Source organism: Hemitrygon akajei, chromosome 2 (genome assembly GCF_048418815.1).
Source record: "Hemitrygon akajei chromosome 2, sHemAka1.3, whole genome shotgun sequence".
NCBI classification, from domain to species: Eukaryota; Metazoa; Chordata; class Chondrichthyes; order Myliobatiformes; family Dasyatidae; genus Hemitrygon; species Hemitrygon akajei.
Window position 1 is genome coordinate 164132102 of NC_133125.1, and position 144179 is coordinate 164276280.

Below are 144179 nucleotides of genomic sequence, written 5' to 3' on the forward strand. Positions count from 1 at the left end.
AATCTCCTCCAGGTCCGATTCGAAGCATGCAAGCCAGAGTTCGAAGGTGTCGCCGGCTTCCTGGGATTGAGGGTCGAGATCCAACCTGTCGGGTCGTAAAATGCTCTCCATGTTTTAAAATTGCTGCTAATAAAATTGATGCACCATCAATAACTCTCGGAGACGGGAGGTGAACGATAGGCTTTTATTAACAGCAAAAAGGGAGCACGACATCTCGGAGACTGAGGGAGGAGCAGTGTCCCAATCGCCTTTATACAGGGGTCTGTGGGAGGAGCCACAGGAACAGTCAGCAGAGGGGCATGTCCAGACAGGTATACATAGTTTACCACAGTAAGAAAATGGAGAAACGGATGAAAACTGTGAAGAAGGCTGGGCAGAAGGTAGGAGATCCTTTGGTACCTCCGGGGTCTCCAGCAGACACGGTAATTCGGGAAACAGGTGACGACCGATACGTTGTAACTTTTGGTAACGACCTGTACGTTTGGTCGCAGGGAGACTGGCGGTACGGAGGAACTTTTAAAATCAATTTAATACAGACCTGATGGGATGAGGTAGCAAATGGAAATGGGGACCCTAAGTGGGATTTTGAATATATGATGGAATATTTTGAGAAACCAAGGCTGTCTATACTACATGACAGCCGGTACTGGGACAAGAAGCCCGTTAACGAAAAGGAGCGGAGAAATATGTTAAAGTCCGAGAGCTGGGAAACATCCTTTGAAAAGCAACACCCACCAGCAGAAGACCCTCTACTTGCCCTTAGAGCCTTAGCGCGGGTACAGGGAACCAATGGGCCCAACATAAAAATCATGTGGGAAAGGCCCAAACAGCTCCGGAGCATAAAGATAGTCCAAAAAGAATGTGCCACTGCCCTGTATTAAACCGTACCGTATGGCTACTGAAGCTGAAGAAGGTATCATTGCAGCAAAGGGTGCTGGTGAAGATCAAAGCCTGTGTAAAACCCCTATATCACCTATCCCAGAAATAGGCTGGAGAAATGAGTGGCACTTTCTGCAGGACCTAAGAACCATTAATAAGAGTCATCCCTATCGCTCCGCCGGTGCCGGACCCCAACATTATGTTTACTTCTATACCTGCGGGAGCTAGTTCCTTTACTGTGGTCGATCGGTGCTCAACATTTTTCTCCATGCCTTCGCACGAGGATAGTCAGTATTTATCTGCCTTTACTAATAAGAATGAGCAATATCCATGGACACGTCTGCCCCAGGGGTATACTGAAAGCCCCGCAGTTCATGCTGCAGCGGTTAAAAGTGATTTGGCCGAATGCCAGCTGTCCGAATATTCCACGCTGATTCAGTATGCAGATAACATCCTGATGGTTGCTGCTACAGGGCCACGATGTCTGACAGATTCTTTAACACTCCTTGAACTTTTGGGGAGAAGAGGGCACAGGGTGTCCGTGGAGAAAATGCAGTTTTGCCAAGAGACTGTCCAGTACCTTGGATTCCAGCTCAGTAAAGGCTGGCGAAGTTTGGGAAGGGATCGAATAAAAAACAAAAAAGAGGATCCCAGTCCCAAAAACAAACAAAAAAAAAAGACTTTCTTTCTTTCCTGGGCATGGTAGGGCACCGCCGACGGTGGATTCCCGAATACCGGGAGAGAGATGTAGTAATGCCTTCAGCTACATTGAAAACGGAGCCCCTCTTCGTGGAATAACACCCGACAGGGAGAAAGCCTTCCATGACCTAAATGTAATGGGAGAAAAATCTGTTCCTATTGGATCACCCGTGTACTGTGATAGTACCCCATGTTGTAATGCTATTGTTGAATTCAGCTGCTACTCGGCATTTTACCACGGCTAGAAGGACAGGTAATGAGGTGATTCTTCTCTCTCGATTCAACTGTACGTACAAAAGATCTCCGGCTACTTCTGTTCCATTACCATCTGCACAGCAGGATGGTGATGACCATGACTCTACTACTCCCCGACCAGATCGGAGAAGCGACCCTATTGATAACCCTGATTTAATTCTTTTCACAGACGGCTCTTTGCACCGCACAAGAGATGATCTGATACCGGCAGAGTTTGCTACAGTAACTCCCCACGAGGTAGCAGAAGGATTTATCACCTCGTCAGGGAAAGCGAATAAACACGGCTCCTTCGTACTGAACCTTTTAGAAGCTATACAGATGCCACAGAGTTTAGTTATAATTAAGTGTGAGGCACACAGCTCAGCCGAGAATGAGGTCTCCAAGGGGAATCGGTTTTCAGACATGGTAGCAAAACAGGTGGCCGGCCCTTCAGTGAAAATCTGTGCTAGAAACCCCTCGAATTGAATCGGGAGGGAAGTTCCCGTGTGTACTGATGTTCAGCAGTTGCAGGAATCTTGTCTCACAGCAGGGGAAATGTGCCCGCATAGTTTATTTTTGCTCGCCGGATACCCGATATTTCAGAAAACATGACCCATGTGTTAGAATACATGACCCAGTTGCGAGATGGAATGGATAGACTGAACTCTCAGGCCCCTCCAGAAGGCTGGGATTTCTTTAGCTGATGTTAAGTCAGTGTTAGGAGAGGGAATATTTTCTGGGTTGCAGCCCCACTTTTACGGCCTCATTGCCCTGGTCTGCTCAGCGGTGGTAGTTCATTGTGTCATACAACTATACATTCCCTGGGTCTGCGCCCGCACAAAGTCAAAGTCAGGGGAGACGGTAGCATTACTCTATGCACAATCTCACATCATGGAAGAGTTCCGATGAAGATGAATGTTGTACTTATATTCCCGATGCCACAGGAAACATAACTGACTTAGGCTAGCACATTATGGAGAAGGTTAGGGAGATTAGGAAGGTGGGAGAACAACTGGAAAATGTTAACAGTGGAGGATCTTGGCTACACTGCATCTGTTCTCAAGGTGAAGCCTAGTGCTCCGAGGCTTCAGAGACCTCCTTCGTCCAGAAAGGTGACTTCCTCTTGCAAAAGTGGTCGGAGCTCTCATACACATTTCCTTCATTTCCCACATATCTGCTTTCATTGTCCCACTCTCCAGACAGAACAGTACAGCAATAACATTTCTTCGGTCCTCACCTTCCACCTCAGCACGTCCAATACGTTAGTGTTTGCCATTTCCACCAACACCAATGTGAACCCATCACCAATCATACCTTCTACAAACCTGCCACTCCGGCCTCAGTTCTAAGTTCCACTGGGGCCACTCCTTGTGTCTTGCTGGTCTCTTCTCATCCACATGTTCCTCCCTGCTCTGGTGCTCTGGTCTGTAACCAGAGCAGGTGCAACACCTACACCTTCACCTACCCCCTCAACACCATCCAGTTATGTAAACAGCCCTTCCAGGTGTCGCACTGGTTCCCCTGCACTTCTTCCAACCAGGTCTACCGCAATCAGGCCAAATACAAATCTGAGGAACTGTTTCACAAAGGAGCCTCACTCTGTCCACAGCAATCACCTTGCACTTCCAGTTACGTTTCCTCCTGCAGCCACACTGATCTGTCTGAGCTTGCTCTTCTCCATGCTGTGGAGAGACATAAATTGGGAGAACAACAGCTCACATTTTGCTTCGTTAGATTACAACACAATGGTATGAACACCAAATTTCCCAGTTTCAGGCTCCCCGCACCGCAGTGTTCTTCTCCCTCACACACGCCACCTTTTACAGGCTCCCCTCCCCTCCTCATCTCATCATGGTTCCATCTGCACATCTCCCCTTCCCTGCTGGGCCCACCTATCACCGACCTGCCTCAGTCACACCCTCCCTGGTGCTGCCACATCTTTCTGCTTCCCCTCAGTCCCGATGTAAGATCTCAACAAGAAATAGAAGCAGGGTGTTTGCCGTTCAGACCCAGCATGGCTGCTTCACCATTTACTAAACTGATCACTAATATTTAAACTCATTGAGACTGTTCCATACAAATGAGTCCCTTATATTATATTTAAAAAACATCCAAACAGCTGCAGTTCTCTGGGTGAAAACCCTTTGATAATGAGAGGAGGCACAGGAGAATGGCCAAGCCATTTCAAACTGACAGAAAAATGACAGTAACTCAAATAATTATGTGTTATCACAGTAATGTGTTCCTCACCACATACCCGCCCTCCACACACACTTTTATTCTGGCTTCAGCCCTAATTCTTTGAGTGGTGATGAAGGGCCTCAAGCAGAAATGTCTGCCCAGTTATCGCCAGAGATGCTGCCTGACCTGCAGCAGTTTGTGCGTGTTACTTGTACTCCAAGATCTTTGTTCTGCAACATTCCCCAATGCCTCGTCATTCACTGTGAAAATCCTACCTGGATGTTACTTTCCAAAAAGCGACACCTCACACTTAACCATATTAAACTCCGTTTGCCATTCTGCAGCCCATTTCCTCAACTGTTCAAGATTCCCCCCTTTTAATTTCAGATAACCATTTTCATTGTCCACTATACCGCCTGTCTTACTAACAAGCTTACTAACAATGCCTTATACATTCTTGTACAAATCATTGATATAGATGACAAAAAGCAATGGACCCAGCACTGACACCCAAGGCACGGCATTGGCCATGAGCCTTCGGTTTAAGAAACAGACTTCACCATCACTCTCTGCTTCCTACCATCAAGACTACTGTGTGTCCAACTAGCCAGCTCTTCCTGGATTCCAGAGCAGCCTACCGTGCAGAACCTTATCAAAGGCCTTACTAAAATTCATATGCGCTCAGTGACCACTATAATAGGAACCTCCAGTACCTAATAAAGTGGCTACTGAATGTCTTTTGTTGCCGTAACCCATCCATTTCAAGGCTCAACTTGTACATTCAGAGGGGAACATCACGTGATGACGTAGGATCGAGACGCAGGGACCCAGCTCTCCCGTAAAAAGTTAATAAATTAATGTTTAAATGAAGAAAAGTTAGTCAATACTTTTTAAAAGTTACTTATAAACGACTCCGGACTGTGTCAAGCTATGCCTCAAGGAAGGAAGATGAAGAAAACTAATACCGGGAAGACTACGCAAGTTGGAACAAGAACAAGGCCCACGTCTACCGAGGAACCGCGGTCTCAGGTACATTATATCACCGGCCATACGGAAGGAGACTGTGGCAACATTGGCCACTTCCAAAGGAAAAGACCATCGTGAACTGCGCAAACGCGAAGGATGGAGCATGCGCAAACGGGAGCCACAAGAACTATAAAGCCCAGCTACTACTGCAACTGAAAGTGATAGCGAATCGGAGGGAGAGTCAAATCTCTCGGAAGGATCAGATGAAGAAGGAGTTAAAAGTCCTTCTAGAAATATAGAAAAGACTTTGAGGCAAATAATGCGTAAATTAGACACATTAAAAGTAATTAAAAATAATCAAAAAATACTCGGAAAAAAAATGACCAATATGGAGATTATGCTTGATAAAATGACAAAGAGACAGGAAGAAATGGAAAAAAGAATTACGGACTTGGAACTACAACGGAAGACATGGTTGAAAGAATGGACAAAATGGAAAAGGAAAATACTGCTTGGGCATCAGAAAGAAAACAATTTATGGAAAAAATTGATAAGCTTGAAAATCTCAGTAGACGAAATAATATTAAAATTGTTGGACTTAAAGAAGATATAGAAGGAGAAGATCCAATAAATTTTTTTCAAAAATGGATCCCTAAAAAATTGAAAATGGAAAGAGAAACTCCAATTGAGATTGAAAGGGCGCATAGATCTTTAAGGCCAAGACCTCGAGCTGATCAAAACCCACGATCAATTTTGATAAAATGCTTACGATACCAAGACAAAGAAAAGATCCTGAAGGCCGCTGCCCAAAGTTCCAAAAATAGGAACGGGCCACTGATGATAGCAGGGAAACCAGTTCTTTTTTATCCTGATATGTTACAACCTGTTGAAGAGAAAGAAGGAATTTAACCCAGTGAAAAAAGCCTTATGGGTAAAGGGTTATAAATTTACAATGCGTCATCCAGCAACACCGATAATTTTTTTGGAGGAGGGAAAATTTTTTTTTCCCGATTATCGAAAAGCAGAGGAGTTTGTACAAGAACTTCCATCTAGCTTCCAAGACCAAGGAGATGGTGGTGGACTTTAGGAGATCTAGGCCTCATATGGAGCCAGTGATCATTAATGGAGAATGTGTGGAGCAGGTTAAGACCTACAAGTATCTGGGAGTACAGTTAGACAAGAAGCTAGACTGGACTGCCAACACAGATGCCTTGTGCAGGAAGGCACAGAGTCGACTGTACTTCCTTAGAAGGTTGGCGTCATTCAATGTCTGTAGTGAGATGCTGAAGATGTTCTATAGGTCAGTTGTGGAGAGCGCCCTCTTCTTTGTGGTGGCGTGTTGGGGAGGAAGCATTAAGAAGAGGGACGCCTCACGTCTTAATAAGCTGGTAAGGAAGGCGGGCTCTGTCGTGGGCAAAGTACTGGAGAGTTTAACATCGGTAGCTGAGCGAAGGGCGCTGAGTAGGCTACGGTCAATTATGGAAAACCCTGAACATCCTCTACATAGCACCATCCAGAGACAGAGAAGCAGTTTCAGCGACAGGTTACTATCAATGCAATGCTCCTCAGACAGGATGAAGAGGTCAATACTCCCCAATGCCATTAGGCTTTACAATTCAACCGCCAGGTCTTAAGAACTTTTTAAAAGCTATTATTAATGCTTTTTGAGATAGTGATTTAGATGCATATCATATTTTTTACTGAGTTAAGTATTGTATGTAATTAGTTTTGCTACAACAAGTGTATGGGACATTGGAAAAAAAGTTGAATTTCCCCATGGGGATGAATAAAGTATCTATCTATCTATCTATCTATCTATTCGCTAATTACACATAGAGGCTTCCAAACGTAATGGATTAAAGATGAAGATAGATCCAAGGAACAGAAGTGATGGACATTTATGAATATTATAGAAGAGAAAAGCAAAATACTAAATGAGAATAGTATTTTTTTTCTCTTCTTATACATATACTTTTTTATGTTGCAGGGGGGCTGGGAGGCTGTGGATCGGTTACTGCGGGATTCACGTGTGTAATCATGGCGGTTGCCATGACCCGTACAGCAGAGGGGGGTAATGTTGTGTTTTTTTTCCACAACATTAGTAGGGGGGTATTTTGTTTTTTTTCTTCTCTATATTTTAATTTTTTTCTATCTTTTTGCCTGGATAATTGGTGGGGACACACATAGCAACATGGAGATTTTTATAAAGATTTCCCAGGATACCACGAAAGTGGAACGATTAGGTATTATTATAGATTGGGGTAATATAATAAAAAAAATAATGACTAATCTACTAAATTTTTTAAGTTTTAATGTTAATGGGCTTAATGGGCCAGTAAAAAGAAAAAGAATTTTAACATATATTTAAAAAAATGAGAACTCCGTGGAGCATGTGGGGATCTTCCAACATCCAGGCATTCCCTTTTTTTTTCTTTCTTATTTTTTTAATAGGGATGTTAGGGGGGAGGGGGGCTGGGTAACACTTTTTTTTTCATACACATTTATTCTGTAACTATTTGAAAACAATAAAAAAAGTTTTTTTAAAAAAAAACTTGTCCATTCAGAGATGTTCTTCTGCACACCACTTTGTAACATTTGAGTTACCGTCACTTTCCTGTCAGCTTGAACCAATCTGGCCATTCTCCTCTGACCTCTCTTGTTAACAAGCCCACAGAACTGCCACTCACTGGATGCTTTTTTTTTCCATTTTTCACACCATTATCTGTAAACTCTAGAGTCTATTGTGCAGGAAAATCCCAGGAGATCAGCAGTTTCTGAAATACTCAAGCCACCCTATCTAACACCAGCAATCATTCCATAGTCAAGGTAATGTAGATCACATTTCTAGCTCATTCTGATGTTTGTTCTGAAAAACAGCTGAACCCCCTGACCATGCCTGCATGCTTTTATGTCTGGAGATGATTAGATATTTGCATTAATGCACAATAGTACCTAAAGTGGCCACTGACAGGCCAACATCGGATTCCCTTTTTTGAACAAGTTATATTGCTAATGTGGCAGAACATGTAATGATTGGAATATGAAAGTATTTCAAAGCTGGCATGATTATAAGGCATTATTGCCTGAGCAGAATCTTCTTCTTTCATCCTGTAGGCACACATTGGCTGAACAAAGAAGCAGTATAGCACAGAACAGGCCCTTCGGCCCACAATGTTGTGCCGACCTTATTCCCTGCCTGGCTGTAAGAGCAACTCTTCACGTTTGTGCAGCATAAATGGAAATAGACACCGACCATTGAAACAGTATATCAATGTCAAAGTCGAGTTTGCTGTCATGTACACAACTGCACGGGTGCCCAGGAGCAATGAGAAAAAACACTGGCAGCAGCATCATAGGCACTACAGCAAGTAAGCAACACCCACAAGAAAAAATATATTAAATATAAATTACACATATTTTTTACGATAAAGAACAGAATTGGAATAAATGCAAAGTGGTTATGTGGCTAAAATGTAGTGACTAGCGTTCAGTGGAGGGCTATGTGGGGGGGGGGGAAGGTTTGAATGATCTTAGCGTAAGTTAAAAGGTCAGCACATCATGAGCCAATGGGCCTGGACTGTCCATAATGTTCTCTGTTTTATGTTTTAAGAGTCAATCTCAAGAGCCCAGGAATATAAACTGGACTAAGCCACAATTAGTCTGAGAGGACACTCGCAATATTAATATGAGATGATCTTCACAACAACTTACATTTGATAGGGTGCCTCTTTGAAACTGAAACATTCTTGGACTTGTAAAATTTCACCTAACATGGTGAAGCAGCAATATATTGAAAATGTGAATCAATCTTGGTTAGCTGCCGTGGTTCTTTGTAGAAGGTAAATGAAGTTAGGCCTTTATTGTGAGGTGGATGCAGTACGCATAACTACTTATCGTAGCTGGACAGGGCTTTGGCAGAACCGTACATAGAGCTCGGGTCAGCTCATTGGAACTTCAATGTGCCTTGTTGGACAGACTGAACTTAAGAATCATGAGGTAAACTGCAAATAGGTCCTTAGGATCATATCATCCATACCCAAGTTGGTCTCCTATTCCGGCTAAATCTTTCCTGTCTACATGCCTGACCTGATGTCTTATGTCTTCCCCACCGACAGGCCACAGTCAATATGGATAAGCAGCATCATCTCAGCCATGATAGAGGCTTAGGTCCCATACTACCAGGTTTAGGGACTGTTATTACTCTTCCACCAATAGGCTCCAGAAAAAGCATGGATAGCTTCACTCACCTCAAATCTGAACTGATTCCACAACCGATGAACTCATTTTCAAGGACTCTATAACTAATGTTCTCAATATTATTTATTCATGTACTTTATTTATTTATTATTTTGTACAGGTATTTGCAGTTTTTCTTTTGCATATTGTTTGGTTGTCAATCTTTGTGTGTAGTTTTTCATTGGCTGTGTTGTTTCTCATTGTTCTACGGTGAATGCCAAACAGAAAATGAATCACAGGGTAGTATATACTTACTTTGATAATAAATTAACTTTGAACTTTGAGCAATTATTCTAAACACTACTGTTCCATCAGCTGACCCTCAGCCCTCTACTCTACTCCCTGTACACTCTTGACTGTGTGCTCAGATTCTGCTCTAACTCCCAATACAAGTTCCCAGATGATACCACCATATTGGGCCATGTCTCAAACAGGACCATAAGACATAGGAGCAGAATTAGGCCATTCAGCCCATCGAGTCTGCTCATGACTGATCCTGAATTCCACTCAACCCCATACACTTGCCTTCTCGCCATATCTTTGATGCCGACCCATCAGGAAAGAATCAACTTCCGCCTTAAATAAATCCACGGACTTGGCCCCCACCACAGTCCGTGGCAGAGCATTCCACAGATTCACCACTCTGGCTAAAAAAATTACTCCCTGCCTCTGTTCTAAAAGGTAAACCCCCAAATTTGAGGCTATGCCATCTAGTTCTGGATACACCCGCCATAGGAAAATTCCTCCCCACATCCACCTTATCCAGTCCTTTCAACATTCAGTAGTTTTCAATGAGATCCCACAGCATTCTTCCAAATTCCAGTGAGTGCAGGCCCAAGAGTACAGGACTGAAGTACAAAGCTTACTAAGACACATAAAATGCTAGAGAAACTAAACAGGTTAGGTAGCATTCATGGAAAAAAGTAAACAGTCGACTTTTCTGGCCAAGACCCTTCATCCAGACTGGTAGCTTAGTAGCTTAAAACATGCTGTCATGACACAACATTTCCCTTACTGTCAGCAAATGGTCATGGACTTCAGGCAGGGTGCATATCTCCTGTGTACATCAACAGTGTTGAAGTTGGGAGAGTCGAGAGCTTTCAGCTGCTCAGAGTGAGTATCAGCAGTGGCCTCTCCTAGTCCAAACGCGTTGACGCCACGATCAAGAAAGCTCATCAACGCCTCTACTTCCTCAGGCTGCTGAGGAAATATGGCATGTCCCCGATGCCCTTAACCATTTTTTATCGATGATAAGAAGATAGGAAGTATTCTATCTGGATGAGAATGGGTTGGAGTTGTGGATACAGCTCAGTATATCACGGAAACCAGCCTCCCCTTCATTGACTTCGTCTATAGCTCTCCCTGGCTCGGTAAAGCAATGAGGACAATCAAAGACCTCGCCCACCCCGACATTTCGCTCTTCTCCCTTCTTCTATCGGGCAGAAGATGCAAAAGCCTGAGACACGAACCACCAGGCTCAAGGGCCACTGCTGCCCGCTGTTACATGACTATTGAATGGTTGCCCAGAACGATGAGATGGTCTCTCGGCCTCGCAATCTCAAACGAGAAAAATCTACAGGTGCTGGAAATCCAAGTAAGAGGACCCAAGCAAGCCAGGCAGCATCTGTGGGGAAAAGCACAGTCGATGTTTCGGGCCGTAACCTTTCGAAAGGGTTTTTTTTAAATATAGAATATTTAGTGAGCGGCAGTTCCGCGGGCGATAACGCCATCTTGATAAAGACGGCTTCAAGCTGACAGAAAGGCGACAGTAACTCAAGTAACCACGCGTTACAACAGTGGCCGTGCAGAACAGCGTCTTTGAACGCTCAAGTCGAACCTTAAAGTGGACAAACCACCGAACTACAGCAGCAGAAGACCAAGGACATATATCCAGAGACTGTAATTCTATCAGAGGTGGTTCTGATTTAAGCCTCGTTCCTGAACACAAAATCTGTACTGACTTTCCCAGCGCAATACTAAACTCGTAGTGCAACTTTATTTCATTCATTCAACACTCACGACATCCTACAACTAACTAACACCATCCTACATGTTTTTATGGATGTAGGAGGGCACCGGGGTCACAGAGCGCAAACTCCACACACTCACAGCTCCGGGGGTCGGGATCGAACCAACGTTCAGGAGCCGTCGGCTCGGGCGGCAGTTCTACGAATTGCCGCGGTGGTGGGCCTTCGTAACGGCGATTAACTTAGTTCGCTGGTTGGGTCTAAAGCCACCCAGTCCCGCCAGGGCGGGTACAGGTGCCAAAAAGGTCAGACTAAGTGCACTGAAATCTCCACCCCTCTTCCTCCTCCATGTCCTCCGACCTATCCTGACCCCCACCGCTGATCCTCGGTGGAATTCGCCCCACTCCCAGCCTTTCCGCAAACCAACTGTTCTTCCCGGGTGGTGGGAGTGAACGGTGCGGCAAAAGCGATCGTCGCGGCGAGCCAAGGCCGACCGTTGCTTCCTGCAGCTCGAACATGGCTTCCGCAGCCAAGGCCGACACTCTCGCCGAGGCTTTAAACTGTTCCATCTGCCTTGATCTGTTTGCCGATCCGGTTTCTCTGTCGTGTGGGCACAACTTCTGCCACACGTGCGTCACCGAGTTCTGGCGGAACAAGGAGATAAACTCCTGCCCGGAGTGCGGAGAGGTCCTCCCAGAAAGGACCCTCAGGATCAACCGGGCCTTGGCGAGCCTAGCCGAGAAAGCAAGAAAATCCACCCCGAGCTCGAAAAGGGCCGAAGGCAGACTGTGTAAGCAACATCAGGAAGATGTAATGCTCTTCTGTGACGATGACAACGAGTTAATCTGTCTGAAATGTGTAGCAGCGCCCGAACATGGAGACCACCGTTTCATGTCCATTAATGAAGCTGTTGAAACTTACAAGGTAAACAAAAAAATTCTCAGATTTTATTTTTTTCATCGGTATTTGCAGGCAAATGTTCATCTCCTGAGTTCTTATTTTATTGCAATCCCAGGACCGGATGAAATCATCCTTTGAGACCCTCACAGCCAAGCAAACAGGGATTGTTGAAATGGAGTGGCAGCAGAGACTGAAGATTTCCAGAATTAAGGTAAGCTTTCCTATGTTAACTTTACCCATGTTTTCGATGTTATGTTGCCTTTCTTGCAAAATGAAAGGTTGATTCGGGCACCAGTGGATTAGCAAAATGACAGATGTTGGAATGCAGTGGTAACACCCAGGCTTCTGAAAAGGGTAGCTGAATGGATTATGGAGGCATCAGTAATGACTTTTCAAGAATTACTAGATTCAGGAATTTTCAGAGGACTGGAAAATTGCAAATGTCACCCCACTCTGGGAGACAGAAGAAAGGAAATTGTAGGCCAGTTAGCCTGAGTTCAGTGATTGGGAAGATGTTGCAGTTTATTATTAAGGAAGAGGTTTCATTGTACTTGCAGGCCGAAGTCAGGAGAAATCTTGCCTGACAAATTTGTTGGCAATCTTTGAGGAAACAGCAGGCAAGATAGACAGAAGAGAGTCAGTGGATGTTGTTTACTTGGACTTTCAGAAGGCCTTTCACAGGTGCTGCATATGCGGCTGCTTAACAAGATGAAAATACCCCATTGGTATTACAGTAAATGTACTAGCATGGATATACTGTAATATTAACTGATTGACAGGGAATAAAGGGAATGGAAACAAATCTTCCCAGATTGGTTGCCAGTGACTAGTGGTGTTCCACAGGGTTGGTATTGGTTATGCTTCTTTTAGCGTTACATAACGATGATGTAGATTATGGAATTGATGGCTTTGTGCCTAAGTTGGTGGATGATATGATATAAAGGATGGTGGAGGGGCAAGCATTGTTGAAGAAGCAGGCAGTTTACCGAAGGACTTCTATAGATTAGGAGAATGGGCAAAGAAGTGGCAGATGGAAGACAGTATAGGGAAGTGTATGGCCATGCACTTTGGTAGGAGTAAAGACTTCTAAATGGGGAGCAAATTCAGAAATCAGAGGTGCACAGGGACTTGGGAGTCCTAATGCAGGAATCCCTGAAGGTTAACTTGTCGGTTGAGTTGGTTGTAAGGAAGGCAAATATTACGTTAGCATTCATTCTCAGAGGACTAGAACATGACAGTAAGGATGTGATGCTGAGACTTTATAAAGCATGGGTCAGGCCACACCTGGAGTATTTTGAGCAGCTTTTGTACCTTAGCTAAGAAAGGATGTGTCAGCGTTGGAGAGGATCCAGAGGAGGTTCACAGAATGGTCCAGGGGATCAAACAGTTAATGAGGAACATTTGTTAACTTTAGACCTGTACTCCACTTGAGTTCAGAAGAATGAGGGAGAATCTCATTCACACCTATCAAATATTGAAAGGCCCAGATAGATTGGATGTGGAGAGAATGTTTCCAACAGAGAGGGAGTCCAGATCCAGAGGGCATAGGCTCAGAATACTAGAACATCCCTTTAGAACAGACATAAGGATGAATTTCTTTAGCCAGAAGATGGGGAATCTGTGGAAATTATTGCCATTGATGGCTGTGGAGGCCGCGCTACATTTAAAGCAAAGATTGAGAGATTCTTGATTAGTTGAGGTGTCAAATGTTACAGGGAGATGGCATGACATTTGGATTGGGAGGAAAAAGAAATCAGCCATGATGACATGATGCCGAGCAGACTAAATGTGATAAAAGGCCAAATTCTGCTCATATATCTTATGTCTTAGGATAATTAGTTTGTTATTGTCACGGGTAAGGAGATACAGTGAAAAGGTTTTGTAAACACACCATCTAGACAGTAAGTTCATCAAGGAAGCACAGGACGGAAAAATAAACAGATGAAATATACAGAGCTACATTTCAAGAGATATTGCCATGAAGGTAGACAAATAAATACAAGGGCAAGACAAGATAGCTTGAGAGATCATGAGCTCATCTTTGTCATATACTGGGGTCCAGTTAAGAGTCTTAAAACAAAGGCAAAGAATCCGTCCTAGAGCCTAGTGGCATGTGTCCTCAAACATTTGTATCTTCTCCCTGCTGGGAGGGGCAAGAAGAGAGTACGACCAGGGTGGGAAGGATGTGAAGATTTTGGAGAGGGTGCGGAGGAGATTTACCAGGGTGCTGCCTGGATTAGAGAGCATGTCTTATGAGGAAAGGTTGAGCAAGCTAGGGTTTTCTCTCTGGAGAGGAGGAATTGACTTGAAGGTTGAGTGAGCTAGGGTTTTCTCTCTGGAGAGGAGGAATTGACTTGAAGGTTGAGTGAGCTAGGGTTTTCTCTCTGGAGAGGAGGAATTGACTTGAAGGTTGAGTGAGCTAGGGTTTTCTCTCTGGAGAGGAGGAATTGACTTGAAGGTTGAGTGAGCTGGGGTTTTCTCTCTGGAGAGGAGGAATTGACTTGATAGAGATGTACAAGATGATCAGAGGCATAGATCAGGTGGACAGCAAGAGACACTTTTCCCAGGGATAGAAATGGCTGATAACACGATTGGGGAGGATGTCAAAGGAAAACGTCTTACACAGAGTGTGGTGAGTTTGTGGAAAGGACTGCTAGGGACGGTGGTAGAGACAGGAACATTGAAGAGACTCTTAGGTAGGCACACAGATGGAAGAAAAATGGAGGGCTACGTGGGAAGGAAGAGTTGGATTGATCTTGGAGTAGATTAAAGGATTGGCACAACATCATGGGCTGAATGGCCTGTACAGTGCTGTACATTTGGGCTTTAGTTACTGAGATGCAAGTGTATTTATTGTCAATTATGCATGAAGAGTTTTTTTTATTTGAACCTAGATTCCCATTGACCCAGACCTGCTTCACAGTATCTGTCTTAGCTGTTTTTAAAATAGTTCCACGGTTTAGAAGCCTTGGTTGCTGGCATACTATAACCAATTACAGATTAACACAGGATCTAATAATTACTGATTATCCTTTATTGTTCTCCCTGCTTCCAGAATTCTGTTACTACTCCTTTTAAGAAATCCTCACATTCGTAGACACACAAGTCTCACTCTGAAATCGTACATCATTTATAATTCTCCACGTCTCATCTCACAGGAACAGTCCCTCAAACTGCAGAGCAACATCAAAAATGAGTACGCAAAAATGCACCGAATTCTCAGTGAGAAAGAGCAACGTTTAATCAGGGAGCTCAAGAAACAAGAGGAGAACATTCTGGAAATGATGGGGCTGAATCTTCAAGAAATCCAAGACTACTTAAGTACCATTGATGTGAAAGTATCAAAGTTAAACCAAAGGATGTATGTGAGAGACAGTATGGCACTTCTGAAGGTGAGGGATTAGTTTCATTTAAGATTCTGACAAACTATGCACATTGACGGGGTGAAGTCTGAGATACTTAAGCCCATCATTGCTACTGGGGCATAGGCAGCTGACAGCAGCTTCCAGAGCCCTCTGTCCTGGGTCAGTTTTAATCTGTCCACAGGTGTAGCCTATCATTGAAAATCCTTCCTGTCTCGGGCATGAGGTCTTCAGAGCTTCTGCTGGTGTTTCTGTAGCTCTTGGTTGTCACGGGGATGGTGTTGGTATCCCCAAGCCCAAAGCTCCTCCTTCATCAGCCAGGCTTGGGAGTGTCCATGGAGGAGTCGATGTCTAGATCAGTGCAACACTTTCCTGAGCCATCAAAAGTTATCTAAACCAGTCAGTTGCTTCTACAGTCTGTATGCTCTGGAACAGGTAGGGACAGGTTGTGGCCACTTCCATTCTCCTAACCTGTCTAAGTCTTTTTGCAGCTTTCCTGTTTCCTCAACGCTACCTGCCCATCCATCAATTGACTCCCAACATCTTCCTAACCACTGAGGTTAGGCTAAATGATCTATAATTCCCTTTCTGCTGCCTTCCTCCTTTATAACAAGAAGTGGAGTGACATTTGCCATTTTCCAATCCTTTGGCACCATGCCAGAGCCCAATAATTTTTGAAAGATCATTACTAATGCCTCCACAATCTTTATCGCTACCTCTTTCAGAATCCTAAGGTGCAGTTCATCTGGTCCGGGTGACTTATGTACCTTTAGGTCTTTCAGCTTTTTGAGCACCTTCTCTCTTGTAATAGTAACTGCACTCACTTCTCTTCCCTCACACCCTTAAATATAGAAACATAGAAAATAGGTGCAGGAGTAGGCCATTCAGCCCTTTAGTCTGCACCGCCATTCAGTATGATCATGGCTGATCATCCAACTCAGAACCCTGTTTTTAAAAGGCCATATCTAAATTCCTCTTAAATATAGACAATGAACCGGCCTCGACTGTTTCCTGTGGCAGAGAATTCCACAGATTCACCACTCTCTGTGTGAAGAAGTTTTTCCTCATCTCAGTTCTAAAAGGCTTCCCCTTTATCCTTAAACTGTGACCCCTCGTTCTGGACTTCCCCAACATCGGAAACAATCTTCCTGCATCTAGCCTGTCCAATCCCTTTAGAATTTTATACGTTTCAATAAGATCCCCCCTCAATCTTCTAAATTCCAGTGAGCATAAGCCTAGTCGATCCAGTCTTTCTTCATATGAAAGTCCTGCCATCCCATGAATCAATCTGGTGAACCTTCTCTGTACTGGCATACTACATCTGGCACACTGCTAGTGTCTTCCACAGTGAAGACTGATGCAAAATACTCATTAAGTTCATCTGCCCTTTTCCTTGGCCCCCATTATTATTTCTCCAACCTCATTTTCTAGCAGTCCTATATCCTCTCTCATTTCTCTTTTATTTTTTACATACTTGAAAAAGCTTTTACTATCCAGTTTGATAGTGTTTGCTAGCTTGCTTTCATATTTCATCTCTTCCCTTCTAACGACTCTTTTAGTTGCTCCCTGTAGGTTTTTAAAAGCTTCCCAGTCCTCATTATTCCTGCTAATTTTTGCTTTGTTGTCTGCCCTCCCTTTTGCTTTTACATTAGCTTTTATTTCCCTTGTCAGCCACAGTTTTATTAATTTTGCCATTTGATGATTTCTTCATTTTTGGAATACACATGTCCTGCACCTTCCTCATTTTTCCCACAAACTCACGCCATTGCTGCTCTGCTGTCATCCCTGCCAGCATCTCCTTCCAATTTAATTTGGTCTGATCCTCTCTCGTACCACCGTAATTCCCTTTACTCCACTAAAATACTGCTATGTCAGACTTTACTTTCTGCCTATCAAATGTCAATGATGGGGGAGGGGGAGCCTTGCTTGCCTCAATCTCCTTCGGAAGTGGAGGCGCTGCTGTGCCTTCTTGTTCAGGGAGGTGATGTTAAGGGACCAGGTGAGGTCATCCAGGATGTGAACTCCCAGGAACTTGTGCACTGAACTCTCTCTATGGAGGAGCCATCCTAACTGTCTTTTTACCCAGCCTAACAGTCTTTGTTCTTGTACTGCAGAACCTTCTGTCTGATGGCAAGGGGTCAAAGCGTGAGAATGATGGGAAAGCTCCTCGTCAATGCTGAGGTGCATCCCGTGCTTCCTCCATAATACCCTGCGTGGAAGTAAATCAGATTTTACTGCATCGAAGCCAGTCGTTCACCCTGAGCATGTGGGCAGCTCAACAGTCAGCAAATAGCTTTACAGCACCATCAGGGTTCAATTCACACCGCAGTCTGTAAGGAGTTTGTATGTTCTCCCCATGAATGCATGGGATCCTCTATGTGCTACAGTTTCTTTCCAAAGGCATTTACTTTGGGTGAATAAGTTATGGGTATGCATCTGCAGCTTTTCTCATGTTTATGGGCGTGCAGAACTGTGGCAGCACTTGCAGGCTGCCCTAGCATGTTCCTCACTGATTTGATTTGACACAACACATTTCACTGTATGTTTTGATGGAAAAGTCACAAATAAAGCTGATCTTTATCCAATGTCCATCTTCTTGCTCCACCCATCACCCTTCAGCCTAAGATTCCCTTTACTCTGATCTTCATCAATAGCTGACTGGTCTTTGCCCTTACAATCACTGGATGTCTTCATCACAACTGGATAATGTAGTCACAAGTTTAAAGAGATTAGCTTTATTGGTCACATCTACATTGAAGCGTACAGTCAGATGTGTCATTTTGCGTTAACGACCAACACAGTGCTGGAGCAGCCATCAAGTATCGCCCCGTTTCTGGTGCCAACGTAACATGCCGTAACTCACTAACCCTAACCCATATATCTTTGGAATATGGGAGGAAAACAGAGCACCCAAAGGAAACCCATGCAGTCACGGATAGAATTCCTTACGGAGAGCGGCGGGACTGGAACCCCAGTCGGTGGATTGCTGGCACTGTGAAGTGATTGTGTTAACTGTCTATTAGTTCCTGTCTCACGTCCCACTATCCCAGATACTCTCATATTGTCTGACCCTTGTTGCACTGCCTCAGACACTTTCACATCGTTTGACCCTTGGTCCACTCTCAGACACTGTCACATCGTTTGACCCTTGGTCCACTCTCAGACACTCTCACATCGTTTGACCCTTGGTCCACTCTCAGACACTCTCACATCGTTTGACCCTTGTTCCACTCTCTCAGACACTCTCACATCGTTTGACCCTTGGTCCACTCTCAGACACTCTCACATCGTTTGACCCTTGGTCCATTCTCTCAGACACTTTCACATTGTTTAACCCTTGGTCCACTCTCTCAGACACTCTCACATCGTTTGACCCTTGGTCCACTCTCTCAGACACTGTCACATCGTTTGACCCTTGGTCCACTCTCTCAGACACTGTCACATCGTTTGACCCTTGGTCCACTCTCTCAGACACTCTCACATCGTTTGACCCTTGGTCCACTCTCAGACACTCTCACATCGTTTGACCCTTGGTCCACTCTCTCAGACACTGTCACATCGTTTGACCCTTGGTCCACTCTCAGACACTCTCACATCGTTTAACCCTTGGTCCACTCTCTCAGACACTCTCACATCGTTTGACCCTTGGTCCACTCTCTCAGACACTCTCACATCGTTTGACCCTTGGTCCACTCTCAGACACTCTCACATCGTTTAACCCTTGGTCCACTCTCTCAGACACTCTCACATCGTTTGACCCTTGGTCCACTCTCTCAGACACTCTCACATTGTTTGACCCTTGGTCCACTCTCAGACACTCTCACATCGTTTGACCCTTGGTCCACTCTCTCAGACACTCTCACATCGTTTGACCCTTGGTCCACTCTCTCAGACACTCTCACATCGTTTGACCCTTGGTCCACTCTCTCAGACACTCTCACATCGTTTGACCCTTGGTCCACTCTCTCAGACACTCTCACATCGTTTGACCCTTGGTCCACTCTCTCAGACACTCTCACATCGTTTGACCCTTGGTCCACTCTCTCAGACACTCTCACATCGTTTGACCCTTGGTCCACTCTCAGACACTCTCACATCGTTTGACCCTTGGTCCACTCTCTCAGACACTCTCACATCGTTTGACCCTTGGTCCACTCTCTCAGACACTCTCACATCGTTTGACCCTTGGTCCACTCTCTCAGACCCTCTCACATCGCTTGACCCTTGGTCCACTCTCTCAGACACTCTCACATCGTTTGACCCTTGGTCCACTCTCAGACACTCTCACATCGTTTGACCCTTGGTCCACTCTCTCAGACACTCTCACATCGTTTGACCCTTGGTCCACTCTCTCAGACACTCTCACATCGTTTGACCCTTGGTCCACTCTCTCAGACACTCTCACATCGTTTGACCCTTGGTCCACTCTCTCAGACACTTTCACATCGTTTAACCCTTGGTCCACTCTCTCAGACACTCTCACATCGTTTGACCCTTGGTCCACTCTCTCAGACCCTCTCACATCGCTTGACCCTTGGTCCACTCTCTCAGACACTTTCACATCGTTTGACCCTTGGTCCACTCTCTCAGACACTCTCACATCGTTTGACCCTTGGTCCACTCTCTCAGACTCTCTCACATCGCTTGACCCTTGGTCCACTCTCTCAGACACTTTCACATCGTTTGACCCTTGGTCCACTCTCTCAGACACTGTCACATCGTTTGACCCTTGGTCCACTCTCTCAGACACTCTCACATCGTTTGACCCTTGGTCCACTCTCTCAGACACTCTCACATCGTTTGACCCTTGGTCCACTCTCTCAGACACTGTCACATCGTTTGACCCTTGGTCCACTCTCTCAGACACTTTCACATCGTTTAACCCTTGGTCCACTCTCTCAGACACTCTCACATCGTTTGACCCTTGGTCCACTCTCTCAGACACTCTCACATCGCTTGACCCTTGGTCCACTCTCTCAGACACTCTCACATCGTTTGACCCTTGGTCCACTCTCTCAGACACTCTCACATCGCTTGACCCTTGGTCCACTCTCTCAGACACTTTCAAATCGTTTGACCCTTGACCCAAGTTTCAGAAGAGAAAGTGTCAGCATTATAATCAGTTTATTTCATCATCAGATTCAGTAATTCGTAGCATTCTGTGGGGGTTGCCAGGGAGAGAGTATTTTAATGACAGTACCCTGTTTCACATATAAGGACCGAAAACAAGTCAGAAAATGCTGAGCCAGCAACTGGAAAGAGAAGCAGAAAATCAGGTTTAAGACCCTTGCACGGGCTGAGTGGAATAGTTTATCCTGGACAAACTCTGGCACGGCCTGGTGACACTGAAGGCGTTGATGTTGCCTCGCTGATCAGATTCTGTGCTGCTGTCCACCACACATCCTCCTGTTAACCTTGTGGGTTTCCCAGGGGGTGTGGCTCTGTAACATGACCACCCCCCACACAGTCTGGTGGCAGTTTAGAATCGGATGAAGTTGGTGGGAGTGAGTAGGATACAGGGGGATAAGTAGGGGAATGGGAATGATTGGATTGCTATGAGAACTGATATAGAATCATTGGCTAAATGGTCTCCTTTGTCTGCCTGAGGTCAAGGACAGCCTGTCCTGTAGTTGGAACAGGGCTTGTTCTGCTGTTGTGATTTTGTTACTGTTGTTTGGTTGTTCCTTTGAACACTGTGGGCATGCTACGTAGGCGCCAGAGTGTGTGGAGATCTTTGTGAACTTCTCCCAGCATGTCCTTGAGTTGTGTTAGTTGTTATCATAAGACAGTGCATTTCACTGCCTGTTTCGATGCTCTGTATGTCTGTTAAATAAATGAAACTGAACCTGAACTGTGTAACTCACGATGTTAGAAACTCACATCAGGTCCCCCCTCAGCATCTACCACTCCAGAGAAAACAGCCCAAGTGTGTGCAGCCCCTCCTCTGTCGGACCGGGGTGTCGCATTGTTTTTTTTCTTGTAGTTTAACATTCCTGTGCTTACTTGTATTTTTATATAATCACCTATATCCATGAAACTGTTCAGTGAATTTTCCAGTAGTTATGGTACAGTAGCTTCTGTATTTTTTCAAAAGCTTCTTAGTTTTCAGTAGCAGGTTTCCCACCACTTGAATTTGGCTATTTTATAGGTTAATTTGGGTGGCAAGATGGGGATATGTCTCTAGCAAAGGAGGTGTAAGGTGCTCCTTCCCTCCAATAGCCTGCAGGTCACCCTTGGGCAAGGTGTAGCACCTGCTTAGCCCCCCCGATCAGGGTCACGTCAAGCCATGGGTCAGGTGGTGGATGGTTGGATGAGCAGCCGGTGCATGTCACAAGTCCTGGTTATTCGACCACTGATGCCAGGCAGACAATCTCTGAAGACTATTGATAATGGTTGGGGTCACCCATCTTGTAAAGACACTGCCCAGAAGAAGGCAATGACAAACCATTCCTGTAGAAACATTGCCAGGAACGGTCGTGGTCGTGAGATCGTGATCATTACATCATACGATGTAGCACATGATGAAGATGATAGGTTAATTGTTATCACTGGCATTTTGATCTCTCTAGTCTGACCATGACTGCTTTTTCCTTGTTCTCTCAGCTTCTTTCTTTGTTCTTGTTACACTTAAAAAATCAGTCGTACACCACAGGGTTTATGCCTCTTTTTTACTTCTGAAGGACCTGTGGATTACAAAAACACTAGGGCCCAACACCTCTGTCCCGTATGGAAATATTTCAAAACTATTGATTCCATGTTCAGGTAATTAATGACTGTGATATTTGTTAGCACCCAATAATAGATACCTCAAAGAAGTTGTACCGTTAAGGTTAACCGTTCATGGGCTGAGGAATCCCATGCCGCCACAGGGGAGAGCATACACACTTCTTATGGACAGTGCTGGAAGTGAACCCAGATGGCTTGTTATTTGTCCTGATGAAGGGTCTCAGCATGAAACATTGGCTTTTTATTCCTCTGCACAGATCTGCTGAGTTCTTCCAACATTTTGTGTGTGTCGCTCCTTATTTCCAGCATCTACAGAATCTCTTGTGTTATTTTGTTAGTAATTGTACAGAAAGTGATTTATAGGAGAGCTGATTGAAATGCTAACGACACATTCTAATCAACATTTCAGAATCAGGTTTAATATCATTGGCATATGTTGAGAAGTTTGTTAATTTTATGGCAGCAGTACATGATAAATAAATATAGAGGGAAAAACCCGAATTGCCTATCAAAAGTATTCACCCCCTTGGCGGTTTTCATGTTTTATTGTTTTACAACATTGAATCACAGTGGATTTAATTTGGATTTTTTGACATGATCAACAGAAAAAGACTCTTTAGTGTCAAAGTGAAAACAGCTCTACAAAGTGATCTACATTAATTACAAATATAAAAACTCAAAGCAATTGATTGCATAAGTATTCACCCCTTTCAAGTCAGTATTTAGTAGATGCACCTTTGGCAGCAATTACAGCCTTGAGTCTGTGTGGGTAGGTGTCTATCGTATTTTTTCCCTTTCTTCTTTACTAAACTGCCCAAGCTCCATCAGATTGCACAGGGCTCGAGAGTGAATAGCTCTTTTCATGTCCAGCCATAAATTTTCAATTGGATTGAGAGCTGGACTCTAACATGGCCATTCCAGGACATTAACTTTGTTGTTTTTAAGCCATTCCTGTGTACCTTTGATTTTATGCTTGGGGTCTTTGTTTTGCTGGAAAACAAATCTTCTCCCAAGTTGCAGTTCTCTTGCAGACTGCATCACAATTTCCCTGTATTTTGCTGCATTCAGCTTATCCTCTGCCTTCACAAGCCTTCCGGGGCCTGCTACAGTGAAGCATTCCCACAGCATGATGTCGCCACCACCGTGTTTCATGACGGGGATGGTGTGGGATGTGTGGTGTTTCAGTTACACCAAGCATAGCATTCAGTCTGATGGCCTAAAAGCCTAATTTTAGTTTATCGGACCATAGAACCTTCCAGCTGACTTCGAAGTCTCCCACGTGCCTTCTGGCAAACTCTAGCTGAGGTTTCATGTGAGTTTTTTCAACAGTGGCTTTCTCTCTGCCACTCTCCTCATAAAGCTGCGACTGTTGAAGCACCCGGGTAACAGTTGTTGTATGCGCAGTCTCTCCCATCTCAACCACTGAATCTTGCGACTCCTCCAGAGTTGTCACAGGTCTCTTGGTGGCCTCTCTCGTTAGTCTCCTTCTTGCACGGCCATGCAGTTTCTGAGGATGGTCTGCTCTAGGCAGATTTACAGCTGTGCTATATTCTTTCCATTTCTTGATGATTGACTTAACTGTACTCCAAATGATATTCAGTGACTTGGAAATGTTTTTGTATCCATCTCCTTACTTGTGTTTTTTCAATAGCCTTTTCGTGGAGTTGCTTGGAGTGTTCTTTTGTCTTCATGGTGTAGTTTTTGCCAGGATACTGACACCAGCAGTTGGACCTTCCAGGTACAGGTGTATTTTTACTACTGTTATGTACCCCTAGGGTTCATATTTTCTGTGGACAATCACTTTAAAATGTCGGGAGAATGAGACTGGCTTTTGGACGCTGTTTGAGCTGTTACAGAGAGAGAGAGAGGGATGAAGCCTGCCTTGAGATGGTGTTTATACGAACTCTAAAGCTTGTTTTGAATACACAAGGACACTGCCTGCTTGTGAGTTCTTACAGAGAGAGACGATGAGCAGCTCGTGGGTCGCCATGGTGACCGAGGATGGCGTTATTTGATGGACAGCTGGTGTTCAGCACGGTGAGATAAATAGGAGGTCCACTGATAGACCTACAGACGTACGGTTTTGGAGACTGGATGAGCTGCTTGTGCCCACAGGAAGGTGGGTTTGTGTAGGATTGATTCGGGGAAATGGATCGGTGGCTCTCGCAATGCAGAGGGGATGTGACCGGTGGGGAGTTATTTGTGTGCCCACCCTTGCCTGGGTGATAATTCCACCACAGAAGAACAGTCGCCTTTGTTTGTGGTCACAGTCGGTGACTGTAAAGGAAGAGAAGAGGGGAGAAGGTTTGAAACAGAAGAAACCTAGTGACAAAGAGGTCACTGTTTGGACTCTCTCCTCTGTAGCCCGAAAGGGTGAGTTTGAGTTCCATTCGAATACGAAGGTGTGACTGTCATGTAGTTAATCCACAGGAGTGGGTTCTCTGGTGAGGGGGAAACCTTTGTGAATACCACATTTGTGTTTACCCTTGTCTGAGTGAGGTAGTTCACTGAAGAAAGGCACCCCTGGGGCAAATCGCTGTTGGAGTTATTTCGTATGTCATGGAACTGGATAAGTGGCTATCACATTGTGTGTGATTGGGGTAACCTTGTGTGGAAAGTACCTGTGTGTGATAATCCGGGCCTGGGTTGGTAGTTTTACCATTTGAAGATGGTACCTCAGTGATAAACTACTGTTGGTGATAATCCATACGTGGATTTTGTTCGAGTATCCTGTGGCCACCACTTTGGGATGACCCGTAGCTGAATCTGGGTGTGGTACCATCTGTGTTGAAAGAATATTTGTGTGTGGAGTGGAACAACTTCAGAAATAAAAGCTACTGTTATTGTTATTTTGGAATAGCGACATAATTGCCTTCTCACAACATACGCCTGTGGATTACAAATCTCCCCCTCCCTCTCTCCCCCCTCCCTCCTCCCTCTCCCCTCTCTCTCTTCTCCTCCCCCACCAAATACCACAAACTGAACTTTACTCATCAATTGTAAGACTGGATTCATTTACCCCTAGACTTGAAGAAGCTTGGTTTTCCTTTTTCCACACTTATATATATAATTATTGCTAACCTGTTTGATAGATTTGCATTTAATGTACTGTATTGCGTAGTTATAATAAACACTATTAGTTTATAGCAATACCAGACTCCAAAGTGTTTTCCATTTCTGCTGGTTCTTTAACCCGTCACGGGGTACGTGACACTACAATCAATTGAAACACCTTGACTGAACACAGGTCTCCAAAACCAGATCTCCGTTTCACTAATTATATGTGACTTCTAAAGTCAGTTGGCTGCACCAGTAATGATTTGGTGTGTCATATTAAAGGGGGGAGGGGCGTTGAATACTTATGCAATCAATTATTTATGTTTTATATTTGAATTAATTTAGATCACTTTATAAAGATCTGTTTGCACTTTGACACGAAAGAATCTTGTCTGTTGATCAGTGTCAAAAAAAGTCAAATTAAATCTACTGTGACTCCAAATGTTGTAAAACAATAAAACATGAAAACTTCCAAGGAGAGTGAATACTTGTTATAAGCACTGAGTTGTGTGTGTGTGTGTGTGTGTGTGTGTGTGTGTGTGTGTGTGTGTGTGTGTGTGTGTGTGTGTGTGTGTGTGTGTGTGTGTGTGTGTGTGTGTGTGTGTGTGTGTATCAAGTAGTTAAGTTAAAATATGTACTGCAAAAAAAAACAAATAAGAAAGAAGTAGGGAGGTGCTGTTCATGGGTAAAACATATAGAAATCAGATGGCAGTCTCTCGTACCTCCCATTCATCTTTGATTGTTTCTTTTCCCCACTTGCTTACACTGGCTGTAGCTCTGTAGGCATTTAATCTCTCCGCATATCTCTGGGTTGACAGAAACTCAACTTGGCGATATACACCCTTTGTGGGCAGCATGGCGGCGTGGAGGTCAGCGTAAAGCTTTACAGCGCCAGTGATGGGTTCAATTCCTGCTGCTGCCTGTAAGGAGTTAGCACGTTCGCCCTCTGACCATGTGTTTTGGTTTCCTCCCTATTCTAAGTGATGTATGGGATAGTAGGTGCATTGGTCACATGGGTGTAACTGGGTGGGGTGGTTTCATTAGGCCAGACGACCTGTTACCGTTCTGTAAATCTAAGTAAAATATAAATACAGACTCCTCAGAATACCACTTACACCTCAACATCCGCTTGTAAAGCCGTCGTATCTTCAGCGTCTCCTTGGTGGAAATAATTCGAATGTCACTGTAATTCCTGCTCTCAGTGTCACTCTGGGTCTAATTTTTGTGTTTATTGTTTATTTCAGGAAGAAGCTCTGCATAAGACAAGGTAGAGTCTGCCACTCACTGAAACCCTGACCAGTTTGGTTCAAAGAAAGCAGTAGAAATGTGCTTATTACTCACTACTTTGTTTCTCTTTCTGCACTATTTAATTAATGTAACTTTATATGTACTTACTGTAATTTACAGATTTTGTTATGTATGGCAATGTACTGCCTTCTCATTATAACAACAAACTTCACGGCATATGTCTGTGATATTAAACCTAATTCAAGATTTAAAGATTCACAGAACATATAAATTATACAACTTTGAAATTTGTTTGCTTACAGGCAGTCACAAACCAACAAACCAGAAAGAACCCAATTTTTTTAAAAAAGCCAAAATAAAGACCAACCCCCAATGTGTTCAGAAAGAGGGGAAAAAACACACACATATTGTAAACAATAGCAGCAAGCGACAACAACAGCATTCCAATCCAAACTGAGTCCTTGGATCCAACTCCCTGGAGCAGTTTGGAGTAGGCCCGAAGCCTCGGTGTCAGTTCATCACATTAGTGGGGAAAATGGTCACAAGGTTCACAGACACCAAGCACAGCAGCCGGAGGTAGTTTCACAGCCTCAGTATTGCAGAGAGAGGAGTAAACATCGCGGGAGAGCGAGCAAAATCGCACAGCCTGCCTTTGTGGTCTACCTGGGCTATCCAAACAACAGATTGAACCTCGCATTAGGACTCGGGCTCCGCTGTGGTGAATCACTCCAGGCCTAGAACACGCCACCCAGTGATTCACTTCGGGCCTAGATTTAACTGCTGAAGAAGCCATTCTCGGGCCTCTCCAAATCGGCTCAGAGTGATCCAACCTCACACCTGCGTTAGCTGGATGGGCATCGAAACCCCTCTGTCTCAACTTCTCTCTGTCTAACTCACTCCAACTCTATCTGCATCCTGATTCAATTTCCATTCTATCATAATCAAGTTTATTATCACTGACATACAGTAGCTTGTGAAATTCATTGTTTTGGGCAAGCTGTACGTGCAAAATTACTGTAAGTTACATTAAAAAATGAGGTAGTGTTCAAGGGTTCCTGGTCTGTTCAGAAATCCGATAATAAAGTGGCGGAAGACATTCCGGAATCTTCTAAGTGTGGGTCTTCACGCTGCTGTATTTCCTCCCTGATAGTGATGAGAAGAAAAAGGCATGTCCCAGATGGTAATGATGAATGCCACCTTCTTGAGGCATCGCCTCTTGAAGACTTCCTTGATGGTGGGGAGGAGGGTTGTGCCTGTGATGAAATTGGCTGAGTCTATAACCCTCTGCAGCCCCTTTCAATCTTCTGTATTGGAACCTCCGTACCAGGCGGTGATACAACCAGCCATAATGCCTGCCACAGTGCATCTGTAGCAATATGCTATAGTGACATACCAAATCTCCTCAAATTCCTAATGACTTATAGTGCCTTCATCATGATCTCATCGATATGTTGAGCAAAGGACAGATCCTCGGAGATGTTGATGTCCAGGACCGTTTGCTGTCAGATGAGCCTGATAACTCTGCAATGCCCAGTTATGGTGTTAAAGGTCCATCTAGGATTGGACAGCATTGTTCTGGACTTCAATAACCATCTTTCTGATGTTTGCAGGATGGCCGAGGAAGAGAACCAACCAGCACTGGTGGAAGTTGGCCTGGCTATTGAAAAATTCAACGGCCCCATACAGTACATCACATGGAAAGAAATGATTGATTCCTTGAATACCGGTAAGACTCATACATTCCTGCTTCTGTCTGATCACTCCTCTTGCACTGCTGGTGAGGTTACATTAGTGAGACAGAAAAGTCCACAGAAACTCTTTATACAGCCCAGTCTGTCACAGGCAAAGCCGTGCCCATCATTGAGCTCATCTGCAAGGGGCGCTGCCACAAGAAAGCAGCATCCATCTTGACCATTCGCTCTTCTCGCTACGACCGTCGGGCAGAAGGTACAGGAGCCTTAGGCCCGACACCAGCAGCTTCCAGAACAGTTTGTACCTTACAACCGTCGGGCTCTTGAACTGGTGTGGATAACTTCACTCATCTCAATGCTGAACTGATTTCACAGCCTACCACTCTCTTCTGCACTCTACAATGCAGTATTATTTCTTTACCTTTTATTATTTGCTCTGTTTTTCTTCTTTTATACATTGGTTATTTGTCAGGAGGGCAGAGGGATGAATACAGGGCCCTGGTGGAGAACTTTGTCAAACAGTGCAAGCTGAATCATCTGTAGCTCAGCATGAGTAACACAAAGGCGATGGTGATGGATCCTGCACTGCTCCCTGTTACTGTTGATGATGAGGTCCTACAACTACCTGGGGGTGCACCTGGATGACAGACTTGAGTGGAGCACCAACACAGAGGCTGTGTACAAGAAGGGCCAGAGTCACCTCTACTTTCTGAGGAGACTGAGGTCTTTTGGAGTCTGCAGGCCTCTCTTTCACATGTTCTACCAGTCTGTTGTCGCCAGTACAGTCTTCTATGTGGTAGTGGGCTGGCACAATGGCATTAACATGGGTGATGCTAACGGGCACAATAAACTGTTCAGGAAGACTGGCTCTGTCATAGGAGTCAAACTGGATACACTGGAGGCTGTGGTAGAGGAAAGGACCCTATGGGAAATCCTGGCAGTTCTGGACAATGTTTCTCTCACTCTGCAAGCCACCTTGGCTGAACAGAGGAGCACTTTCAGTCATAGACTGAGATAACTGCGCTGCTCCAAAGAGCACTGTGTAAGGTCATTCTTACCCTCAGCCATTAGGCTCTATAATGAGTCAACCTACAGCCAGTGAAACACTGTTAGACTGTTATTAAGCTCTTTTTACCAGAGCTCACTTTTCCACATCCTGTTATCGGGGAAACCCTATGCAATACTCCATCACCTTCTTACCTAGGTGGTGTGAATGTGTTCCCATTACTGTATAATATTACAGTAATTCTTGCACTACATCCTATCGGTGTGAACTTGGAAATCTTGTAACTTTGACTTGTAAATCTTTTACATCTTATTTTTAAGGTAACTTTTTAAAAATTCTTTCTTACTTCTCTTCTAATATTTATATCCGTGCACTTGTAATGCTGCTGTGAGACTGTCATTTCCCCTGTGATCAATAGACTATCTTGTATCCATAAACTTTGAGTGGGAGAGAGCATGCATGTGTTAAAATGTGGCTCCCTTCTGAGAATGTGAATTTCAGAGGGACGTAGTGCCTCAGGGTTCCATGTGGAAGGGTTAGAACCAGTGGAGGTTTGAGATCAGAGTTTTCCTTCTGCTAGATGAGCTGCTAACCATGACTGACAAGCCCCATCTGCCCAAAGCAACTGGTTTTAAGGTGCCAGCAGCCACCTTTACCCCTTCTGCTGTCTGTAGAAATGGTTCCACTGGACTTAGTAGCTAATGCAGACGTGAAGGCCAGGAGCTGGACTTGGTTGTCAGAGGCTACTGGGAGCACTTATAGGCGGCAGGAGCTTACCCCCACTACCTTCCCCAGCTATAACAACCTTAAGGAACCATTATCCCCGTAACTGTGTTTAAGTTTCTCTCGGTGCTCCAGTTTTCCCTCATTTGCCATAGGCATGTGGGTTGATATTTTAAATGTTTCTTCTCCCAGGATCTTAATCTGATAAAACATTCTAGCTAGAACCTCCCACCACACCCTCTCTATCTATTACCTCAGTCACTGCACTGCACTGTAAACACTGCAACCCACTTTTAAGAATGCTGTTTACATGATGGTTCTTATATACTTATGCACATTTTGTTCCATATCTGCTCCTTTAACCTCTAATTTTATACAATTCTTTATTCTTTATAATTGTTGAATGTTGTTGTTTTTTGTTGCATGTTACTCCCGGACCAACACAACACAGCAAATTCCTGATACACTTGTATGTAATCTATAATGTCAGTAAAGTTGATCCCGTTAGCCAGCCACTCTGAGTTGCCCGGGGCTACACTGGCAGAGCTCAGTAAGCTGTGGAGAGAGTAAATCACAAACACAAGAAAATCTGCAGATGCTGGAAATCCAAAGCAACACACACAAAAAGCCAGGCGACATCTATCGAGTATAGCCGGCGTTTTGGGCCGAGACCCTTCTTCTGGACTTCTTGTCCTGAAAAAGAGTCTCGGCCCGAAACGTTGACTGTTTACTCTTTTCCATCAATGCTGCTGACTTGCTGAGTTCCTCCGTTTTGTGTGTGTGCCTACGGAGAGAATCGGGCAGTTCATTTATTTTTTCTTACTGAGATACAGTGCAGAACAGGCCCTTCTACCCCTTTGGACTGCAACCCCAGCTTCATCAGAGGGCAATTTCTGGTGACCAATTAACTTACTAAACAGGTATGTCTTTGAACCAGAGCACCCAGAGGAAACCCACGTGGTCACGGGGAGAATTTACAATGTCCTTACAGGCAGCATCGGGAATTGAGCCCAGGTCACCTATACTGTAAAGTGTTGTGCTAACCACTACGCTACCACGCCAGCCATCAAGACTTCCATTGGACATGTCGACTGGTGATTTCCCTCCACAGATACTGCCCGACCTGCTGATTTCCTCCAGCATTTTGTATGTGTTGGGCCAGATTCCAGCTTCTGCGGAATCTCTTGTATCTTCACTGTGAATAACCTGCGGTGTAGATGAGTGCCAGGGTTAGGGCCCCTCGGTAGTGTAGAGGTTAGCGTGACTCTGTTACAGCTCGGAGCATCAGGAGAGATTCAATTCCAGTGACATCTGTAAGGAGTTTGTACATCCTCCCGGTGACCATGTGGGTTTCCTCCGGGTGCTCCGGTTTCCTCCCACAGTCCAAGGATGTGCTGGTTAGTGGGTTAATTGGTCATTGTGAATTGTCCTGTGATCAGGATAGGGTTAAATGGGTGGTGTGGCTGGTTGGGCTGGAAGCTTTCCAGGCTCTATCTCTAAGTGAGTAAAGTGCTGCATGAGTGCAGCTGATGTACGACTGCTTTATGTGCAGCAGAGCTGGCAATCACGCAACTCACATGCGGAGGTTCCGGCAAGGGCTCGCAGCTGAGCGCCACTCCCCGGCGTGGGGCAGGTCAAGCCCCTCAGTCGGAAGTGAGCAGCAGAGGGGGAGGTGGGAGGGAGACCAGTAAAGGCTTTTATAAAAAACTGTAAAGACTAGCTTTTTTTTTTGCCACGTCTACCTCGAAACGTCGGTCAAATGCGCTATCATGTCAATGACAAATAGTCTGAGTATGTGCTCACTTCCGGTGCCATCGTAGCAAGCCCACAGTTCACTAACCCTAACCCATACATCTTCTGAAAGTGGGAGGAAACCAGAGCACCCAGCGGAAACCCACGCAGTTGCAAGAACATTCTCCCTACAGGCAGCAGCAGGAACTGAACCTGGGTCACTGTCGCTGTAAACTGTTAACGTTAACTGCTGTGCAAACAGGCCGCCTGCCTTGGCCAGGGGAAGGTGGCCTAGTCGGGACGTCGAATGGCGGTGATAAGGTTGAAGAAGAAGGGGAATGTGGGGTCCTGAGGAGATTGTAGGTACTAGAAGACATTATGGGAAGGGAAAGAATTCAGGGTGGGATGGCAGCATAATGGTTAGCGTAATTGCCTAACAGTGCCAGCGATCGCAGATTGGGGTTTGATTCTGCCTGGGTTTACTGCTGGTAAGGAATTGGTGTGTTCTCCCAGTGACAGTATGGGTTTCCTCCCACATTCCAAAGGTGTGCTCGTTTGGGTCGGTAAGTTCTGGGCGTCTATGTTGGTGCCAAAAGCATTGGTGATGCTTGCAGGCTGCCCTGCTAAATCCCTGCTGACTTGATTTGATGCAAACGACACATTTCCTTGTAGGTTTCAACGCTTTGATATACATGCGACAAATATAGCTAATCTTAACCTTAAACCTTTCTGATCCATGTACCTATCTGTCTTTTAAAAGTGGTTGTTATACCTGCCTCAGTCATTTTCTCTGGCAGCTTGTTCCACAGATACTGAATACCACAATAACGTTGTCCTTCACGTTCCTATTAAATCCTCTCGCTAAACCTGTGCCCCGTTGAACCACTAACAGGGAGAAGGACCAGGAGAGAATTCTGACACCCATATGGCAAGGAAGTAAACAGCAGCCTGGGATATGCTTTCCCAGATCCTAAGGTCAGGGCAAGCAAGATGAGAGTGGAAGGGACCCACAGATCACTGGTGCCCTGAGGAATGCTTGCAACACGCACTTAAAGTGCAGAGATTTTCATCTGGTCACTCATCATATTTACCTTTCACCCCCTTCAGCTCCGGCCCCGTTAACTCTGGACCCGAGGACGGCCAACCCTTGGCTCATCGTGAACAAAGACCAGACCAGCGTGTGGTGCGGAAACAGGCGGCAGGAGCTCCCCGACACCCCGATGAGGTTCGACCGCAGGGCTTATGTCCTGGGCTCGGAAGGATTCGCGTCAGGGAGGCACTACTGGGAGGTGGAGGTGGGCGACAAGATCTGGTGGGGTGTGGGGGTCGTCAAGGAGTCGGCCAGTCGGAAGGGCAGCAGCGACCTGAGACCTGAGACTGGATACTTCACGGTGTGTCGTCTGCCTGGGAAAGGCCTCGTTGAATTCTCCTCTCCCACGCGAGGCTCCCTCACCCCCAGCACAAATCCCAGGAACATCGGCGTGTTCCTCGACTATGAAGCCGGGCAGGTGTCATTTTACAACGCAGACGACATGTCCCATCTCCACACCTACACCCACACATTTGTGGAGAAGGTCTTCCCCATCTTTAGTCCAGGCCGGAATGACGCTGGGGATAACTCGGCTCCATTGAGAATCCGCAGGGTGAAATCCTACTGACAGCACTCCCTTCCCTCTGCAAGCCTGCCTCCTGGAAGTGTGCAGCTTTCTGTGTGACCCCTCTGCTACATTAGGGCAGCACAGTGTAGTTTATGGATTAGTAGAGCAATGCTATCAAAGTGCCAGCGACCAAGGTTCAATTCCCACCGCTGTCTGTAAGGAGTTTGCACGTTCCCTCCGTGACCGCGTGGGTTTCCTCCGGGTGCTCCTGTTTCCCCCCATACTCCAAAGACGTAAATGGGTTAGTGGGTTAATTGATGACATGGGTGTAATGGGGCAGTGAGAGCTTGTTGGCCAGAAGGGCCTGTCACTGTACTGTATCTCTCAATCAGGGGGTCCCAACATGGGGTCCAGAGACCCCTCAGTTAATTAGACCATAAGATATCGGAGCAGAAGTAGGCCATTTGCCCCTTCAAGTCCGCTCCACCATTCAATCATGGGCTAATCCAATTCTTCCAATCATCCCCACTTCCCTGCCTTCTCCCCATACCTTTTGATGCCCTGGTTAATCAAGAACCTATCTATCTCTGCCTTAAATACACCCAATGACTTGGCCTCCACAGCTGCTCGTGGCAACAAATTCCACAGATTTACCACCCACTGACTAAAGTAATTTCTCTGCATCTCAGTTCTAAATGGACATCCTTCAATCCTGAAGTCGTGCCCTCTTGTCCTAGACTCCCCTTCCAAGGGAAATAACTTTGCCATATCTAATCTGCTCAGGCCTTTTAACATTAAAATTGTAGGGTCCATGACACAAAAAAGGTTGGGAACCCCTGCTCTAAGTAAAATCTGTACAGAATGGTGTGGGCACTTCATGTCTCACCTGAGGCAGTGTTTTCTTTTAGTTTAAACAGTGTAGTTGGGATAAATTCTCAGCAATACTCCTCTGAAATGAAATAAGAGTTCAGTCACATGACTGGGGCCCTGAGGAGTATTTAAATACAGCACAACACCACTGCCATTGAAGCCTGGATGGAAAGGAAAAGGCCAGGCTGTAGGTTTACAGAGCACTGGAGTTACACTACACAGTACATAGGCCACTCAGCCCATCTCACCCATGCTGAACAACAAGCCTAGCCAAGCTATTCTCACCTGCCGGCACTTGGCCCATATCACTCTGAAGGGGACCCCAAGGGGCAACATCCACACAGAGGCTGTGAAGGGGACCCCAAGGGGCAACATCCACACAGAGGCTGTGAAGGGGACCCCAAGGGACAACATCCACACAGAGGCTGGTGGGTAAGTTGAACAAGCGGGTAGGACTAGAACATTTAAAAGACATTTGGACAGGTACTGGATAGTAGGGTTCAGTCTTTTAACCCCCCCCCCCCCCCCACACACTTTAAAACTGAGGCATCTAGTTTTCAGTTCCCCTGTGCAGGACGTTTCACCTTATCTCTTCCCCTTGAACCTCTAGAAGGTCACCCCTCAGCAGGCTTTCTTAAATAAAATCACATCAGTCACCCTGCAGTCTCCCGGCATCTCCCTCGTGGCCAGTGATGACACAAATATCCCCCTGAGGGGCCCCACATTTCCTTCCTGCACTTCCCACAATATCCTGGGGTACACCTGGGGACTTAAACTGCCTTTGTACATTTCCAGACCTCCAGACCTCCAGCATCACCTCTTCAGTAATGTGGACTCTCTTCAAAACATCAGTGTTAGCTCCCCTCCAAGTCATAGATTCATACACCACGTAGGGTGGCAGTCAGTGCATCGCTTTGCAGAACCAGCATTCTCCGAGCCGGCTTCAATTCCCACCCCACAGTAAGGAGTCTGCGTTCACCCCGTGACCACGCGAGTTTCCTTCGGGTGCTCTGATTCCCTCCCACATTCCATAGACGTCCCGGTCAGGGTGAGTGAGTGAGTGTGGCCATGCTACACTGTTGCCAGAAGCGTGCTGACAATTACGGGCTGCTCCCGGCACAATCTCTGTTAGCTGTTGATGCAGAAGCACTAAATGATTCAATGTTTCGACTTACATGTGACAAATTAAAACTAATCGTTACCTTTTAAACAGACTATTCAGCCTAACTCATCTATGCCAACTGTGTTGCCCAGTGAGATTGCTCCTTCTCTGGACTAATTGAGAAATTGTTCCTGAATCCAGTCAACATCTTCTTCCCTAACAAAACCCTTAAAGGTAGCAGTTGACATTTGGAAAGTTGAAATCCCTACAACCCTATTATTCATACACCTGTCTCCAATCGTCCTAAGTATGTGCTCCTCTGATTCACACTGTGTACCAGGGTTATGTGAAAAACTCTTTCAAGGAGCTTATAGATCATAGAACAGTGCAGCACAGGAACCAGCCTCTCAGCCCACAATATGCTGAATCAATTAAGCTAATAATTATACAGTGCCTATACAAAGTATTCACTCCCTTTGGAAGATCTCATGTTTTATTGTTCTGCAACATTGAAAAACAGTGGATTTAGTTTGGCTTTTTGACACTGATCAACAGAAAAAGACTTTTGTGTCAAAGTAAAAACAGATCTCTACAAAGTGATCTAAATTAATTACAAATCTAGGACACAAAACAATTGATTGCATAACTATTCAACCCTCCCCTCTTTAATGTGACATACCAAATCAATACTGCACAGCCAATTGGTTTTAGAAGTCACATAATTCATTAAATGGAAATCTGTTTTTGGAGACCTGTGTGTTTCAATTGACTGTACTAAAAATACACCTGTATCTGGAAGGTTCAGCTGCTGGTGAGTCAGTATCCTGGTAAAAACTACACCATGAAGACAAAAGAACACTTCAAGCAACTCTGCAGAAAGGTTGTTGAAAAGCACAGGTCAGGAGATGGACACAAGATTTCCAAGTCACTGAATATCCCTTGTAATACAGCTGTCAGTTATCAAGAATATGGGACAGCTGCAAATCTGTCAAGAGCAAGCAGTCCTCAAAAGCTGAGTGACCGTGCAAGGAGGGAGGTGACCAGAAGACCTGTGACAGATCTGGGGGGTTACAAGCTTCAGTGGCTGAGATGGGAGAGACTACATATACAGCTGTTGCCCGGGTGTTTCACCAGTCACAGCTATATGGGAGAGGGGCAAAGAAAAAGCCTCTGTTAGAAAAAAAAACATGTGAAAGCTCAGCTAGAGTTTGTCAGAAGGCACGTGGGAGCCTCTGAAGTTAGCTGGAAGGTGCTATAGTCTGATGAAACCAAAACCGAGCTTTTTAGCCATCAGACTAAACACTATGCATAACACTGCACATCATCAAAAACACATCATCCCATATGATGACTGCATTGTGCTGTGAGGATGCTTCACTGTAGCAGGCCCTGGAAGGCTTGTGAAGGTAGAGGATAAAATTAATGCAGCAAAATACAGGGAAATCCTGGAGGAAAACCTGTTTCAGTCTGTAAGAGAACAGTGACTTTGGACAAAATTATTTTTCCAGCAAGATAATAACCCCAAGCATAAAGCCAAAGCTACATAGGAATGGTTTAAAAACAGCAAAGTTAATGTCATGGAGTGGCCAAGTCAGAGTCCAGACCTCAATCCAACTGAGAATTTGTGGTTGGACTTAAAAGGGGCTGTTAACTCACGATCCCCATGCAATCTGACAGAGCTTGAGCAGTTTTGTAAAGAAGAATGCGGAAAAATTGCAGTCTCCAGATGTACAAAAATGATACAGACCTATCCACACAGACTCAAGTTTATAATTGCTGCCAAAGGTGCATCTATTAAATACTGATGAAAGGGGTAATTCCATATGCAATCAATTATTTTGTATTTTATATTTGTAATTAATTCAGATCACTTTTTAGAGACCTGTTTTCACTTTGACATGAAATAATCTTTTCTTTTGATCAGCGTTAAAAAAGCCAAAGTATATCCACTGCGATTCAATGTTATAAAACATCAAAACTCTTGGATTGGGGGGGGGGGGTGAATACTTTTTATAGGCACTGTATGTCTAACTAATGTAAACTAAATGCCATCAACCTACACAATGTCCATATCCCTCCATTCTCTATAGATTCATCCACCTATCAAAGATCCGTGAGCAGCACAGTAGCGTAGTGGTTAGCACAACGCTTTACAGTACAGCCGACCCGGGTTCAATTCCCATCGCTGCTGTCTGTAAGGAGGGTGTACTTTCACAGTACAGCCGACCCGGGTTCAATTCCCATCGCTGCTGTCTGTAAGGAGGGTGTACTTTCACAGTACAGCCGACCTGGGTTCAATTCCCACTGCTGCTGTCTGTAAGGAGGGTGTACTTTCTCTGTGTTGGTTTCCTTGAGCTACTCCAACTACAAATCTACTGGTTTGTAGTTAATTGGTCGTTGTAAACTGTCCCCTATCCAGGCAGCATCCTGGTAATACAGGTCTGCACCTCCTCTGCAGAATTCTTCCTGTATTGGGTGACCAGAAATTAATGCAATACTACAGATATGGCTTGAAAAAGATGCAACAGAACTTCGTGGCTTTTCAACTCAGTGCCTGGACTAATAAAGGCAAGCATACCACATGCCTGTCAACCTGCACAGCCTCTTTCTGGAGCCAGAAACTTGGACTCCAGTAACCCACATGGAACGAAAAGGCCCCCGGCTGGCACTCCACAAGTCTACAACTCTGCGATTAGTTTAAAAGTCAGTTGATTACCTCAAAAAAATAACACTTTGGTTAATTTAGCTTAGTCAGTAACCTGCCAGAGTTTTGTTGTTACAACAACCATGTCATATTAATAAAATAGTGGACTTGATTGAATTGTTGCCATTAATCAGCTCTTTTTTGGGGACTGAATGATGGAGTTCAGAAGGATGGGTTTGGGGTGGGGGAGCAAGGGGGGTCTTATTGAAATCAACCGGATTCTGCAAGAGCTGGATAGAGTGGATGTGGAGAGGACACTTCCATTAGTGAGAGAGTCTAGGACCTGCGGGCACAGCCTCAGAATAAAGAGATGTTCCTTTAGAACTGAGATGAGGAGGAATTTCTACAGTCAGAGGATGGTGAATCTGTGGAATTCATTACCATAGATGTCAAGTCATTGGGTGTATTCAAGGCAGGGATTGATGGGTCATTGAATGGCAAGGAGGTTAAAGGTTAGAGGGAGAATGGGGATGAAAAAATAAAATCAGTCATGATTGAATGGTAGAGCAGACTTGATGGGCTGAGTGGCCTATTCCCACTCCGATCCTTTATGTTCTTATGGAAAATAAAACCTTACATGCACAAGTGCAGAACAGATCATCACAGCATAGCCCTCCCCACCATCGGTACTCTCCACAGGAAGACAACATCCATCATCAAAGATCCCCACCATCTGGACCATGCCATCTTCTTGCAGCAGCCATCAGGTAGGTGGCTCCACACTGTAAGGTTTCAGAATAGCTACTTCCCTTCAACCATTCATTTCTTGAAGCAACTGGCAAAACATATCATCAGAACATGTTAACAATGATTGGAAAGCTGAGGTTACCAGGCCTGAACACCTCCCTCTGCAACTGGATACTAGACTTCCTGACTGGGAGCAGAATCTCCAACACCATCACACTGAGTACGGGGGCCCCCACAGGGTTGTGTGCTCAGTCCAGTGCTGTTCACTCTGCTGACCCACAACTGTGGTGCAACACACAGCTTGAACCATATCATCAAGTTCGCCGATGACACGACCGTGGTGGGTCTCATCAGCAAGAACGACGAGTCAGCTTACAGAGAGGAGGTGCAGCGGCTAACAGACTGGTGCAGAGCCAACAACCTGTCTCTGAATCTGAGTAAAACAAAAGAGATGGTTGTTGACTTCAGGAGGGTATGGAGCGACCACTCTCCAGTGAGCTTCGACAGCTCCTCAGTAGAGATCATTAACGGCACCAAATTTCTTGGTGTTCACCTGACGGAGAATCTCACCTGGTCCCTCAACACCAGCTCCATAGCAAAGAAAGCCCAGCAGCGTCTCTACTTTCTGCGAAGGCTGAGGAAAGTCCACGTCCCCCCCCCCCCCCCCCACCCATCCTCATCACATTCTACAGGGGTTGTATTGAGAGCATCCTGAGCAACTGCATCACTGCCTAGTTTGGAAATTGCAACATCTCGGATCGCAAGACCCTGTAGCGGATAGTGAGGTCAGGTGACAAGATCATCGGGGTCTCTCTTCCCTCCATTACAGACATTTACACCATATGCTGCATCCGCAAAGCAAACAGCATTATGAAGGACCCCACACACCCCTCATACAATCTCTTCTCCTTCCTGCCATCTGGGAAAAGGCACCGAAGCATTCAGGCTCTCACAACCAGACTATGTAACAGTTCCTTCCCCCAAGCTGTCAGACTCCTCAATACCCAGAGCCTGGACTGACACCAATTTACTGCCCTCTACTGTGCCTATTGTCCTGTTTATTATTTATTGTAATGCCTGCACTGTTTTGTGCACTTTATACAGTCCATTGGTAGGTCTGTAGTCCAATGTCGTTTTTTCTGTGTTGTTTTTACGTAGCTAAGTGTAGTTTTTGTTATGTTTCATGTAGCACCATGGTTCTGAAAAACATTGTTTCGTTTTTACTGTGTACTGTACCAGCAGTTATGGTCGAAATGACAATAACTCTTGTGTCAAAGTTTAACCCTGTGACAGACCATTCTGATCACTTTGCAGTAAAGTCTACTTTATTTTGGTTTTGTTCAGATTCAATTTCTTTTTTCTTGTAACAATTGTGTATACATTGTGTTTTTATTGTGAAAGCTGCATATCTGACACTATGTACCTGTAATGCCAATGCAAGCTTTCCACTGCACTTGTACGCACAAGTGCTTGTGCACATGACAACTTTATCTTTGATGTTGAAATGTTTGGCCGTTTGACTGTTGGACTATTGCCAGGGAACCAGCAACTGTGGAGTGTCACAGCACAAAGTGGTTTAAAGTACAACAGCAAAACACACAAAATGCCGGAGAGCTCAGTAGGTCCGGCAGAATCTATGGAGAGGAATAAACAGTTCAGCCAGGACTGGAAGGGAAAGGGGAGAAGCCAGAATAAGTTGGAGGTGGTGGGGGGTGCAGTTAGGGGAGGGAGTACTAGCTGGTAGGTGATATATGAAACCACAAACAGGAGAAAATCTGCAGATGCTGGAAACCAAGCAATACACACAAAATGCTGGAGGAACTCAGCAGGCCAGGCACTCCGGGAACTCTACAGAAATGAGTAAACAGTCGACATTTTGGGCCGAGACCCTTTTTCAGGGTTGGAGAATAAAGATAAGAAGTCAGTGTGTGAAGGTTGGGGGAGGGGAGGAAGAACTACAAGGTGATAGGTGAAACCCAGGGGTGGGGGGGAGAAGAGCTGGGAATTCGTTTGGTGAAAGAGATACTGGAGAAGGGGGAATCTGACAGGAAAGGTCAGAAGGCCATGGAAGAAAGGGAAGGGGGAGGAGTCCAGAGGGAGGTGATGGGAGGTAAGGAGAGAGGGAAATGGAAATACTGAATGGTGAAGGTGGGCAATTACCATCAGTTAGAGAAATCATTTGAAGGGGAAGGTGTTTGATTAGGGGAGTGGGAGATGAAGCGAGAAGCTAAGAGGTGATTGGTGGAAGAAGTAAATGGCTGAAATAGAAGGAATCTAGTAGGAGAGGATGATGGGCCATGGGAGAAAGGGAAGGAGGAGGCGCAACAGAGGGTGATGGGCAGGCAGGAGAAGAACAGGGATAACAGGGGAGTCAGAGCACCATTGAATACATCTACACAGGATGCCCACCAAGGTCTGCTCACCCTTCCATTATGCCTGATTTATTATCTGCCTCAACCCCATTCTCCTGACTTCTCCCTTTGATACCCTGATTCATCAAGAACCTATGAAACTCTGTTTTTAATATAGTGACCTGGTTTCCACAGCTGTCCGTAGCAATGAATTCCACGGATTCACCACCCTCCGGTTAAAGAAATTCCTCTTCATCTCTGTTCTAAATGGGTGCCCCTCCATTTCAAGACTGTGCCTTCTGGTCCTGGACATCCTCTCCACATTCATTCCATCCAGGCCTTTCGATATTCCACATGATGTGTTTCAATGAGATTCCACACCCCGCCCCTTCCGTTTCTTCTAGCTCCTAGTACAAATCCAGAGCACTCAAACGCTCGGCATACATTAACCCTTTCATTACCGGAATCGTTTTTAGCTCAGAGTCCCAAAACCTCTCACAATACTCCAAATACGAGTATTGAAGTATCTGAGAAAAACAGTATTAAAATATTAAGTTAAATGATTAAAACATGTAAATAATATTTTATTTGTGTATTTGCACGCCTTGTTGTCTTTTACACATTCATTGTTTGTCTGTCATGCTGTGTGCAGGTTTTTCTTTGACCCTTGTGTTTCTTTATATTTACTGTGAATGCCCGCAAGAAACCGAATTTCGGGGTAGTATCAGGTGATTTATTTGTGCTTTGATAATATAAAACACTTGAATGTGGAATGGAAAAGCGGAGGAGTGTGAGAAATGAGCGGAAGTTGAAGAAGCCGGTGTTCATGCCATCAGGCTCCCCAGACGTTATGTGGGGTGTTGCTCTCCAGCCTGCGTGTGGCGTCATCGTGACAGGAACGGCAGTCAAATTAAAGTGGGTGGCCATCGGTAAAACTCGCCTGCAGTGGCGGACGAAGCGATCCACCGGTCAGGTTATTCAGTAGCTTCTCCCTGCCCCACCTTTCGATAGGGCGGCTGATCCGAATGGGGCGTCAATCAGGACAGGCCAACAAGCTCCTTTTTTTCCCTGCCACCGTTAACCCTCCACAGAATTTCACCTGCTCTGCACGCTTTATTCTCCCTCTCTACACGGCATGAATGTACCTTCTTGTTGGTTTAATGTAATAGCGCACTGACTATTTGCAACTGACTTGATCGGGGAATCGCTAGCATGAACGCATTGGCTCCCTGCCTTACAGACTACAAAGTGAAAGTATTTTGAATCAGGAAGAGGCTGATTGCAAACATGGCGGTTAGACCGGACTGCTTCGCCGATGAGTTAAACTGCTCCGTCTGCCTGGATTTCTTCAACAGTCCGGTTACACTAGAGTGCGGGCACAACTTCTGCCGCTCCTGTATCACAGAGTGTTGGGAAGGAGACAAGAAATACTCCTGCCCCGAATGTAGAGAGGAGTTTAAAGACCGAAAGTTCACGGTGAACTGGGCCTTAGCAAATATGGCCCAGAAGGCGAAAATGTTGAAGCGGGATCCGAAAGAGCAGGGAATTATTTCTGTATGCGAGGAACATGACGAAGAACTGAAGCTGTTCTGTGAAACGGACAAGAAGCTGATCTGCTTGATCTGTCGAGATGCGCGGGAACACAGAGGGCACCGCTTCATGCCGATTAAAGAAGCTGTTGAAATCTACATGGTAAAAAATAGGAAACAAATTGTAACGTCCGGTTATGTTGTTATACTTTAACAGTATAATATTTTAATTCTGTGGTTTGTCTCTGATACTCAAGGATCGGATTAAATCTTCCTTCGACTCCCTAACGGAGGAGAAAGTGTCGGCTCTGAAAATGGAGCAAGCGCAGAAGCTGCAGATTTCTGGAGTGAAGGTAGGCCTATCTTGCGGTGACGGCCCGCTAAACTAAAGCTTTGTCCATTTAATGCTGAAGGTGATCATGTTTGCCTTTCGCCCGGCAGGAACATTTGTCCAGTCTGCAGTCCCACGTCTCATCCGAGTTCACTAAAATGCACCAGAGCCTGAGGAAGAAAGAGGAACGTTTGATGGGAGATCTCAAGGAACAGGAGCGGAGGATTGTGGGCGCGATGGAGAAAAACCTCCAGCAGATTCAACAGTATTTAAACTCCGTTCACGGGGAGCTCTCGACGCTGGAGAAAAAGATGAAGGAAACCAACAGAGTGAAGTTTCTAAAGGTGAGGGGGGCTGCAACCGACAGAAATAGTTCTACAAAAACCGGGAGTCTCTGGACTCAAACCACACGGTGGCGCTGCTGCCTCAATGAATGGGCCTGCTCCCGACCCCGGACGCGGCCTGTGCGGAATGCAAAACTAAATGGAACCTCTTGCGTTAATCACGTTAACCCTGTCATTCCTGTAATCATTCTTGTAAATCTCTTCTGGCCTTGTTTAAATGTTAAGACAAAGGTCTTTTTCAGCAGGCTAGATTTATGCATGTAGAATATAGACATCTAAAACAACAGAAAATGGAAAGGGCGTCCCTTTAGAACAGAGAATAGGAAGAATATATTTAGCCGGAGGGAAGTGAATGTGTGGAATTCGTTGCCTTAGGCGGCTGTGGAGTCCAAGTCATTGGGAATATTCAAAGGAGAAGTTGTTATAAGAAATACTAGAGGAACTCAGCAGGTCAGGCAGCATCTATGGTAATGAATCAACAGTCCGCGTTTCCGACCGAGACCCTTCATCGGGAGAGGTTGATGGGTTCCTGATTAGTAAAGGGTGTCAAAGGTTATGGCAGGAAAATGGGTTTGAGAGCCATGATGGAATGACAGAGCAGACTCGATGGGCTGAATGGTCTAATTTTGCTCTGATGTCTTATGACAAGTCAGGCGACATCTGTGGAACGGGAAGCCGTTAATATTCTATGGTCTGATGGACATCCCTTCATCTAGAAATGTTATCGGGTTCTCTTCCCACAGATGCTGCCTGACTTGCTGAGATTTTCCATCATCTGCTTTTGTTCAGAATTAGAAACATCACAGCTTTGTAGTGGTTTAATTCTGCTGTCAGAGACAACTGGTGTTCATTTCCCTTTGTTTTCTTTCAGGATGAAATCAGACAGAATAGAAGGTGGGTCATGTCCTTTATTAAAACACTGAATGATTGGATAAATTACCTCAGTTGACAAAAACGCTGATTTTTGTAACTAATTGTTTGACATTTGCAGAGTTATTTCTGGGAGTGTTACACTGTCATTGATAGACACTGCATTGTCTATTGAAAAGCTTACTGGCCCTTTCCAGTACAAGATTTGGAGAGAGCTGATCGATGCTGTTAAACCAGGTAAAACTCTTAGTTTTCCTTACAATGTGTGTCATTCATTACAAGATTGTAGACCTGAAGCACCATTACAGCCGGCATTTCCTCCCCTCCCCCACCCCTGGCCTTGCAGCTTGTTCTCTTTCACATGCCAATCAACTCTCTCTTATTTTATGGCCACTTACCTGCATCAAGGGGCAATACACAGCAGCCAACACGCCTAGCAGCACAGCTTTGGGGTGTGGCAGGAAATCTGGGAGAAGCCCACGTAGTGACGGAGACAATGTGACTCCACACAGATAGGACAGCATATTGACCGGCTGCATCACTGCCTGGTATGGAACCACCAATGCCCTTGAACAGAAAGTCCTACAAAAAGTAGTGGATGTGGCCCACCTCCAATAAAGCCCTCCCTACCATTGAGAACATCTGCACGAGGCATTGTCGCAGGAAAGCAGCATCCATCATCAAGGGTCCCCAGCACCGAGGCCATGGCCTCTTCCCGCTGCTGCCACCGGGAAGAAGGGCTCACGCCACCAACTTCAGGAACAGTTATTACCCCTCAAGTATCAGTGTCCTGAAACAGTGGGGGTAACTTCACTTGTTCCGTCACTGACTTCTTCCAGCAACCTGTGGACTTGCTTTTCAAGGACTTTTTATCTCATGTTCTTGATATTTATTGCTTATTCATGTAATTATTTTCCTTTCTTTTTGTCGTTGCAGTTTGTTATCCTTTGCACACTGATTGTCTGTCCTATTTGTGTGTCTGTTATGGTTATTGGCTTTATTAGGTGTGCCACAGGGAAGTGAATCTCAGGATAGTATATGGTGACATATACAGTATGTACTTTGATAAATTTACTTTGGGATGGCTTGCTGGCGTAGTTACAACAACTTACTGTTCCGGTGAGCCGGGTTCAATTCCCACCAATGCCTGTAAGGAGCTAGTACCTTCTCCCTATGACCACGTGTGTTTCCTCTGTGTGATCTGATTTCCTCCCACAGTCCAAAGATGTACTGGTTGGTAGGTTAATTGGTCATTGCAAATTCTCCCATGATTAGGCTAGGATTAAACCAGGGGACTGCTCAGCGGTGTGGCTTGAAAGGCCAAGCTGTATCTCAAAAGGTAACTAAGCTTTGAATCTTCAGACATCAGAATTGAGCCCTGCTATTTGGAGCTGTGAGGCGGGCCACACTGCCAGCAATTGTTAAACGGAACAGAGTGTGTTTTCGTAGAACAGCCTTTGGCTGACCTCTTACACACTAACTCAACAAAACAGCACAAGTCACACAAAATCCCCGCGGCACCCTGTGCTTTGGGATACATTGTTCTTACTTTACCACTTCCTTCTGCTCCTGTGCTTGCTAAACTAATATTTTTGCCAAAATCACATTGCAGTCCCTTACCTGCTGCTTTCTGTGGCTGAGAAGGGTGTGGGCAGTGCTCTATGTTTGTGCAAGGGAATGATAGGACCTAGAGCAGTACAACACAGTGTGGTCCCTTCAGCCCACATTTTGTGCTAGCCTTTTAACCTACTCTAAGATCAATCTAACCCTTCCCTCTCACCACAGTCCATTTTTCTACCATCCAGGTGCCTAGTTAAGAGTTTCTTCAATATGTCTGAATCAGCTGTCACCACCACCCTGGCAGGGTGTGGGGGGTGGGGGGAATAATCTTACCTGACAACCCCCGCTATACTTTCCTCCAATCACCTCAATATTATGCCTCCTTGGATGAGCAATTCCCGCTCCGGGAATGTCTCTAGCTACCAACTTGATCAATGCTTCTTATCTTGAGGCGTATTGTCATAGAGTTCCAAAAGCATAGTGTGTGAGTGTGTGTGTCTCTGTGTGTGAGAGTGTGCATGTGTGTCTCTGTGTGTATGTGTGTGTGTGTGTCTCTGTCTGTGTGTGTCTCTGTGTGAGAGAGTGTGTGTGTCTCAGTGTGTGTGAGTGAGTGTGTGTGTCTCAGTGTGTGTGAGTGAGTGTGTGTGTCTCTCTGTGAGTGAGTGTGTGTGTGTCTCTGTGTGTGAGAGTGAGTGAATGTGTGTGTGTGTGTGTGTGTGTGTGTGTGTGTGTGTGTTGCTCAGGATTTCCAGCATCTACAGAATCTCTAGTGGTTAACATATTAACCCTTTTACTCCTGGGATAATCCTTGCAAGCCTTCATTTAAAACAGACGAGCAGGGATTTCTTTAACCGGAAGGTGGTGAATCTGTGGAATTCATTGCCGTGGAAGGCTGTGAGAGCCATTATTGGGTATACTTAAAGCACAGGTTGGTAGGAGTTTCAAAGGTTACGAGTAGAAGGCAGGAAAATGGGGTTCAGAGAGATAATAAATCAATGATGCAATGGTGAAGCAGACTTGATGGGCTGAATGGCCTAATTCTCATGGTCTTAACTCCAGTATTGGCCTCCTTTTGTAAAATGACATAAAGTCCAAGTCCATAACTCCCTGAAGGGAGCTGCACAGGTTGTTGGGCTGGACAAGAAGGTGCTGGCAACTATTAATCAGGGCACTGAGCTCGAGAGTCAAGAGGTAACGTTACAGTTAATAAAACTCTAGTTAGGCCCCGTCTGGGGTATTGCATTCAGAGTTGGTCAGCCCTTTATTGGAAAGATGTAGAGGCTTTGGAGGGATTAGAGGGCATGTGCCTGGATTAGAGGGCATGTGCTTTAAGGAAAGGTTGGACAAACTGGTGCTGTTTAGTCTTGAGCGGTGGAGGCTGAGGGGAGACCTCACGGGTTTATAGGATGAGAAGCTTAGACAGAGTAGACGATCAGAATCCTTTTACCAGGGTCAAGATATCTAATTGTGGAGGGTACGCATTTAATGCAAAAGGACGTAAGTTCAAAAGAAATATGCGGGGCTTTGTTTTTGACACAGAGAGTGGAGGGAGCCTGGAATATGCTGCTGGATGGTAGTGGAGGCAGGTACGATAGAAGTATTTAAGAGGGTATTAGATAGACACGAGAAAATGGAAGGATATGGACATTGTGTAGGCAGAAGTGATTAGTTAAGCATTTATTTACTGGGGTGGCACGAGAATGTAGCAGTTACAGCTTTTAGCGCCAGTGATCTGAGTCTGGTCTGTAGGCAGTTTGTACATTCTCCCCGTGATCAGGTGCTCTGTGCTCCACTCTTATTCCAGACACATGGGCGCTGTGGGCCAGAAGTGTGGGACACTCTGGGCTGTTCCCAGCTCAATCCTCGGACTGTGTTGGTCATTGACGTAAACCTTGCATTTGCAAATACTGTAGAGCTATTCTTTAACCATCCTGAAGTTTAATTGGCTCGGCACATCGTGGTCAAAAGGGCTGATTTCTGTGCTGTTCTGTGTTGGAATCAATCGCAACTGAAAGAGAAATCACTCATTGTGTTAATTTTTTTTGCCAGCTCCTGCCTCCCTAACCCTGGATCCAGATACAGCCCATTTCAATCTTATATTGTCCGAGGACCAGACCAGCGTGAGGATTGGAGACCAGAGCAAGGAGCTCTCCGATAATCCCAGGAGGTTTGATCGCAGGGCTTGTGTCCTGGGATCTGATGGTTTCACATCGGGGAAGCACTACTGGGAGGTGGAGGTGGCGACCAAGACCTCATGGGAGTTGGGTGTGACCCTGGAGTCATCCCAGAGGAAAGGGAAAATCAGCATGAAACCAGAGACGGGATATTACGCCATTTGCCTTGTATGTGGGAACTCTTATGTTGCCCTCACCTCCCCAAGGACCTGCCTCACCCCTGGTGTGAAACCCAGTAAGATCGGAGTGTACCTGGACTACGAGGTTGGGCAGGTGTCATTTTACAATGCAGATAGCATGAGCCTTCTCCATACCTTCACCCACACTCTGAGGGGCATGGTCTTTCCCTTTTTCAACCCAGGATTGAATGACGGTGGCAAAAACTCAGCACCCTTGATAATCCGCGGGGTTAAATAACACCAGTGTTGTCCACCCAGTGGCTGGAAGAGTGGTGGTCACACATCACCTCAGGTCAGAATCAGATCAGGTTTATTGTCATTGACATCAATATGTTGTTTTCTTTTTGTGGCAGCGGCGTGACAAATTACTGTAAGTTACCATAAAGTTATAAATAGTGAGGAACAGTGAGATTGTAAATCTGATGGTACAGGTGAAGAACCTCTCCCAAAATGTTGAGTGTAGGTGCTGAAGCTCTTGTACTATTTCCGTAATGGCAGTAATGAAAAGGGAGCGTGTCCTGAATGGTGAGGGTCCTTAATGATGGATGCCGCCGCCTTGGGGCTCTGCAGTTTGAAGGTGTCCTCGATGTTGCGGAGGGTAGTACCTGTGTTGGAGCTGGTTGAGTAACAACCAGCTGATGCTGCTTACGGTCCTCGGCATTGGCCCCTCCATCCCAGACAGGGATGCACCCAGAATGCTCACACAGTACATGTGTGGAAATTTACTGGAGTCTTTGGTGACATACCAAACCTCCTCACATTCGGGATGAAGTATAGCCTTTGGTGTGCCTTCTTCAATGCGTTGGGCACAGGATAGATCCTCTGAGATGTTGATGGCCAGGGTTGTGGATCCTTCCCACTGCTGACTCCTCAATGAGTATTGGTGTATATTCCCCTTCCTTGCTCAGGCTGGCTTTGACCGAAGGCTGTTGTTATGATAGCATTCGAGGAGCCTATCTATTTCGCGGCTGTACGCCTCCTCATCACCGGGTTAAGTTGAATACCACTAAAGTCACACAGAGTCAGAGAAAAGTACAGCACGGAAACAGCCCATCCGAGCCATATAAACTGCCTACTCCCCTCGACCTGCACTGTGACCATAGCCCTCGATACCCCTACTGTCCAACCTCCTCTTAAACATTGAAATCAAGCTCACATGATGAGCTGGTGCTGGCAGCTCGTGCCACACTCACACGGTCCTCCGAGTGAAGAAGATCCCCTTAAACTTCTCACCTTTCACCCTTAACCCATGACCTCTAGTTGCAGTCCCACTGAAACTCAGTGGAAAAAGCCTGCTTGCATTTGCCCTATCAATACCCCTCCTAATTTTGTACACCTCTATCAAATCTCCTCTCAGTCTTCTACATTGCAAGAAATACAGTCCTAACCTATTCCATCGTTCCTGAGAACTCAGGTCCTCCAGACCCTGCAGCATCCTTGTAAACTTTCTCTGTACTCTTTCAGCCTTGTTTATTTGCATCTTTCCTGTAAGTAGGTGACCAAAACTGCACACAATCCTCCAAATTAGGCCTCACCAATGGCTTGTACAACTTCAACACAACATCCCACCTCCTGTACTCAGTACATTGATTTATGACGGCCAATGTGCCAAAACCTTCCTTAATGACCTGTGACCCCATTTTCAAGTATTTATGAACCTGTAGTCCCAGATCCTTTATTTTACCACACTCTTGAGTGCCCTACCATTTACTGTGTAAGACCATAAGACATAGGAGCAGAATTAGGCCATTCAGCCCATCGAGTATGCTCCGTTATTCCATCATGGCCGATCCCGGATCAGACTCAACCTCATACACCCGCCTTCTCGCCGTATCCTTTGATGCCCTGACCGATCAGGAAACAATCAACTTCTGCTTTAACTATACCCACGGACTTGGTCTCCACCGCAGTCTGTGGCAGAGCCTGTGAGATTCACTGCTCTCTGGCTTAAAAAAAACACTAATGCCTCTGATCTAAAAGGTCACCCCTCACCTTTGAGGCTGTGCCCTCCAGCTCTGGATACCCCCTCCATGGGAAACTTCCTCTCCACATCCACCTTATCTAGTCCTTTCAACATTCGGTAGGTTTCAATGAGAATCCCTGCATTCTTCTAATTTCCAGCAAGTACAGGCCTAAAGCTGCCAAACACTCCACATGTGTTAACACCCTCATTCCCAAAATCATCCTCGTGAACCTCTCCTTTGTCCATCCTGTTTGTTACTTCCTCGAAGAACTCTTAACAGGTTAGTCAAGCAAGATTTCCTTCACAGAAACCATGCTGACTTTGACTTATTTTATCATTAGAGTCCAAGCACACCGAAATTTCATCCTTAAAGGTGGACTCCCAATACTTTCCCAACCACTGAGGTCAGGCTAACTGGCCTATAATTTCCTTTCTTATGCCTTCCTCCCTTCTTGGAGGGAGGAGTGACATTTGCAATCTTCCAGTCCTCCAGGGCCATGCCAGAATCAAGTGATTCTTGAATGATCATGACCAATGCATCTGTTATCTCTTCAGCAACCTCTCTCAGGACTCCAGGATGTGTTCCATCTGGTCCGGGTGACTTGTCCATCTTAAAACCTTTGAGTCTGCCTCGCATTTTTTCCTTTGCAATAGCAATGGCTCACACTCCTGCTCTCCGACACTCACAGACCTCTGGCACACTGCTACTGTCTTCCACAGTGAAGGTTATACAAAATACTCATTATGTTCATCTGCCATTTCTTTGTCCCCCATTACAACCACACCAGTATCATTTTACAGTGGTCCAATAATAATTCTCACCACCCTTTTGCTCTTTATATAACTGAAAAAAAACTTTTGATATCCTACTTTAAATTATTAGCTAGTCTACCCTCATATTTAATCTTTTCCTTTCTTGTAGCTTTTTTAGTCACCATTTGTTGATTTTTAAAAGCTTCCCAATCATCCAACTTCCCACTCACTTTTGCTACTTATATGCCCTTTCCTTGGCTTTTATGCAGTCCTTAACTTTCCTTGTCAGCCTCAGTTGCCTACCCCTGCCATTGAGAACAACTTCTTCTGTGGGACATATCTATCCTACACTTTGTGATCTATTCCCAGAAACTTCAGTCATCTCTGCTCTGCCGTCATCCCCGCCAGTATCCTCCTCCAATCCACCTGGGCGATCTCCTCTCTCATGCCTCTGTAATTCCCTTTATTCCATTGTGATACTGATACTTCTGACTTGTGCTTCTCTCCCTCAAATTGCAATGTGAATTTAATTATGATAACAGTCTCCTAAGGGTTTTTTTTACATTAAGCTCCCTAATAAGATCTGGGTTATTACACAACACCCAATCTAAGATAGCCTTTCCCCGAGAAGGCTTAAGCACAAGCTGCTCTAAAAAGCCATCTTGTAGGCATTCAACAAATTCCCTCTCTTGCGATCTGACACCAACCTGATTTCCCCAATCCCCTTGCATATTGAAGTCCCCCATTACAATTGTGTCATTACCCTTACTACGTGCCTTTCCAGCTCCCTTTTGAATTCCAACCCCACATCTTGGATACTATTTGAAGGCCTATGTATGATTTCCCATAATGGTTTTTTAACCTTGCAGTTTCTTAACCCCACCCACAAAGATTCCACACTCTCTGATCCTATGTCACCTCTTTCTAAGGATATAATTCCATCTCTTACCAACAGAGCCACACCACAGCCTATGCCTTCCAGCCTTTCCTTTCGCTATTAAGCTCCCAACGATGGCCTTCTTTCAGCTAGTGATACCCACAACATTATACCGGCCGATCTCTAATTGCACCACGAGTTTGTCCACCTTATTCTGAATGCTACATACATTTAAATACAGTATCTTCAGTCCTGCATTTATCATCCTTTTGAATTTTGCCTCTGTGGTACAATTTAATTCTTTGCTCTGTCTGTATTTGCACCCAGTCATTGGTTTGTCCTTCCTTACATTCATGTCACACCCATCATCTACTAGTAAACCAGGCTCATCCTCAGCTCTGTCAAACTGGTTCCCACTCCCCTGCCATATTAGGTTAAACCGCTCCCAACAGGTCTAGTAAACCCACCCACAAGACCTACCCTGGTTAGTCCTACCTTGCACTTGCCTGCAATAAATTCCATCTGCCATTTTTTTAGCCGGTCCAGATCCTGCTACAACCCGTGATAACTTTCCTTGCAATCCATTACATCCCTAATCTTGGAGCAAAAAAAAACTGAGGTAGTGGTTCATTGTCCATTCAGAAATCTGATGGCAGAGGAAAAGAAGCTGTCCTAAAACGATGAGTGTGCGTCTTCAGGGACCTGTACTTCCTCCGTGATGAGAAGAGAGCATGTCCTGGGTGACAGGGTCCTTAATGACTCTGCTGTTTTGAGGCATCACATTTTGAGGATGTCCTCAATGCTCTGAAGGCTAGCATTTTCTGATCCTATCCAGTGACCCCTCCATACCAGACATTGATGCAACCAGTTAGAATGCTCTCCACACTGTATCTGTAGAAATTTACAACAGTCTTCAGTGTCATATCAAGTCTCCTCAAACTGCTAATGAAATATTGCCAGTGCCATATTTTCTTTGTAATTGCATCAATATGTTGGGCCCAGGACAGATCGGAATCAGATTTAATATCACTGGCATGTGTTGTGATATTTGTTGTTATGTGGAAAATTGCAACACATAATAAAAACTGTAAATTACAGTTTACAGTAATGCAAAAAGGGGGAAAAGTGTAGTGAGGTAGTGTTTATGGACTCAATGTCTATTCAGAAATTTGATGAGGAAGGGGAAGAAGCTGTTCCTGAATTATTGAGTGAGTGCTTTCAAGCTCCTGTACTTCTTCCCTGATGGTAGCAATGAGAAGAGGGAATGCCCTGGGTAATGCGGGTCCTTAATGATCATGCTGCCTTTTTAAGGCATTGCTCCTTGAAGATGCCCTGGACACTGGGAAGGCAAGTGCCCATGATGGAGCTGGCTGAGTTTACATCTTCCTGCAGATTATTTCAATCCTGTGGAGTAGCTCCCCCCCAACACCAGAAAAGTTAACAGGAAACTGTTCACCCTTTCCCTTTATACAGAGACTGCTAAGTGCCTGGAAAGTCAGTTCATTGTCACATGCACCAATACATGCATGCAGTGTCGCAAAGGAGATTATATTTGCTGCAGCATCGCAGGCACTTAGCGTCAGATAAGCAGCATTCACAAGAAAAACATAAACATAAATTATGAGTTTTTATAAGAAGTCAATTTCAGTGAAAAAGGGTCCCAGTGAGGCTGTCATTAGGTTTGTACAATTTGGTTCAAGAATATAATGGGTGAAGGGAAGCACCTTTTCTTGAACCTGGTGGTGTGGGACTTTGGGTTTCTGTACCTCCTGCTGATGGTAGCTGCAAGAAAATGGCTTGGCCCAGATGTTTGGGATCTTTTATGGTGGATGTTGCCTTCTTGAGTTTGTGCCTCCCGTATAGATACAACGATGGGGAGGGATGTGCCCATGATGGATTGGACTGAGTCAACCAATTTCCGTTGCTTTTTGTGTTCTTGTGCATTTGAATTGCCATATCAGACCATAACGCAACCTGACAGGATACTTTCAACAGTGTATCTGTAGAACCCTAACCCTAATGCATGGTAGAGTTTATGGTAGCAAATCAAACTTTCTTAGATTCCTGAAAATTAAAGATGTTGGAGCACAATCCTTGTGATTGTACCTATGTGCTGGGTCCAAAACAAGTCATCTGATTAACTTGCATCCTGGAATTTAAAGTTGCTGACTCTCCCCACCCCTTCCCCCCATGTAGAATGTGTATGTTCACCCTCTCCCACCTTAAGTGAAATTGCTGCCAGGGGAACTGGTGGAAGCAGATATGATAGCAACACAACAGGCATTTAGATTCCCATATGAAAGGACAGGGAATAGAGGGATTTAGACCACATTCAGACAGGTGTGTAGGTTAAATTGGCATCGTGTCCCATTATAGACATTGTGGATGGAAAGACCTGCTCTGTGGTCTCGGACTTTTTATTACAGTGAGTGGTTGGGGTCTGGAAAACACTGTCAGTGGTACCAGTGAAGGCAGATTCAAATGTGTTCATAACGGAACTGGATATGTATCTGAGAGGGAATAATTTACATATCTTTGGAGAGGGAGACTAACTGTACTGTTGTTACACAGGGCTACTATAGAATAAATGGGCTAAACAACCTGACTCTATCCCATAGTTTTTCTGAAAATAAAACAAATAGAGAGAGTGCAGACAGTGAGCCGGGACTATTTTTAGGGATGGTCAACAACAGCAGCTGTTAGTAAAATCATCATCTTCGCTTTATTTTCAATTTGTCCGCTAGACAAACTATTCCTGCTGGTGAATTCAAGAATAAATCAATGCTCAATGGCCTCTTTATTAGATACTGGAGTGGAACCCAGTGTGCTCTTTTGCTGCTGTAGTCCATCCACATTGAGGTTCAATGTGCTGTGCATTCAGAGATAATTTGCACACCACACATGGTTATTTGAGTTACTGTCACCTTCCTGTCAGCTTGAACCAGTCTGGCCATTCTCCTTTAACCTCTCTGATTAACAAGATATTTTCACCCACAGAATTGCTGCTCACTGGATTCTTTTGTTTGTTTTTCACACCATTCTCTGTAAATCCTAGAGACTGTTGTGTATGAAAATCCCAAGTGATCAGCAGTTTCTGAGATACTCAAACCACCCTGTTTGGCACCAACGATCATTCAATGGTCAAAAGACACTTGGATCATATTCCTTCTCCAATCTGGTGTTTGGTCTGAACCACTTGATCATGTCTGTATGCTTTTATGCATTGAGTCATCGCCACATGATTGGCTGATCAGATGTTTACATTAACGAGCAGGTGTATCTAAAGTGGCCTCTGAGGGTATAAGCTATAGGAGGAGAAAGAAGGCTTCTCATGCTTCAGGAACAAGTGTCTAAATGTGATTGAGGAGCACTTAAGGCAACGTATACAGCTAACTAAAATGTAAATAAATTGTGGGCCACAAGGCCTGTACTATTCTATGTTCTATGTTAAATCTCAGCTATCCTGTTCTGAAGGAATAAGATTAAAATGTGTGCTCTTTTAATCTGTTCCCTCTACACTGCATGGGCACGCTGCCTGAAACATAACTGAAATGCTCTCGCACACATAGACTTTGTTGCCGCACAGCAGGAATTTTCTTTTATTTAATGTTAATATAATTTTGAAATTCTGTTCATACAGTATAATTTTGAAATCTATGTTAATATAATTGTTAAATGACTTGGAATTATGTGCTGGTGATACAATCTATACATTTTCTAATAAATGTACTACAGACTTCAGTTTGAAACACTTTAGAGCTTCAACATATTTACGTTGTCCATGTTTCAAGTTGCAACACTGTCACGAATTGTAATAATAAACACGGAATGGAAGTTGGTAGCTCTTTGTTAATAAACTGGCTGCCTGCTGAATACTGACCCCGTCAAGTCAATATTCATAGTATGCTTATTACAAAAAAGAACATTTAAAGTGGTGTGTACTTTTCAGCCCGTGTAAAATTTTCCTGCTCAAAGCAGTGGTCCATGCAGCTGTGTAAAAAATTAGATGGAATATTAGTAATAGACATCACTGCCACTCTGTTACCCATTTTTACTGCCCCTTTGCTCGAGGAGGCAGTTAACAGTCTCCTTCATTGGTCACATACAGACTGAAGGAGGAATATTAGTGAACCTGGTGAGTTTGCTTTAGGGCAACACAGTAGTGTAGTGGTATTGTACCAAAAATCAAGGGCTATTCACAGAAATAAGCCTTGCACTCATAATGCTGCACACAAACACTTCATTGCTAAGGTACTTAACTCAGAAGCATGCCTGAGCCCATTTGACTGCACAGCCTCGTTCCATTTGGCCCACAGCGTCAGTCGTGACCTAACCTGTGGTGAGCCCAAATCCAAGAGACCTCACCATCGGAGTGCTCATTCTCTTGTACTCTGGTCACTTCTCTCCATCCCAGCCTGGGTCCACCCTGTGTCCAGGTTGACCCATCACATGATCATTGCCTCAGGCACTACAGGCTCAGTTCTGCAGAGACAATACCTTGGTCACCGAGCACCCAGGTCACCTTCCCCCCACACATCACATATTTGATCCCACCAATTATTCCTTGCGATCTCTGGCCAACATTTTAGGATTCTTACTATAAGTGGTTAGCACATCGCTTTATAGGGCCGGTGTCTGGAAGATGAGGGTTTGATTCCTGCAACTGTCCATAGGGAATTTCATTTCATTTCATTTTTCAATTTTTTTAATTGATTTTCAAATAAAGAATATACAAATCGAAAGGAGTTTAACAAGTAGATAATATAACAGACATATAAACAGCAATATTAAAGACAAAAAGCATATAATATCAAACTCAAATAGGTAATATATTATGCTGTTATATATACAATGGTCAGAGAGAAATTACAACTCCTCATAGCAATCGTAAAAAAAAATTGGAAATTTTATTGATAGAGAAAGAAAAACCCCACTAACTAAACTAAAACAAAAAAGAGAGAGAAAAAAAGAAAGATTGGGCAGTCCAAATGAGGATAAACTTAAAAAAGAGAGAAAAAAAAACACATCCTTCCAGTCATCTCCGAACCTTCATGGACAAGGATATTCTCCAAAGAGAATAAAAAAAAATTAATAAATAAAGATAAATTAAATTGTGAAAATATTGAATAAAGGGTCACCAGACTTGTTCAAAATCAAAAGATGTATCAAATGTCCGACTTCTAATTTTCTCCAAGCTTAAACATGACGTGATGAGGAGAGCCAATAGAAAACAGTGGGCGAGTTAGATTCTTTCCAGTGTAGCAAAATAGCTCTCCTAGCCAGTAAAGTTGAAAAAGCTATCACATGTTGGGCGGAGGCAGACACTTTGCTTGCTTCCTCTGGGAAAATCCCAAAACTTGCTGTAAGTGGATTAGGTTGAACATCCATATCTACAACTTTAGATAATATTCCAAACACATCCCTCCAAAAATTATTTAAACTTACACATGACCAAAACATATGGGTTAGAGTAGCCACTTCTGCATTACATCTATCACAAATAGGGCATATATTAGGAAAAATATGCGCTAATTTATCTTTGGACATATGGGCCCTATGTACTATCTTAAAATGAATTAAAATATGGACAGATAAATGAATTATTAACTAAATAATAAATTTTACTCCATTGGTTATCTGAGAGTGAATGTTGAAGTTCTACTTCCCAGGAGCGTTGAACCCTATCATTAGGTGATGTGCAAGCATTCATTAACTGTTTATAAATGATAGCTATTAATCATTTTTGAAAAGGTTTAAACTGAAAAATAGCATAAGCCAAATTTGAAGAGCAGATCAAGGGGTAATTCAGTTAAAAAATCACGTAAGAAATTCCTAACCTGTAAATACCTGAAAAAATGTGTATTGGAAATATCATATTTATCCATTAACTGTGAAAAAGACATTAAACAGTCTTGTAAAAACAAATCTAAAAAAGTTTTTATTCCCTTAATTTTCCATGTTAGAAAAGCCTTATCCAAAGTTGATGGTTTAAAAAAGAAATTAGATAAATATTACTAGAAAGTAAAAAATCATTTAATTCAAAAAATCAACGAAATTGAAACCAAATTTTTAAAGTATGTTTAATAATAGGGTTAAGAGCTTGTCTACTTATTCTGGAGAGTGAAAAGGGAAGAGGTGCTCCTAATAAAGAAGCTAACGAAAACCCCATTACTGAATTTTCCTCCAGCTGTAACCATGAAGGGCAATCTTGATCGTCTATATCATAAATCCAAAAAGTAGTATAGCGAATATTAATTGCCCAATAATAAAATCTAAAGTTTGGTAAAGCCAGTCCTCCATCTTTTTTTGATTTCTGCAATAAAAGTTTATTCACTCTAGAGCCTCTAGAGCTTTTATTATTCCAAACATAAGACAAAATCAGAGAGTCTATTTTATCAAAAAATGTTTTTGGAACAAAACATGGAACTGCTTGAAATATATATAAAAATTTCAGTAGAATAACCATTTTTATAGTATTTATTCCACCTATCAATGACATCGACATAGGTGACCATTTGGAAAGCGCCTGTTGAGTATATTCAACTAAAGGGAAGAAATTATACCTATATAGGTCTTTAAAAATTTTTGTAATTTTGATACCAAGGTAAGTAAAATGGTTTTTGGCAATATTAAAAGGTATTTGATCATAATAATCAAAATAATTATTAATAGTAAATAATTCACTTTTATGTAAATTAAGTTTATATCCAGAAAAAGTACCAAATTCCATAAATATAGATAACATAGAAGGAATAGATTTCTTAGGATTTGAAATGTAAACTAATAAATCATCCGCGTATAACGAAACTTTATGTAATTTATCCCCTCTCCTAACACCCTGCACGGAATTAGAATCTCTAAGAGCAATAGCAAGTGGTTCTAAAGCCAAATTAAATAATAAAGGACTAAGGGGACAGCCCTGACGGGTACCTCTATATAATTTAAAATAAGGAGACTTTTGGTTATTAGTGAGAACCGCAGCTACCGGGGCAGGATAAATCAATTTAATCCAGGAGATAAATCCTGGACCAAAATTGAACCTCTTCAAAATCTGAAATAGATAAGGCCACGCCACCCTATCAAAGGCTTTCTCTGCATCCAAAGATACAATACATTCAGATTCTTTGGTTGAGGGGGAATAAATGATATTTAATAATCTTCGAATATTAAAATATGAGTACCTATTTTTAATAAATCCTGTTTGATCGTTTGAGATAACATTAGGCAAGATATTCTCAAGCCTATTTGCTAGAATCTCAGAGAGGATTTTAAAATCTACATTCAGTAAAGAAATAGATCTATAGGATACACATTCCAGTGGGTCTTTCCCTTTATTTGGAATCAATGAAATTAGTGCTTCATAAAAAGTTTTAGGAAGGTTCCCAGAAGATGTAGAATCAGTGAACGTTTGATGAAGATGTGGTATAAGCGTTTCGTGAAAGGTCTTATAAAATTCTACCGTATAACCATCAGGTCCCGGAGTTTTACCTAATTGCATAGAGGATATAGCCTTGGCTATCTCCTCTTGTTTAATAGGTGCATCTAACATACCAACATCTTGAATCGAAATTTGAGGTATGTTTAACCTTTGCAAAAATCTATTCATAGTGATATTACTATCAGAGAATTCAGATTTATAAAGATTAGAATAAAAGTCCATAAATATCTTATTAATTTCATAAGGATCTAAAGTTTCTGTTCTATCTGGTCGGCGAATTTTTAAAATCTGACTTCTGACCATCCCAGCCTTTAACTGACCCGCTAAAAGTTTAGCAGATTTTTCCCCATGTATATAAATAAACTTTTAGATTTAAAAATTTGCTGTTCAATGGGAAAGGTCAGAAGTAAATCATACTGTGATTGAAGTTCGACCCTTTCTTTATATAGGTCTTCAGTAGGTTTAACTGAATACGCTTTATCTATCTGTTTAATTTTATGAATAAGCACTGACAATTCCCCTTTAGTTTTCTTTCTCAAGGCTGCTGAATATGAGATTATCTGTCCCCTAAGAAAAGATTTCAAGGTGTCCCATATAACCAGATTTGACATTCCTTCAGTTGTATTAAATTCAAAAAATATAGAAATTTGCTCCTTAATAAAATTAACAAAAGCTGGATCCTGTAACAAAACGGGGTTCAATCTCCACTGAGATTTTCAAAGATATATCCGGGAGCTTAAGGGTTAACTTTAAAGGAGTGTGATCTGAAAGAGCAATGATGTCATACGCACATTCAACAACGGAGTTTAACAGACCTGTATCTAAAAAAAAGTAATCCATTCGGGAATATTTGTGATGGACGTGTGAAAAAAAGGAGAAATCTTTGGGGTGTTTATATCTCCAAATATCGACAAGGCCATATTCTAATAAAAAAGAGTTAATACAAGCTGCCGCTTTATTAGGAAGCGACGGATTGGTTGATGACCTGTCAATCGCCGGATTTAAGCAACAGTCACCACCCATGATCAGCTGAAATTCATTGAGATTCGGTAACTCTGAAAAAAGTTTCTTTAAAAAATCAGAATTATCTACATTCACCAGAATATACACACACCAGAGCTACCTTTTGCTCGCATAATAAACCAGTAATTAAATATCTTCCAATCAAATCAGTAGTAGTATTAAGGTGTACAAAAGGGATTTTAGGACTAAGAAATATAGAAACGCCTCTTGTTTTACTATCCGACAGTGAGTGAAAAAGAGGCTCTTTCCAAAAGCGAAAAAATCTATCCCCAAACAACAACACACACAAAATGCTGGTGGAACACAGCAGGCCAGGCAGCATCTATAGGGAGAAGCGCTGTCGACGTTTTGGGCCGAGACCCCTCGTCAGGACTAACCGAAAGGAAAGATAGTGAGAAATCTATCCCCCATCCTGTTTTCGTATATGATTTTCTTGCGCAAAAATAATATCAGCATTAAGTGTTTTTAATTTCTTAAAAATCTTTTTACGCTTAATGGGATGATTGACACCGTTCCAATTCCAAGATATTATATTAATTTTATTAACATCCATGTTTAAAATTGAGTTTAATATTATATAAAAGAAATGTTACTCCAAGTACAGATTAAACCAAAAGGCGCGGGTACAACCATAAGGAGTGACGCATTTACGAAAGAGAAATCCATCAAAAGAACTGCCCAATCAAGAAAAAAACCTACTCTAATAGACCCCTCCCCCCTCCCAATAGATCGAAAGGAAGGAACCAACAGGCTGGTCCCATGCTAACTAATCACCTTTGACCCTGTTCTCCATCGTGCCGCTCCATATATAAAAGAAAGCAAAAATCCCACGGAAAATAGCCATAATAAAAGGCACAAACAGAATTCAACTACTATAATGTTGTGTCTAACATTAATAAAATCATAATCAACAACGGCCATCTTAGAATCAGCTAAAGTAGCTTAAACACATATTCAAAAGAAAGAATAAATCCGAGCAAATAATGTTACAAAGAATATTCTTTCTCTCGAAAAATAAAAATAAATGAATATATGTATATAACAGACCTAAAACTATAAGTATTGAAACAAATAAAAAAAATAAAAAGATTAATACACAACAGGTCCTACACGGACCACTAAAGTACAATACTATAAAGGTTCCCTACAAAACAGTTATATATGTATTAATTATTAATAAGATAAACAAAATTTAAATCGACCACGTCCCATACCAGAGAGTGAAAAGGTATAACATGTACTTAACTCAAAAGCTCCATAAACAACTCATACAGCAGATACTTCAAAATTGGCTATTGAATAATCGATGTAACTTTAATATTTTATTCGGTAGGCTTAACTTTAAAGTTTTTAATATACTCCCATCCCTCCTGAGGAGAGTAGATTCTCAATGGTTGAGATTTTTCAGGAAAAATTATCAGCTTTGCTGGAAAGCGAAGGGAGGGATTTAAATCTAATTTATACATTTCACTCATAACTTCTCGATATTTCTTTCTTTCGGCAAAGATTTCGGGGGGATAATCTTCAACTATACGAATGTGTGTTGAATTAAAGAGTAATTTCCGTTTCTTTCTGGCTTCTCGAAGAATAGCTTCTTTAGTCTTGTAATAATGCAAAGAAAGTACAACTGCTCGAGGACGTAATTCGGCTGAACGCCGAGAGAATGGAATTCTGTGAGCTCTGTCGATTAAGGGGCTAGTTTCGAGGGTCTCATTGAAAAGTGAGTACAGTATATCTGAAAAGAATTTTAACAGATCGCCAGCTTCAGTATTTTCAGGCAGTCCCAGAATACGCAGATTCCTCCGACGCCCTCTACTATCTAAATCAACCATTCTTTTCTTCGTTTTAGATAGTTCCGAGGTAATTTCATTGATTTTCTTTTCCATCGAAGATATCTTCATTCCTTGATCTTTAATAGTTTGCTTGAATAGATCATGCTCACTCTCGATTCGGGTTGTAGTCTGCTGAAGTGTTTGAACTTGAGAATCCAAGTTTTTCAGCGAGTCTTGAATCGTAGAAATAGCTTTTTCGAGCTTCCCGTTTGAACCGGTCAGCTTATCAATTTTAATATTAAGCGATCCGAATTCCGACTTCATGTCTTGTATTGAAGAAAATATTCCCGCTAGTGTAACAGATTCCTCCGTTTTCTTGGTTTGTTCCGTTTGCTCCATTTCGGGGAAAGTCTTGCCTCTTCTTAATTCAATACCAGAACGACTTTTTTCGGCCATTGTAATTAAGTCGTAAAATCCTCCAGTAGGAATAATAAATCCTTCAGTAGAAGTAGTAAGTCATTAGAACTAAAAGGGATCTGTTAATGGGATATAAAATATATTAAAAGAGAGAGAGCCGCTGGTAACGCGACCTACTCCATATGCTGCAAAGATGGAGAATCCCATAGGGAATTTCTACATTCTGCCTGTTATTGCATGGGCCCACGAAAAAGTTGTACAGAGTTGTTGGCCCGCTATGCTGGTGCCAGAAACATTGATCTTGGAGCAGGTTAAATATCATGGTTCAAAGGCCCTGTGCTGTTCTGTGTTCTATAGTCAGAGTATTCCTTTTTAAAATCAGATCCAAACATTCGATGGCCATTTAAAAAACATGTTAGTTACCAGGGGGTCATCAGTTGGATGTGCTTGTCTGCACTTGGACTTGGAGGCTTACCCTGGAGCAAGAAAACAAGTCCACTGTGGCAGAAGCTCTGGGAGTGTCTTTTCTTTCTCAAACGATAATCAACAGCCACAACATAACAGTGGGGTAATGACACTGCGGTGGAGGAAATACTTTGATGAAGCAATCTCCATGGTCCCATAATAGCAGTAATTTAAGAATCAGATTGTCAAACATGGCACAAAGACATCTTCATTAGAATACATTTACTTTAGTTTATTTCTATTATTAGCATTGATTTAATCAAGTTTTCAAAATTAAAGAATTGTATGTCCAGATTAAATATTTCACAAAATAGTTACAGCACAGAGGAGGTCATTTGGCCCATCACATCTATTCTGACTCAATGTAAGGACAATCCAGCTTGACCCATATCCCTGTGCTTTCCCAGAAACCTGCTACTTTGTTCCAATACTTAATCCACGGCCTGTTTGAATCCTATAGTTGAATCTGTCTCCACTTCTCCCCAGGCAGTTCATCCCAAACCCTAACCACTCAGTGAGTACAATGAAGTGCTGCCTGTTTATTGTTAAATAATGTAGGTGCGCTTTTGCCATATGGAATAAAATTCCCTTTTAACAACTTTCTACATGTACGCATGTATAGAGAGCAGTTGGATTAGTGTTTGGAGCTGCTAGAATTATGATTTTCCTTCTATTTTTATTGTAGCTTAATTTCCCAGTGCTTGCTCTCATATTTATATAATCACACGTATACTTGTTATTGTTCAGTTACTTCTGTATTTCTCCAGAAACCTCTTAGATTTCAGTAGAAGGTGAAATGTTACATGAAATGGCTACTTTAGAGGTCAGTTGTTATTCCTGAGTATGAGACAATCACAACTCTTTTCTCCTTTGCCTCTTCTTTATTCTCTCTGCTCTCTCTCTCATTCATTGTCTTCTCTTGCCACGGCCAGATGTAATGTTTTATGCCCCATGCCTGACTTCCAAAGAACCTTTGGAGAACATTATCACACTCTCCTCCTAACGTAACCCCCTGTTTCTAAATCTACCTAAACCCCTTGTGTACCAAATATTGCTGATGCACAAGCCTCAGCTTCTGCTTGGGCCTCCAGCTTGAAGGATCTAGGGGTCAGCCATCATCCCTAGAACTCTCAGCACTAAGCTGGGTTATTTAATCTGTTTTTAAGTTCCTGGGCTGTATTGCTGTTCACACCATTGAACCAAGAAACATGGCAGGCCCCTTCAGAGGGACGTTTGGCATCAGAGTCAAACACGCATTAGTGGATGTGGAGTCATGTTAGGTCCATCCAGGTAAGGTTGGCAGACAGGACTTTATTCGCTGGAGCACAGGAGAATAATAGAGATATACAAAATTATAAGGTTCTTTCCACTGGGGTCGGGTGAGACTAGAACTAGGTTAAGGGCAAATGGAAAAATACTTACTGAGAACCTGTGGAGGAACCTCTTCACAGAGAGGGTGGTCTGAGTGTGGAACAAGCCACCAGCAGAAATAGATGTGGGGCCGATTGCAACAACTAAGAAAAGTTTGGATTATTACGTGGATGGGTTGGGTATGAAGGGTCATGGACCAGGCGTGGCAGAATGATAGTTTGGCATAGACTAGATAGACTAAAGGGCCTGTTTCTGTGCTGTGTTCAATTACTCTATATCCTCTCCTGAAGGACATTAATGAAGCAGATTTTTACAATATAATGGCTTTGTCACCATGGTTACAAATGATTAGTTCAGGCCTAAAAACTTGACATGAAAACTACAAACAGCTGAAAATCTACAGATGCTGGAAAGCCAAAGCAACGCAGACACAATGCTGGAGGAACTCAGCAGGCCGGGCAGCATCTATGGAAAAGAGTAAACAGTCAACGTTTCAGGCCAAGACTCTTCTTCAGGACTGGAAAGGAAAGGGAGAAGTCGGAGACGGGGAGGGGTGAAGTAAAGATCTGGGAAATTGATTGGTGAAAGAGATAAAGGACTGAGGGGGAATCTGATAGAAGATTGACCATGGAAGAAAGAGAATGAGGAGGAGCACCAGAGGGAGCTGATGAGCAGTTAAGGAGATGAGGTGAGAGAGAGAAACAGGGATCGGGAATGGTGAAGGAGGCCGGGAGAGGGAACAATTACCGAAAGTTCGAGAAATCGATGTTCACACTACAGCCCGGACTATTTCTAACTATTTTACTTTAATACAGTGTGGATTCTCATTGGATCTTTCTCCTTCCGGAAAACGTGGCAATAGTAGAAGTAGCCGCAAGACATCAGTGTTCGAGCTGAACTCCTCCCAGACAGAAACAGTGCAGCTTTATGAGGGAATTTCACAGTGGATAATAAAAAGAGACCAGCGTATCCAGCAATAATACAGGTATTATCTTCCGGGAATGGAAAGTCCTTCACACAGGACGTGCAGTGTAGACTGCTTGGCAATCTCATTCAACACTGAGTCATCCCCGAGACGACTTCGACTTTTCCCGCTGTCTTTATCCAGGAACCCCCTACAGCTGGACGGGTTGTACAACAGAATACAAACAGATTTCTGAATGGACACTACCTTACTCTTTTTGTGCTACTTATTTAGTTTAACTTTATATATATATATTTAGTTTAATTTAGCTTTTAATTATTATGTATTGAAATGTACTGCCGACTCGTAACAACAAATTTCGCGACACGTGCTGGTGATATTAAACCTGATTCTAATTCTGAAGTGTCCCAACTATTGATCTGATTACTTTTATAGAACATGGAAGAGTACAGGCAGTTTAACCTACGATGTCGTGCCGGCTTTTTTTGTAACCTACTCCGAGATCAATCTAGCACTTCTCTCCCGTATCGCCCTCCAGTCTGCTGTCCTCCGGAAGGGAGATGCCAGAGGTAATTTTTTTACAGAGTGGTGGTTGGCGGAACGCGAAACGCACTGCCGGGGTGGTGGGAGAGGCAGTTAGAGGCTGATACAATAGATGCGCTTAAGCCTGACAGAAGCATATGCATGGTAGAAAATGTGTGTGGCAGGGAGAAGATGATAGATAGATAGATAGATAGATAGATAGATAGATACTTTATTCATCCCCATGGGGAAATTCAACTTTTTTTCCAATGTCCCATACACTTGTTGTAGCAAAACTAATTACATACAATACTTAACTCAGTAAAAAATATGATATGCATCTAAATCACTATCTCAAAAAGCATTAATAATAGCTTTTAAAAAGTTCTTAAGTCCTGGCGGTTGAATTGTAAAGCCTAATGGCATTGGGGAGTATTGACCTCTTCATCCTGTCTGAGGAGCATTGCATCGATTAATTAATCTTTGAGTAGGTTAAAAAGTCAGCACAACATCAGGGCCAAAGAGCCTGTACTATGTTTTATGTTCTATATCAGACGGAAGTTACCCCCTCTTTGATATGGCTTCATTGTTCACTGTAAATTAGCTCAACTATTTTACTTATGTAGTCTGTGCCGGGAAATTTATTTCCTTTTGATTACTCTTTAATAGGATGTTTGGATATCGGCCAATATAAAATCGTTGCTTCCCTGATAAGGACAGTGTTGGCAGCGATTTTTGAAAGTCTTTATTTTTTAGGAGTTTTTACTATGATTTGTGGATGTTGTTTTATTGGCGTTTTTCTCTCCCTTTTTATGTTTGTTTTAAACATTATGAGTAACAGCGATTTACATAAATTATCGCCATATGGATGGAGACTGCGGATGCGGGTGTCAGGAGCAACATACAATCTGCTCGGATTGAGCAGCATCCGTGGGGTGGGGGTTGTCTGAGAAACTACCGACGGATCGGCTCGAACCTTTGCATCAGGACCTGACCTGAGACGGTGAACACAGTGCGTCAATTAGAATAGCTACGCCCAGCCTAGCTAATATCCATAGAGGGTGGTAGGATATTGTAAGGAATAACGGGAGAATAGGTTATAGGAAAATTAGTGTGGTGGGTTTGATTGTTCTGCGCTCAATGGACTGAAATTGCCTTCTTCTATGTTATAACAGAATACGACCGTAAGAGCTAGGAGCAGGACTAGCTATTTGGGCCGTTGATTTTACCCCCCATTCCATCATGGCTGATTTATTATCCCAAATCTCCTGCCTTCTCCCCGTAACCTTTAGTTATAGAAATATGGATCAAAGTCGCGTTTGATTATTGTCCCAATATGAAAGAGACCGATTAAAGTCACAGAGCGGGAAGCTGGCTCTTCGGCCAGAGGACGGAGGGCTGCAAGTCAAACGCGGGCAGCGGTGGCGCCTCGGTGGACAACACATTCGGCACGAACGAGTTGGGCCGAAGAGCCTGCTGAACAACTACGCCCTTACATCTCCCGCTTAGTCCTACTTTAATTCAATTTCCTTGTTAAAGGAACGCGCACAGGCTCAAAGAGCACGGAGCGCCATTCCAATGAGTTTTACAAGGGAGGGTCCCCTCTCTGTTAGAGATTCTGTAATCTAACGCACTGGAACAACTCAGCAAGTCTGACGGTATCAATGGAGAGGAATAAACAGTCGACGTTTCCGGCTAAGACCCTTCATCAGGACTCGAGTCCCCGTTAACTTACCCTAGACATACTGTGTTAGGCTGTTGTCTGCCTGAGCAGGGGTATTGTGGCCCGGCTGAGTGTCTCGACCTCTGCGCTTGTAACAGGACGCCCACAAGAAGCAAGCGTCGACGATGAAGAGGACTCCGGCGGCTATGCCGAGGTACAAAGAGGGCCCCAGTTCCCTCTTGGCGTGTTCGGGGACGGAGTCGTCGTGGAAGTCGCTGATGATGCTGCTGGCTGTGGTGGAGACCGGGATGAGCTGCAGGACGCCGGTCAGCAGGAAGATGAAGCCGGCGGCCGAGGTGAGGCGGACCTTGCAGGTCGGCCGGCGGATGAGTTCGGTCCAGCTGGCGCCCACCACGGACACCAGGATGCCGAGGGCCGCCAGCGCGGCCGCTGTGGTACTCAGCGCCCTGGCTGCCTGCAGTTTCCCGCCCAGGTTCAGCAAAGAGTTGAAGGAGTTGCAGGCCAGCTGACCCGTGCTCTGCCAAATGCAATCCATCCACAGGCCCTCCCAGGTCTGCAGAGCAGTCACCATGTTCGCCCCTTGAAAAGCCGGTACCGTCCACAGGGGGAGGGCGCAGCTCAGGATGGAACAGACCAGCCCGCTCACCGACAGGAGGAGACCCACGATCTCAAGGGCAACTGAGGCCATTCACCCCACCAATCAACCACTTCCTCGCCGAAACACTATTCGGCCTAGCTGACCATCAAGTATACATTTCCACTAATCCTTTCTGGACAATCCCACACGCACCTCCTTCTCCCCCCGAGATTTCTTCCACGAGTCCGCACACAGATAGTGCCCGGTGTCGGGATCGAACCCTGGTCGCTGGAGCGCTCTGCGGTCCAGTCTTGAACTGCTTTTTCAGTTAAACGCCAACCAGCAGGACCTTGTCTGCCACTGTTCCCGACAAAGCAAGACTAGACACAGCTCGTTATAAATCCGTAGAACGGGAGGGGAGGGGGTCGTTAATCTCGCTGGTTTGAGTGGAGTGATGCTGTCTTTCGGCGGTCAGTAAGTTTAAAACTGCGGGTGATGCGTTCAGCCTGTAATCTCCCGCAGGACGTTATCACGGCGATTAAAACTCCCGCTTCACCCGGTGGCTGAAGTCCGCTTTCATTCCGAAGTATTGGTAGGATAAGATTAAGTCAAAATTCTCCAAATTAATTCAATCATCTCGGATTCGTCTATTTCTCTTGACAATTTTTTTGTGTTTTAATCCAGAGAGCAACTTATTATACGGCGAATCGCACTCCATTCAATACCATTGCGCTCCCAATTATTATATTCTCAGTGCACCTCTTGAATCCAGTACCCGCGACATTTCTTCCTCCGCCTGTTTTCTCGTCGCAAATTCTGGGAATCCTCTTAAAAATGGACCTCAATATAATTCATTGAAGTTCGGCAGCGCACAAGTCCCTGCGCCAAATTATGTCCTATTGTGTTTGCGGATAGGAAGTGTTACGGAACAAACGAGTAATGTTTCCAGGACTGGCGTGTACAGACTCCCCCGCCTTTACTCTCTAACAAAATCCCAGAACAGAATTGATTTCTGTGAGCGCCCCCTCGCCGCTATGTCAGGGGCGTCAAGTAGTAACACAGACGGAGCAGGTCCTTCGGCCCCTCCGGTCCCTATCGACCATAGCGCTCTCCCCACTAGTCCACGGTTGGCCTATAACCCTTCAATCCCATCCCTTCCATCCGCCTATCTAAATGCCTCTTAAATGTTGCAACTGTAAGCTCCGCTTCCTCTCACTTCTGTGTAAAGTCAACTATCGGGTCGCTTTTAAATCTCTCTCCTCTTATCTTGTAACTGTGCCATCTAGTTTTAGAGCTCCCAATCCTGGGGAAAATACAATCACGTCCAACCTTATTGATATCACTCAGAAGTTTATAAACTTCTTGGATGTATTAAGAAGTTCAAGAAGTTGAGCGAAGTTCTAAGTTTAAGGTGTAGACTCCTCATTCTCTAGTGAATAAAGATCCAGTGCACCCAGCCTCTGTAACTCAAGCCCTCCAGCCCTTGCGACCCACATTCCCATTCCACATGGGGAGGACAATATCTGCCCTTTGTCCCCTCCAACTACCACCACCCAGTCTCTGTTGTGATAGCCACACTCTCCTCTTCCATCTGTCTGTCACCCCTCCTCATCTAGATCCACCCCTCACCTTCCAGCTCTGCCTCAATAGACAAGACAATAGACAGTAGGTGCAGGAGTAGGCCATTCGGCCTTTCTAGCCAGCACCGCCATTTACTGTGATCATGGCTGATCATACACAATCAGTACCCCATTCCTGCCCTCTCCCCATATCCCTTGACCCCGCTATCTATAAGAGCTCTATCTAACTCTCTCTTGAATGCATCCAGAGACTTGGCCTCCACTGCCTTCTGGGGCAGAGCATTCCACATATCCACCACTCTCTGGGTGAAAAAGTTTTTCCGCATCTCAGTTCTAAATGGCCTACCCCTTATTCTTAAACTGTGGCCTTTAGTTCTGGACTGACCCATCAGCGAGAACATTCTTCCTGCCTCCAGTGTGTCCAATCCCTTAATAATTTTATATGTTTCAATCAGATCCCCTCTCATTCCACAGATCCACTATTCTCTGGCGAAAAAAAATTCTGCCTTATCCCTGTTCTAAGGGGTCACCCCTTAATTTTGAGGCTGTGCCCTCTAGTTCTGGACACCCCCACCATAGGAAATATCCTCTCCAAATCCACCTTATCGAGTCCTTTCAACATTTGGTTTGATTCAATTATACCCTCTAAGCATTCTTCTAACTTCCAGTGCATACAAGCCCAAAGCTGCCAAACGCTCCTTATATGTTAACCCCTTCATCTTCACTGGAGGAGGCTGCAGTATTCTACTTATTGTTGTTGTTCTTTTTTGCGCCTTGTGGCACATTGGGCAGCATTTTCTAGTTGTTTCCTCAGTATTTTGTCTGTTTTTTATGAGGCAGAGTTGCAAGCTTGACCTCCAGCCCAGCATGGATGGCGGGCGGGGAGCGGGGGGGAAGGTTTTGAACCTGGGACCATTCACCGCGAAATCCAGTGCTACACCACCTCATGTTCACCTTGTAGAGCCCCAAATTTCTTCAAAGTGTGAAAATCAACCCAAGCCCTTTTGCCAAAGTAACAAAGCAAGTAAAGGATATTTATTGATTGCTTCCAATTCATGGTATGCCATTGAACAGCCCGTTGCATACAGTCAACATTAATCTTTCAAACCTGTGTTACGTACCCCGTAACAGGGTATCTGACCAGCAGAGAGAGAAGAATCCGTTGGAGTCTGGTGGTACTATATTTAAAGGTGTTTATTAATAAAAATAAGCAAAACCATATCAATAATGCAAATATACATATAACACAAGGTAGCAGTAATAAACCTAAAACTGTAGGAATAATAATAAGCAATAATAAACAAGCTCTATTGATGTCTAGGGGTAAATGAATTGTCATAGAATATAAAGTTCAGTTAAGTTCATGAGCGCTGAGGTAGTTATGCTTGTTGAGTTGTAATCATTGGAGAGAGAGAGGGAGAACAAGCGAGATGTAACAGCTGCAGTCAGGTAAACCTTGAATTGTTTTTTCTTATTCCGTCGTACCGTCGTGGTCATCCAGCTATGACCTCTCCGTCCTTCTGCTAGACCGTTCTTCTGTGGTGGACTCGTCACTCTGGCATGAGTGGACATACACACAAGTCCCCACCAGTCCTGCTTTTACACTGATAGCCTTACTGACCGACCTCTTGGTTCGGTCTTCGAATCCCCCACCTTTCCTTGTGGGTTCACAACCCTCAGTCAGGGTCCACTGGTGTGTCTGGAGGGTGTCTCTCCAGACCTGTCTTTTTATCCCTACTAACGGGGTCTCAGCTATCCATCAATTCTGAATGACTGTGCCCATCAAATCATGTCACTCCTTCAGTCCACTGAGGAATGTTATTGAGCAAACTATTGTCCTTGCAGCGAAACAGTAAATAATTCAAAAGGAGTCAGAATACAGTTAATCAGCAATTTCCCCCTCTCTCTTATCTGTCGCAGATGTTCTTGCCTGGTTTTCGTCTCTCTTTCTCATGGTCAGCATAGCAACAGTAATAGTTTGTGGTTCTTGGGGGGGATGGTTAACTCTGTACCCCATTGTCCATCAGGTCTGTTCATCACTCAGAACAGCTGTCTAATTCAGAGTGGGTTACTAGACAACTTGTTCTCAGATGTATAAGATACAGTCAGTGGCCACTTTTTTTAGGTACCTCCTGTACCTAGTAAAGTGGCCACTGATTGAATTTCCGTATGTCTGTGGTCTTCAACTGCTGGAACCCATCCACTTCAAGGTTTGATGTGTTGTGCATTCATAGAAGCTCTTCTGCAAACCAAACTCTTGTATTGTAACTTGTGGTTATTAGTTACTGTCACCTTCCTGTCAGCTTGAACCAGTCTGACCATTCTTCTCTGACCTCTCTCATTAACAAGGCATTTTGCCCACAGAATTGCCAGTCACTCGATTTTTTTCTTTGTTTTTCACACCAGTCTCTGTAAACTCTAGACTGCTGTGCATGAAAATCCTCAGAGATCAGCAGTTTCTAAGATACTCAAACCACATTGTCTGACAACAACGATCATACCACAGTTCAAGGACACTTAGATCACATTTCCTCCCCATTCTGACGTTTGGTCTAAACTTCTTGAACATATCTGCATGCTTTTATGCATTGAATTGCTGCCATGTGATTGGATGAATAAATATTTGCACTAACCTACAGGTATGAAGTGGCCACTGAGTGTATATTCAATTAACCACTGGAAGGATTTGGATTCTGTCCCAGTCTGTGTCACCCAGTCCATATCTATTGGTTTTAAAGCCACAGACAAGCGAAGTAAAACAACTTCCTGAAAATTCAACTGATTCCTGCGAATTTATTGTCACAGTAACCAGAGTGGAGTGAAATTCCTTGCTCACATGAAGTTCACAGAACCAATGGTATACAGGTAATACAGAAAATAGAGATTCACTTTATCTGTCACATGTACATTAAAACATCATAACATACACCAGAATGTGTTGTTTGCATCAACAGCCAGCAAAATCTGAATAACTGCTGGGGTAGTTGGCAAGTTCCGCCACTTTTCCAGCACCAATTACTAACCCTAATAATAAACCAATTCCAAAGTTCCAAGTATAAACGTGAAAACAACAGAGAAGGCCAGATTAAGAGTTTGAGAATGTGGCAGCACCAGCAGGAAGGGGAGATGGAAGACGTGAGTGCTGATGAAGTGGGGATAAAGATGTTCTTAAGGCTGTTAAGTAAAATGCATTAGAGCAGAGAAATGGATGCTTAATGGTTAACGTGGGGCCAATGGTCCATCTGCAAGTCCGCGAACCCAGTGGAAGCTGGAGAGCTGGAGACAGCCTGCTCTGGGGTTGGAGGACTGCCTGTACGTGTGTGAGACTGGGTGAATGGGAGTTTTGTTTCACTGTTGTGGTTTTCTTGCTTCTGTTGTGCTGACCACTGTGGGCATCACTTGTTGGCACCGGAATGTGTGGCAATGCATGTGGTCTGACCCCAACATATCCTCAGATTGGCTTGGCTGTTAACACAAATGACGCATTTCACCGTATGTTTCCATGTATATCTGATGAAGAATTAAATCTAGATCTGAATCTAAATCCAAAACTAAACTTTAGGAGTGAGTGTCATTGGCCAGATCACCATATATTGCCCTTCCCCCCTCTTCCAGTGGTGGGGGAAGGCACTTGGACCCCCTCCCCTACTGAAGGTATTGGCTATTAATGCAAACGACAATGTATGTTTCAAGTTCAATTTTATTATCATTCAACCATACAAATGTATACAGCTAAACAAAACATTGTTCATCGGGGACCACAGTGCAAAGCACAGTATATAGTCACACTATATCTCACTATATATAGTCACACACCGCAGATATAGTTACAATCCAGCACATACAGTCTCAAAATAACATAAGCATAGGCCCCTGAGTGGCCTAAACTGTAGATTGACAGCTTGACCTAAAGTGTGAGGTACATGTTCAAAGTTCAAAGTAAATTTATTATCAATATACATACCTGTCACCATATACAACCCTGAGATTCATTGTCTTGCAGGCATTCACAGTAAATATAAAGAAACACAACAGCATCAATAAAAAGCTGCACACAAAGACAGACAAACAATGTGCAGAAGAAAACAAACTGTGCAATTACAAAATGAGAGGAAAAAACAAAATAATAATAAATAAATAAACAAACAATAAGTATCAATGATGTGAGTTGTAGAGTCCTTGAAAGTGAGTCCATAGTTTCAGTGTTGGGGTGAATAAGGTTGGGTGGTGGATAATAACTGTTCCTGATCCTGGTGGTGTGGGGCCTGAGGCTTCTTATCTCCATCCTGATGGCAGCAGCGAGAAGAGAGCTTGGCCTGGATGGAGGGGGTCCTTGGATGATGGACCCTGCTTTCCTGCAAAAGATACAAATGTGCTTAATGGTGGGGAGGGTTTTCCAGGAATGGTGTTACTGGTCTGTATACACTAGTTTTTGTAGGCTTTTCCATTCAAGGGCACTGGTGTTTCCATATCAGGTCGTGATGCATCCAATCAGTGTACTCTCCGTGGCACATCTATAGAAGTTTGTCAAAGTTTTAGATGATATGTCAAATCTTCGCAAACTTCTAAGAAAGTAGAGGTGCTGCTGCACTTTCTTTGTATTGTCTCTTCTGTGCTTGGATCCAGGACAAATCCTCTGAAAGGACAATGCTGAGGAATTTAAAGTTGCTGACCCTCTCCAACTCTGATTCCCTGATGAAAACTGGCTCATGGAACTCAAGATTCCTCCTCCTCTAGTCAATAATCAGCTCTTTGGTTCTGTTGACAATGAGTGAGAGGTTGTCAATGTGCCACAACTCAGATAGGTTTTCAGTCTCCCTCCTCTATGCTGATTCTTCGCCAACAACAGCGGTGTCATCAGCAAATAGAAACGGAACTGTCTATAAGGTGAGGTACTCACGGTTTAAAGCGAGTAGAGCGGGGGGGCGGGGGCTAAGCACACAGCCTTGTGGTGCACCTGTGCTGATGGTGATTGTGGAGGAGATATTTCAATGAGAATGTGATTAATAGATGTATTTAAATCTAACCAGTCCATCATCCATCCCTCATCCACAGCCTCTTTAGTTCATGGAGTTTTAATTTTATAAATAAATCAAAGGGCAGAAGTAGAAGCTGATAAGCTTGGACAGGATTTGACAGAGCAAAAGAGTTCAAGATCAGGGCAGGCAGTCAGGAGGAAATAACATAAAGAGCAAATTTACAAGAATGTCAAACATCTACGCTCATATAAACAATGACAGTCTTGTCTTAATCATTATAAATAATATCACGTGAGAGCTTCGAGTCATTTTTTCCAACCAGTGAGCTTTGGATAAGCAATGGCTTCCTCTCTGAATGTCATGGTCCAGTCCGTGAGGTCTGTGTTCCAGTTCACAGTCCGGTCCATGGACTCCAGACTCCGGGTCTTCTGGCTGTACCTTGTTTCAGTTGGGTTTAATCACAGGCACCTGATTCTCATATTGAGCTGGAATATATGTGGCTCTGGGTTTGAGTGTGGTTGCTGGTTTGTCTTGTCAGTGTCCTGTCCTTGCCTCTGTGGGGTAAGTCAGGCTGTCTTTGTGGATACCCTGAGGCTGGACTATTCCCTTCCCTTCCCCTTCTTTCTGTAGCCCGTGGCTGGAGCCTCGCCCGCTACCTTCCCACCTGGAGCCTCGCCTATTCTTGCTGTAAAGTTCTACTGCCGGAGCAAGACCGGAGCCTTGCTGTGTTCAGATAAGGAACTGTCTTTCGTTGTTTGGAACTGTCTCTCTGTGTCCACGCCTTTGCTAGGTAGATCCAGCTGTTTGCCACTACCTAGTGTTGGGAATTGTCTTGTTGTGTGCAGCTTTCTGTGTATGAATCCTGGCCCTATGTCCTGTTCCCAAGAAGGGGTCCCGGCTCTGTGTTCTGTGTTCCCGCTCTCTCTCGACCAAGACCCAGGCTCTGTGTTTGGCATTCCTGTCTCCCAAGTCCAAGTCTGAGCTTCATGTCCTGCATCCAGCCCAGGAGTCCCATGTCCTGCCCCCACATACAGTCCTGGTGCCTTGCCATGTCTTGTCCTCGCCCAGATCTGGAGTCTGAGCAGGAGTCAAGGGTCCCAGTCCAGTTTCTGGCTCAGAGTCCTTGTCCAGGTTCCAAGTTCCTAGTTCCTCATCTAGTCCTAGCCCAGGACCAGTCTCCTAGTCTTGTCCAGGGCCTGAGTCTTCCCCACTTCCCTTGCTGTCTTGACATCGAGTCCTGCTCCTAGTACTTCAGTGTCTGTGTCTTGCATTTGGGTCCGCTCTCAACGCCCACCTTATGACACTGAAAGGAATGCCAAAGGTAATAACTCACACCTTTGTTGATTAAAACCAAGGCAAGTGAATCAAACAAGGTTTATATTTATTGCTGAGGGAGTGCCAAAGGAACAAAATCCTCAGTGTTTCCATCACATTCAAAAGTCTAATTATCTGTTTGTCTTTATGGATATTTTTGAACATGGAACATAGAGTACAGCACAGGAACAGGCCCTTCAGCCTACAATATTGTGCCAGATTAATTTATGCTAATTACACTAATCCCTTCTGTTTTATCAATGTCCATATCTGTACCTTTTCAACTTATACATGTTCCTGTAAATGCCTCTATCGTGTTTGACTCCACCACCACCTTGGCAGCAAATTCCAGGCACCCACCATTTTGTGTTTTTTTTTAAAAAAACAACTTGACCTGTTCCTCTCCTTTGAATTTTGCCCCCCTCACTCTAGTATTAGTCATTTTGATCATGTGGAAAAAGATGTAAATGACTGCTTTATCTTTGTCTCATAATTGTATAAACTAATGCCAGGTCTCCCCTCAGCCTCCAACGCTCCTGAGAAAACATTCCAGGTATGTTCAACCTCTCCTTTGTTGGATTAGGGTGTAGAATTGTATTGCTTTATTTTTCTTGAAGGTTAACATCCTAGGCTTGTTTTTATTTTTATATAATCGCCCATCTACATGTAATTAATCAGTGAAATTTCCAGTAACTGTAGTTCAGTGGTGGTACAATGGTACAGTAGTAATAATTGTAGTAATTGTGGTATTTTTCTGCAGCAGGCATCTATTTTATAGGTTAGCCAGCCGGTGGTGTAGTGGCATCAGCACTGGACTTTGAGGTGAGAATCCAGCCGGCTCCTTGCATGTTTTCCATCCATGCTGGGTTGAGTGTCAAGCTAAGAACTCAACCTTCTTTTAAAAAAAACAGACAAATGCGAAAGAAACGGCAAAGTTACTGCCCGATGTGCCACAAAGCATGGAAAGGAACCACAATTTCATGGGTTAATTGTTATCACTGGGATGTTGCTATCTTTTCAGTTAAAGTTAATTTTTGTGTGAGACAACCACAACTTCTATGTTCTCTTCTGCTTTCTTTGTTCTTTGTTCTTGTAACACGTAATCAAACAGCTGTAAACAGCAGGTTTATGCTTCATTCTTGTCTTCCGGACCTCTGGATTTTAAAATCGCCAAGATCTAGTACCTTGTAACACCTGCTGTCTAATCCAGGCAGCATCCTGTAAGACTCTTCTGCACCTTTGTCTTTGCTTTTCAAAGTGCAGTTTTTAAAAATATATATTTTTCAGTATTTATTGTTCATCATTAAATGCCTTGAACTGATAGACTATCAAGCGTTGGCCAGGCCAGGCTGGGATAAAGGCTTTCTCCACCAAATGATGTCAGTAAATCTGATGGGATTTTACAAAATCCCACGGTTTTATGGCCATCACTATCAGTGACTAGGTTTATTTCATAATTCCTATAGTTAACTCAATTGAAATCGCAATGCTGCCATGGCAGGATTTGAACCCTGGGTCTTTGATTCCAGCTGGACAATTAGGAGCTGGAGGAGGCCACTCAGCCCCTGAGGCTTGTTCTGTCAACTAATAAGTCTATGGGTGATCTGACTGTAAAGCTAGTTCCATATCCCTTCCCACCCACTGAAACTTTTCACCCCTTCCCTTATCAATAGTGCAGCTACCCCTGCTAAATGGAGTGCTGCTTGTTACGCCACCTGCATTTAGGGCAGCAATGAAGGTCCTCCATCTCTGTCTGAACTTGGTCACTTTCTCAATCATAACACGATTGACAGTGATGTTCCCAGCCTGGGGTGATGCACCCTTGTGTTGACTGAGGGGCCTCCCCTTCAATTCATCTGCAGAACTTTACTTTTAATTTTAAAGATAAACTTTATCTAGCATATCGGGAAAACCAATCTCCCCACCATTGACTCAGTCTAGACATCTCACTGCCTCAGTAAAGCAACTTGCCAGATGAGGTGACACTTCACCTGTCATCTACTGTATCTGGGTCTCCCGGTGTGGCCTCCTGTATATCGGTGAGACCTGACATGGATTGAGAGGTTGCTTCACTGAGCACCTATGCTCCATCCGCCGGAAAAATTGGGATGGACCCATTTTAATTCCACTTTCCATTCCCATTCCGACGTGTCAGTCCAAGGCCTCCTCTACTGTCACGATAAGGCCGCACTCAAGTTGGAGGAGCAACACCTTGTCAAAAGTTCAAAGTAAAATTTATTATCGGACTACATACTTGTCACCACTTACAGCCATAAGACCATAAGATACAAGAGCAGAATGAGGCCATTTGGCCCATCGAGTCTGTTCTGCCATTTTATCATGGTGGATCCAATTTTCCTTTCAGCCCCAATCTCCTGCCTTATCCTCATATCCCTTCATGCCCCCACCAATCAAGAATCTATCAAACTCTGCCTTAAATATACATAAAGACTTGGCCTCCACAACTGCATGTGGCAAAGAATTCCACAGATTCACCACTCTCTGGCTAAAGAAATTCTTCCACATCTCCTTTCTAAGAGGACTCCCCTCTATTCTGAGGCTGTGTCCTCTGGTGTTAGACATAGAAGGCATCCTCTCCTCAGCCACTCTGCTGAGGCCTTTCACTAATTGATAGGTCTCAATGAGGTCACCCCTCATTCTTCTGAATTCCAGTGAATACAGGCCCTGAGCCATCAAACACTCTTCATATGACACACCATTCAATCCTGGAATCATTTTCATGAACCTCCTTTGAACCCTCTCCAGTTTCTGCACATCCTTTACAAGAAAAGGGGTCCGAAACTGCTCACAATACTCCAAATGAGGCCCCACCAGTGCTTTATAAAGTCTCAGCATTACGTCCTTGCTTTCATATTCTAGTCCTCTGAAAATGAATTGTAACATTGCATTTATCTTCCTCACCACAGATTCAACCTGCAAATTAATCTTTAGGGAATCCTACACAAGGACTCCCTAGTCCCTTTGTGCCTCAGTTTTTTTTTGTATTTTCTCTTCATTTCGTAAATAGTCAACCCTTTAATTTCTTCTACCAAAGTGCATGACCAGAATCAGGTTTATTATCACCAGCATGTGACATGAAATTTGTTAATTTAGCAGCAGCAGTTCAATGCAATACATAATCTAGAAGAGAGAGAGAAAAGAAAAAAATTAAAAATAAATAAATAAATAAATCGATTATAATAGGGTTACAAAGGAGATGGTGGTGGACTTTAGGAGATCTAGGCCTCATATGGAGCCAGTGATCATTAATGGAGAATGTGTGGAGCAGGTTAAGACCTACAAGTATCTGGGAGTACAGTTAGACGAGAAGCTAGACTGGACTGCCAACACAGATGCCTTGTGCAGGAAGGCACAGAGTCGACTGTACTTCCTAAGAAGGTTGGCGTCATTCAATGTCTGTAGTGAGATGCTGAAGATGTTCTATAGGTCAGTTGTGGAGAGCGCCCTCTTCTTTGTGATGGCGTGTTGGGGAGGAAGCATTAAGAAGAGGGACGCCTCACGTCTTAATAAGCTGGTAAGGAAGGCGGGCTCTGTCGTGGGCAAAGTACAGGAGAGTTTAATATCGGTAGCTGAGTGAAGGGCGCTGAGTAGGCTACGGTCAATTATGGATAACTCTGAACATCCTCTACATAGCACCATCCAGAGACAGAGAAGCAGTTTCAGCAACAGGTTACTATCGATGCAATGCTCCTCAGACAGGATGAAGAGGTCAGTACTCCCCAATGCCATTAGGCTTTACAATTCTACCGCCAGGACTTAAGAACTTTTTAAAAGCTATTATTAATGCTTTTTGAGATAGTGATTTAGATGCATATCATATTTTTTACTGAGTTAAGTATTGTATGTAATTAGTTTTGCTACAACAAGTGTATGGGACATTGGAAAAAAGTTGAATTTCCCCATGGGGATGAATAAAGTATCTATCTATCTATCTATATACATATATTGAATAGATTAAAAATGTGCAAAAACAGAAACTTTAAAAAAGTGAGGAAGTGTCCAAAGATTCAATGTCCATTTAGTAATCGGATAGCAGTAGGGAAGAAGCTGTTCCTGACTCACTGAGTGTGTACCTTCAGGCCTCCGTATCTCCTACCTGATGGTAACAGTGAGAAAAGAGCATACACTTCCTAACACTGTATTCCATCTGCCATTTCTTTGCCCATTCTCCTAATCTGTCTAAGTCCTTCTGTAGCCTCTCTACTTCCTCAAAACCCTTCCACCTATCTGAATATCATCTGCAAACTTTGCAACAAAGCCATCAATTTCATCATCCAAATTATTGACATATAATGTAAAAAGAATCCGTCCCAACGCAGACCTCTGTGGAACACCACTAGTCACCGGCAGCCAACAAGAAAAAGCTCCGTTTATTCCCACTCTTTGCCTCCTGCCAATCAGCCACTGCTTTATCCATGCTAGAATATTTCCTATAATACCGTGGGCTCGTAGCTTGTTAAGCAGTCTCATGTGTGGACCCTTGTCAAAGGCCTTCTGAAAATCCAAGTACACAACATCATCTGATTCTCCTTTGTCTGCCCTGCTTGTTATCTCTTCAAAGAATTCCAACAGATTTGTCAGGTAAGATTTTCCCTTGAGGAAACCATGGTGACTACAGCCTATTTTATCATATGTCTCCAAGTACCCTGAGACCTCATCCTTGATAATCAACTCCAACACCTTCCCAGCCACTGAGGTCAGACTAACCGGCCTACAGTTCCCTTTCTTCTGCCTCGCCCTTCTTGAAGAGTGGAGTGACATTTGCAATTTTCCAGTCCTCCGGAAGCATTCCAGAATCTAGTGATTCTTGGAAGATCATTACTAATGCCTCCACAATCTCTTCAGCCACCTCTTTCAGAACCCTGGGGTGTACACCATCTGGTCCAGGTGACCTCTTCATTCAGACCTTTCAGATTCCCAAGAACCCTCTCTCTAGTAATGGTAACTTCACACTTTTCATGCTCCCTGACGCCTGGAACTTCCGCTAGAGTCTTCCACAGTGAAGAGGGGTGCAAAAACACTGAGATTCTTTTCCCTGCGGGCATACTTAGCAAGGCTATAGAACAATAACTATAAACAGCATCAAAGAACAACAAACTGAGCAAATGCAAATATCAATAAAAGTGACAACAATAATCCAATTTACCAACGTACCCTATGCAAAGAAAACCACAGCACAAGACAGTCTACATTCTTGCATTCAGTAGTGTGAACATCAGTTTTAAAACATTGCCACTCAGGTTTCCCCAGGGTTGAGACATCATTTCAATGTTTGAGGGGCTTCCTCACCTGACTTAGCCCCTCCATGTTTGGTAGCAAAGGAGCCTCAACTGTGGTCCTTCCCCACAGAGCATTTACATTGTCTGCATTGAGCTTTAGTTCATCCCTGAGCACATCCTCCTGCAGCCTGGACTGTGCAGTCGGCAGCATTCCCTTACGGACATCTCACTCTGCTGGGAGACCAGCAAGTTTCGGGCAGACCAAAGAACATCTTTTACCGGGTTGAAGATCTTCCATCAGCACGACATCTGTCTCAGTGCACGTCCGAGGGAACAGCCCATAGATCAGAGAGTCCTGGGGATGAACCAGCACATGGATCTCTTGTATCCACCGCCACACCCTGGGTAACCGTCTGCTGCCAGCCCAAGGGCAGTGTACATTGGAGGTTATATGTCGTCTGTAGAGGACAGTTCTGACTGGTACAGCACCACTCACCACCAGCCAAGCAAGGTCTTGGTACTTGTTAGTGAGATCTGGTGATAGGGCATTCTGCCAGATTGTCTGGGCAGTCCACTCAGGGAATCACCCCACTGAGTGCATTGAATCCTTCTCCCACAGTGTCTGCAGGATGTTCCATGCTGAACATTGCATGATAGACTTGTGGTCAAAGGTATTGGTCTGGAAGAACTTTGTCAAGAAGGGCAGGTATTGCAGCAATGACGAGCTGACTGGAACCAGACCCATCCTTCGCAACATCAGGACCAATTAGAACCTCAACATACTGTGACATTTGGAGCTTGGGGTCCACACACCAACTGCAGCAGCCACACATGAAGGCAGTCATCTGGATGAGGACAATGTTGAGTACACTTTTACCCCCATTCTCAGGGGACTTGGAGATCATGACCTATCTAACTCGTTCCATCTTAAATCCCTAGATGAACCTAAGGAGAGCTGGTGTGATTTCAAAGATTGAGAAGCATGGTATGGACCACACCTGCACCAAGGAATGGTGGCCTTAAGAGCATCTCACACCTGATTACTAGGTTCTTCCCAGGTATTGACAGGGAGCACTGTTTCCACGGGCCCAATTTTAGATTGCACTTCCCAATCTGCTCCCACCATGGTTATTGCACACTTCACCCTTTCCAAACCAGATCCCCAGATCATCTGCAGATCCACTCTGCCAACATCATTCATTATGTGGATGGAAAGAGGCCTTCAGGCCCATCATGTCCATTCTGACCATCTATTTTCCATATTGCAATGATTCTACATTAATCCTACTTTATTCTCCCACCTCCTTATTCAATCTTCCACCCTACCCCTAGATTTAATCACTTCCTGCACACTACAGAGACCAGTTAAACCACCAATCTGCAAGGCTTTGGAATCTCAGAGGAAAACTGAGTACCTGCAGGAGATCCACACAGACAGCTAGGTCCTTGGCCACGTAGTAACTGAAATATTCTCATGCACATAGTCTTGGTTGACATGCAGCTGGAATTTTTTATATAATGTTAATATATTGGAATTATGTTAATGTAATCTTTAAATCTATGTTAATATAATTGTGAAATTCTTATTAATTGTTAATGGATATAATCAATACATTTTCTAAATGATAAATGTACCACAACATTTATTTTGAAACTTTTAGAGCTTCAATGTATTTATATTGTTAGTGTTTCAAGTTACAATACTGTTATAAATTGAAACAATAAACACAGAATGGAAGTCGTTTTCTCTTTGTTAATAAACCACTGGCCACTGAACATCAACACCATCCAAGTTTTAAAGTTTACAAAACTTGAAAGACTTTCTTGGTTACTACATTTCATTGTACCCTTCAATTAATAAATAAAATCAAAAGTATTGTGATTTTACAATTTTCATTCTAGGTATTCATAGTACGTATATTACAAAAGAAAACATTTAACATGCCACCCAAATTTTCAGACCATGTAAAAATCTCCTACTCAGAGCAATGGTTGGTCCACACAGCTGTAAAAGAGTTCGAGGGAAATTTGCAAAGAGCACTCAGGATCAGAATCGAACCTAAAGTGGCTGGGCGCTGAGAGACTGTGACTATCCTTTTAAAGCAATCAAGCCTGATATTGTTAGGCATGTCCACATCTGATTAATTCAATTTATTCCAGACAGGGAGTGGAGATCGTCCCCTGTAATATCCATCATTTACTGGAAGACAGTGCAGAATCTGGACTCCTATGTCAACTGGCATTAGTTGCTGTGTTGGCAGAGCTTGTTGGAATAGCTCACCATGGGCATGTCTCCAATGGCTGTGTTATCTCCTGTTGGGACTGGTACAAGCTGATTAAATATTTTCAAGGCTCATCCAAGTATTCTTTACTCAGTTTTACACCCAGTCTAATGTCAGTCCCTATCCACTGTCTTTCAATTTTTATGTTGCTTTGTTGATTTTTAAAGGGTAGCCTTATTTGTCACATGTACCAGGGAGCGTAATCAGAGGAAGGTACAGGGGGTATGTCAGAGACACAGTATACTTTTTTTTACACAGAGAGTGGTGAGAGTGTGGAATGTTCTGCTGGGGTGGTGATAGAGGCAGATACATTAGAGGCATTTAAGAAACTATAAGACCATAACACAAAGTAGTAGAATTAGGTTATTCAGCCCATCATGGCTGTTACTATCCCTCTCAACCCCATTCTCCAGCCTTCTTCCCATGACTAATCCTGAACAATCCTAATCAAGAACCTATGAACCTCTGCCTTAAATAGACTCAATGTCTTGGCCTCCACAGAACCTCTTCATTTAATTTCACAGCCATCCATGGCATTGAATTCCACAGATCCACCTCGCCCTTGCTATATTAAAAAAATCCCTTCTCACCTCTCTTCTAAATGGACGTCCTTCTATTCTGAGGCTGTGCCCTCTAGTCCTAGACTCACCCACTGTAGGAATCATCCTCTCTATGTCCACTCCATCTAGCCTTTTCAATATTCAATAAACTCCAGCGAGTACAGACCCAGAGCCATAAAACGTTCCTCATACTTTAACCTTTTCATGCCCAAAATAATTCTCATCAACCTTCTCTCCAAAGCCAGCAGATATTTTCCTAGGTAAGGGGCCCAAAACAGCTCACAATACTCCAAGTGTGGTTTGACCAATGTCCTACAAAGCCTTGTTATTAGATAGATAGATAGATAGATAGATAGATAGATACTTTATTCATCCCCATGGGGAAATTCAACATTTTTTCCAATGTCCCATACACTTGTTGTAGCAAAAACTCATTACATACAATACTTAACTCAGTAATAATATGATATGCATCTAAATCACTAACTCAAAAAGCATTAATAATAGCTTTAAAAAAAAGTTCTTAAGTCCTGGCAGTTGAATTGTAAAGCCTAATGGCATTGGGGAGTATTGACCTCTTCATCCTGTCTGAGGAGCATTGCATCGACAGTAACCTGTCGCTGAAACTGCTTCTCTGTCTCTGGATGGTGCTATGTAGAGGATGTTCAGGGTTTTCCATAATTGACCGTAGCCTACTCAGCGCCCTTCGCTCAGCTACCGATGATAAACTCTCCAGTACTTTGCCCACGACAGAGCCCGCCTTCCTTATCAGCTTATTAAGACGTGAGGCGTCCTTCTTCTTAATGCTTCCTCCCCAACACGCCACCACAAAGAAGAGGGCGCTCTCAACAACTGTCCTATAGAACATCATCAGCATCTCACTGCAGACATTGAATGACGCCAACCTTCTAAGGAAGTACAGTCGACTCTGTGCCTTCCTGCACAAGGCATCTGTGTTGGCAGTCCAGTCTAGCTTCTCGTCCAACTGTACTCCCAGATACTTGTAGGTCTTAACCTGCTCCACACATTCTCCATTAATGATCACTGGCTCCATATGAGGCCTAGATCTCCTAAAGTCCACCACCATCTCCTTGGTCTTGGTGATATTGAGACGCAGGTAGTTTGAGTTGCACCATATCACAAAGTCCTGTATCAGTTTCCTATACTCCTCCTCCTGTCCATTCCTGACACACCCCACTATGGCCGTGTCATCAGCGAACTTCTGCACATGGCAGGACTCCGAGTTATATTGGAAGTCAGATGTGTACAGGGTGAACAGGACCGGAGAGAGTACGGTTCCCTGTGGCGCTCCTGTGCTGCTGACCACTGTGTCAGACCTACAGTCTCCCCAACCGCACATACTGAGGTCTATCTGTCAAGTAGTCCACTATCCAATCCACCATGTGAGAGTCTACTCCCATCTCCGTTAGTTTGTGCTTTAAGATCTTAAGATTACATCCTTGTTCTTGTATTCTAGTCTTCTCAAAATGAAAGCTAACATTACATTTGCCTTCCTTACCACAGACTCAATCTACAAGTTAATATTGAAGGAATCCTGCACAAGAACTCTTAAGTCCCTTTGCATCTCTGATTTTTAAATTTTCTCCCCTTTTAGAAAATAGTCAACTCCTTAATTCCTTCTACTAAAGTGCACGACCATACACTTCCCTACACTATATTCCACCTGCCACTTCTTTGTCCATTCTCCCAATGTCTGAGTACTTCAACAGACTCCCTGCTTCCTTAATACCACTTGCCCTTCCACCTATCTTTGCAAACTTGGCCACAAAGCCATCAATTCTGTCATCGAAAACATTGACTTATAATGTGGTAAGAAGCAGTCCCAGCACCAGCCCCTGCAGAACACCACTAGTCACCAGTAGCCAATCAGAATAGGCCAGTTGGTTCCCACAGAAAATGCTGGAGGAACTCAGCAGGCCAGGCAGCATCTATGGAAATGAGCAAACAGTCGACATTTTGGGCCGGGACCCTTTATCAAGCTGAAATGTCAACTGTTTACTCTTTTCCATAGATGCTGCCTGGCCTGCTCAGTTCCTCTAGCATTTTGTGTGTGTTGCTTGGATTTCCAGCATCTGCAGATTTTCTTTTGTTTCCCATTTATTCCCTCTCTATTATTCCTACCATTCAGCAAATATTCTACCCATGCTAGTGTCTTTCCCGTAGTATCGTCAGCTCTTATTCCTGTTGAGAAGCCTCGCGTGACAGCTTGTCAAGGTCTTCTGAAAATCGTCAGTGCAATTATCGAGAAAGCACGGCAGGGCCACTGCTTTGTTAGGAGACTGTGAAGACTCAGCATGATATTTAAAACTTTGACAGACTCTGAGGATTTGTGGTGGAGATTATATTGACAGGTTGCACCATGGCCTGGTATGGAAATACCATTGCCCTTGTATGGAAAATCCTACAAAAAGAAGTGGATCCAGTCCAGTCCATCACAGGTAAAGTCCTCCCCACCATTGAGCACATCTGTACAGAATGCTGGCACAGGAAAGCAGCATCCATCATCACGTACCCCACTGTCCAGGCCATGCTCTTGTCTCACTGCTGCCATCAGAAAGAAGGTACAGGAGCCTCAGAACCTGCACCACCAGGTTCAGGAACATTTATTACTCCCCCCCAACCATCAAGCTCTTCAAGCAGAGAGCATGATTTACAGGTGACCCAGGTTCAATTCCCACCACTGCCTGTAAGGAGTTTGTACGTTCTCTCCGTGACCGTGTGGGTTTCCTCTGGATGCTCCGGTTTTTTCCCACAGTCCAACTCATACGGATTGGTAGGTTAATAGGTCATTGTAAATCGTCCCATGATTAGATGGATCAAATTGGGGGATTGCTGGGAGGCATGGCTCGAAGGGTCAGAAGGGCCTATTCCACGTTATCTCAATAGATAAATAAACAAACTTTATTCAACTTCAGTTGTCCCATCACTGAACTGTTCCCACTAACTAGAGACCCTCTTTCAAAGTCTCCTCATCTCATGTTCTCAATAATTATTGTACATTTGTTTATGATTATTTCTTTTTTTCTCTTTTTTGTATTTCCAGAGTTTGGTTTATTTTTGTACATCAGCTGTTGTCCATTCCTTTCATTGATCCTATTGTGTTTCATGATTTTCTACAAGAAAGTGAATCTCAGAGTTGCGTATGGTGTCATATATGTACGTTGATAATAAATTTACTTTGAACTGCAAACTTTGGATTCCAACTTTCCCATGGGGCGATACCTCCGATCTTGTTTGTTACATATTCCTGCCAACAGGTGGTGCTGTTGTTCCATGTCATTTCAACGACAAATCCAAACTGCTGTCTGCAAGATGCGCTCAGTTTTTCTCAATCTTTCTCTTTACAATGGATCTCAAAAACGAGCTGCCTTTTTGGTGCAGAGCTAGTCAATACTAATGGGAATGTGTTCACCCCGAGTCACCTGTACCTTCAGCACATCATCGAAGGCTCTGACAGACTCCTGCAAATGTACAATCTAACTGGTTCCAGCACAGTCTGGAATGGAGGCTGCAGTCCTCAGGATCACAAACAGCTGCAGAGAGCAGTGGACCCAGCCAGCTCCGTCAGGGATACAGCTCTCCAACACTGGGGACATCTACAAGAACACATCTCGGGGCAGCCCATCTGGAAAGCGCTATAGAGCCATTAAAATGAAAACTTCATGCCATCTTAAACATTCCTTCGCCCAGCAATTAATCTGATCAACCATTCTAGTTAGCTCCCCACTCCCCTCTACCTTTTACACATCACTGCACTGCCCTTTTTATAATGCTGTTTACATTGTAAATACTTATCAGTATTTATATATTTCTGCACTTTTTATTCCATATCCTTCCTTTAACTTTAAACCTTGTTAACTTTATTATTCTATTAGAAATCATTTTATATATAATACTTTGTTCTTTACAATTGTTGAATATTGTTTTCTGTTGCAACACACCTCAGCAAATTTCTAGCACATGTAAATGTATATGGTGAATAAAGTTGGTCCTTGATCCATCATCAGGCCCACCCCAATGATCCAGCCATGTCCTGTTCTCAATGCTGTCACCAGACAGCAGATTCAAGAGCCCAAAGACCCACAACTCAAGGTTCAGCAACAGCTTCTTCCCCACCGCCATCAACTTCCTCAACCAACACTATCTCAGACCACATTTTTCTCTTTCTCAGTCTTGCACAAGGGCACTTGTGTTTACTGTTTTGCACGCATGTCTCATGTATAATTTCTGTTAAGTTTATGTAAACTTGTGTCTGCCCTTGTCTTGTAATGTACTGTGATGCTGCTGCAAAAAGCTAACTTTTCATAGTATTTATACCCTGAGTGTGTATGCCTGTGATAACACTAAACCTGAACTTGTAGTGGAGCTGCGTACACAGTCAACCTTGCATTCTTGAAATTGTTTAGGCAAAATAAACTTTATTCATAATAAAAGATATTTACAAGAATAACTTGTTCAAAGCCTTTTCTTCTTTACATTCGTAGCCAACGTGTTTGGTGTCAAATTGCATTGTATAAAACCATTCATGATATCAGTATTATTTACTTACTTAAAGACGCAGCACCTTCCAGCCCGACGAGCTGCACCGCCCAACAACACACCTACTTAACCCCGGCCTAATCACAGAACAACTTACAATGACCAATTAACCGGTACAACTGTTGGAGAAAATGGGAGCACTCAAAGAAAACCCATGTGCTTACAGGAAGGATGTACAAACTTCTATAGACACGCTGTATTTGAACTCTGAAGCCTGACGCACCACACTGTAACAGCGTCACGCTTACTGCGACACTATGAGGCGCCCCAATAAAGAACATTAATTCTACGTACACAACACACACAAAGTGCTGATGGAACACAGCAGGCCAGGCAGCATCTATAAGGAGAAGCACTGTCGACGTTTCAGGCCGAGACCCATCCTGACGAAGGGTCTCGGCCTGAAACATCGACAGCGCTTCGCCCTATAGATGCTGCCTGGCCTGCTGTGTTCCACCAGCATTTTGTGTGTGTTGTTGTTTGAATTTCCAGCATCTGCAGATTTCCTCCTGTTTGTGCATTAATTCTATGTGTTGCTTGGATTTCCAGCATGTGCAGATTTTCTCTTGTTTGGGATTTAAAGAACATAAGTTTAACTTTCATTTATGTATCTGTTTATTTTATTATTTATGTCAATTTTAATTATTATTATTTGTATTTTCACAGTTTGCTTTCTTTTGCAAATGGGTAGTTTGTCCATCTTTGTGTACAGTTTTTCAATGATTCCGTTGTGTTTCTTTGTTCCGCTGTGAATGTCTGCAAGAAAATGTATATGGTGACATACATGTACCCTGATAATAAATTTACTTTGAGCTTTGATCAATAGCACTGTTGCCACTCGTGTGGGCCTCTGGGGTGGTCTACTGCTACAATAATTGAGGGTCTGGCCCCACAGAACCCGGCCCCTCCCTGTCCAATAGCAGATGAACCCCATATCACCAGATCCTACAGTAGTAATGTGAGAGCATCTGGAAGATGGAAAGTGTAGGGTTAACTCATCGAAGATGTGAATAGACTGAAATTGTTCATGGGCTGACTGAGAGGGTTAAACATGTGAGCTGGGAGCTGAATAATACCAGGAATAAGACAAGAGTACCTCTGAAGGAGTTCGGGGGCCTCGTTGGTCAGGGTTGACCATGGATATTGTGTGCTAGCTGTCTAGATACGCAAGCCTGGGCAGTACGATGTGGAGCACAAGCTGCTGCCCATGTAGCAAGCATCCCTCTCTCGGCAGCTGATGTACCCAAAGGAATGGCAGAGGCCGCACAGTTTGCAACCAACAGCATCGCAGGAGTTACCCGTCAACATTGAACTCAATGTAGTACTGCCTTAGGGACTCCTGCTCCTGATCTTCCCTCGGAGTTTACTCCTGAAGCCTCCTCCATGAGTGGGTATAGCCACAAGACAGCAGAGGTTTGAGATCAGTTTTCCTTCTCCTGGGAGAGCTGCCAACATGGCTGATAAGCTCCATCTGCCAAAAGCAACTGGCTTTGAGATGCCAGTAACCCATCTTTGCTCCTTCTGTTAGCAGAAGTGGTTCTGCCAGGTTTAGTAGTCCAGCCACACGAGAAGGCCAGGAGCTGGACTTGCTTGTCAGAGGCTGTTTGAGGCGCACGCCATCGGCAGCATTTAATAGGTAGTGGGAGCTTATCCCCACTACCAACCCCAGCTGTAACAACCCTAAGGATTACTCATACTGAGTGTGAGAAGGGGTTAATTACACGAGCTAGCAACAGGCCAGATTGCTACATAAGAATGGAAATTCTACAAGTATCTGGGAGTACAGTTAGACGAGAAGCTAGACTGGACTGCCAACACAGATGCCTTGTGCAGGAAGGCACAGAGTCGACTGTACTTCCTAAGAAGGTTGGCGTCATTCAATGTCTGTAGTGAGATGCTGAAGATGTTCTATAGGTCAGTTGTGGAGAGCGCCCTCTTCTTTGTGGTGGCGTGTTGGGGAGGAAGCATTAAGAAGAGGGACGCCTCACGTCTTAATAAGCTGGTAAGGAAGGCGGGCTCTGTCGTGGGCAAAGTACTGGAGAGTTTAACATCGGTAGCTGAGCGAAGGGCGCTGAGTAGGCTACGGTCAATTATGGATAACTCTGAACATCCTCTACATAGCACCATCCAGAGACAGAGAAGCAGTTTCAGCGACAGGTTACTATCGATACAATGCTCCTCAGACAGGATGAAGAGGTCAATACTCCCCAATGCCATTAGGCTTTACAATTCTACCGCCAGGACTTAAGAACTTTTTAAAAGCTATTATTAATGCTTTTTGAGATAGTGATTTAGATGCATATCATATTTTTTACTGAGTTAAGTATTGTATGTAATTAGTTTTGCTACAACAAGTGTATGGGACATTGGAAAAAAAGTTGAATTTCCCCATGGGGATGAATAAAGTATCTATCTATCTATCTAAATTCATGCTGATCCTGGACTTGTCAACCTCTTAATGACAGAAATACAGTGCCCAGGTCAAAGTAATGTTTCCCTTTTCCAGGTGACCCTCACCTCCCCTCTCGGGGGGGGGGGGGGGAATTAGAATTCTTCGAGCAAGGCTGCTGAGTTTTTGATTTCAGGTGGTTAAGGTAACTGGTGTTTAAGTGGATATAAGCGTTAATCCTTTTGGGGATGCGTTGAAAGAGAAATAACATTGATTGATGCCATTAGAATCAAGGGTTAATGCCTCTACTGTGAACTAATTATGTGAAAACTAGCAGCAAGTGAACAGAGATGAATGAATGAGTTAAGTATGTTGGCTGCTTTGAGTTAAAGTCGTTCATTATGCCAAATTATACTGAGCTACTGATCATGCGAGCAAGACTAATGTTTCATGGACCGACAGTGGAAAGGGTTACATCCCCGGGCTTGGACTCACTGGTTAATGAGATAATGTATTGAAGGGATTACATCACGATTCCCACGGATAGTGGGAAGGCAGGGAATGAGAGGTCTGATGACTGAATGAATCAATGAACTGGCCGGGAACAGGTTAAAAATGTGTGTAAGACCCAAGTGAAAGCGTTAATCATGCTAGATGAGCACAGTTCAAAATTGTGTTTAAGAGGGTGCAATGGTTATTCATATTTGGAAGAAAAGGGGTGAAAATTGTGTACAAAGCATTAAAGTTAATCATAACTAGATAATTCGACACCGAGCAGACTCACTGGGCCTGCTTCTATATCTTCTGCTGGGTAAGAATGGATTAGAACTGAGTGCAAGAGGTACTGTAAGAGCTAACTGCACAAGAGGGGAATGGTTAAAGCAATGTTTAAGAGCTGGCACAAGATTCATCCACATTGTGAAATCGATGCTCAGAAACAAGTGGCATAGAAAGGATGGTTCAATGGGCTGAATGGCCTCGTTGTGCCTCTATGTCTCCGTTCACTTGAAATGGCTCTGCCAGCCTAATGGAGGTTCAGGCACACACTTGGTGCTCCTTTACACTTAGTACAGCACCCCCCTACAGATGACCCCCGCTTCCACGCAGACCTCTGAGAAGGGAACGGGGCTTTAACCAACAGTGGGAGAGCTGGGAGCACATCAGGTGAGGTGAGGTGAAGTGGGGTGGGGGAGAACAAGGATATAGTCAACTCAATGAATGAAGAGGTCATAATGAGGCCTAAAGGCCGATTTACACTTCTGCGTCAAAAGAACGCCGTAGTTGTACCCTATGCCAGAGCCTGACGCGCACCTCTCCACAAATGTAACTGCGCATCGCGGTGACGCAGACCGCAACAACTGTGTTTGGTCCGCTTGGTAGCATCACACTTCCTCCTGTCAACAGGCATACTGTGCGTACACTGATGCGAAATAAATGATGACCCAACACACACAAAATGCTGGTGGAACGCAGCAGGCCAGGCAGCATCGAAACAAGCAGGTGCTGTTCCTGTCAGAGAAGAAGGAAGCAGAAATACAGGGTAGAGGAAATGGTTCGTTCGTGTGACTGATCAGAATCAGAATCAAGTTTAATATCAAGTTGTTTTGCAGCAGCAATATATAATAAAACTATAAAATGACAATAAGAAATATTTGTGTCTATGTACAGTGTATGTGTGTGTGTGTATTGTATCAAATTAGTAGGGCAAAAAGAGCAAAACAAGAAAACAAATATTGAGCAAGTGTTCATTGAGAAATCTGACAGCAGAGGGGAAGAAGCTGTTCCTGAAACATTGAGTTTGTGTCTTCTTCAGGCTCCCATACCTCCTCCCTAATTGTAGCAAGAGGGTGATGGGGGTCCTTAATGTTGCTTGCTGCCTTTTTCAGCAAATGCCTTTTGAAGGTGTCCTCGATGCTGGGAAGACTAGTGCCCATGACGGAGCTGGCTGGCTCTGCAACTTTTTCCGATCCTGTGCAGTGGCCCCTCCGCACCAGACAGTGATGCAGCCATTTAGATCTGTACTCCACATGGTGATCTGCAGTGAACAGTTCTCCATCTTACCCCAAGAAGGCCCAGACTGCACCCTGTCCTGTTAAGGACCTCTGCATTTATCCACAGGTGTATGACAAGTGTGAGGTGTTGCACTTTGATAGGACTTGGAGAATGAATGGTGGGGCACTGAGGAGGATGGTAGAACAAATGGTTCCAGGAATGCAGATCCGTAATTCCATGAAAGTGACGTCACAGTAGATAAAGAGAGCTTTTGGTGCATTGGCATTCATCAATCAGAATATTGAGTACAGAAGTTGGGATGTTACGTTGAAGTTGTACAAGATGTTGGTAAGGCCAAATTTGGAATTCTGGTCACCTACCTACAGGAAAGGTATCAATAAGATTGAAAGATTACACAGAAGATTTACAAGAATGTTGCCGGGACTGGAGGACCTGACTGAGAATAAGGAGTGATTTGATAGAGGTCTATATGAAATTAAGAGAAGCATACAAAATTCCGAATGGTATATATTGGGTGAATGCAAGTGGGCTTTATCCAGTAAGATTGGGTGAAACTAGAACTAGGGATCGTGGGTTAAGAGTGAAACGTGAAATATTTAAGGGGAACCTGAGGGGGAACTTCACTTGGAATGGTGAAGGCTGCCAGTGGAAGTGGTGGATGTGGGTTTGTTTGCAACATTTGAGAGAGATTTGAGTACAGTAAATACATGGTTGGGAGGGGTATAGAAGGCTACAGTGAAGGTGCAGGTTGATGGAATTATGCAGAATAACAGTCCGGTACGGACTAGAATCAGAATCAGATTCAGGTTTAATATCACTGGCATATGTCATGAAATTAGTTGTTTTGTGGAGTAAATTGTAATATGTAATAATAATAGTAATAGAACTATAAATTACTATACGTAATTAGTAGTGTAAAAAAAAAGCAAAAAATAGTGAGGTAATGTATGTGGGTGCATTGTCCATTCTGAAATTTAATGGCGAATGACAAATTTCTGTACTGCACTGCTCTCAGACTCTATGTAATTACTGGATTCGAATCACTCCCTGTTCCCTCCTGCTCCCACTGCTCAATCAGGGCGATGATCTCACACCATTGCCTGAGCAAATTAGCTCTTCTCAGAATCCCACAACCTTCACTGTCTCACGGCCTCCGCTGTGGTTCTGCTAAGTTACAGCTTCTGAATGCAGGATTGACCCTCCCCAGGCGGATTGTGGGAGCAGCTTCCCCTCGAGGATTGCAGAGGATCAAAACGGCGACTCTCTCCCATGACAAAAGTGTGGTAAAACTTGTCAAGGCCCTTCCTGGAACACACTTTGACACCAATCAAGGGAAGGTCACCAAGCCAGGCCTTAGGTTAAGGAAGGGAGTCTAGTGCTTGGTAATCTAGTAGCTGATAGTGCAGCCAGCATGCGGACAAGGGATAGATTTTAGGGACGCATTAGTGACCATAAGTGGAGAGTAATGGGGCTGGACAGGAAAGGCTTTGGTCCTCATTTCTGGATCCACGAGGGGTTTGAGAGACATTGAGGTTTCATTGGGACATAGAACAACATATACTCTAACAAGGAACATTGTAAGAAACCTCTACAGATGTACTGTTGGAAGAATCTGATTGGTTGCAACATTGCCATACCAGACCAGGATCCAACCAGTCAGGATACTCTTGATTAGTACATCTGTAGAATGTTGGACAGAAGAGATACTGCAGATGCTGGAAATCTTAAGCAACAAACACAAAATGCTGAAGGAACTCAGCAGGTCAGACAGCATTTATGATTCAGTCTATGTTTTACGATTGATGCTGCCTAACCTGCTGAGTTCCTCCAGCATTTCCCTCAGTAGAAGTCTGTTAGAGTGTTCAGTGATAATCCCAGCCTCTTGAGAAAGAAAAGGTATTGGAACACCTTCCTTGTGATCGCACCTGTGGCTGGCCCAGGACCGACCTCTCCGCCCCCCCCCCCCCCCCCCCCATTTCCCCATGTAGAGATTCGTATTCCCATCCTTCCCCTTCCTCATGCATGGGAGAGGTTTGAACCTTTTCAATGGAATGGTTGCTTTGGGTCAGAGTGGAGGAACGGCAAATGAACTTCTGGAGGATTTCAGCAGGTCGAGCAGCATCTGAGGGAGGAGCAGAACTGTCGACGGTTTGGGGTTGAAGCCCTGCATCAATATTCAGTGTCATTGGTTAGTGTTTCAGCTTGACCATTACAGAGAAAGCGTAGTGCAGACAGGCAAAAGAAGATGCAAAGGCCATGACCAGGTACACTGGGAGACCACGACTTCACCGTTGAGCTAAACACACACAAAACGTTGGAGGAACTCAGTAGGTCAGGCAGCATCTATGTTGTGGAATGAACAGTGAATGTTTCAGGCGAAGAATCTTCATCACGTGTGATGAAGGTCTCAGCCCAAACAGTGGACTGTTGACCTCTCCACAGATGCCTACAAAAAGTAGTGGATACAGCCCAGTCTGTCAGGGGTACAGTCCTCCCCATCGCTGAGCACATCTGCACGGAGTACTGTCACAGGAAAGCAGCATCCGTCATCGAAGACCCTCACTATCCCGACCATGCTCACTTCTCACAGGAAGGAAGTACAGGAGCCTCAGGATCCACATCACCAAGCTGAGGGACAATTATTACCCCTCAACCATCAGGCTCTTGAAAAGAGGGGTTGACAGTGTTGTTAAGAAGGCGTATGGTGTGTTGGCCTTCATCAATCGTGGGATAGAGTTCAAGAGCCGTGAGGTAATGTTACAGCTATGTAAGACCTTAGTTAGACCCCAGTTGGAGTACTGTGTTTAGTTCTGGTCACCTCATTACAGGAAGGATGTGGATATTATAGAGAGAGTGAAGAGGAAATTTACAAGGATGTTGCCTGGATTGGACAGCATGCCTTATGAGAATAGGTTGAGTGAATTTGGCTTTTTACTCCTTGGAGCGATGGAGGATGAGAGGTGACCTGATGAGAGGCAATGATTGTGTGGTTAGCCAGAGGCTTTTTCCTAGGGCTGAAATGGCTAACATGAGAGGGCATAGATTTAAGATGCTTGGAAGTAGGTACAGGGGGATGTTAGAGGTAAGTTTTTCACACAAAGAGTGCTGGGTATGTGGAATACAATGCCAGCGACAGTGGTAGAGGTGGATTCAATAGGGTCTTTTAAGAGCGTCTAGTTTTGGGCAGTGGGGCTCATCAGCCTTGGACAACAGCCCGCCTAGGAGGAAGAAAAATCTGATTTTAAACCTCCGCTGCCTTGCGGCCAAACCCACCCATGGGAAAGGCTTCGGGAGTAAACCCCGAGGAAGAAATCTGGAGCCGGGGTCCCTAAGGCAGTTTGATGTTGTTTACAACTTCACTCTGGCAACCTCTGCGACGACACTGGTGCTGAGCTGTATCAGTGCTTGCCCTTCCCTTGGACAACATCAGTGACGTGGAGAGGGGGAACCCACTGCATGGGCAACAGCCGGTTCTTCAGATCTTCCCACCCAGGCTTGCACCCGGGAGAGGACACAGTCCACCAGAGGCACAAACCCATGATCCCCGGGATCAACGGCTGCCTACTACTAGATAAGTACATGGAGCTTAGAAAAATAGAGGGCAATGCACTAGGGAAATTCTAGGCAGTCTCTAGAGTAGGTTACATGGTCGGCACAACATTGTGGGCTGAAGGGCCTGTAATGTGCTATAGATTTCTATGTTCCATATTCTAACTTCACTCACCCTAACACTGAACTGTTTACACAACCTATCGACTCACTTTCAAGGACACTTCATCTCATGTTCTTTGTTTTTTTTTATTATTATATTTCTCGTTGTATTTACTATGAATGCCCACAAGAAAATGAACTTTGACCTACTGAGTTCCTCCAGCATTTTGTAGGTGTTGCTGAAGATTTTCAGTATCTGCAGAATCTCTTAAAAGTGCATATATCAAAGTGCATATATGTCCCCATATACAACCCTGAGATTCATTTTCCTGCGGGCATTCACAGTAAATACAAGAAACACAATAGACCTCACCTAACAAAAGGGACAAACAAACAATGTGCGAAAGAAAAGCAACAAGCTGTGCTGGTATCAAAAATTCATCCTTATTGTTCAAGAGTCTGCTAACAGCGGAAGTGAAGCTGTCTGTGAGCCTGAAGTCACTTTCCGAGCTCAAGGAGGAGCCGGCCTGCCAAATAGTTTCCAGCCAGGCATTGCCCTTTTAAGAGAACAATGCCGCTGAAGAGCGGCTAGCAGCCCAACAAATTCACACAATGCGTGCCTGAATCTCACTGTTTTTCCCAGTCGGTTTTCACAGCAATTTCGCAGTGCCTTAGATAATCCTAAAGCACCCGGCAACATTACCGAAGCATCTACTCCGGGGGTCACTGCTCCCCTCCCCCGTCCTATTGTGCAGCCGAGCGAGTTAATCGAGTTTACACAAGAACAGATATCGGCATGGGAGGGGGCTGGGGTGGGAGGAGAGTTAAACGGGAGTTTTTTCTAACCTGCATTTCTAATTAGCTTTCTATAGGTTAAGGGAGGCTTTGTGGTACGATCTACAAATACGAAAGGATTCTAACAATATGAATCCCTCACTAACGGGGTGGGGTTGGAGGTGTGGGTAACCAGGAAACACCGATTCAGCGTAAACCTGCCAATGGGTCGAGGGTGGCCGGACAGCTTTACGCATTTCACAACGCATAATAAACCCGATTCTAACATTTGGGGTTATTGTGCAGCCGGACCACAGTCATACCCCATTCAAGATTGTTTAATGTCATTTCCTGGTCACAAGTGTAAAGGAGAACGAAATAATTGTTACTCCGGACCGATGCAGCACAAAAGGCAAAGAACACAACGATAATAAAAACACACCATAAATATAAATACTTAAGATAGATTATATACATGGATTGATTGTATGACCATACAGTGATGGAAGGCCGTACTGACAGGAAATAATAAAGTACTGGGTGTGGAGGGGTGGGTTTGTGGGTGGACGAGTTGATCAGCCTTACTGCTTGGGGAAAGTGACTGCTTTGAAGTCTGGTGATCCTGGCGTTGACGCTAGGTAGCCTCCTCCCTGATGAAAGTGGGACAAAGTGTCCATGAGCAGGGTGGGTGGGATCCTTCATGATGATACTGGCCCCCTACCGGCACCTTTCTGTATATGTGTCCGTGATGGCTAGTAGGCGGGTGCCGGTGATGCACCGGGCAGCTTTGTAGAGCCTTGCGGTTCCCATACCGGGTAGTGTTGTAGAGCCTTGCAGTTCCCATACCGAGCAGTGTTGTAGAGCCTTGCAGTTCCCATACCGAGCAGTGTTGTAGAGCCTTGCAGTTCCCATACCGGGCAGTGTTGTAGAGCCTTGCAGTTCCCATACCGGGCAGTGTTGTAGAGCCTTGCAGTTCCCACACCGAGCAGTGTTGTAGAGCCTTGCAGTTCCCACACCGGGCAGTGTTGTAGAGCCTTGCGGTTCCCACACCGAGCAGTGTTGTAGAGCCTTGCGGTTCCCATACCGAGCAGTGTTGTAGAGCCTTGCGGTTCCCATACCGAGCAGTGTTGTAGAGCCTTGCGGTTCCCACACCGGGTAGTGTTGTAGAGCCTTGCGGTTCCCATACCGAGCAGTGTTGTAGAGCCTTGCGGTTCCCACACCGGGCAGTGTTGTAGAGCCTTGCAGTTCCCATACCGAGTAGTGTTGTAGAGCCTTGCGGTTCCCACACCGGGCAGTGTTGTAGAGCCTTGCAGTTCCCATACCGAGCAGTGTTGTAGAGCCTTGCAGTTCCCATACCGGGCAGTGTTGTAGAGCCTTGCAGTTCCCATACTGAACAGTGTTGTAGAGCCTTGCGGTTCCCATACCGAGCAGTGTTGTAGAGCCTTGCAGTTCCCATACCGGGCAGTGTTGTAGAGCCTTGCAGTTCCCATACTGAACAGTGTTGTAGAGCCTTGCGGTTCCCATACCGAGCAGTGTTGTAGAGCCTTGCAGTTCCCATACTGAACAGTGTTGTAGAGCCTTGCGGTTCCCATACCGAGCAGTGTTGTAGAGCCTTGCAGTTCCCATACTGAACAGTGTTGTAGAGCCTTGCGGTTCCCATACCGAGCAGTGTTGTAGAGCCTTGCAGTTCCCATACCGAGCAGTGTTGTAGAGCCTTGCGGTTCCCATACCGAGCAGTGTTGTAGAGCCTTGCAGTTCCCATACCGGGCAGTGTTGTAGAGCCTTGCAGTTCCCATACTGAACAGTGTTGTAGAGCCTTGCGGTTCCCATACCGGGCAGTGTTGTAGAGCCTTGCGGTTCCCATACCGAGCAGTGTTGTAGAGCCTTGCGGTTCCCATACCGAGCAGTGTTGTAGAGCCTTGCGGTTCCCATACCGAGCAGTGTTGTAGAGCCTTGCAGTTCCCATACCGGGCAGTGTTGTAGAGCCTTGCAGTTCCCATACTGAACAGTGTTGTAGAGCCTTGCGGTTCCCATACCGAGCAGTGTTGTAGCTTCACCCAGGTGGAGGACGTGAGTATGGATGTGTGAATTCCAGCTCTCTTCAGCCTCCTCAGAAAGTAGAGGCACTGGTGAGCAGGGTCATAATAACAGAGAATGAGGCCATTCAGGCCATTTGGGCTTCAGACAGGCACTTGAGCATGAATTGTGGATTTGCCAAGGAGATTGGAAAGCAGATGCAAAGTCAAAGTCCAGATCATTGTCAGACACACAAACACATCTGTGCAGAGGTGCAATGAACTGCTTCACAGGCACAGAGCATCAGGGACACAATATTCACAGGAGAAACACACAATTCAAATATTGTATTAGCTTTATTTGTCACGTGTACATCAAAACATGCATCAACGACCCACACAGATCCAAGGATGTCCTGGGGGCAGCCCGCAAGTATCACTTCCGGCACCAGCAAATGATGCCCACAATCTATTAACACCTACCCATATGTCTTTGGAATGTAGGTGGAAACTGGAACACATGAAATGCTTACAGACAGCAGCAGGAATCAGACCCCGATTGGTTCTGTTAAGAGTTACACGAACCACTGACTATGTTAATGTGCCATCCAAAAAGTACAGTGCACTGCCCCGCACAGTGGCCACAGTGTCGCTATAGGAGCAGATTCAGCCCATCGAGTCTTCTCTCCCAAACTATCCTGGCTGATTAATCATCCCTCTCAACCCCATCCTTCTGCCACCTCACCGTTACTTTTGATGCCCTCACCAATCAGGAATCTAACAAACTCGTCTTTAAATCCGAGGGTGCCACACTGGCGACAATATTACAGCTCAGGGCGTCGGAGTTCAGAGGTCGATCCCAGCGTCCTCGGTAAGGGGTTTGTACGTCCTCCCTGTGGAATGAGTGTGGTCCCCGGGTGCTCTGGTTTCCCTCCCACAATCCAAAGGTGTGCCGGGTAGGTTAATTAGTCATTGTAAATTGTCCCGTGATTGAGTTAGGGTTAAATCAGGGTTGTTGGGGGTTGCTGGGCAGTGTGGCTCAAAGGGAATGGTCTATTCCGTGTTCTGTCAATCAATAAATCAATATTTTGCATGGCTCGGATGATGAGAATCCTTGACAGATGTTGCATTCTTGAAGCTACGCCTCGTGTATTTCCTACAGACTATAATCAGTTAAACTGTGCATTCAATAATGGACTGGGTGGAAATCATCTGGCCTTAAATGCCACTGTGGTGTCTTCTTCCATCACTACCCCTGGCAGCCCATTCCACAAAGTTTACCCCTCGCATCTTCCTTCAACCTTTGCCCCACTCACCAGAAAAGCACGTCCTCCAATGAAATTGCAGCAGGACTTATGGTCTTATTTCTTTTATCTCCCACATCCCAAAGGCATTGCAGGTTGATATTTGACTGGCCACTGTGAATTGATTGTAGTGTGTTGGTGAGTGGGAGGAGATGAAGGGAAACTGAGGGGAAGAAAATGGGTTTGCTGTACATGGGTTTGTATGGACTCAAAGGGCCTCTTTCCATAACCATATGAAAAACAAAGTACAGACACTCTACAAAAGCAGCAGTGTTTGTGGAGGTGATTTAATCACTCGTGGTTTGAGAACATGCGTACTCACACAATGGTGATTAGATGACTCATTTCACTTGGAAATATTTTACACGAAAAGTGATTTACAAGCCAACGCAGCAGATGATATAGATCTGAATATATCATTTTACAAATAAGGGAGGAAGATGGCATGTTGGCCTGCCTGTCCTCCATCAGCTGATTGCCATTTGAGCCTTGCCTCAACTTGACTATCATCCCCTTTTTCCAGTCTCTAAGACGGGATGATGAGAGGCACTGATGGAGTGGACAGCCATCGCCTTTTTCCCAGGCCAGAAATGGCTAACCATAAATAAAATCATGAGAGGGTAGAATTTTAAGGTGATTGAAGGAAAGCAGGTGGGGATTGTCATGGGTAGGTATTTTACACAGAGAGTATGAAACATGCTGCTAATGGGGGGAAGCCCTTCAGTACTCCTCCATAGGGGCCACAGGAATGTAATAGAACACAACCTCATGATAAATGGGCTATATGAAAAGTGAAAGTTGACAAGACAGCAAAGGTTACAGGAAGAAGACAGGAGAATGGGACTGAGAAGGAGAACAAATCAGCCTTGGTGGAATGGTGGAGCAGATTCAACAAGCAAATGGCCTAATTCTGCTCCTAATTCTTTTGGTCTAACTCATTGTCAATGAAAAGATACAAACTCTCTACAGGCAGTGGTGGGAATTAAACCTGGTGCTGTAATAGCATTGCGCTAACCACATGCTACTGTGCTGTCTGAGAGATGGCACATGGATACAAGTGAAATAAAGCGTAATGTGGGAAGGAGGGAGTTAGATAGATTTTGAATTTGGTTAAAAGATTGGCACAACATTGTGGGCTCAAGAACACGGAATACAGCACCTGTACTAAGTTTATGTTCTATGTTCCATCTTGTACTCAGTCTTGTTCTTTCCAAGAATGCACTGATTATCTACAATCCCAGGGAAATAATCAATCTACTGAAGGGTCAGGCAGCGTCTGTGGGGGAGAGAAAGGAATTATCGACATTTCGGGTGAAAACCCTGTAGGACGATTATCTAGGTTTGCTTTGCTTGGGGCAGAGGAAACTGAATGGCTGGGGGGGAGGGAGAGGTTGGGCTACATGATTGAGGTAGTATACAGAACTTAGAGGACCACAGATCGTATGTCTTGTGAGAAACTTTACCCCATAATGGAGAAGTCTGAAACCAAAGGATGTAGGTTGAACCTGAGCAGTGACAGACTTAATCATAGAGTCATACAGCATGGAACAGGCCCTTCGGCCCGACTTGTCCATGCTCACTGCGTTGTCCTTGAATACTGTAACTGCGCTCCTGAAATTCATGGCAATTCCTGGATGTTATTGCTGCCCTGCTGCCCACGGTGCAGTCAGCTGCCCAGGCCCCAGACTTGAGAAATATTTTCTGTGTATGTTTTATTTGCACAATGTGTCTTCTTTGGCACATTTGTTATTTGTCTCTCTTCTTTATATATAGCCTAATTTCTGAAAAAATGTATTGTTTTTGTTTTCCTATCAATGTCTGCATGACAATTAATCTCATGTTTGCATATGGTAACATAGATGTACTTTAATAATAAATTTGACTCTAACTTTGAAATCCCTCCATAAACCTCATCCTCTGTCACTTAAACCAGCTTGCACAAATGACACTGCTTGGTTGTTGCTCTAATGGACGGCTCATATGAATGTTCCCCAGCATCAAGGACACCTTCAAAAGGCAATGCCTTAGTAAGAACCCACATCAGACAGGACATGCCACCTTCTCATTGCTACCATCAAGACACACACTCAAAGTTTTAGGAGCAGCTTTTTCTCTGCAATCAGATTTCTGAATGGACAATGAGCCCACAGACACGACTTCACTATTTTTCTCTCTGTTTTTGCACTACTTAATTAATTTATGTATATAAATGGTACATTAAAGGTCAAAGTCAAAGTCTGAGCTGAGTTTGTTGTCAAATACACAGGTGCTGCTTATCTCTTGTGTCCCTTCTTTAGAAAACAAAATTGCTGTTCAACCCATGAATACGGCTAATTGAAACAGTGTTCCTCTGGGGCCAAGGTGCAAAGCACAGTACCAACAGTCACACACAACACACATCATACATGATTATGATAACAGAAACACATACAGTTACAAAAAGTATACTGCATCATAGCCCAAGTCCCTGAGTGTCATGGCCTGTAGATTAATGGCACATGGATGTTGTCCTAGAGCCATGTTTCTGCTAAAGAAAATCCTCTCTATTTTTGTTCTAAGGGGACGTCCCTCAATTGTGAGGCTGATCCCTCTCGCCCACTACAGGAAACCCTCTCCACATTGTCTCTATCTAGGCCTTTCAATATTCAATAGGTTTCAATGAGATCCCCCCCCCCCCCATTCTTCTGAACTCCCGCAAGTCCAGGCCTCATAAACACTCCTCATAATTAACCCTTCAATTCCTCGAGTGATTCTCAAGAACCACCTCTGCACCCTAGCATGTATAGTGAGAAATTTTACCCCATAATGGAGATATCTAGAAGCAGGGGGTGTTTATCAAAGGTGAGCAGTGAGTGCTCTTGTCATAGAGTGATAAAGTCCCATAGCATTGAAATAGGCCCTTTGGCCCAGCTCATTGCCCAGTGAGGTAGTCCTGTCTGCCTGCCTTTGGCCTATAGCACTCTAAACCTGTCCTATCCATGTACTTATTTATCTTGATGGCTTTTAAATGTTGCTACTGCGCCCACCTTAATGACTATTTTTGGCAGCTTCATTTTATGTGAAGAAACTGCCCTAAATCTCTCACCTCTGATCACCTTTATGCCCACCACCCTTTCCCTCAGAAAGAAGTCTACGTGCAATGCCCCTCATGATCCTAGATACCTCTATCTGGTCACCCCTCAATCTCCTCTTCCTGTAACTCTGCCTCCCAGGTCCAGGCAACGTTCTGGCAAATTGTTTCTGCACTCTTTTGAGCTTAATAACATGTTTCCTATAACAGTATGACCAAAACCTACATATTACTCCATCGGGCCTCACTATTTTGCTCTCTCTTTGCACAATTTACTTATTTTTTTAATTTTAAAAATTGTAACATAAAATATTTTTTATTTGTTGCACTCCATCCTCCACTGCTGCAAAACAATAAATTACACAACCTATATCAGTAATAATAACCTGATTCTGATTCACCAATGTAACTGCAAAATAACTTCCCACCTCCTATGTCCAGACTGATGAAGGCCACACTGTCTACCTGAGATACTGTTCTTAGTGAATCATGCACTTGCACTGCTAGGTGTCCCTGTTCCATCACACTCCCCAGGGCCCTGTGATTCACTGTATGTGTTGCCCTTCATTAGTTAAGGGATTGAGTTCAAGAGTCATGAGGTGATGCTGCAGCTCTATAAAACCCTGGCTAGATTCCACCATGGACGGTTCCCAGCCCGGCTGGGAAAGGAGTAGGGTTGGGCATGGCACTAGCAACCCCATGCTGTAAAATCCCAGTGCTACAGAAACAGCAACAGAAGTTCTAAAGACCTCATCCCTGGGAGAGGAAGGATCCAGAAGATGGGCTACACTTGAAAGACTGGCCCAGCAGAGTGGACTCTGGTGGGCTGCTGTCGGTGACCTATGCCCCAGCGGAAGTAATAGGCATAAGGAAGAAGGAAGACCACATTTGGAATATTGTGTTCTGTTCTGGTGGCCTCATTATAGGAAGGATATGGAAGGTTTAGAGAGGGTGCAGAGGAGATTTACCAGGATGCTGCCTGGACTAGAGAGCATGTCTTATGAAGAAAGGTTGAGCAAGGTAGGGCTTTTCTCTCTGCAGCTAAGGATAATGAGAAATTACTTGATAGTTATGTATAAGATGATAAGAGGCAACAATCAAATGGATAGCCAGAGATTTTTTTCCCGGTGTGGGGGGAATAGCTAATACAAGGAAGGTCCTGCTGAAGGGTTTCAGCCCAAAATATCGACTGTACTTCTTTCCATTGATGTAGGCTGTATTCATGGGATGTACTTCGTTCCATGGCCTGCTGAATTCCTCCAGCATTTTGTGGATGTTGCTCAGATTTCCAGCATCTGCAGAATCTCTCTTGTTTGTGATTTGAATACAAGGAAGGTGATTGGAGGAATGTCTTGGCCAATGAGGTGAAGGATAGCAGATGGCAAATAGGTTGGGTGCAATGACACAGACCTGTTAAACTCTTCTCTTGACAATGAAAGGTCCGTATTCAGCCCACTAATGCCAAGTACCATGGCTCACATTTCATTGTGAAGTAGCCTTGGTATTAATTAGTACTTGTGAGGCAGCCATGTCTTGATAGTACAAAGTTTGTATACAGTACTGTGCAAAAGTCTTATAGCTTGGGTACCTAAGACTGCATTTGTCAATGTGGAGTGGAGAACAAACTTGTAAATCTGGTGGGAGCAAAGGATGTTGGGATTGGAGAGTGGAGAGCCTCAGGAGGGGTCTGATACAGGTGGCAGAGAAGGAGTGCTGGGCACTGATGCAGATATACCCAGCCCTAAGACATCAGACAGTGTCATTTGATTCTGAACAATCGGCTTATTCATCATCATAGAATGTCTCTCTGGTGCTTCCCACTCCCTCCCCTTCCTTCCCCTTTTCCCAACCTTAATTCCTCTCAGCCTCAGTCCACAGTAGAGAGACCCATATCAGAATCAGGATTATTATCATCACAAATCTCATGAAATTAGTTTTTCTGTGGCAGCAGCACAGAGTAATGCATAAAGTTATTATAGTACTGTGTAAAAGTCTTGGGCCCCCTATCTATATATATGCACCCAAGGTTTTTGCAGAGCACTATATGCCAGAAATCTGGGAGAAATCTATGAAATACAAGGGTTGACCAAGGAGAACATCAGACTCAACTCTAGTGATTACACCATTACTTTGTTCGAATTCCTGTCCTGATTTGATCTCCCAGAATGCCTGAGGTGGGCGATCGTGGCCTTTGACTATTATTGTTCTTGGTAATTTTTTCTACAGAAGGTGTTTGCCATTGCCTTCTTCTGGGCTGTGTCTTTACAAGACAGGTGACCCCAGCCAGTATCAATACACTTTGGAGATTGATACACCAGCTACTCACTCAACTATCCAGCACTTGCTCCTATGGCTTCAAGTGACCCTGATTGGGGTTGGGGGGGGGGGGGGGTGCTAAGCAGGCAGTACAATTTGCCTACGGATGACCTACGCTTTAGGGTTGGGGCACCTTACACCTCCTTTGGTAGACGTATCTCCACCCCACCACCCAGACGGTACAAAATATACAAAGAGAAAAATGTGTATTTAATTAGTTTATTGAATATATTATGAACACAAAACAAAGCTCTGGAGAGATTCAGCAGGTCAGGCAGCAACTACAGAGGGAAATGGGTCGAAACCTGAAATGTCAATTGTCTATTTTCCTCCATAGATGCTGCCTGACCCTCTGAGTTCATAATCAGAATCATTTATTATTACAGCAGCAGTACCGTACAAGGATGTAAAGTTGCTATCTATTAAGAGAAGAAACAATTGAGAAAGAAGGAGTAAGGAAGTAGTGTTCATGGGTTTATGGACCATTCATAAACCTGATAGCAGTGGGGAAGAAGCTGTTCCTGAATCATTGAGTGTGCGTCTTCAGGCTCCTTAACCCTCCTTAATGAGAAGAGGGTATGTCCTGAGTGAAAGGAGTCCTTGATGATGGATGCTGCCTTTTGAAGATGTTCTTGATGGGAGGGGGGGGGGGAGCCTGGTGCTGTGATGAGGCTGGCTGAGTCTACAACTCTCTGCAGTCTCTCAGGATCCTGTGCATTGGGTCCTCCATACCAGACAGGGGTGCAACCAGTCAGAAGGCACTCCACGGTACAATTACAGAGATTTGCAATAAAGTAGTGTTTGGTGACGTACAAAATCTTCTGAAACTCCTAATGAATTAGTGCTGCTGGTATGCCATCTTCATGATTGCACCAATGTGTTGGGCCTAGGATACGTTCTTTGAGAAGTTGACACCCAGGATTTTGAAGATGCTCCAGGATCTGCAATCTTTTACATCTCCGTTCTATGAATAAAGTATATGTTTGATATAAAAAGTACAGCATCTCGCACTTTTTCAGAAGGAAAATAGAGCTTTTTAAAATGATGGGAGGTTTTGATGTAGTGTACAATGAGAGGTGCCATCAATGTACAGTAATCACAAGTAAATCCAATCAGGATTTCAGAAGGAATCTTTTAACCAAAGATCAGTGAGAATGTGGATCACTCCTCCTCATGGAGCACTTGAGGTGATTAACATGGATGAATTTAAAGGGAGGCCAGACAAGAATTTGAGGAGATCGGGGTAATAGCAATAATTTTAAGTAAGAAAAATGTAAGATTTATTTATCTATTTAATTACTTAGAGATACAGCATGAAACACCAGCCTATTGGGCCATACTACCCAGCAACCCTAGCCTAATCACAAGAGTATCTACAATGACCAAAGAGTGACTCAAAGTGAATTTTATCATCAAAGTACATACGTGTCACCATATACAACCGAGATTCATTTTTGTCAGCAAATCTATATAATAGTAATTATAACAGGATCAGTGAAAGATCAACCAGAGTGCAGAAGGCAAAGACAAATATAAATAAATAACAAGAATGTGAGATAATGAGACCAATTAACCAACTTTGGACAGCGGGAGGAAACCGGAGCACCCAGTGGCTGTGGGGAGAACGTACAAACTTGGAGATAGTGCCTGAATTGCAATCAAGACACCAATGCCTCGAGCTGTAATAGTGTGGCACTAGCCGCTAGTCTACTGTGGATCTCCTATAGCTGTGGGTACATGGAATACCCTTGCCAATGGTGGTGTTAGAGGCAGATCCGCAGATCCATTAGGGACATTTAAGAAATTCTTAAGGGGGCACATGAATGATGGAGATCAAGTGCTTTGTGTTAGATTGATCTTAAGAGTAGGGTTAAAGATTGTCACAACATCGTGGCACATGGATGATAGTAAAATGGAGGGAAAGGTTAGATTGGTCTTAGAGTAGGTTGAAGATTGGCATAACATAAAGAGCGTTTGGTGTGATGTAATTGTTCTATATCTTTACTGAAGGATAAGCAAAGGGGCTGAATAACGTTCCAAATACTCTGTGTGATGCCTCCACAGGTCTTGCAGGTGGTAATAAACCCAGGAAAGGTCTGGAGACCAATTCTTTATTCAAAGGGTGAGATAACTTGAGAACTTCTTCCCGAATTTTAAATAATGCTTAGTCAATTGTTCATTTCAAATGCTCTAATTATTAGCAGGAAACAGTAAGGGCAACAAGAATAAGGCTGGTAAATGGAGTGAATTCACTTCATCCAGAAACCACTTGATGGCTTAGGGCTAACATGTGCTCCTACAAGTTCCTCTGACAAAGCTCAAAATTCCATCAGTTTTTAAAATGATTCATTTTCGTCCCACAGAGGAAGGATATCGAAGTGCATTTCCTGATGTAGCACCAGTTCGTTGTTAACATGTCTTACTTCAAATATATTTTATTCATGTAATTTGCAAAGGCAATGCATTCTTACGTCAGCATTCGTAGTACGACAGATTGCAATTATCCCGCACAACACACGGTTGGCTAACTTGCTCTACTTTATTAATCTTACATACCAATATTTGTCTCAGAAAATGGGAGGGATGTGACAGGAAACATGGAAACAGCCACCATCCCGTGTTTCAACAATAACTGACTCATTCAATCACAATAAAGAAGCAGAAAGGATGGTTAACCTGTTCTATTAAAGTAGTGTTAAAAGAAATTGCATCTTAAACACAGGGAGAACTGGACTTGACTTCACAAAACTAACGCGTCTAAACACAAAAGCACCCAAGTTGTACATGTGGACCCGAGGGTCAAAAGAAAGAATGCCCACGACTCCCGGGCACCCGACATGACGTCACCTGGTTAATTACTGCAACACTTTGCGTCCAATAGTGGAGCTGCTGTAACTTCACGTGCTCACCACGGTCCAATAGGAAGGGGTGCCTCGTTGTGGTGGCGCCACCGCGTTTATAAGCTTTGTTGGGACCGGGCTTCGGGAACTGTTAGCAGTGCAGTTACTCTGTAGCAACCAGATTCTTTGCAAACCTTTTTTAAAAAAAGTTATTAAGTTTACCATGCGGGAGATCGTGCACGTACAAGCTGGGCAATGTGGCAACCAGATCGGGGCCAAGGTAAGTATGTATCCGTGATATTTAGTATGGTTTTTTAAAATCCCCACCAGTGAAACATATTTGCATACAATAGCCTTGCTGTGGAAATTTTATAATTGGAAATGTCATTATTTTAATAAATGTATTATTGAAGCTTCCAATGGAAAGCTGATTTGTCTGGAAGGCTTTTTGCTAAAATATATCACAGGTGTCGATTTACACGTGGGTGAGTCAGTAGTACCGTTGGAATTTGAAACGCAAATGCTTTCTATCAATCGGTGTCTGCTCGAAAAAAGTCCACGTAAACCTAGGACGGAATACGGATAAAGCTATTAATGTGCCTTATTAAAGCTATGGAAGTATCGATATCGATTATCGCGACCTCCAGCACCTCGAGAGTGCATTTTGAAAAAAATTATTTTATGGGCTTTTCAGTTCAATTGTCAAAAACTATTGAACGATAATTATCACAATCTTGAGGTAATTGGAAACATTGTTAAAATGGTAACTGCAGCGACATTGAAATTGAAGTATTTTTTGAATTTTTAGAAAATCTGTGGGAAAGGAACAAATGGAAAATTCTCGTCTCGGTACGCCACCCTCTTGACGAGGCGCGGGCGCAGATGCTGGGGGGAAAATCTAGTATACCATTTCTGCTTTTTTAATGCACAAGGACGACTAATTAGTTTTAAAATGTCCAGGTTCCTTGAATTAAATTTAATGGAAAGGGAGTAGTTTTTAAAAAATTGGATTTCCTTTGTTGAATTTTTGTAAGTGGGGGAGGGGAAGTGCATGAAAGAAATATCACCCTACTGATAAAGCCGGGGATAGGAAATGCATTCCAATCCCCGGGGGTAGTCGTGCCATTATTTTGTGCTTGGAAGCCGATCTGAGATTTTCTTTCGCATTGTGAAGTGGAGGGGAAGTAACTGTAGTAATTTGCATTAATTGGATTGGTCAGAGTGCGTTGGAGGGAAATCTCACCCGTTGCGGGCGCGCCAATAAGTGCATTAGCCAATGGAGTAAACGGAATGTGGCGCCAAACGGTTGGTATTTCGAATTTAAACCTTGTTCAGAGCGCCCATCTTCCTCCTCTTTCCCCCCCCCTCCCCCCCCGAGATTGGACTGGTATCAAAGGCATGGGGCTTGCGCATTTTCTTGCTGCAGCCATGAATGATTAAATACGTTCAATCCCCAAGGCCGTGCGGTTGACCCTGGGATAAAGGTTTTGCAAATTTAAATATTTTTTGCCTAGTCGATTTTTTCAAGGTGAAAGAAAACGTGAGCGTTTTTTCTCTAAAACTTGAGTTTGATGGATTGATTAGTGTGGTGGCTGTTAACCAGAATGCTGCATTGCATATATAAGTTACACCTAATTGTGCGTTTCACATAAATTTGTTTTGTATACAACTATTGCCCATCCTCCGGAAAAAGCGCGAGGTTTTGCTATACATGTTTATTCAGACCTCATTGCTATAGTAATTACTTGAGTTTTATTTATTAATGCCTTGTTCGTTCCTTATGCCGATTTTTTAAACATAATTCTGAATAGTTACCATTTTATGTAGCCAATTCCCTTTTTGAAAGTAGCTAAATAAACCAGTGGAACTAGATAATTTGTAAGACAGATTTTTGTGTGCATGTATATATTGAATTGTCAAGACTTATAGTTTTACACTCTACGCGAATGTATGCTCATCTCCCCTTTAGAGCAGGATGAATCTTTTTACTTGAATTTCTCCAAACTAGTTTTAAGGTGATTCATGATGAAATTTGTAAAATGTCTGGGTTAGGGATTCTTGAAGGTCACTGCAGTTACCATTGGGGCTGGGCATTATTTTACATTCCAGAAAATTTTAAAAAAACGCTTGTGTAAGGTGTATATTGGAGTAATTATGGGATGCTCAAATGCTTTAATTCAGAAGAACGGTGAATGCACACAAGAATTGAAGGTCTAGAGTCATGGCGCTTTGTTCTGTTAACCCACCCAATGCATTTTCAAAAATGTCTTCCGTGGGATTTGCTCCAGCCAGTGCAGGAACACGGGCTTAAGAACATGTTAATGAGTTAGCACCATAGGTATATGACAAGTAGGAAATAGGGTTATATAAATGTGTTTTTGCTGTGATTTCTAGCGTTTTATTTTGAATTGCATTGTGTGATTTCAAATTCGTGCCTGTGATATTAAACCTGATTGTGAATGTCTATTTTGAACCCACCCATCTGGGAGTGGGGAGTCTCAGTGACAGTCCACAGTGAGTAATGTTGATGGTCACAGCATGAGGAATGGTCCAAGGTGAGTTGGCTTCAGTCTGTCAGTTGTTGAAATGAAGAGGTTTCCTGTTCAGGTGGGATTGGTTATAGATATCGTGCTGATTGTTAGGATGATAAAAGACCCTCACCACCTGGGACATGCTCATTACTACCGTTAGGAGGCTGAAGAAACTCAACCCTCTCACCCTCTGCCATCAATTTTCTAAATGGTCTTCCCGCTACCTTAGAATCTTCTCTTCTATTTTTTTTATAACTTGTATTTTTTTTGGTCTTTTGTTCTGCTGCAAGAGAACAGATTTTACAACATGTCTTACACCGTCTCAAATTCAAAATCTCTCAAAAGATCATTGACAGGTCAGCTTTTTTGAACTCTGCACCTAAAACTAGAAGCTCACTCTTGTGAGCCAGTACCAGTTTATTTAATATATCCAGTTTTATTTGCCACCTTTGTTTATTTTTGTGTATTTTTTCATGTTTGCACTTTATCCCATTGTAAAGCTCTTTGCACTACACGTGTGAAAAGTGCTGGAGAAATAAGTTACTGTATTAAAGATTTTCTCAAGGCTGGTCACATTGCCCACCACCTGGCCATGTCCACTTTTCCCCAGCTAGGGCAGGAGATAGCCTAGTATAGAATAATATTGATTATAGTATAGTTGTAAATGCAACAGATATTTACATACTGTAACAATATCATGCTAATCGTCCTCTCCATTGAGAACAGCAACTGCAATTAACCTGGTGTACTAGTTATTGGACTGAGGGTGAATCTTGGCCAGACCAGCCGTTGCACATTGCGGTCTCCGAAGGTTCGGCTTGCTTGACCTTGCAGCTGATTTGGCTCGTATTTCTTTGCACTAGATTGTACTCCAGACCTAGTGTTGTACCAGTTTTGGACTGAATCCCAACCCTGCAAATGCCAGCTTCAATTTGTACTTGAGAAGAGCCTCAAGCCTTCCTGTGTTTTATATCATTAGAGGAAATTTTATTTTTGAAAATAAATTAGTTGCTTGCATTCTTAATTGAAGCATTTATACCATTTATTTAGAGATAGTGTGGGATGTGTCCTTCCAGCACAAAGTGCTGCACTGTCTAGCAACTCACCTACTTAGTCCTAGTTTATATCAGGACAATTTACAATGGGCAATTACGACAATAAGATATCAAAGTATAATTGGGCAATTCAGCTCATTGAATCTCCTTTGCCATTCCATCATGACTGAGTTACTAAAGCTCTCGCCCCATTCTCCTGCCTTCTTTCTGTAACCTTAGGCATCCTGACTTAGAATTAACCTCCTAACTGGTACACATTTGGTCTATGGGAAGAAATGAGCACCTGGGGTAACCCATGCATTAACAGGGTGAACAACTGATACAGGAATTGAACTCTGAACTCTGATGCTACAAGCTGTAAGTGCATTGCACTAGCCACTATTTGAGTTGCGTGAATGTCAGTCCTGTCGTCTGCTGATCTAGAAGCTACAGTTTGACTATAATTGGTGATATCTATAATTTAAAATTGTTATGAGGTATTCTGAAGCTTTCCCCAAGTGAAGGCACTAATCAGTTTTTTATATTCAGGCCATGAATTTATCTTTCAGAACAATTTAAAAAATCCTTGCAGGGTCGAAGCTCTACAATGTGTGGGCTGGTTTTAGGCCGATTCTCACCCATACTGGGTAGGTGACTGAACAGCTTTCTAGCAGCACGATGGTTTGGTGAGTACAACTGCAGTGATCCAAGTTCAGTTCTTGCCTGTAGAGTTGTTCCCTCTCCCAGTGGTGAATGGTTGGTCACTGATGGGAGAACTGGGGTGCATTTATTGGGCAGAATAGGTTGGTTGCAGAAAAAAGTTTGGGTGGGTAGGATTGCTGAGCTGGCAGACCCTCAGCCAAATGGGCCCTTGTTTTGTGATGGGGGGGGGAATGACTTGGAGCATTTCTTATAAGCAGCAGCAATAATCAGGGGCTGCTGGAAAGGTTTGGAGATTTACGTACACAGTTTCCCTGAAAATGTCTCTCTAGTAGAGGATTAGGATTGATGGCCCACCCCATAGTGACTATGGTTCAGTCTGTAATGTGATACTAGTACCTGTTACTGGGCAGTGGGTCTGAGGTGGGTATTTGAGTCACTATCCATGGGATCAGTGGACAGTTGTAGTCTGTGTAGAGAATGCAGATCTGTATTAAGGGGATCGGAATATCCCTCAATGTGAGTGCACTGAAGGCTATTAATAAGCCAATCAGGTTCATGGAACCCACCTTCAGAATACAAACCCTACCTCCTGTAATGGAACACAATACTCTCACTACTGTGGACTTGATCAGTCCTGTTTCAACGGCTTTTCACTGATGCTGCAAGTTATTTTTCATTGTGCATTTACCACAGGAGAATATGGTTTAAATGCATTGTAACGGTTAAAAAAGCTCAGGACAAGTTTACCCCACTGATCAAACTCTCAAACAGACCTCCCGTATGATGAGTTGGACTATGGCCCTCAATCTTCCTCATTATGATCATGTCATTGAGGCATGCAAGCCTCCAAACCCAATGACAGGTCCTCCTCTTGGAGGTTATTCTTCATTGTTTTACTTTATCTGCCTCAATGTACTGTGTGATGATTGGATCTGCATGCATTGACGGTAACTGAGAGGGCGTAGTCACTCCTTTGTGCCTGTTCTCCGGTTCAATAAGATACAAAATGATGATTATCTGTTGGCCTCCTTCCTGTACTGACACTCCATATTACTGATTTTCCTGTGCCATCTGAATTGCCACTCTCCGGTTGAAGAAATGGAGCCAGGCTGCCTTGATGAAATTGGCATGTTCAATCAGAATGTGCACTTGCTACCCTGATGCTGGTGAGATTGGGTAGCTTACCCAGGCTCCAGAGGCATGTGCTGGAGAAAGTGGGATTGTGATCTACTGTAACTGAAGGGTGTTTGTGGTAATCCATAGGGAGGGTGAGATTTTGATGTACAGTAATTGAAGAGTGGGTCTCTCCAGCTGTATCTGTGAGGGCTACACATGCATCTGACGTGGAGTTACTTGCTCTGTACATATGCACTGACCTACGCTAATGTGGATAGGGTGGGGCAGGATGAGAAGCCAAGGCGAATAGACTTGCTAGTCATTTTAAATTGGGGAGAGTACTGAGTGCCACAGGAACAAAGCCAAACTGTCTCGCGGCTTTCCGTTGTTAAAGTGCAGGAATTTTCAGCTTCCCGAAACCAGACCATTCCAGTCATGCCCGTTCAGTCATTGTTAGCTTTGCAGAGCACAACATGCTGGAAATGGTGCATCAGAGAGGAGCCTTTTGTCTCGGTCCTTTGTGTTATTTTGGCTATTTTTTGTGCTGTTGAAGCTCGGCCTGCAAGGGTCTGGGTGTAGATTTCTTTTTATCGGTCACCAGGATAGTGCTTGTTGTGGTCGAGCTGCCTCTACTACCTCCACTTGCCCTCCCGTGAGCTGCTGCACTAATACCCCATGTCCGCAATATTTTAACCCCTCCCTTTCCCTAATACACCTGCTGGTTGGGGTGCGGAGGATTTACTTTCCTCCAGACTGTCCAATAAACCTGGAAGGTGACTTGTTGGCAGCAGTTCGAGAGAAAACAATACTAGTGGCACTTGGGTATTCTGGTCATTTGCGGACATTTTCCCAGTGGAAATGCCATCTCATCAGTCCTGACTCCCTCTAACGTAGTCCCTCTTACCTGGCAACTTCACACAGCCCTGACAGTTCGCCTGCCACCTGCATTAAGACCACAAGTCATAGGAGCTGAGTTAGACCATTCAGCCCATTGAGACTGCTGCCATCTGATCGTGGCTGATTTATTTCCCCCCTCAATCCCATTCTCTTGTCATTTTCCTGTAACCTTTGACACCTTTGCTAATCAAGAACCTATCAACCTTTGCTTTAAACGTACCTATTGTCCCTTAAGACATGGAAAAATGGCTGTTAGGTTATCAGGAATGGTTTTAAAATGCAGTGGACTGGGGAAGCCAAGTTGCAGTTGGATCCCAGGAGGAGGAATTTGTGGAATGCCTGTGAGATTTTTTTTGGGCAACTTGTGGTTGAGTCCATTGGGGAAAGGCAGTTGTGGATTGGGTGCTGTACTGGCGTTAACTAACAGTAACCAGTTAATTCACAGCCACACCGTGGGAAGAAACGAGTAGTCATGGAGTGTTTGATGTTTCACTGGAGGTCAGGGTTGAACTCAGATTACTGTAATCCTTTCTGTGGCACTGTTGGCTGCTACTTTTAAATCTTAGCTGATTTGGGATTTTCTTGCTCAGATTTTTGGACCATTGAGCAATTGCTTACACCAGCATGAGAGGGTGCTGGAGTCTCCTGGCTATTTGAAGGCTGACCAATGTGAAATGGTGCATTCTGACTTGTTCAGTTTTAACCTTGATTAGGGAGGAGCAAGATGTAGGTCACTTGGTGCCCAGAGACAGTTGTGTCTTTAAGTTCTGTCAGATCTGGCTGAAAATTAGATCTACCTGCTGAAGACATAGCAGCACTTGCGTGTGAAACCAATTACATTTCAAAGAGACTTGATATTGCAGCAACTTTAACATGCAGTAGTCATTTCCTTCTCCCTGGTACCTTCTGTATAAGTGAGTTCACTGCCACTCTTTGTTCCTGACTGTCTTTGAACAATGCACTATTTATAAATCAACCTAGTGTTCCTGCCTTGCACTGGCTGATCTGAACCCAGTCCTTTTACATTCATAGCAACACAACAGTTTCCCAAATGGCTTATAAAATGCCCATCCTGTTTCCCAGCACCCTTAACCCATGCCTGCTCAGTCATGCTTGCTTGGTTTCCTAGCTAGCTGAAGTCCAGCATTGTAGCCTTGCAGACCAGCACAATGCTGCGTCTCGCCGGTGCTTGGGTCTGTGACCAGGGAGTGATCTCGTACATTGTCAGAGCCTTTGCACTGCACCAGACAGGGCCTGCTCTAAAGTGTCTGAAATGTCGAATGAATATTTCCCTGCATATGTGCCGCTTGACCGGAGTTCCTGCAGCATTTGGTGTTGGCATGTTTTCTCATTCCTCAATTGTTCCTTGTCCAGTGATACCCTGCGAGTGGGTGGGAAGAAGGGCTGGTGTCCTAATTAGCCTAATTTCTTTGACATCAGCAGTGAACTAAATGCTCCCCTTCACCCTCGGCCCATAGCATCCATCTGTATCAAAAGCTAAGTGTGGCTTTGAGGGCAGTCCCCTGGTCTGGGAGGCAACGGGATGGGGTGGCTGCATCCCGCTGGAAATGTGCATTTGCCTGTGTTTCTCATGTAAACCAGACTTGGCTGTCTGACAGGTTCTGCACTCTAATTGACTGAACAGAGAGTGAGTGTTCACACTAAGGGAAGGGGGATGCTGAAGATCCAAACTTTTGGTAGAGGTGTTGATTAGAATTTTTATTGAGATTGTGTCTTAAGGCACATCTTTATTTAAGAGACAGCACGGAACAGGACATTTCAGCCCTTTGAGCTGCACAGCCCTTCAATCCCCAGCAACCTTAACCATGGGACTATTTACAATGACAAACTAACCTACCTGCAATGGCTTTGGATTGTGGAAGAAAACTGGAGGACCCAGAGAAGATGCACACATTCCACAGCCTGCAGATCCTCTGGAGGATGCCAATTTGAAATCTGATCCCCAAGCTGTGGTAGTGCCACACTAACTTTTATACCACTGTAGCATAACCTAGGTTTAATTAGAGCAGAAAATACTGGAAGAATTGCTCAGTTTTGCACTTATGAAAACTGCCTTCTACCTCTTCAACAAGGGCAGCAGTAGCAGATCCATGGGACCTCCCTTGCCCCCCAATCTCCAGTTAATTGATTAAATTGGTTATTGATCAGCTGTATTTGTCCAGTGGACATTGAAAGAGAAGTGTGTCTCAAGTCTACAACCAACAGTCTGAAGATTGTCCTGGGGGGCAGCTTGCCTGTGTTGCTCAGAGTTGGGGGAGTGTACAAATGGCTCACCGGTTGCAAGTTGAAATGTGATCAATACTGGCTGCTATTACAAGGTGTTGTGCTAGCATGCTGCCATTCTTGATCTGGAGATGCTCTCCCCTGGCCTCTACTAACAGCACAAGGAGGTGCTGTCAGCACTGATGTGACATCTTGAAGAAAATGTTGGAAAATATTCTTAACCAGTACAGTTCAACCTGTAGTGGATTGGAACTGGTATAAGGAAGTAGTTAATAGCTTGTTCTTTGTATCTGTGGCTCATTCTAACTTGCTCTCTTGTCTCCTCTACAGTTCTGGGAAGTGATCAGTGACGAACATGGCATTGACCCCACTGGCACCTACCATGGAGACAGTGACCTCCAGCTGGACCGCATCAATGTCTACTACAATGAGGCAACAGGTACAGGTTTCTAGGAGGTGGGAGGGGGATTGTACTTGGGGAAGCTGGAGTGGGGCATTGCAGGAGCTGATCATGACCATAAGAAATGCTGAAGATACTGCAAGTCTAGAGTAACAAATGCTGGACCAACTCAATATGTCAGACGGATAGAGAGTTGATGTTTCAGGCTGAGAACCTGCTGACTTTATTCCCCTCCATAGATGTTGCCCAAGTTCCTCTATTATTGTTTTGTGTATGTAACTCAGAAGGAGCCATCTTGGTTCCCATAAATAAATACCAACTCTAACTTTGATCCAAGGCTAGCTAGATGTTCCTGACTTAAGTGCTTTATTGGTATCTGAAGGTGGCCAGGAACTCAAGGAATGAATAATGCTGGATCTGATCCATAACTTATGAAGTCAAGAATACAACTTGTGATTTTATGATGTACTACAAAAATTGGGCAAATAAATGAGGTTGTTTGTCTCCTGGATAATATGCCAGTGATCACAATTAACCTGTGAAATACCAGATTTAAGTGGTGTGTCCCCTGCTGTAGAAAAACTAAGAAACTTGAAAATACAGACACATGTATAGGCAAGTACTAGAAAAATAACAGTTCTGCACCCTAACCCAACAGTGTCTAAGATTAGAAAGTATAACTGTGTGTGCTCTCCATGTCTATATCCTGTTTATGACATGGTATTGGTCATTGAGATACCCAGGGTAATGTCATGGTCATGTATCTTATGTTAGTTATATTAGGAACATTCTGTTGGACCCTTTGGCTGAGGAAATTGCATCACTCTGCATTTGGACTCTGCAATGCTTGCTACAGGGAGGGGAGGTGATAAGGTTAAGTTTAAGGTTATGGATTAATGGTGGGCTGTTCCATGTAGAGAATCTTAATGAAATACTTCATATTATTGGAAAAAAAAATTGTGGTCTTTTCTTTCAGGAGGAAAATATGTTCCTCGGTCAATTCTGGTTGACCTGGAGCCTGGCACCATGGACTCTGTTCGTTCTGGTCCATTCGGGCAGATCTTCAGACCAGATAACTTCGTGTTTGGTGAGTGCAAGCTTGTTGACTTGAGTTAACTTTGTGGGGGTTGAGGATGCTTTGCAGCTCTAAACCCTGAAGACTGCACATGGAGTATTGTGTTCATTTCTAGGAAGGGTGTGGAAGTGGCGCAGAGGAGGTTTACCAGGATGCTGCGTCATTTAGCAGGCAGGTTTTGAGGATAGGTTGTGCAAGCTTGGGCTTTCCTCCTCAGCGTGAAGGAGGATGAGGGGTCACTTGATTGAAATGTACAGGATAAGAGCTGGAGATTTTTGTAGGGTGGACATGGTTAATGTGAAAGGGCAGACAGAGTACCAAGTCCATGAAACACACTGCTGTTAGTGGTAGAGGCTGGTACATGAGAGACTTGGATATTCACATGGATGAAAGGAAAGTGGAGGCCTTTTCAGGAGGGAAAGCTTAGATTGAGCTAGGAGTAGGTCAGAAGCTCAGCACAACATTGTGGCACCATTATTCTAGTTCTGTGTCTCTTCAGTATCTTGACAGTGCTGCATGTTGAATTGAGGGTAGTGTGAGTACAGCTTGTATCCTGGACAACCCCTTTCCCTTCATGTGCCAAGTTGTGTGAGCTTTGTTCCATTGTGTTCAATACAGTTGCAATGCACTGCTTTTGAGAAGCCTCACAGGGATATTAAACTGAAACTTGTGTCTGCAATTCAGAGTAGTGCCCTCTCTTGCCCTAGTCAACTTGCAAGTGCCATTGTTTCTGTGTCTTCAGATTAATGTGATGGGTGCACTGACAGTTGTCTTGAGTGGGTTCCCAGGCTACAGTTAATGGTGGAGTACAGTCTGTTGGAATTGTGCTTCAAGCTCTAGGAATGTGCAAGATCTAGCCTTGATGAAGGGTCTCGGCCTGAAACGTCGACAGTGCTTCTCCTTGTAGATGCTGACTGGCCTGCTGTGTTCCACCAGCATTTTGTGTGTGTTGCTTGAACTCCCCCTCACACCCCTAGTCATTTCTGAGACAGTGGGGGTGGTTCTGTTCCTAGATTGAACCATATTGTGATATTCATCCCCACACCAAGTGTGAGACATCAGAGTTAAGGGTGTTCCCATAAAGCTGAGGCGAGGATGATTTTCTTCAGTTAGGGGTGGTGAATCTGGCACAATGGAGGGCTGCAGTAGCTGTCATTCGGTATATTCAGGCAGAGATTAGGTTCTCAGTGAAGGTTAGAGTGGAATGGGGTTGGGGTGGTGTGGAGAAATCAGCCATGGTTTTGAATGGCAAAGAAGACTTTTGAAGGGCCAAATAGACTAATTCTCATATCATGTAGGTCTTGTTTGGCAGTGGAGTGTGACCAGACACAAAATCTAGTATCATTGTGTACCTAGGGGAGACGGTGGCTTTATTTGTCCCATTGACACCAATTCTTGCTTGCTTTACAGGGCAGAGTGGTGCTGGGAACAACTGGGCCAAGGGTCACTACACAGAGGGTGCAGAGCTGGTGGACTCTGTCCTGGATGTGGTGCGGAAGGAGGCAGAGAGCTGCGACTGCCTGCAGGGCTTCCAGCTGACCCACTCCTTGGGTGGGGGCACCGGCTCGGGCATGGGCACCCTACTCATCAGCAAGATCCGGGAGGAGTACCCCGACCGCATCATGAATACCTTCAGCGTGGTGCCCTCACCCAAGGTGTCAGACACTGTGGTGGAGCCCTACAACGCCACCCTCTCCGTCCACCAGCTGGTGGAGAACACAGATGAGACCTACTGCATCGACAACGAGGCCCTCTATGACATCTGCTTCCGCACCCTGAAGCTCACCACCCCCACCTACGGGGACCTCAACCACCTGGTCTCGGCCACCATGAGCGGTGTCACCACCTGCCTCCGCTTCCCGGGCCAGCTCAACGCTGACCTGCGCAAGCTGGCGGTCAACATGGTCCCCTTCCCTCGCCTCCACTTCTTCATGCCGGGCTTCGCCCCTCTCACCAGCCGGGGTAGCCAGCAGTACCGCGCCCTCACGGTGCCTGAGCTCACCCAGCAGGTGTTCGATGCCAAGAACATGATGGCGGCCTGCGACCCACGCCACGGGCGCTACCTCACTGTGGCGGCTGTCTTCCGGGGCCGTATGTCCATGAAGGAGGTGGATGAGCAGATGCTGAACGTGCAGAACAAGAACAGCAGCTACTTCGTGGAGTGGATCCCCAACAACGTGAAGACGGCCGTCTGCGACATCCCACCCCGCGGCCTCAAGATGGCAGTCACCTTCATCGGCAACAGCACCGCCATCCAGGAGCTCTTCAAGCGCATCTCCGAGCAGTTCACCGCCATGTTCCGCCGCAAGGCCTTCCTCCACTGGTACACGGGCGAGGGGATGGACGAGATGGAGTTCACGGAGGCTGAGAGCAACATGAACGACCTCGTGTCAGAGTACCAGCAGTACCAGGATGCCACAGCAGAGGAGGAAGGAGAATTTGAAGAGGAGATTGAGCAAGATGAAGCTTAAACAAAAAACCCTTTTCTTTTTTCTGTACATAATGCATTCTTTTTAAATTGTGTAAATGAGTAAGATTTGTGGGCTTTTACAGGCTTTGCAGGGCTCGAGTTTAAAATCTTGCACATGACAAACACTGGCCAATGAGATGCTGTAATGTGAAGCTCGAGTCACCAACCCAAATCCGAGCAAATTATTACCCCAAGTCCCAGTGGGTGTCCAAATTGAAATCAGCCATGTTTGCTGTGCATTTGTGGGGGTTTGTGAGTGGCTCATTAAGTGTAAATGAAGACCAGGGAGGGTGTCCAAAAAATCTTGAATGTTGCAGATCTGAATTCTGGGGTGGGTGGTGAAATAACTGGAAAATTGAGTGAACCCAGCCAGCAGTTGCATAGAAGCTGAACTCCTGGCAATCTGACGTCCATTTTCAGTACAAGTCTGGACTGTGGCCCTCTAAACTCCGAACTCGAGCCCTGTGCTGCAGTATTCCACTGTAAATCTTTTGTTTTGACTGTTTCTGAGCCATTTTATGGTCTAAGGTTATGAAGAGAAGACAGGAGAATGGGGTTATGGAAGGAAATTATGAGCCATGATCAAATGGTGGAGCAGATTCAATCGGTTGAAAAGCCTGATTCTGCTCTGATGTCTTGTGGTCTCGTGTTTTCTGTTTCAGGATATTGGATGGCTCCTGTTTATTACAGCCAGCTGTAAATGAGTTTGGCAGTACTTTCCATTGGCACTGGCAAGCATTAGGGATGCAGATATTCCTAATGAGCACTCGTGCATGAGTGCAGGGAAAATTGTTATTATTGGGATTAATGGAAATGCCTGTCCTGTTCCTGAACAAGTAATGTTACCTGGTTAGCACCCAGACCTGAAGCAAATTCCCTTAAACAAGATTCCAATGTAGGGAAAAGAATCTTTAGCTGCAATCTAAATATGGGGGAGACACACTGAAGTACAGACTATTTCCAATCACCTTTTGCTGAGACTTCTGCCTCAATACTGGCTTGAGTGAGTGCGTGTGTGTGTGTGGCACCTCTCTCGGTCGTGGTCCACTATGGGTACAGCGCCTCTAGTCACTGGTTTGTCGAGCAGCATTGACTATTGAGGCCAATCCCAGAATGGCCGGCTCTGCCACAGTCACTGTCCACCTTACTCTCCGTTTAGCTCTCTGCTCCGCAAACTCTCAGGATCACTCTCACCTTGCTCTAGGTGTTGCTGAAGAGTACCTCGCCATTTGTTGCAGTCATCTACTGTATCCTCCCAGCACTCTGATTTTTTTTTTAAGGCTTTCATTTTGTGCAGAGGTCCTTGAAGCGAAGCTGGAGTCTACCAACATTCCTCTTGCCTGTTGCTAGTTCTTTGTAGAGGATGTCCTTTGGCAGTCTACCATCCTTCATACGACGGACGTGGCCCAGTCTGCGTTGCCTTAAAAGCATGAACATTGTGGGAAGCCCAGCATGGGAGAGGACCTCAGTTTGGGAATTTGTCTCTCCAGATGATGCCGAGAATGCAGTGAAGGCTGCGCAGGTGAAAACTATTGACTTTCCTCTCCTGTTTGGAGTAGATGGTCCAAGTCTCACTACCATACAGGAGGGTGCTGATAAGGCATGCATTGTACACAGCAGTCTATACGAGCTACATGAGCTAAGACTTTGCCGACAATACTCAGGAATGAGATACCCCTGTCGTTGCAGTCACTCCTATCACCCTTGTTCTTGTACAAAGTGACGATTTTGGAGTCGGCCATATCCTGTGGTATGGCTCCTTCCTTCCAGAACTGATGGACCTGTTATAAAAGTTGGAGTGAGCTCTTGCAGTGTTTGATCAGGTCTGGAGGAATCCCATCATTGCCAGGAGCTTTCCCTGAGCCAGACTGTCAGTTGCCTTACTGAGGTCCTCATTGATTGGTTCGGAGTCGGGTTCATCCATGACTGGTAGACAATCAATGGCTGAGCTAACAACATTTTCCCTTGAGTAGAGCTCAGAGTAGTGTTCTACCCAGTGTTCCATCTGCTTGCTTTTATTGGTGAGTATTTCTCCGCTGGATGACGTCAGGGGTGCTGTCTTGCTCTGCGATGGGCCAAGGGCTGTTTTGATACTATCATACATCGATCTGATGTTGCCTGTCGCAGCTGCTGTCTGAACGTCCTCACTGAGCTGGAGCCGGTACTCATTTGCACACTGCCTTGCAGTCTGTTGCACTTTGCTTCGAGCAGCTCTAAGTGCCTGGAGTGTTTGGTTGGATGGTGAGCGCTTGTACTCTGTGAGAGCTGCATGCTTGGCTTTGATGACAGGAGTCATGATGTTGGACTTTGCCTCAAACCAGTCACTGCTCACAGCTCCCTGGACTATTCCTCTCTCCGTCTCCGCCGCATCTGCTCTCAGGATGAGGCTTTTCATTCCAGGACGAAGGAGATGTCTTCCTTTTTTAAACAAAGGGGCTTCCCTTTGTCCACCATCAACTCTGCTCTCAAACACATCTCTCCCATTTCCCGCACATCTGCCCTCACCCCATCCACCCGCCACCTCACTCGGGATAGGGTTCAGGATAACCTTGTCCTTACCTACCATCCTCCAGGTCCAACGTATAATTTTCCGTAACTTCCGCCACCTCCAACGGGATCCCACTACCAAACACATCTTTCCCTACCCCCCTCTGCTTTTCGCAGGGATCGCTCCCCACGCGACTCCCTTGTCCACTCGTCTCCCCCATCCCTTCCCACCGATCTCCCTCCTGGCACTTATCCTTGTGAACGGAACAAGTGCTACACCTGCCCTTACACTTCCTCCCTCACCACCATTCAGGGCCCCAGACAGTCCTTCCAGGTGAGGCGACACTTCAGCTGTGAGTCGACTGGTGTGGCCTTTTATATATTGGAGAGACCCGATGCAGAATGGGAGACCATTTCGTGGAACACCTACGCTCGGTCCGCCGGAGAAAGCAGGATCTCCCAGTGGCTACACATTTTAATTCCACGTCCCATTCCCATTCTGATAATGTCTATCCATGGCCGCCTCTATTGTCAAAATGAATCCAAACTCAGGTTGGAGGAACAACACCTCATATACTGGCTGGGTAGCCTGTAACCTGATGGCATGAACATTGACTTCTCTAACTTCCGTTAATGCCCCTCCTCTCCTTCTTACCCCATCCCTGACATCTTTAGTTGTCTGCCTGTTCTCCATCTCCCTCTGGTGCTCCCCCCTCCTTTCTTTCCCCTGTGGCCTCCTGTCCCATGATCCTTTCCCTTCTCCAGCTCTGTATCACTTTCGCCAATCACCTTTCCAGCTCTTAGCTTCATCCCACCCCCTCCGGTCTTCTATCATTTTGCATTTCCCCCTCCCCCCACTACTGTCGAATCTCTTACTATCTTTCCTTTCAGTTATTCCTGACGAAGGGTCTCGGCCCAAAACGTCAACATCGCTTCTCCCTATAGATGCTGCCTAGCCTGCTGGGTTCCACCAGCATTTTGTGTGTGTGGTTTGAATTTCCAGCATCTGCAGATTTCCTCGTGACTGCTCTTTGTGGTCTCTTTGTGCTGGTTTGTGGATGGTGTCACAAAGTTTTGACCATTGTTCTGTTGTATCTCCTTGCGATAGTCATAGCACCCTGTACTGACTTGGCAAACTGGTCACCCTTTTCTGACTCTTATCTGTGTTGATGCGAGGTTTTCCAGTATGTTTAAGTAATGTTTTGCAAAAGGCTTAAAATCAAGTTGCTAAATTGATGGAATTTGAGGGTGCAACAGTATGTTGAATGAAACAAATTCCACATTCATGATCTGGGGACAGTTTGATTTGCCACTTTGAGTGAACTGTTCACTTTACTTGTGAAAACTGTGTCCTTTTAAGGCAGGCAGCATCTCGAGCCTTGCATTTGGGCTTTGAGACATTTTCTCCATGTGAGGTTGTGTTGAATCCATTTTAGCCCCACTGTTCGAATTGCCCTGGAAAGATGATTTGAAAGTGTGTGGGAAGTTGTGGTTATGAATGTTGGTGAGATCTGATGGATTGAGGCATTTGCCAGCATCTCGTACACTTTTGGGCTGGTGTGATGCTAAGCCAACTTTGGTCAGTATCATCATGGCAAAGCTTTAATCTTTCTATATTTGCCTGTTTTTCCCTTTTTTGGGCGGGGGAACATTGAGTCACCAAGAATAGTCCTAACCTGTCGCACTTTCATCACCATACATATCACTGATGATTCCCTCCATAATCACGGGACCATCTCCAAATCCAAGAGCAAGTACCTATAAACCCAGGCCACTATAATTCAGCAGTGGTTTGAAGTAAAATTTGTCTTGCCCACTTGCTGCTTCTCACAAAAGGGATGCTTGTGATTCCAGTGCCAGTGAGTTTGCCAAACAACCTCCAACCCTGCAGGACTTGTGTTCTGGTCTTTATCCTGTTCTTCACCTTCATACTCTGAACTTCAACTGCCTGTGGTTGAAGTAGAGTTACTTGTTGTTATGACTTTTTTTAACCTCCCATGTTTTGGTTTGTTTGTGGGCTGAGGTGAAGGTGGGTGGCAACAGATTTGACTGAAGAACCATGCAAAAGGAAACGGAGGACAGTTTTTGTCTGGGGGAGATAAATGGATTTGATTTGTTTGTTTGCAGGTCACCTGACACCCAGTGGCCAATGAGTTGCAACCATTTTGTAAATGGCAGCTGCGTTTTCCTTTGCTGTTGAGCCAAAACTGTACTGCTTAAAAATGTCGACCTGGAAGCTCTCGAGCTTGTTTCCATACTGCTTGCTGAGCACTTTTCAATCTTTGTCTTGTGGATTTTTCTCCATGTTTTTCACCACTTTTTAATCTTTTATTTGAATTTTTTTTCTTTGTTTTTTCATATTGAAAAGTGTGGAGCTAGCCTGTTTCTTAACTGACAAATAAACTTTTTTTGCGATTTAAAAGTGGCCTGTTTTTTTTCCTGGATTTTGTTTGAGATTTGAAAGGACATAATGGGGAGGGGGGTGTGATGATGAAGCTCTACACCTTTACACATTGTAGTCACCAGGCTTTCAACTAGTTGCTGGATAAGTTACGGACTTGCAGACAAATTTTGATGGTAAGCTGGGGGTGCAAAAAAATTTGGCTGATTATCCTTGGATCATGCTTCCAAAGTTTTAACATCTGGAATCTGGTAGCATCAGTTACAATACACAAGGGTTGGAATGCCTTTGACTTGACAGTGGAACAAAGGGATATGGGATTTATACCGAGGTTAATCGAAGTGCTCATCCTTTGGGTTCTTGAACCAACTGAATTAAATCAGATTTTAAAATTTGATGGGCATCAATCACAAGTTAATTTTTTTATAAAACTGCACAGTTCCCTACTTACTGCAGTTAATGAAGTGGTTTAAACTTTAAAAGTTGCAAGAAGTGATGCTGGCATGGAAGATAGCTAGCTATTAATAAAATGGTATAGTTTCACCATTAATGGGCTGAGCTTTTCTTGAGTCTTGTCAAGTGTTGCTAAAGGGTGTCGGAGCCTAAGACTGTCATGCTCGTTGACTGAGCATCCAGGTGAAATGGTGCTGCCGAGCTTTTACCTTAACTGCAGGGGAAGGAAGAAAGTTAATTATTTTGACAGTGGAAATAATGGGACAAAGGGTGGGGGGAGGAGTAGTAGGTTCATTTGTCAATCTAAGTGGTTGGGCTTGGTCTGATCAGACCCATGAAAGTACAGAAGTGTCAGTAATGCAGTATTGTCATCCTTGGCAGTTTCTTTAGCATCTAACATGGATGGCTTCTAAAGCCGAGCAAGTTTCTACAGATGCATGATGTAGACCATTGTGCACAGTTCAGCAATGCAACAGGTCTCAGTTGAAAGGGTGTGGAGGCTTGTAAATTTGGGCACTAGCCTACCCATCATTGAGGATATTTTCAACAGGTGATGCCTCAAGATGTTGTCATCAGGGCTTCTGACATCAGATTCCTGAATGGTCCATGAATGCTACCTCTCCTACACTTAATATTTCTCATAAATCAATTCAACAGTTAAAAGTAAATAACGGAAGTACATGTCGCTATATACAACCCAGATTCATTCATAATATTTATAGTAAGTACAAAAGAGTAAAATAAACAAGCAGTTTAATTAATGAGCAATAAATACTGAGAATGAGTTCTTGAAAGTCAGCTCATAGGGTGTGAGAAGAGTTCAGTGGTGAGGGCAAGTGAAGTTATCCTGGTTCAAGGTGGTTGAGGAAAAGTAACTTCCTGAACTAGATAAAAACACAATGCTGGCAGAACTCAGCAAGCCAGACAGCATCTATGGGAGGAGGGCGGAAATCCTTCATCGGGAGTTAGATGGTGTGGGTCCTGTGCACCTATACTGATGGCAGCAGCAAGAGAAATGAGTGAATCAACACGTCCAAGCAAGCTGGAGGAACTCGGCAGGTCGGGCAGCATCCGTGGAAACGAGCAGTCAATGGGAGTCCTGACGAAGGGTCTTGGCCCGGAACGTTGACTGCTCGTTTCCACAGATACTGCCTGACATGCTGAGTTCCTCCAGCTTGTTTGTGTGTGTTGATTTGACCACAGCACCTGCAGTGTACTTTGTTTACTAAGAAATGAGTGACTGCACTGAAGGTACAGTGATACTTGACAGAAAATTACTGACCTCCACTCACTCGTCTCATTTAATTCTGTGAAAACCATTCTTGGAAACTGCTTTGCATCATCATGTTAAACTCCATTCCAGGACCGAAACCTCTGCACTGGCACCCTGTAAAACCACCAAATCTTACCCATTTTAAATACTCAGTGAGTTGTGGGCATGCTGTGTTGGCCCCTGAAGGGTGTTGATACTTGTGGGCTGCCTCACAGCACAGCCATGGACTGCTGGCCGTTAATGCAAACAACACATTTTAAACCTTTTAAAATATCAATAATCAGTATAACTGGCATGAGTAAATAACCATTGCTTCATTGTGAAATTTTGTAGTTTTTCTACACGTTTTTAATGGGGATATGGTTGTGTAAACTTGCTGTTTAAAATGTATGTACAATGGAGAGGTTAATGTATGGTTAAAATTTATATAAATGTGTTTGTTCCACTAAACTCAGTGCAAGTAACTTTCCATGCAGCACTGCCAAGGCCAGTATGTCATGCTGCAGGTGGAGGCCATTTGGCCCATTGAATCCTCTACCAGCTCATACTATGTTACCATGCCTCCCACCTCCACATCTTTTCCAGTTGCTTGCTAAATGAGCAGCCTAACACAGTTGGTGCTGGTGATGAGTTGGGCAATTTTGACCACCCAGGAGCTCTACACCATGCAGCTAACGCAGCCCAGCGCATTATCAGCAACCTACTCACCACCCAGGGCATGCATCCAGAAGGGTGCTGGAAAAAGGCCAGTAATATGAAGCAGCCCACCCATCCTGCTTATGGACTGTTTGTTCCAGTCCCATCAGAGGAAGCTGTGCAGCATCCACAACAGGACCACTAAACACAAACAGCTTTCCTCGAACAGTAAGCCTGATCACCATTTCCACCCAAAATGCAAAAAGAGAGAGGGGGGGGAGGAGTGTAAACAACAATACTCAGACCAAATGTGCGTCCATTGACACAAAGCTGGAGCAGGCCCACAGCATCAACCAATGTCTCCCTCGTATCGTCTGTCCTAAATCATTTGCCAGTATTTCTGGCTGAACAAATAATGCAAAATTTATCATTGATATTCTGTTAATTTTTTACAGGAAAATAAAATAAATTAGGATTGGGGACCTTATAGCAATGTTCATATCTAACAATGTATATTGTCTAAAAGAGCTTGAGGACATTCCCCTCCCCCATACTTCCCGAAACCATCAGTGCATAGTTAGTCTCAGATCAAATCATGATTCACACTGAGGAGCCTGATCATACTAGTGCTGGAAGGTGATATGATTCCAGTATGTGGTGGAGAAAACTGGAAATGCTCCAAAGCTATGTCTTAACCAGAAAATGCAGCCACCTGTTATTTCACTGCCTTTTACAGTTGTCTGATTTAATTTTCTCTCTCACGCTTGGTGAATTTCTAATCCTTCTCATGACTCAGTGGGCTGTTCTGCCTCTAAGACAAAGTTTCTAACCTCAGTCACTCTAGAGTCTAGAGCACAAAGCTCCAAGCAAACATTTAATGTGGGGCAGAAGGAGATCTGCATTGTCTTTCCAACAAAACATTGAACCAAAGACAAGTCTGTGGACATCAAAGGTCCCTTGGGGATCAACTTGGAGCCATCTCACAGTGGGTGCAATGATAAAGGCAACACACACAAAATGCTGGTGGAACTCAAATTTCAAGTAATACCTTCCCCCCCACCCCCACCCTTTCCACTTCACCATTTCCCATCCTGTTGTCCCTCTCATGTTCTCCTTGTCCACCCATCACCTCCCTCTGGTGCTCCTCTCTCCACCCCACCCACCCTTTTCTTTCTTCCATGGCCTCCTGTCTCTCACCAATCAAATTCCTAGCTCCTTACTTCATCTCCACCCCCCTCCAAGTTTCACCTACCACCTGGTATTTCTCTCTCCCCTCCCTCCACCTTTCAAATCTGCTCCTCAGCATTTTTTTTCCTCCAGTCCCGCCGGAGGGTTGTGACCTGAAATGTCGACTGTACTTTTTTCCCATGGATGCTGCCTGGCCTGCTGAGTTCCTGCAGCATTTTGTGTGTGTTGCTCGGATTTCCAGTATCTGCAGATTTTCTTGTAAAAGGCAAGCTACTTGGGTATCTCTGGGACAGAATAGGTTCTTTATATGTATTGTTATTTTAGTTCAAGCATTTCACTATCTTGCTACACATGACATTCCCAATGCACTCCTTATTTTACATTTTTATGTATATACTTATTGTAAGTGATAGTTTTCATTACTATGTATTGCACATGACAGATTTCACAATTTATGCTGGTATTTAATCTGATTCCAATATGGGGGCAACACAGTAACAAAGTGGTTAGCAGAATGCTTTATGGTTCCAGCAGCCCGGGTTTAATTCCTGCCACCGCCTGTAAGGAGTTTGTACATTCTTCCCAGGACCATGTGGGTTTCCTCCACCAGGAGCCTCCCACAGTGCAAAGACCTACCAGTTGGCAGGTTAATTGGTTGTTGTAAATTGTCCCATGGTTAGGTTGGGATTAAACTGGGGGTTTGCTGGGCAGCATGGGTTAGACCATAAGATATAGGAGAAGTAGGCCATTCGGCTCAGTGAGTCAGTTCTGCCATTCAATCATAGGCTGATTCAATTCTTCCAGTCATCCCCACTCCCCTGCCTTCACCCCATACCCTTTGATGCCCTGACTAATCAAGAATCTATCTATCTCTGTCTTAAATACATCCAATGACTTGGCTTCCACAGCTGCTCATGGCAACAAATTACACAGATTTACCACTCTCTGACTAATTTCTCTGCATCTCGGTTCTAAAAGAACATCCTTCAACCCTGAATTCATGCCCTCTTGTCCTAGAATTTCCTACCATGGGAAATAATTTTGCCATATCTAATCTGTTCAGGACTTTTAGCATTTGGAATGTTGCTATGAAATTCCACCCCCCACCCCCCAATTCTCCTGGACTCCAGGGAATACAAGAGCTGTCAGAAGTTCCTCATACAGTAAACTTTTCATTCCTGAAATCATTCTCATAAATCTTCTCTGAACCTCTCCAATGTTAGTATATCCTTTCTAAAATAAGGAGCCCAAAACTGCACACAATACTCCAAGTGTGGTCTCACAAGAGCTTTATATGGCCTCAACATCACATCCCTGCTCTTGTATTCTATACCTCTAGAAATGAATGCAACATTACATTCACCTTCTTCACCACTGACTCGGCTTGGAGGTTAACCTTTAAGGTATCTTGCACAAGGACTCCCAAGTCCCTTTGCATCTCTGCATTTTGAATTCTCTCCCCACTAAATTCTGCCCATTTATTTTTTCACCAAGCTGCATGACCATACACTTTCCAACATTGTATTTCATTTGCTGCTACTTTGCCCATTCCCCTAAACTATCTAAGTCTCTCTGCAGGCTCTCTGTTTCCTCAACACTACCTGCTCCTCCACCTATCTTTGTATCATTGGCAAATTTAGCCTCAAATCCATTAATACCATAGTCCAAATAATTGACATACAGTATAAAGAGCAGCAGTCCCAACAGGGACCCCTGTGGAACTCCACTGGTAACCAGCAACCAGCCAGAATAGGATCCCTTTATTCCCGCTCTCTGTTCTACCCTCTGACTAATTTCTCTGCATCTCGGTTCTAAAAGAACATCCTTCAACCCTGAATTCATGCTCTCTTGTCCTAGAATCTCCTACCATGGGAAATAGTCAATGTTCCACCCACGCTAGTAACTTCCCTGTAATTTCATGGGATCTTATCTTGCTAAGCAGCATCATATGTGGCACCTCATCAAAGGCCTTCTGAAAATCCAGGTACACCACGTCTACTGCATCTCCTTTGTCTACCCCGCTTGTAATTTCTTCAAAGAATTGCAGTGGGTTTGTCAAATAAGATTTTTCTTTCAGGAAACCATGCTGGCTTTGGCCTATCATGTCACGTGCCTTCAGGCACTCTGTAATCTCATTCTGAACAATCTATTCCAATGATTTCCCAACCATTGATGTCAGACTAACAGGTCTGTAGTTTCCTTTCTGCTGCCTCCCACCCTTGTTAAATAGCGGAGTAACATTTGCAATTTTCCAGTCATCCGGTACAATGCCAGAATCTATCGATTCTTGAAAGGTCATCGTTAATGCCTCCACAATCTCTCCAGCTACTTCCTTCAGAACCCGAGGGTGCATTCCATCAGGTCCAAGAGATTTGTCTGCCCTCAGACCATTAAGCTTCCTGAGCACCTTCTCAGTCATAATTTTCACTGCTCAAACATAACTTCCCTGACACCTTATTTGGAATATGTCCATCTGGCTTGGTGGGGGTGAGCAAAAGGGCCTCTTCCATGCTGTATCTCAATAAATAAGGGAGAAGACAGGAGTATGGGGTTGAGAGGGATAACAAGTCAGCCATGATGGAATGACAGCTCAATCTTAACAGGCCAGATGGCCTAGACCTGCTCTTGTGGTCTAATACCAATAAATAACTCAGACCAAGCATCAACGTGCTTTAAAGGTGTAATGGAAATATGGAAGGGGACAGTAAAGATTTTGAAATGTTGCTGAATAACACGAGGATATGCCAGCATGTGGATATCTTGGACTGGATTAGGCTACTCTTCATGACAGATAAGAGTTTACATGAAAAAAAAGTTTATACTCAGCAGGTCGGGCAGCATCTGCAGAGTCTGAAATAGAACTGATATTTCACAATGATGAGGTTTCAAATGAACTGCATATTTCAGTATTCTGTTCTTATTTCAGTTTAAGCTGGCATGGTAGTGTAGTGGTTAGCACGATGCTTTACAGTACCAGTGACCTGGGTTAAATTATCACCACTTCCTGTACATTCCCCCTGTGACCGTGTGAGTTTCCTTCCATAGCCCAAACACCTATCCACTGGTAGGTGAACTGGCCATGTAAATTATCCCGTGATTAGGCTCTGATTAATGTAAATCGGGGGGGGGGGGGGGTGGTGTTGCTGTGAGGTGTGGCTTGAAGGGCTGGGATAGCCTATTCTGTGCTGTATCTCAATAATAAAAAAAATTGTGACCTCTATAATCCAGGCCAAACCCTCTTCTCACTGCTGCCATTGAGAAGGAGGTACAGGAACCTTGGGTCCCACACCAGTAGGTTCAGGATCAGTTAATACCCCTCAATGATGTACTGTAGAGAGTATCCTGACTGATTACATCACAGTCCAGTATGGATACATCAATGCCCAGGAATGGAAAAGCTTACAAAAAGTGATGGATACTGCCTAGTCCATCATAGGCAAAGCCCTCCAGCATTGTGCACATCTATAAGGAGCACACTGCCATAAGAAAGCAGCATTGAACATCAAGGATCCCCACCACCCAGTCTATGCTTTCTTGCTGCTGCCAATGGGAAGGAGATACAGGAGTTGCGTCTCACACCTCCCGGTTCAGGAACAGTTATTACCCCTCAATCATCCGGCTCCTGAACTTGTGGGATGACTTCATCACCACTACCCCACCTCTAAACTGACTCTGCAACCTACACACTAACTTTCAAGAATGTGTTCAGTAATTTTTTATTTGCACAATTTATCTCAGTTTGTGCGTTGGTTGTGGGTCAGTTTGGCTTATGTATATAATGACGTATATGCACTTTGATCATAAATTTTACTCACTTATTTAATCTGTAATGTTCTACTTTTCAGTCCGAGATAAAACCAGGAAAGCGTTAAGGACCACTTTCTCTTAAGCATTGTGTCCCCAGTGTCTGTAGTTTTGCATTTTTTAAAGAAATCTACATTCCAATCGTCTGGCCACAACTGACATTGAGAACTCCTGAGACAGCCTTGACGTCCTTGAAAACTGAAGATTGCCTTACATTGTTGGACATACTATGCAGATGCGGAGATGTCAGTACTTGTGCACAGTTATGACTGGTTGCAAGTGAAGTAACCAATATAAGACCATAAGACGTAGGAGCAACCATCGGGCCCATCGAGTCTGCTCTGCCATTCAATCATGGCTGATCCTTTTTTTTTCTATCCCCTCCTGAACCCCAGTTCCCACCCTTCTCCCCGTAATTTTTGATACCATGTCCAATCAAGAACCTATCAATCTCTGCCTTAGATACACTCAATGACCTGGACTTCACAGCTGCATGTGGTAACAAGTTCCACAAATTCACCATCCTTTAGCTAAAGAAATTTCTCCGCATCTCTGTTTTGAAAGGGCGCTCCTCTATCCTGAGGCTGTGCCCTCTTGTTCTAGACTCTCCCACCATGGGAAACATCCTTTCGACATCTACTCTGTCTAGGCCTTTCGATATTCCAAAGGTTTCAATGAGATTCCCCCCCTCATCTTTCTGAATTCCAGCGAGTACAGACCCAGAGCCATTATTCCTCGTATGATAACCCTTTCATTCCTGGAATCACCCTTGTGACCCTCCTCTAGACCCTCTCCAATGCCAGCCCATCTTTTCTAAGATGAGGAGCCCAAAACTCTTCACAATACTGAAGGTGAGGCCTCACCAGTGGCCTATAAAACTTCAGCATCACATCCCTGCTCCTGTATTCTAGACCTCATGAAATGAATGCTAACATTTGTCTTACTCACTACTGACTCAACCTGCAAGTTAACCAAGGAGAAGAAGAAGATGGTCTTGGAAGTGGCATAATTATTAAGACAGAGACACAATCCAAATGGTTAATGAGGCCTTTGACAGAGAGCAGCAACTCACTAAGGAATTGATATGTTCCCTGTGGAGTAACTGATATTGAAACAATCAAAAGAGAATTGGTCACATTGCGATATTTTGGTGGGATTCACGTCAAAAGCAAAGAGGAGCCTGCTAAAATTTTATCTTACTTGCATACCTTAATTTTTAATATCTTTGATGAGCAAGGTATATACAGACAGAGGGTGGTAAATCTGTGGAATTCATTGCCACAGAGGGCTGCGGAGGCCCAAGGCACTGGGTGTATGCAAGACAGGGTTCATGATTAGGGGATACAGGGAGAATGGAGTTGAAAAAGAATCAGCCATAACTGAATGGTGGAGCACACTCATTGAGGAAAATAGCCTAATTCTCTTCTTATATATTATGTTCTTGAGGTATACTACTCTGCCCAAGCATCAATCCAAAACATACTGCAAGTCCAAGGGTATAATGCTTCTGATTTCTAGCCAGTCTCTGATGCTGCAGATACATCTGGGTCCCAATCGGACACTGTTTATTCATTTTTATTTTATTTAGAGCTAAAGTGCGAAACAGGTCCTTCTGACCCAATGAGCCATACCACCCTGCAACCCAGCTATTTAACCCTACTCTAATCACGGCACAATATACAATGACCAATTAACCTAGTAACAGTACCTCTTTGGAATGTTGGAGGAAAGCAGAGTGGCCAGAGGAAAGCCACACAGCCTTGGGGGGGGGGGGGGGGGAGCATGCAAACTCCTCACAGAAGGTGTCAGAACTCAGACTCTCAGAATTCGTTTGAGAATTGAGTTTCAATTCAATGAGTTCAGTTGAGAACTCATCTGAATTTTAAAGGAACATCTCTTTATTCTGAGGCCGTGCTCTCAGATCCCAGACTCTCCCACTAATGGAAACATCACTTCATAGTTCTAAAGGGACATCTCTTTATTCAGAGGCTGTGCCCTCAGATCCCAGACTCTCCCACAGGTTTTGATTGACTGAAGATTTGCTGGGTGTAGTTTTGATGTAGTTGGACCAGGTTTGGATTGGCAGAGGTCAGGCCCGGTTGGGGTTGGCCTGCTTGGACTGGGTTTGGATTGGCAAATTTCAGACCAGATTCAGACCGACTGTGGCTTTAATTTTACACAAGAGCAGATCTCATGTTCAAAATCTGCCTCTCTTGGTTTGGGCCTTTTAATCTCTCTGCCTCTTTTGATTGGAATTAAAGATATAGTGCTCTGCTCCCCAAGAGAAGCAATCTCTCATTATAAGCTGCTTAAATTATCAATTCATTACCCTGACACTAAAAGGTGTAAGATCCTTTCCACCAGCTTCCCACAATTTTTTCTCTCATGATCCCTCTTTTATGATATTCTTCTTTACAGTTTTGCAGCCAGAGTTATGAACAACCCTTCTGTAAGATTAGGATCTCTTCTGTTCTTTCCCGTCACTCTGAATGCAGTCCACGGCAGACATTTCTTCCCATTTCTCACTGCGTTCCATCTGGTTGGCTGCCAGGAATTCCACATCCTTGTTGCCTTGGCAACCTGCTTTGAAATGTCTGCCTGTGATTCTAATTTAAGCAACTTCCACTTTCTCACAGTTGTGTCTGTATCAGCCATTTTATGGTTGCTTCATTAACACAATTTCTATTAAAATTACACGGTGATTCAGACATACTGAGATAACATTGTTCCTGCTTTAAAAAGGTCACATTCCTTTCTTATTTTTATACTTGAGCTATGCACCTCAGCGCTGCCTGTGACTCAGTGGGTGGAACCCTCACTTCTGAGGCAAAGGGTTTCAGCTTTTACTCCCAATACAGAGACATGAACACGTGGTTTAGCCTGAGACTCTTGCCTCCAGAGCTTATTATCCAGATTCAGCACACGTAATGCAATAATCTCTTCTCTTACTTGCTCATTGTGTCTGGCCTAATTGAAAAGCATTCTCTGACCTAATCCCATTTTAGCGCACTAGGTCTATAGGGACACAAGTGTCTGAAGATGCTGGAATCTGGAACAAAACACAAATTACTGAAGGAACTTCATTGTTCATTGTGGTCTTTCATTGATTCTGTTATGGTTATTATTCTATTATGGATGTATTGAATATGCCCAAAGGAATATGAATCTTGGGGATCTATATGGTGACACATATCAACTTTGATAATAAATTTACTTTGAATTTTACTGGATGGGAGTGTAACTTTAATGTTCCTCTGCAAATCAGATTAGACATTGGAATCTGAAAGAGAAATGCAATATATTTAAAACTCAGTGGGTCAAGAATACTGTGGGGGAAAGGAATTGTTGATATCAACGTCCTTGCAGCTTGCAAATTTCAATATTTTGTAATGAGTGATGAACAGGCCTGATGGACAATGGGGTACAGAGTTAACCATCCTCCCCACCCCGAGAACCACAAACTATTACTGTTGTTATGTTGACCATGAGAAAGAGAGACGAAAAAACAGGCAAGAACATCTGCGACAGATAAGAGAGAGGGGGAAATTGCTGATTAACTGCATTGTGACTCCCTTTTTTAAAAAATTATTTACTGTTTCACTGCAAGGACAATAGTTAGCTCATAAACATTCCTCAGTGGACTGAAGGAGTGGCCTTATTTGATGGACACAGTCATTCAGGAGTGATAGATAGCTGAGTCCCCGTTAGTAGGGATAAAAAGACAGGTCTGGAGAGACACCCTCCAGACACGCCAGTGGACACTGATTGAGTGTTGGAACCCACAAGAAAGGTGGGGGCTTCGAAGACTGAACCAGGAGGTCAGTCAGTAAGGCTATCAGTGTAAAAGCAGGGCCGGTGGGGACTTGTGTGCGTGTCCACTCATGCCAGAGTGACGAGTCCACCACAGAAGAACGGTCTAGCAGAAGGACAGAGGGGTCATAACTGAATGACCACCATAACAAAGATAAGACGGATTAAGAAAGCAAAGGAAGGTTTAGCTGCAGTAGCTGTTACATCTCACTCGCTCGCTCATTCTCTCTCTCTCTCTCTCCAAAAATTACAATACAACAACCATAACTACATCAGCACTCATGAACTGAACTGAACTTTATATTCTATGACAATTCATTTACCCCTAGACATCGATAGAGCTTGTTTATTATTGATTATTATTATTCCTACACTTTTAGGTTTATTACTGCTAACTTGTTTTATATGTATATTTGCATTATTGATATGGTTTTGCTTATTTTTATTAATAAACACCTTTAGTTTGGTACCACCAGACTCCAACGGATTCTTCTTTCTCTGCTGGTTAGACACCCAGTTACGGGGTACATAACAAATTGGGGGCTCGTCCGGGATTTGATTACTAAATTAGGGGGCCAGTGAATCGGGATAAAAGTCCCTTATCTGATCTGGTTGTGAGATTAACCAGACGGGAAACTAGCAGAGATGGACATTGTCAAATTTTTAAAAGACCCGACTGCAGGGGCATTAGAGGTTGCCGGGAAGGCTGAATTGGTGAATGTTGTGAAATAATTAGATCTCCCAGAGGTGAAATCGTCGATGAGAAAGGTGGATATTCAGAGAGAAATAGCTATGCATTATGTATCCAAGGGTGTGTTCACACCAGATGTATTGGACCTGTCCCTGAGAGGAAACCAGCCAATGGGGAGGTTCAGTTAGAGATAGAAAAATTAAGGTAGGTTGAGAAGGAGAAGAAGAGGCAGCATGAACTTCAGATAAGGCAACTGGAAGCAGAGAGAGAAGCTGCAGGGCGAAGAGAGGAAGCTGAAAGGAGAAAAAAGGAAGCTGAAAGGCAGATGGAGGAAAGGGAGAAAGAGAGGCAGCATGTGCTGGAAATTAAAGGTAAATTAAAGAAGTTAAAGGTACAGCAAGGAAGAGACCTGACGGCAGACCCAAATGAGGGGTTCAAGATTGGTCGGGAGATCCAGTTGGTACCTCCATTCGAGGAGATGGATGTCGATAAGTTCTTCCTCCATTTTGAGAAAGTGGCTGTGAATCAGAACTGGTCTGAGAGAAAATGGGCTGTTCTGGTACAGAGTGTACTTAGGGGGAATGCTCAGCAAGCGTATTCGGCATGAGTCTATGGATGAGTCTAAGGATTATGAGGAAGTAAAAAGCGCTGTACTGAGAAGTGTCAGAAATAAGGCGGATGAACTTGAAGCTCAGGTGCAAATGGGTAACTATGATGTTGTTGGGATAACGGAGACATGGCTGCAGGGAGATCAGACCTGGGAAATGAATGTACAAAGGTATACGTGCTATCGTAGGGACAGAAATGTGGGCAGAGGGGGTGGGGTGGCCCTGTTGGTGAGGAATGAGATTCAGTCCTTTGCAAGGGGGGACATAGGATCAGGAGAAGTAGAATCTGTGTGGATAGAACTGAGGAACAGTAAGGGCAAAATGACCCTAATGGGTGTTGTCTACAGGCCACCAAACAGTAGCATGGATATTGGGTGCAAGTTGAATAGGGAGTTAACATTGGCATGTGGCAAAGGTAATGTCACAGTAGTTATTGGGGATTTCAACATGCAGGTGAATTGGGAGAATCTGGTTGGTGCCGGACACCAGGATAGGGAGTTTGCAGAGTGCCTACGGGATGCATTCTTGGAACAGCTTGTACGAGAGCCGACCAGGGACAAGGCTATTCTGGATTTAGTCTTGTGTAATGAACAGGATTTGATAAGCGATCTTGAAGTAAAGGAGCCATTAGGAGGTAGTGACCATAATATGATAAGTTTTTATCTGCAATTTGAGAAGGATAAGGGCAGATCGGAGGTGTCAGTGTTGCAGTTGAACAGGGGAGACTATGGAGCCAGGCGGGAGGAGCTGGCCAAAGTTAACTGGACGGATATCCTAGCAGAAAAGACAGTGGAACAGCAATGGTAGGTATTCTTGGGAATAATGCACAAGGTGCAAAATCAGTTCATCCCCCGGAGAAGGAAGGATTCAAAAGGGGCCACAGTGGTTGACAAAGGAAGTCAGAGATTGCATAGCATTAAAAAAAAGGAAGTATGACAGAGCTAAGGTGAGTGGGAGGACAGATGACTGGGAAATTTTTAAGGAACAACAGAACTTAACTAAAAAGGCAATATGGGGAGAAAAAATGAGGTACAAATGCAAGCTAGCCAGGAATATAAAGAAGGATAGCAAAAGCTTTTTTAGGTATGTAAAGAGAAAGAAGATAGTTAAGAACAATGTTGGGCCCTTGAAGAATGAATTGGGTGAAATTGTTATGGGAAACAGAGAAATGGCAGAAGAATTTAATAAGTACTTTAGATCTGTCTTCACTAGGGAAGACACAAGCAATCTTCCAGATGTATGGATGGGCCAAGGACATAGGGTAACAGAGGAAATGAAACAGATTGACATTAGGAAGGAAACCGTGATGAGTAGACTGATGGGACTGAAGGCTGACAAATCCCCAGGTCCAGATGGTCTGCATCCTAGGGTAATAAAGGAGGTGGCCCTGGAAATTGCGGATGCATTGGTAATCATTTTCCAATGTTCCTTAGATTCAAGATCAGTTCCTGAGGATTGGAGAATGGCTAATGTTATCCCACTATTTAAGAAAGGAGGGAGGGAAAAAACAGAGAACTATCATCCTGTCAGCCTAACATCAGTAGTGGGGAAGATGCTAGAGTCCATTATTAAAGATGAAATAGTGGCATATCTGGATAGCAGTGATAGGATTGGGCCGAGCCAGCATGGATTTACCAAGGGCAAATCATGCTTGACTAATCTATTGGAGTTTTTCGAGGATGTAACCAGTTAGACAATGGAGATCCAGTGGATGTAGTGTACCTTGATTTTCAGAAGGCATTTGATAGGGTCCCACATAGGAGATTGGTGGGTAAAATCAGAGCTCATGGCATTGGGGGGAAGATATTGACATGGATAGAAAACTGGTTGGCAGATAGAAAGCAAAGGGTAATGGTGAATGGGTGTTTCTCGGAATGGCAGGTGGTGACTAGTGGGGTGCCACAGGGCTCGGTATTAGGACCACAGCTGTTTACGATTTACATCAATGATTTAGATCAGGGGTGTCAAACTCATTTTAGGTCACGGGCCGGATTGAGCAAAATGCAGCTTCATGCGGGCTGGATCAGTCGGACGCGTGTGAACTGATCCATTTCGTTGCCTCCATTTTCTCAGCCTGCTCTCATGTGTCTCAGTCTCTGCTATAACTACAAAGTGTTTCACTTTACAAATTCCATTTCTTATGAAGAAGACTGCCGAGCAAGACTGCGAATAAACACTAAAAACCCTGAAAACCTGGTACCTGAATAAACTCAGCATTAGCCATATCATACGCCATAGGCGCTTCGATTACTGGGGCCAGCTTTAATAGTAATTAGATATTATCTCGCAGGCTGAAGATAATTCCACCGCGGGCCGGATTTGGCCCGCGGGCCTTGAGTTTGACATATATGATTTAGATGAAGGCATTGAGAATAACATCAACAAGTTTGCTGATGATACTAATTTGGGTGGCAGTGTGACATGTGATGAGGATATTAGGAGAATTCAGGGTGACTTGGATAGGCTGAGTGAGTGGGCAGATACTTGGCAGATGACGTTTAATGTGAATAAGTGTGAGGTTATCCACTTTGGGAGTAAGAACAGGAAGGCAGATTATTATCTGAACGGTGTAGAGTTAGGTAAGGGAGAAATACAAAGAGATCTAGGAGTACTTGTTCATCAGTCACTGAAGGTGAATGAGCAAGTGCAGCAGGCAGTGAAGAAGGCTAATGGAATGTTGGCCTTTATTACAAAGGGAATTGAGTACAAGAGCAAGGAAATCCTTTTGCATTTGTACAGGGCCCTGGTGAGACCACACCTGGAGTATTGTGTACAGTTTTGGTCTCCAGGGTTAAGGAAGGACATCCTGGCTATAGAGGAAGTGCAGCGTAGATTCACGAGGTTAATTCCTGGGATGTCCGGACTGTCTTACGCAGAGAGGTTAGAGAGACTGGGCTTGTACACGCTGGAATTAAGGAGATTGAGAGGGGATCTGATTGCAACATATAAGATTATTAAGGGATTGGACAAGATAGAGGCAGGAAATATGTTCCAGATGCTGGGAGAGTCCAGTAACATAGGGCATGGTTTGAGAATAAGGGGTAGGTCATTTAAGACAGAGTTAAGGAAAAACTTCTTCTCCCAGAGAGTTGTGGGGGTCTGGAATGCACTGCCTCGGAAGGCAGTGGAGGCCAATTCTCTGGATGCTTTCAAGAAGGAGGTAGATAGGTATCTTATGGATAAGGGAATCAAGGGATATGGGGACAAGGCAGGAACCGGGTATTGATAGTAGATGATCAGCCATGATCTCAGAATGGCGGTGCAGACTCAAAGGGCCAAATGGTTTACTTCTGCACCTATTGTCTATTGAGTTACGAGTTGATGCCAGAGGCATACCGGCAAGAATTCCGGAACTTGAGAAAGCTGTGGAACCACACGTATTTGGAGTTTGCCCGTGAGATGCAAATATATTGTGAGCGTTGGTGCGCCTCAAAAGGGGTTGATGAAGATTATGATAACCTGTTACAGTTAATACTGATAGAGCAGTTCAAAAGTTGTATCCCTGAGAGTATGAAGACGTACTTGGATGAGAAGGAGACAGAGACTCTGTCTGCGACTGCCAAGTTAGCAGACATGTATGCTTTAACCCACAAGTCAGGGTTTTCCTCAAACAAGAGCTACCAGAGAGGCAGTAGGGACGGTAGAGAAAGTCCACCGGCTAAGGCAGAGAATAAGCCGAGAGCTAGCGGAAAAGGTGAGGAGGAGGAAAAGCAGGCTGGAAGGAAGGTTCCTAGCTTTACCTGTTATAATTGTGGGAAAGCTGGTCATATAGCATCTAAGTGCTTTGCTCCGAAGAAGGAGATGGGAAAAGGGAAAACAGCGATACCGACAGGTTGCATTGAGTCGGTCAGCTGATCGATGAGGAAGGCAAAGGTAGATAGAGTACGAGACGGGCGTGAGAATTTTATCTCGGAAGGGACGGTGTCTGTGAAGGAAGGAGAAACCCCAGTTCCAGTGCGGATCTGGAGAGATACTGGGGCTGGTCAGTCATTGATTTTAAGGAAGGTATTAGATTTTGGTTCTGAGACCCAGACTGGGGAGGCTATGTTAAGAGGTATCAGAGAAGGGACTGAGGCCGTATATTTGCACAGGATATTTCTGAAATGTGACCTGGTATCTGGACCAGTCGAAATCGGGGTGCGGTCAGAATTACCGATGGACGGCGTGGACGTCCTACTTGGTAACAATCTGGCCGGTGGTGACGTGTGTTCAGCAGTGAAATTAACAAGTAAGCCTGTGAGTGCTGAGGACCCGCCCATAGATTCTGAGATCTATCTCGCATGCGCATTCACTCGCAGCATGTCGAGAAAGGCGGCTGAGAAAGGAGCCAGTTTAAATGAGTCCAGTGTTGATTTGGCGGAGACGTTTTTACCGACCCTGTACCAAGAGGGGTTAGAGGGTGGTAAAACGGAGGATAGTGGGGTGAAAGAGAGTAAAGGAGAGGAGGTAGATCTACCATTAGCAAGGAGGGACTTTATGGAGGCACAGAGTAAAGATGAGAAACAGATCTGGCAGTTAGAAAGTCAGAAGTTGGACACGGATGATCTGTCTGGCTTGACAGAGCAGTTTGTAGTTGAAGAATTTAAATGTGTTCCCGATAATGATGTAAGGGCTGTCCTAGATGAAAAGGATGCCGCTACCTTGAGGGAGTCTGCTGGGATAGCAGACGAAATTGTTTTAACCCGCAGGGTTGAGTTTACTCCGAAGGGGAGTTGCCCAGAGAGTAACTGGGAGGATCAGGGGAACTTAGAATTTGAAAAGGGGACTGGTATTGAAAGCCTGGAAGAGGTAGATGTCCCGTTTGAGTGTGTTCAGGGTGTGGATGCACAGGGTACTGAACCTAGTATTGAAACTCAGGAAAAGTCTGAGGTATCTGATTTAGTTGAAAAGGAATGTAGTCCTTTTGGCTCAGATGGACTTGGTTCAGTGAAGAATGGGTTAACCTTGGTACCAGTGGAAAGTGAGAATTCTCAGTTGTTTGTGTTAGAAGGTGTGTTAAAAGTTAATGATGAGATGAAAGATGGTGATGTGAATATTATTGAAGGAGAAGGGAAAGGTGTTGTTCCTAAATCGAATAAAGAACATTTAAAGTCTGAATTGGTTTCAGAAGGATTGACAAAAGGGAAGGGACCGTTAACTGAACAATGGCTTGTTAACAATTTGCCTGTGAATCAATTACAGTTTGTTTAGAAATTTAAAGATAAACAACTTGGTGATGTTGTTCAAGTATGTGATTTGGAGAGGCAGAACTTGAAATGTTGTTTTGACCAAGAGGGATCATCTGCCGCTGTTAAACTGAAAACAACTAGAATGAAAGATCCTGAAGATAAAATTAATGACTTGCTTAAAATTAATGAATTGATAGATAGTTAGATAGATAGATACTTTATTCATCCCCATGGGGAAATTCAACTTTTTTCCCAATGTCCCATACACTTGTTGTAGCAAAACTAATTACATACAATACTTAACTCAATAAAAAATATGATATGCATCTAAATCACTATCTCAAAAAGCATTAATAATAGCTTTTAAAAAGTTCTTAAGTCCTGGCGGTTGAATTGTAAAGCCTAATGGCATTGGGGAGTATTGACCTCTTCATCCTGTCTGAGGAGCATTGCATCGATAGTAACCTGTCGCTGAAACTGCTTCTCTGTCTCTGGATGGTGCTATGTAGAGGATGTTCAGAGTTATCCATAATTGACCGTAGCCTACTCAGCGCCCTTCGCTCAGCTACCGATGTTAAACTCTCCAGTACTTTGCCCACGACAGAGCCCGCCTTCCTTACCAGCTTATTAAGACATGAGGCGTCCCTCTTC

The 144179-nt window shown here is 44.1% G+C and overlaps 3 protein-coding genes across 6 annotated transcripts; 2 read left to right on the forward strand and 1 right to left on the reverse strand.

Moving 5' to 3' along the window:
- Positions 1-11278: 11278 nt before the first annotated feature.
- On the forward strand, positions 11279-55371 carry LOC140721283 (uncharacterized). Its single transcript, XM_073036144.1, is given in 14 exon segments — positions 11279-12086; positions 12178-12273; positions 15221-15454; positions 26452-26474; positions 28066-28181; positions 32714-33262; positions 38578-38587; positions 42159-42198; positions 42200-42610; positions 42705-42800; positions 42889-43122; positions 43994-44016; positions 44114-44229; positions 47602-55371. Coding segments are annotated over 14 exon segments (2898 nt in total). The 5' UTR covers positions 11279-11678; the 3' UTR covers positions 48144-55371.
- Positions 47473-69278, reverse strand: LOC140717730 (claudin-3-like). Of its 3 annotated transcripts, none has more exons than XM_073031435.1 (2): positions 67167-69278; positions 47473-47560 (listed from the first exon to the last, which is right to left on the reverse strand). In XM_073031435.1, the coding sequence occupies exon 1, from the start codon at positions 67801-67803 to the stop codon at positions 67168-67170; it is 636 nt and encodes a 211-aa protein (XP_072887536.1). In that variant the 5' UTR covers positions 67804-69278; the 3' UTR covers positions 47473-47560; position 67167. The 3 variants fall into 3 exon arrangements, with proteins under 3 accessions (XP_072887536.1, XP_072887542.1, XP_072887525.1); XM_073031441.1 differs by lacking the exon at positions 47473-47560 and adding an exon at positions 56039-62228; XM_073031424.1 differs by lacking the exon at positions 47473-47560 and adding an exon at positions 56039-62267.
- A 39429-nt stretch (positions 69279-108707) lies between these two features.
- On the forward strand, positions 108708-125918 carry LOC140717758 (tubulin beta chain). 2 transcript variants are annotated; one of them, XM_073031477.1, is made up of 4 exons: positions 108708-108859; positions 117395-117503; positions 118441-118551; positions 119950-125918. In XM_073031477.1, exons 1-4 carry the CDS (start codon positions 108803-108805, stop codon positions 121008-121010), a joined length of 1338 nt encoding a protein of 445 aa, XP_072887578.1. In that variant the 5' UTR covers positions 108708-108802; the 3' UTR covers positions 121011-125918. The 2 variants fall into 2 exon arrangements, with proteins under 2 accessions (XP_072887578.1, XP_072887586.1); XM_073031485.1 differs by lacking the exon at positions 108708-108859 and adding an exon at positions 112731-112830.
- Positions 125919-144179: the final 18261 nt, after the last annotated feature.

What these genes read in the sequence shown, in the direction of transcription:
- LOC140717730 (XM_073031435.1), bottom strand. Translation starts at nt 67,803, where the DNA reads ATGGCCTCAGTTGCCCTTGAGATCGTGGGTCTCCTCCTGTCGGTGAGC.
- LOC140717758 (XM_073031477.1), top strand. Translation starts at nt 108,803, where the DNA reads ATGCGGGAGATCGTGCACGTACAAGCTGGGCAATGTGGCAACCAGATC. An exon ending in GCAACCAGATCGGGGCCAAG is followed by an intron (nt 108,860 to 117,394) that starts GTAAGTATGTAT and finishes TCTCCTCTACAG; the next exon opens with TTCTGGGAAGTGATCAGTGA. An exon ending in CTACTACAATGAGGCAACAG is followed by an intron (nt 117,504 to 118,440) that starts GTACAGGTTTCT and finishes CTTTTCTTTCAG; the next exon opens with GAGGAAAATATGTTCCTCGG.